A 144179-nucleotide genomic window follows, 5' to 3' on the forward strand; every position below is an offset into this window, starting at 1 on the left:
GGCATCTCCGAGAGTGTGGGGTTGATACATCTCCTCCACGACTCGTGCACTGGCATCTCCGAGAGTGTGGGTTGATACATCTGCTCCACGACTCGTGCACTGGCATCTCCGAGAGTGTGGGTTGATACATCTGCTCCACGACTCGTGCACTGGCATCTCGGAGAGTGTGGGCTGATACATCTCCTCCACGACTTGTGCACTGGCATCTCCGAGAGTGTGGGGCTGATACATCTCCTCCACGACTCGTGCACTGGCATCTCCGAGAGTGTGGGCTGATACATCTCCTCCACGACTCGTGTACTGGCATCTCCGAGAGTGTGGGCTGATACATCTCCTCCACGACTCGTGCACTGGCATCTCCAAGAGTGTGGGCTGATACATCTCCTCCACGACTCGTGCACTGGCATCTCCGAGAGTGTGGGGCTGATACATCTCCTCCACGACTCGTGCACTGGCATCTCCGAGAGTGTGGGGCTGATACATCTCCTCCACGACTCGTGCACTGGCATCTCCGAGAGTGTGGGGCTGATACATCTCCTCCACGACTCGTGCACTGGCATCTCCGAGAGTGTGGGGCTGATACATCTCCTCCACGACTCGTGCACTGGCATCTCCGAGAGTGTGGGGCTGATACATCTCCTCCACGACTCGTGCACTGGCATCTCGAAGAGTGTGGGCTGATACATCTCCTCCACGACTTGTGCACTGGCATCTCCGAGAGTGTGGGGCTGATACATCTCCTCCACGACTCGTGCACTGGCATCTCCGAGAGTGTGGGGCTGATACATCTCCTCCACGACTCGTGCACTGGCATCTCCGAGAGTGTGGGGCTGATACATCTCCTCCACGACTCGTGCACTGGCATCTCCGAGAGTGTGGGCTGATACATCTCCTCCATGACTCGTGCACTGGCATCTCCGAGAGTGTGGGGCTGATACATGTGCTCCACGACTCGTGCACTGGCATCTCCGAGAGTGTGGGGCTGATACATCTCCTCCAAGACTCGTGCACTGGCATCTCCGAGAGTGTGGGGCTGATACATCTCCTCCACGACTCGTGCACTGGAATCTCCGAGAGTGTGGGCTGATACATCTCCTCCACGACTCGTGCACTGGCATCTCCGAGAGTGTGAGGCTGATACATCTGTACCACGACTCGTGCACTGGCATCTCCGAGAGTGTGGGGCTGATACATTTCCTCCACGACTCGTGCACTGGCATCTCCGAGAGTGTGGGCTGATACATCTCCTCCACGACTCGTGCACTGGAATATCCGAGAGTGTGGGGCTGATACATCTGCTCCAAGACTTGTGCACTGGCATCTCCGAGAGTGTGGGGCTGATACATCTCCTCCACGACTCGTGCACTGGCATCTCCGAGAGTGTGGGGCTGATACATCTCCTCCACGACTCGTGCACTGGCATCTCCGAGAGTGTGGGCTGACTCATCTGCTCCACGACTCGTGCACTGGCATCTCCGAGAGTGTGGGCTGATACATCTCCTCCACGACTTGTGCACTGGCATCTCCGAGAGTGTGGGGTTGATACATCTGCTCCACGACTCGTGCACTGGCATCTCCGAGAGTGTGGGTTGATACATCTGCTCCAGGACTCGTGCACTGGCATCTCCGAGAGTGTGAGGCTGATACATCTCCTCCACGACTCGTGCACTGGCATCTCCGAGAGTGTGGGGCTGATACATCTCCTCCACGACTCGTGCACTGGAATCTCCGAGAGTGTGGGGTTGATACATCTCCTCCACGACTCGTGCACTGGCATCTCCGAGAGTGTGGGGCTGATACATCTCCTCCACGACTCGTGCACTGGCATCTCCGAGAGTGTGGGCTGATACATCTGCTCCACGACTCGTGTACTGGCATCTCCGAGAGTGTGGGGCTGATACATCTCCTCCACGACTCGTGCACTGGCATCTCCGAGAGTGTGGGCTGATACATCTCCTCCACGACTCGTGCACTGGCATCTCCGAGAGTTTGGGGCTGATACATCTCCTCCACGACTCGTGCACTGGCATCTCCGAGAGTGTGAGGCTGATGCATCTCCTCCACGACTCGTGCACTGGCATCTCCGAGAGTGTGGGGCTGATACATCTCCTCCACGACTCGTGCACTGGCATCTCCGAGAGTGTGGGGCTGATACATCTCCTCCACGACTCGTGCACTGGCATCTCCGAGAGTGTGGGGCTGATACATCTCCTCCACGACTCGTGCACTGGCATCTCGAAGAGTGTGGGCTGATACATCTCCTCCACGACTTGTGCACTGGCATCTCCGAGAGTGTGGGGCTGATACATCTCCTCCACGACTCGTGCACTGGCATCTCCGAGAGTGTGGGGCTGATACATCTCCTCCACGACTCGTGCACTGGCATCTCCGAGAGTGTGGGGCTGATACATCTCCTCCACGACTCGTGCACTGGCATCTCGAAGAGTGTGGGCTGATACATCTCCTCCACGACTTGTGCACTGGCATCTCCGAGAGTGTGGGGCTGATACATCTCCTCCACGACTCGTGCACTGGCATCTCCGAGAGTGTGGGGCTGCTACATCTCCTCCACGACTCGTGCACTGGCATCTCAGAGAGTGTGGGGCTGATACATCTCCTCCACGACTCGTGCACTGGCATCTCCGAGAGTGTGGGCTGATACATCTCCTCCATGACTCGTGCACTGGCATCTCCGAGAGTGTGGGGCTGATACATCTCCTCCACGACTCGTGCACTGGCATCTCCGAGAGTGTGGGGCTGATACATCTCCTCCACGACTCGTGCACTGGCATCTCCGAGAGTGTGGGGCTGATACATCTCCTCCACGACTCGTGCACTGGAATCTCCGAGAGTGTGGGGCTGATACATCTCCTCCACGACTCGTGCACTGGCATCTCCGAGAGTGTGGGGCTGATACATCTCCTCCACGACTCGTGCACTGGCATCTCCGAGAGTGTGGGGCTGATACATCTCCTCCACGACTCGTGCACTGGAATCTCCGAGAGTGTGGGCTGATACATCTCCTCCACGACTCGTGCACTGGCATTTCCGAGAGTGTGAGGCTGATACATCTGTACCACGACTCGTGCACTGGCATCTCCGAGAGTGTGGGGCTGATACATCTCCTCCACGACTCGTGCACTGGCATCTCCGAGAGTGTGGGCTGATACATCTCCTCCACGACTCGTGCACTGGCATCTCCGAGAGTGTGGGGCTGATACATCTGCTCCAAGACTTGTGCACTGGCATCTCCGAGAGTGTGGGGCTGATACATCTCCTCCACGACTCGTGCACTGGCATCTCCGAGAGTGTGGGGCTGATACATCTCCTCCACGACTCGTGCACTGGCATCTCCGAGAGTGTGGGCTGACACATCTGCTCCACGACTCGTGCACTGGCATCTCCGAGAGTGTGGGCTGATACATCTCCTCCACGACTTGTGCACTGGCATCTCCGAGAGTGTGGGGCTGATACATCTGCTCCACGACTCGTGCACTGGCATCTCCGAGAGTGTGGGTTGATACATCTGCTCCAGGACTCGTGCACTGGCATCTCCGAGAGTGTGAGGCTGATACATCTGCTCCACGACTCGTGCACTGGCATCTCCGAGAGTGTGGGGCTGATACATCTCCTCCACGACTCGTGCACTGGAATCTCCGAGAGTGTGGGGTTGATACATCTCCTCCACGACTCGTGCACTTGCATCTCCGAGAGTGTGGGGCTGATACATCTCCTCCACGACTCGTGCACTGGCATCTCCGAGAGTGTGGGCTGATACATCTGCTCCACGACTCGTGTACTGGCATCTCCGAGAGTGTGGGGCTGATACATCTCCTCCACGACTCGTGCACTGGCATCTCCGAGAGTGTGGGCTGATACATCTCCTCCACGACTCGTGCACTGGCATCTCCGAGAGTTTGGGGCTGATACATCTCCTCCACGACTCGTGCACTGGCATCTCCGAGAGTGTGAGGCTGATACATCTCCTCCACGACTCGTGCACTGGCATTTCCGAGAGTGTGGGGCTGATGCATCTCCTCCACGACTCGTGCACTGGCATCTCCGAGAGTGTGGGGCTGATACATCTCCTCCACGACTCGTGCACTGGCATCTCCGAGAGTGTGGGGCTGATACATCTCCTCCACGACTCGTGCACTGGCATCTCGAAGAGTGTGGGCTGATACATCTCCTCCACGACTTGTGCACTGGCATCTCCGAGAGTGTGGGGCTGATACATCTCCTCCACGACTCGTGCACTGGCATCTCCGAGAGTGTGGGGCTGATACATCTCCTCCACGACTCGTGCACTGGCATCTCCGAGAGTGTGGGGCTGATACATCTCCTCCACGACTCGTGCACTGGCATCTCCGAGAGTGTGGGCTGATACATCTCCTCCATGACTCGTGCACTGGCATCTCCGAGAGTGTGGGGCTGATACATCTCCTCCACGACTCGTGCACTGGCATCTCCGAGAGGGTGGGGCTGATACATCTCCTCCACGACTCGTGCACTGGAATCTCCGAGAGTGTGGGCTGATACATCTCCTCCACGACTCGTGCACTGGAATCTCCGAGAGTGTGGGGCTGATACATCTCCTCCACGACTCGTGCACTGGCATCTCCGAGAGTGTGGGGCTGATACATCTCCTCCACGACTCGTGCACTGGCATCTCCGAGAGTGTGGGGCTGATACATCTCCTCCACGACTCCTGCACTGGCATCTCCGAGAGTGTGGGCTGATACATCTCCTCCACGACTTGTGCACTGGCATCTCCGAGAGTGTGGGGCTGATACATCTGTACCACGACTCGTGCACTGGCATCTCCGAGAGTGTGGGGCTGATACATCTCCTCCACGACTCGTGCACTGGCATCTCCGAGAGTGTGGGCTGATACATCTCCTCCACGACTCGTGCACTGGCATCTCCGAGAGTGTGGGCTGATACATCTGTACCACGACTCGTGCACTGGCATCTCCGAGCGTGTGGGGCTGATACATCTCCTCCACGACTTGTGCACTGGAATCTCCGAGAGTGTGGGCTGATACATGTGCTCCACGACTTGTGCACTGGCATCTCCGAGAGTGTGGGCTGATACATCTCCTCCACGACTCGTGCACTGGCATCTTCGAGAGTGTGAGGCTGATACATCTGCTCCAGATTCGTTTCAGTGAGAGCCTCGGCTGCTCGCGATTTGTTGGTTTTGCCCATTTAGCAAATTCACATCATGTGTGACAGATGTTTTTGAGTTTGTAAGACTAAGATGTCTCTTAACAGAGCTCACAAAATTTCTAAGGCTCGTTCCACGTAGCTCAAGTGATGTCATGAACTGAATACTTTAACTATCAAAAGTATTAACAACTTTTATTTTTGCTATTTCAGGATCTGTTCCATGTGTTTTAGTTAATGTTCTCAGAATAAAATTGGACCACATCTACGGTCTTACTGCTTATTGCTTATGGCTTATTGCTTATTGCTTATTTCTTTTTGCGTATTGCTCACTGCTTACTGCATACTGCTTATTGTTTACTGATTATTGCTTATTGCTTAATGCTGACTACTTACTGCTTACTGTTTGCTGTTTACTGCTCACTGTTTACTGTTTACTGCTTACTACGTGCTGCTTACTGCTAACTGATTATTGCTTATTGCTTACTGCTGACTGCTTACTGCTGATTGTTTACTGCTTACTGCCTATTGCGCACTGCTTACTACTTACTGCTTATTGCTTACTGCTCACTGCTTACTGCCTTCTGCTTACTGCTTACTACATTTTGGTTACTGCTAACTGTTTACTGTTTACTGCTTATTGCGTATTGCTTACTGCTTACTGCTAACTGCTAATTGCTTACTGCTTACTGCTTACTGCATACTGCCTTCTGCTTACTGCTTACTACCTTTTGGTTACTGCTAACTGTTTACTGCTTACTGCTTACAACTTATTGCTGACTGCTTACTGCTTACTGCTTACAACTTATTGCGTATTGCTTGCTACTTACTTTTTACTGCTTACTGCTTATTGCTTACTGCTTATTGTATACTGCTATCTTCTTACTGCTTACTGTTTATTGCTTACTGCTTGCTGCTTACTACTTACTACTTTTTTATTGCTTACTGCTTACTGCCTATATCATACTGCTTACTATTACTGCTTACTGCTGACTGTTTCCTGCTTATTGCTTACTGCTTACTGTTTCCTGCTTACTGCATATTGCTGACTGCTTACTGCTTATTGCTTACTGTTTATTGCTTACTGCTGGCTGCTTACTGCTAATTGCTTACTGTTTATTGCTTACTGCTTGCTGCTTACTGTTTATTGCTTACTGCTTACTGCTTACCAGTGCCACGAGTCGCTCTTCGTAATGTTCTCGATTCACTGCATGCTTTGTTTTTGAGGAGGGATACCGTATAACATTCCGTAGTCCACAATATATCTAGTTAGACTTATACACAGAGTCAGCAACTTATTTTTGTTCATAAACGCAAAGGACTGTTTTATAAGTCCAGGGAAGTTTCTTTGTACGGTTTTCCATGTTAAGGACATGTTCAATAAATTTCAGAGTATCTTCAAAAGTCCCACCAAGGTATTTTTCTTCATTGCATACAGGCAGAATTGCTTTGGTTGATGATATTATTTCATAGTCATAATTGAATTTCTTGTTATACCTGTCGGAAACCATACTTGCTCGAATGATTCTCACTGTCGTTATGTTTAAAATCATTATCTTCTTATTAATACAAAAAGTAGAATCACCAACAAACATCGATACGGTCATGGTTTTCATTACTGTCGTTCAGACAACAACAAACATGTATTCTTTACATATTTATTTTAAGTCAAGGGAAACAAATCTTACAAAAATGAAAAAAATATTCCCGAGTTGTCTGCAGTCAAATACCAATACTTTCCACTTTTTCACCAATATGCATGAAATAAAATTTATTTAATGTTGATGAAATTTGTTTCTACTGTTAACGAGTCAAAATGCTTCACTACAATAGACAAGCATTCATTTGTTTTGTATATTCGAAATGAACAGTTTCTCGTCTGTATCATTAAGAGGATAGTTATTGTATCAGATCGAGAAACCCTGGATATAAATTTCACTTGTTTATTTGCAAATATTTTTTTATATGTTTGTCTATTCATTTTGTTAATTAAATTGTACTGGCAAACTTCATCGGAAGATGAATGCAATTGAAAAAAATATATGCGTTATCTAAGGAAGCGCTTTAAGAGAGTAAATATTGAGGTTACGGGGATAGAGGTTCAGTTATATTTGTGAAATAGAGGTTCATGTGTTATGTTAGTCGGTTGATCTGCGAGTTGTTTGCGTATTAAAATCTCTCATCGCACGAGACCGAAGTTTGAGTGCGAAATATCTTTACGCAAGCAACGAGAAGCGATACAATTCTACAGATCAACCGACTTATGTGTCTTTCCGTATTAGGAATATTTTTTATGAAATAAATTGTATAAACACTTTCCAATAATAAACATTTTAAACAGACAACACACATCCTATTTCATTCGCCTATTATTGCGGAAAAAGATTTCCCCATGCGCACTAGACTTCACTCAGTAATTTGTGATAAAGAATCAGAAATACAGACTTTTTTCCGGTTTCCATATTTTGTGTTTACATCATGCACTATTATAGACTGAAATGTAACAGATGCAGCATTGTATACTGGACACGAGCATACACCACTCTGTCACGGATATTGTTGTGCAGAGAAAATTTCAGATAAATGAATTTTAAAATAAAATAACATGTCGTTAATATTCAAAACTAAGACGTCAACGTTGGATTTGTATTTAAAGGACTGTGGAAACATCCTCGTACTATAGACAGTGTGTGTATACCACATGATATATTGCGTCATAAATGCTACGTCGGAAGGCAATATTTTGCCTCGAATGAAGACTTTAAACGAAGATAACTTCACTATTTTTTCACCGTTTTAAATGACACATAGCGCAGTCTACATCGCTTACGGAGCCCTGCATTCAGTATTTCCCAGAGTTTGATTGAGAGTTTAGTTTCTTGAAACACTTCGACAAACCTTTTCACAATACGGCCGTCTGACGGAGCACTGTCAAAACATTTTTTGTTAACAGGTTTGTCGAAGTGTTTGGTGGAACCAATCAACTTATCAAACTTCGGTATTACAAGGAATGTGGGGCTCTTTAAGCGGCATAGACTGCCCTTTGTTTTATTTAAAATGGTGTAGAAATAGAAGTTATAATTGAATTAAATCTTTATTTTAAGCAAAATGCGGCCTTCCGACGTAGCATATATGACGTAATTTATCACGTGGTATACACACACTGATAGAACGAAGTCATACTTTTTATAGCCGCTAGGTTGAATGCTAGTGAGAAGCATTAAAGAAACCTAAACCAACTTTGAATTTTCTAATGGTAGGTTTGTTTTAACGTACCACTTTCATTTACAAATAACCTTAAGTATTTATGACATAAATATTGTTGTATCTCGTTAAAGAGAATATTAAATGCAGGGCTCTGACTGTGCACTTTTTTCAAGATTAATGCTGTTTGTCTTAAAACTTCTTTATGAAATAGGTTTTTAAAATTAAAATTATGTTAGACTCTTGACGTTATTCATGTGAATTACAAGTAAGGTAGACTGTGTGTTTATTAAAGTGTTATCCATCTTGATTAAGGGTTATCCCGCTGGACTTATGAAATACCTTGATCGATGATTATTCGCCAGAGGCGTAGCTAGCCCTTTATTCATGTGGATTCATAATTGTGCTAGGGAGGTCTGTGGACATGCCCCCTCCTGGAATTTATGTAAACAATGGTGCAGGCTTGTGCATTCTGGGCGTTCTGAGGGTCGTTATTTAGTACTGGAAAATGGACAGTTTTAGGATGATAAATCAACAAATAAACCCTTTACTCGGCAGATCCTTGCTACAAAATAGCAAACAAATAAGCCCCGATTAACTTAATAACATTCAGATTGTCCAACGTTCGGTCCTATTTTCCGCTGATCTGTATAATTACATTTTAATGTCAATGTCCATATGTCAACAGCGTGTATAGTCAAGTACGAATTCTGTAGCTTTGGCTGTATTTTTGGTCAGAATCATGTGAATTCAGCCGCGTACTCGAGTATAGGCAGCTACGCGCCTGTTCTTGATCATATCTATAATTCCTTTCCTTTCTCCAGTTATTCCTCCTGTATAGTTGGACGTTGCGTTCAATTGGTTAAAGTGACACTCGTATTCAAAATCAATACATACACATGTATAACAAACATAAATTTTAGGTGATACACATTTAACTATTTACTAAATAATGCATTTTTGGAACATATTAATTACTGACAACAAGATTGTTACCGTGTATGTAATAGCAGAAAGCGCAAAAATATTAAATGATTGATGAATGCTATAAGATTAAGTGTGGTCTACTATAGTCTCATATTAAAGTTAGATTTACCATGTTTTCTGCGCAAATTAAACTCGGCATCCTTCATAAGAACAATTGTTTTCGTCATTTATTCTTCCTTTTTGGTATTTCAAAACAATTGAATTAATAGTGATAAATCTTATTTGGGAGTGAGAGTGCATCTTTAACATTTCTGCTTTAACTCGACGACCCAATTTCGCATATCTTCTTCGATACACACACCAGCCAAGGTCACTTACAAGTGTCTATGTTTGCTAGACGAAGCGAGAGTGCATTTTGTTATCACGACCAAAAACACGAGACCGTTCCTCAAAATGGACATACAAGCAGGTTGTATCATACGATTTATTTTAGGTTTAATACATTGAAATTAAAGTGCATTCAATTAAATTACTTTTTCTACACTTAAAATTCCTCTATAACTCCGGAACGCTTTAGTACACCTGAACTAGTTAAAGATTTTCAAACATTACAAACGATTACAGGTATTTTCCATGGGTGGGATTGGAATATAGATGTATCCCCGTCCGAGTGCTGGATATTTTACTGAACCAAGAATTTTTCGAGTTTCCGTAAAATATCCGAAACAAGGTTTGGGTAATATCTTCGACGACGTACTGAAACATCAAAACCCTTTCCTCTCACCCTATAATTTCTCTCACAATCGAAGGAAATACAATTTAATAGTATTTGAAAGATGTCTGCTGAGCCGGCGTACGCAGTAATAAACTACTTCCAAGTTCCTAACAGTACAAATAAAGAAAAAGAATGTCACAGAAAAAATAATGAATTCTCATCACTTGATTCGGGTGATTACTTAAAACTGTTATGAACATTCACTCAAGTATGGTTGAACAAAAAACAACAACTCCGTACTCAAAATATTTCGTACCTTCCTGCATTACAATCTTAAGACACTAGAAACTTGAGTTCCCTTTTTGATTCATTTCAAATGTATAAATATAAATAACAGTGTGTGTATACCACGTGATAAATTACGTCATAAATGCTACGTCTAAAAGGCAGCATCTGACTCAGTGTGTGTATACCACGTGATATATTGCGTCATAAATGCTACGTCGGAAGGCAATATTTTGCCTCGAATGAAGACTTTAAACGAAGATAACTTCACTATTTTTTCACCGTTTTAAATGACACATAGCGCAGTCTACATCGCTTACGGAGCCCTGCATTCATCATTTCCCAGAGTTTGATTGAGAGTTTAGTTTCTTGAAACACTTCGACAAACCTTTTCACAATACGGCCGTCTGACGGAGCACTGTCAAAACATTTTTTGTTAACAGGTTTGTCGAAGTGTTTGATGGAACCAATCAACTTATCAAACTTCGGTAATACAACGAATGTGGGGCTCTTTAAGCGGCATAGACTGCCCTTTGTTTTATTTAAAATGGTGTAGAAATAGAATGGTGTAGAAATAGAAAAGTTATCTTTGAATTAAATCGTTATTTTAAGCAAAATGCGGCCTTCCGACGTAGCATATATGACGTAATTTATCACGTGGTATACACACACTGTGACTGAGAATAAAGACTTTAAACAAAGATAACTTCACTATTTCTTCACCATTTTAAATGAATCATAGCGCTGTCTACGTCGCTTACGGAGCCCTGTCTTCGGTCTTTTTCCAAAGTTTGATTGAGAGTTTAGTTTCTTTAAACACTTCGACAAACCTTTTCATAATACGGCCGTCTGGTGGAGCACTGTCAAAACATTTATTTGGAAACAGGTTTGTCGAAGTGTTTGATGAAACTAATCACCTTATCTAACTCCGGTAATAAAACGAAGGCGCGACTTTTTAAGCGGCATAGACTGCACTTTGTTTCGTTTAAAATGGTGTAGTAAAAGAAAAGTTATCTTTTATTTAAGTCTTCATTTTAAACGAAATGTTACTTCCCGACGTAGCAGTTATGACGTTATTTATCACGTGGTATACACACACTGAAGAAGTCGATACAATTAATACACATTTTCACTTTTAATTTTTCTTGAGCGTTTCATCAATGTTTAAAGGGACTGTGTCACAGATTGGCACCAAAAAAGTTTATTTCTGTAACGACTCTCAGGACAATTATCTAATATAATGTTTTACGCTTTGATATCATAATTGTAAAAAAGTACCAAAATGTAAAAAATAATTGTGTCGGAGACCGGGTTCGAACCCGCGTTGCCAAAATCGAAGTGCAGTGTCTTACTCACTGAGTTACAAAGGCTTAATCTAATCGGGTGACATAATTAACCTATACACCTAGTTTGGTTCCCTGCTTACTGATAGTTCATACAGTACGATAGAGTTAGGGGAAGGAACTCCAGACTACCTATACACCTACCTCGGTAATATCACGTGATAACACCGAATAGCCAATCACGCATAAGGAATGAATTGTACCTGGTAGACATACCCAGTAATCTTTTTTAATGGAAAAATACGAAATAACCGCTAAACTTAAATAGATTGTAAACTATGTGGTTCTTTAGTTAGTAAGTTCCAATGGATTGTACACATCGATGCAAAGTTTATGTCAGTTTTCGACAATTTTCTTTTTTTCGCTATTTTATCATACGTGAGAGAGACCCTTTAAATATTGACTACATATAAAGGCTGATAAAGACCTTCCACATTGCAAAAGGGTGGTGAAGGAAAAGAACATCAAACCTTTAAAAGGCATTTCAATCATTTCAAGGTTCAATATTTAGCACGAATGATACATGTTTCATTTCATAGATGTGTAGATGTTGTGTTATTTTAGAAAAGTTTACGATTTTTTTATGAGAGGTTGGCTCAAAAAGCAATTTGCATTATAACTTATAAATGTAACAAGATTAGGTATTGTGGCTTTGTGTTAAGAAAGGGATATCTGGTAAGTGTGTTTTCCAACAAATGAATCTTTTCAGGATGGGGTTTTATTCTTGTCGTGTTATTAACATGGCAGACAACCGAAAGCTACTTGTTGAGTACTTGTGAGTAGTTTACAATTTGGTTTAAAAATCATGTACTTAAAAATCTTAGAAGATACTAAAAAGATCTTGGCATAGAAACAAGCTATGTCAAGGCTATAGTTTGTGCATTAATCTCATTTTGTAATGCATCATTCAATTGAAACCACGCCCCAACCCCCAGGTCCGGCAAATAGAGGGGACTTTGACTTTCGGTTCAGTAAATTTCCGGTAATATCCCCGCCCTGCGCGTACACAGTGCTGGTACAATCCTCGCCGTAAGCCCCATTCCCCGCTGTTTTCGGCGCGAAAACAAAACCCCCGCATTCACTCGGCCACATGGAAGGCAAAAACACGGCCAATTTCCCCTGCTATCCACGGTATACCCCCGGGCCGGGGGGGGGGGGGGGGGGGGCGTTGTTGCATTTGACTGGCGCATACCGTTCTGACACTTGATTCGCATTAACAATAACAGAAAGCAAAATATTAACATAATCTGAATATATAGCAACATGTGGCTGATTTCACATGACAAACACTTGACCACAATCTGGAAAAGAAATGAAGAAAAAAAAACCGCAAACTCCTAACAGATGCTATATGGGGTTCACTTATTATGCTAAACATTTTACTCCAATTTATAATAAAAGAAACGCAACCACTATAGCTACTGTGGATATATAAGGTTGATTTCGCATTTCAAACCCTTGAATCCCATATACAGCAAAATAAACAGGATCTTAACATATCACATTGGGACGATTTACATACCAACTCCTTGATTTCCATCTAAAATGAAAGAAGCTCAAAATCTGAACAGAATCTTAATTTATAGCTATATCACGCCTCCAACATAAATGACGCAATGCCATTGGTCCAGGACTGTTCTTGCGGTGACCCCATATTTTTCCATCTTGGGTCACCAAATTCATATTGTACCAAATGGCGTCTATTTTCCGATTCCGATTAATCTTACGATGAATAAATGAAACATATAAACCTGTAAACAGGTTGTTGACGTGATATATACGTTACGGGGTTAGTAGATGACCCCATATGGGATATACGGGGCGCAGGAAATCATATTCGGAATTTCGAAGCTCTCACCCCATATGGTTCCTGCGCCCCGTATATCCAATATCGGGTCACATACTAACCCCGTAACTTATAATCTGGAGTCGATTTCACATTTTATTTAACCATATTATTTTAGATTTCATAGGATTTAAACATGTACATTTTATACACATTTCTTGCACAATATTTTTCAAAAATGTTAACTAAACCTGTTAAAACAGCATTTGAACATGTTTGAGCGGGAGGCATTATTATAGCACGATCAATTTGAAACATATCTGTTTACCTAAATGTTTGCATCTTAGGTCGTATTGACTTAATTCAAAAATATACATGTATGGTGTATATATTGATAATGAATACACGTTCTTTATGTTAACATGTACGTAGGTTCAAAGTGTGATAAATAAATCGAGGGGCGAATGCGAAAGGTACTAAGTGACATAAATAAAGAAGGAGATAGGACCTTTTCGCTTTCACCCCTCGAAATAGAGTTGAGACTTAACGAGAACTGTTTTATGTACAGCTTGTGGTTCCAACACATGTAGCGGCAATGGAGCTTGTTCCATAGTAAATGGCGTTGTCAAGTGTCACTGTCACCTCAATTACGCCGGAGACCACTGCGAGCTTACTGGTAAGATACCTTGCCCAATATTAATCATAATAAAACAAGAAGTTCAATAGCACTATCATGAACATCCATAATAAACTAACATCATATATTTGCTTAAAATTGGATCTCCCATTTTATACAAAATGTAAGAAATGTATGAAATACCTATAATTAAATGGTTAAATAAATTTTCCTTAGTGTTTCAAACATGCTTTTGTATCTTTATTTTCTAAATTGAAGTCTCATTTATCTTATATAATGGTATGCTTTTTAAAAGAAAGAGAATGTTTGCAGAATGTGAGTACCTTTAATGATGTTATGAAACTGGGACATTTTTGCATTCAATGGACATGCGTTTGATTCGTAACTTCATATATGAAGCTATATTGCATGCTCCAACAAGAAGTGTCTACCTAATGGTCAATGAATCAGTGTAAAATAAAAAGCAAAACAGTGTTGTTGTTTCTTTCTAAAATAATTCACATGATAAAACACAGCATTTGTCCACAGACTTTTGCCTTGATTATCCTTGTGGAAATCATGGACATTGCAAAACCATTAGCCACTATCCACACTTTATGTGCATATGTGACGCAGGCTGCACGGGACAGTTCTGCAGCACACAGGGTAAGAACAAAGGATGTAGCTCACTTTTCTGTCAATACATTAACCATTCCCTACACTTTATGTGCATATGTAACGCTGGGTACACTGGACAGTACTGCAGCACACAGGGTAAAAACAAACGATGTAGCTCACTTTTCTGTCAATACATTAACCATTCCCACACTTTATGTGCACATGCGCCACAGGCTACACGGGACAGTTCTGCAGCACACAGGGTAAGAACAAAGGATGTAGCTCACTTTTCTGTCAATACATTAACCATTCCCTACACTTTATGTGCACATGTAACGCTGGGTACACGGGACAGTACTGCAGCACACAGGGTAAGAACAAACGATGTAGCTCACTTTTCTGTCAATACATTTACAATTCCCTACACTTTATGTGCACATGCGCCACAGGGTACACAGGACAGTACTGCAGCACACAGGGTAAGAACAAACGGTGTAGCTCACTATTCTGTCAATAAATTAACCATTCCCCACACTTTATGTGCACATGCGCCACAGGGTACACTGGACAGTACTGCGGCACACAGGGTAAGAACAAACGATGTAGCTCACTTTTCTGTCAATACATTAACCATTCCCCACACTTTATGTGCACATGCGCCACAGGGTACACTGGACAGTACTGCAGCACACAGGGTAAGAACAAACGATGTAGCTCACTTTTCTGTCAATACATTAACCGTTCCCCACACTTTATGTGCACATGCGCCACAGGGTACACTGGACAGTACTGCGGCACACAGGGTAAGAACAAACGGTGTAGCTCACTTTTCTGTCAATACATTAACCATTCCCCACACTTTATGTGCACATGTAACGCTGGGTACACTGGCCAGTACTGCGGCACACAGGGTAAGAACAAACGATGTAGCTCACTTTTCTGTCAATACATTAACCATTCCCCACACTTTATGTGCACATGCGCCACAGGGTACACTGGCCAGTACTGCGGCACACAGGGTAAGAACAAACGATGTAACTCACTTTTCTGTCAATACATTAACCATTCCCCACACTTTGTGTGCACATGCGCCACAGGGTACACTGGACAGTACTGCAGCACACAGGGTAAGAACAAACGATGTAGCTCACTTTTCTGTCAATACATTAACCATTCCCCACACTTTGTGTGCACATGCGCCACAGGGTACACTGGACAGTACTGCGGCACACAGGGTAAGAACAAACGATGTAGCTCACTTTTCTGTCAATACATTAACCATTCCCCACATTTGTGTGCACATGCGCCACAGGGTACACTGGACAGTACTGCAGCACACAGGGTAAGAACAAACGATGTAGCTCACTTTTCTGTCAATACATTAACCATTCCCCACACTTTCTACACATGTGCCACAGGGTACACTGGACAGTACTCACACAGGGTAAGAACAAACGGTGTAGCTCACTTTTCTGCCAATACATTAACCATTCCCCACACTTTATGTGCACATGCGTCACATGGTACACTGGACAGTACTGCAGCTTACAGGGTAAGAACAAACGATGTAGCTCACTTTTCTGTCAATACATTAACCATTCCCCACACTTTGTGTGCACATGCGCCACAGGGTACACTGGACAGTAGTGCGGCACACAGGGTAAGAACAAACGATGTAGCTCACTTTTCTGTTTATACATTAACCATTCCCCACACTTTGTGTGCACATGCGCCACAGGGTACACTGGACAGTACTGCAGCACACAGGGTAAGAACAAACGATGTAGCTCACTTTTCTGTCAATACATTAACCATTCCCCACACTTTCTACACATGTGCCACAGGGTACACTGGACAGTACTCACACAGGGTAAGAACAAACGGTGTAGCTCACTTTTCTGCCAATACATTAACCATTCCCCACACTTTGTATGCACATGCGCCACATGGTACACTGGACAGTATTGCAGCACACAGGGTACGAACAAACGATGTAGCTCACTTTTCTGTTAATACATTAACCATTCCCCACACTTTCTATGCACATGTGCTACAGGGTACACTGGACAGTATTGCAGCACACAGGGTAAGAACAAACGGTGTAGCTCTCTTTTCTGTCAATACATTAACCATTCCCCACACTTTATGTGCACATGTGACGCAGGGTACACTGGACAGTACTGCGGTACACAGGATAAGAACAAACCATGAAGCTCACTTTTCTATCAATACATTAACCATTCCCCACACTTTCTATGCACATGTGCCACAGGGTATACTTGACAGTACTGCAAACACAGGGTAAGAACAAACGATGTAGCTCACTTTTCTGTCAATACATTTACCATTCCCCACACTTTATGTGCACATGTGACACAGGGTACACTGGACAGTACTGCGTCACACAGGGTAAGAACAAACGATGTAGCTCACTTTTCTGTCAATACATTAACCGTTCCCTACACTTTATGTGAACATGTGACACAGGGAACCCAGGACAGTACTGCAGCACACAGAGTAAGAACAAACTATGTAGCTCAATTTTCTGTCAATACATTAACCATTCCCCACACTTTCTATGCACATGCGCCACAGGGTACACTGGACAGTACTGCGGCACACAGGGTAAGAACAAACGGTGTAGCTCACTTTTCTGTCAATACATTAACCATTCCCCACACTTTATGTGCACATGCGCCACAGGGTACACTGGACAGTACTGCGGCACACAGGGCAAAAACAACGGTGTAGCTCACTTTTCTGTCAATACATTTACAATTCCCCACACTTTATGTGCACAAGCGCCACATGGTACACTGGACAGTACTGCGGCACACAGGGTAAGAACAAACGGTGTAGCTCACTATTCTGTCAATACATTAACCATTCCCCACACTTTATGTGCACATGTGACGCAGGGTACACGGGACAGTACTGCGGCACACAGGGTAAGAAAAAACGGTGTAACTCACTTTTCTGCCAGTACATTAGCCATTCCCTACACTTTATGTGCAAATGTAACGCTGGGTACACGGGACAGAACTGCATCACACAGGGTAAGAACAAACGGTGTAACTCACTTTTCTGTCAATACATTAGCCATTCCCCACACTTTATGTGCAAATGTAACGCTGGGTACTCAGGACAGTACTCACACAGGGTAAGAACAAACGGTGTAACTCACTTTTCTGTCAATACATTAACCATCCCCCACACTTTATGTGCACATGTGCCACAGGGTACACTGGACAGTACTGCAGCACACAGGGTAAGAACAAACGGTGTAGCTCACTTTTCTGTCAATACATTAACCATTCCCCACACTTTATGTGCACATGTGACGCAGGGTACACTGAACAGTATTGCAACACACAGGGTAAGAACAAACGGTGTAGCTCACTTTTCTTCCGATACATTAACCATCCCCCACACTTTATGTGCACATGTGCCACAGGGTACACGGGATAGGACTGCAGCACACAGGGTAAGAACAAACGGTGTAGCTCACTTTTCTGTCAATACATTAACCATTCCCCACACTTTATGTGCACATGTGACGCAGGGTACACTGGACAGTATTGCAACACACAGGGTAAAAACACACGGTGTAGCTCACTTTTCTGTCAATACATTAGCCGTTCCCCACACTTTATGAGCACATGTGCCACATGGTACACGGGACAGTACTGCAGCACACAGGGTAAGAACAAACGGTGTAGCTCACTTTTCTGTCAACACATTAACCATTCCCCACACTTACTGTGCATATGTAACGCTGGGTACACTGGACAGTACTGCAACACACAGGGTAAGAACACACGAAGTAGCCCACATTTCTGTCAATACATTAACTGTTCCCCACACTTTATGTGCACATGCGCCACAGGGTACACTGGACAGTACTGCAACACACAGGGTAAGAACAAACGAAGTAGCTCACTTTTCTGTCAATACATTAACTGTTCCCCACACTTTATGTGCACATTTGACGCAGGGTACACGGGACAGTACTGCAACACACAGGGTAAGAATACACGATGTAGCTCACTTTTCTGTCAATACATTGACCATTCCCCACTCTTTATGTGCACATGTGAGGCAGGGTACACTGGACAGTACTGCAACACACAGGGTAAGAGCACACGGTGTAGCTCACTTTTCTGTCAATACATTAGCCGTTCCCCACACTTTATGTGCACATGTGCCACAGGGTACACAGGACAGTACTGCAGCACACAGGGTAAGAACAAACGGTGTAGCTCACTTTTCTGTCAATACATTAACCAATTCCCACTCTTTATGTGCACATGTGACGCAGGGTACACTGGACAGTATTGCAACACACAGGGTAAAAACACACGGTGTAGCTCACTTTTCTGTCAATACATTAGCCGTTCCCCACACTTTATGAGCACATGTGCCACAGGGTACACGGGACAGTACTGCAGCACACAGGGTAAGAACAAACGGTGTAGCTCACTTTTCTGTCAACACATTAACCATTCCCCACACTTACTGTGCATATGTAACGCTGGGTACACTGGACAGTACTGCAACACACAGGGTAAGAACACACGAAGTAGCCCACATTTCTGTCAATACATTAACTGTTCCCCACACTTTATGTGCACATGCGCCACAGGGTACACTGGACAGTACTGCAACACACAGGGTAAGAACAAACGAAGTAGCTCACTTTTCTGTCAATACATTAACTGTTCCCCACACTTTATGTGCACATTTGACGCAGGGTACACGGGACAGTACTGCAACACACAGGGTAAGAATACACGGTGTAGCTCACTTTTCTGTCAATACATTAACCATTCCCCACTCTTTATGTGCACATGTGAGGCAGGGTACACTGGACAGTACTGCAACACACAGGGTAAGAGCACACGGTGTAGCTCACTTTTCTGTCAATACATTAGCCGTTCCCCACACTTTATGTGCACATGTGCCACAGGGTACACGGGACAGTACTGCAGCACACAGGGTAAGAACAAACGGTGTAGCTCACTTTTCTGTCAATACATTAACCAATTCCCACTCTTTATGTGCAAATGTGACGCAGGGTACACAGGACAGTACTGCAACACACAAGGTAAGAACAAACGGTGTAGCTCACTTTTCTGCCAATACATTAACTGTTCCCCACACTTTATGTGCACATTTGACGCAGGGTACACTGGACAGTACTGCGGCACACAGGGTAAGAACAAACGGTGTAACTCACTTTTCTGCCAGTACATTAACCATTCCTCACACTTTCTGTGCACATGTGCCACAGGGTACACCGGACAGTACTGCGGCACACAGGGTAAGAACAAACGGTGTAGCTCACTTGTCTGCCAGTACATTAGCCATTCCCCACACTTTATGTGCAAATGGAACGCTGGGTACACTGGACAGAACTGCATCACACAGGGTAAGAACAAACTGTGTAACTCACTCTTCTTCCAATACATTAACCATCCCCCACACTTTATGTGCACATGTGCCACAGGGTACACGGGACAGTACTGCAGCACACAGGGTAAGAACAAACGGTGTAGCTCATTTTTCTGTCAATACATTAACCGTTCCCCAAAATTTATGTGCACATGTGACGCAGGGTACACGGGACAGTACTGCGGCACACAGGGTAAGATAAAACGGTGTAACTCACTTTTTCTGCCAGTACATTAGCCATTCCCCACACTTTATGTGCAAATGTAACGCTGGGTACACGGGACAGAACTGCATCCCACAGGGTAAGAACAAACGGTGTAACTCACTTTTCTGTCAATGCATTAACCATTCCCCACACTTTATGTGCACATGTGACGCAGGGTACATGGGACAGTACTGCAACACACAGGGTAAGAACACATGGTGTAGCTCACTTTTCTGTCAATACATTAACCGTTCCCCACACTTTATGTGCACATGTGCCACATGGGAGACGGGACAGTACTGCAGCACACAAGGTAAGAACAAACGGTGTAGCTCACTTTTCTGTCAATACATTAACTAATTCCCACTCTTTATGTGCACATGTGACGCAGGGTACACTGGACAGTATTGCAACACACAAGGTAAGAACAAACGAAGTAGCTCACTTTTCTGTCAATACATTAGCCAGTATCCACACTTTATGTGCACATGTGCCACAGGGTACACTGGACAGTATTGCAACACACAAGGTAAGAACAAACGAAGTAGCTCACTTTTCTGTCAGTACATTAGCCAGTATCCACACTTTATGTGCACATGTGACGCAGGGTACACTGGACAGTACTGCAACACACAGGGTAAGAACACACGGTGTAGCTCACTTTTCTGTCAATACATTAACCATTCCCCACTCTTTATGTGCACATGTGACGCAGGGTACACGGGACAGTACTGCAACACACAGGGTAAGAACACACGGTGTAGCTCACTTTTCTGTCAATACATTAACCATTCCCCACTCTTTATGTGCACATGTGACGCAGGGTACACTGGACAGTACTGCAACACACAGGGTAATAACACACGGTGTAGCTCACTTTTCTGTCAATACATTAACCATTCCCCACTCTTTATGTGCACATGTGCCACAGGGTACACTGGACAGTACTGCAACACACAGGGTAAGAGCACACGGTGTAGCTCACTTTTCTGTCAATACATTAGCCGTTCCCCACACTTTATGTGCACATGTGCCACAGGGTACACGGGACAGTACTGCAGCACACAGGGTAAGAACAAACGGTGTAGCTCACTTTTCTGTCAATACATTAACCAATTCCCACTTTTTATGAGCACATGTGACGCAGGGTACACGGGACAGTACTGCAACACACAAGGTAAGAACAGACGAAGTAGCTCACTTTTCTGTCAATACATTTACTATTCCCCACACTTTATGTGCACATGTGACGCAGGGTACACTGGACAGTACTGCAACACACAAGGTAAGAACAAACGCAGTAGCTCACTTTTCTGTCAATACATTTACCATTCCCTACACTTTATGTGCACATGCGCCACAGGATACACGGGACAGTACTACAGCACACAGGGTATGAACAAACGATGTAGCTCACTTTTCTGTCAATACATTAACCATTCCCCACACTTTATGTGCACATGTGACGCTGGGTACACTGGACAGTACTGCAACACACAGGGTAAGAACAAACGATGTAGCTCACTTTTCTGTCAATACATTAACCGTTCCCCACACTTTATGTGCACATGCGCCACAGGGTACACAGGACAGTACTGCAGCACATTGGGTAAGAACAAACGATGTAGCTCACTTTTCTGTCAATACATTAACCATTCCCCACACTTTATGTGCACATGTGCCACAGGGTACACGGGACAGTACTGCAGCACACAGGGTAAGAACAAACGGTGTAGCTCACTTTTCTGTCAATACATTAACTAATTCCCACTCTTTATGTGCACATGTGACGCAGGGTACACTGGACAGTATTGCAACACACAAGGTAAGAACAAACGAAGTAGCTCACTTTTCTGTCAATACATTAGCCAGTATCCACACTTTATGTGCACATGTGCCACAGGGTACACTGGACAGTACTGCAACACACAAGGTAAGAACAAACGAAGTAGCTCACTTTTCTGTCAATACATTAGCCAGTATCCACACTTTATGTGCACATGTGACGCAGGGTACACTGGACAGTACTGCAACACACAGGGTAAGAACACACGGTGTAGCTCACTTTTCTGTCAATACATTAACCATTCCCCATTCTTTATGTGCACATGTGACGCAGGGTACACTGGACAGTTCTGCAACACACAGGGTAAGAACACACGGTGTAGCTCACTTTTCTGTCAATACATTAACCATTCCCCACTCTTTATGTGCACATGTGCCACAGGGTACACTGGACAGTACTGCAACACACAGGGTAAGAGCACACGGTGTAGCTCACTTTTCTGTCAATACATTAGCCGTTCCCCACACTTTATGTGCACATGTGCCACAGGGTACACGGGACAGTACTGCGGCACACAGGTTAAGAACAAACGGTGTAGCTCACTTTTCTGTCAATACATTAACCAATTCCCACTTTTTATGTGCACATGTGACGCAGGGTACACGGGACAGTACTGCAACACACAAGGTAAGAACAAACGAAGTAGCTCACTTTTCTGTCAATACATTTACCATTCCCCACACTTTATGTGCACATGTGACGCAGGGTACACTGGACAGTACTGCAACACACAAGGTAAGAACAAACGCAGTAGCTCACTTTTCTGTCAATACATTTACCATTCCCCACACTTTATGTGCACATGCGCCACAGAATACACGGGACAGTACTGCAGCACACAGGGTAAGAACAAACGATGTAGCTCACTTTTCTGTCAATACATTAACCATTCCCCACACTTTATGTGCACATGTGACGCAGGGTACACTGGACAGTACTGCAACACACAGGGTAAGAACAAACGATGTAGCTCACTTTTCTGTCAATACATTAACCGTTCCCCACACTTTATGTGCACATGCGCCACAGGGTACACAGGACAGTACTGCAGCACATTGGGTAAGAACAAACGATGTAGCTCACTTTTCTGTCAATACATTAACCATTCCCCACACTTTATGTGCACATGTGCCACAGGGTACACGGGACAGTACTGCAGCACACAGGGTAAGAACAAACGGTGTAGCTCATTTTTCTGTCAATACATTAACCAATTCCCACTCTTTATGTGCACATGTGACGCAGGGTACACTGGACAGTACTGCAACACACAGGGTAAGAACACACGGTGTAGCTCACTTTTCTGTCAATACATTAGCCGTTCCCCACACTTTATGTGTACATGCGCCACAGGGTACACTGGACAGTACTGCAATACACAAGGTAAGGACAAACGGTGTAGCTCACTTTTCTGTCAATACATTAACCAATTCCCACACTTTATGTGCACATGTGACGCAGGGTACACGGGACAGTACTGCAGCACACAGGGTAAGAACAAACGGTGTAGCTCACTTTTCTGTCAATACATTAACCAATTCCCACACTTTATGTGCACATGTGACGCAGGGTACACAGGACAGTACTGCAGCACACACGGTAAGAACAAACGATTTAGCTCACTTTTCTGTCAATACATTAACTGTTCCCCACACTTTATGTGCACATTTGACGCAGGGTACACGGGACAGTACTGCGGCACACAAGGTAAGAACACACGGTGTAGCTCACTTTTCTGTCAATATATTAGCTGTTCCCCACACTTTATGTGCACATTTGACGCAGGGTACACGGGACAGTACTGCGGCACACAGGGTAAGAACAAACGGTGTAACTCACTTTACTGCCAGTACATTAACCATTCCTCACACTTTCTGTGCACATGTGCCACAGGGTACACTGGACAGTACTGCGGCACACAGGGTAAAAACAAACGGTGTAGCTCACTTTTCTGCCAGTACATTAGCCATTCCCCACGCTTTATGTGCAAATGTAACGCTGGGTACACTGGACAGAACTGCAGCACACAGGGTAAGAACAAACTGTGTAACTCACTTTTCTTCCAATACATTAACCATCCCCCACACTTTATGTGCACATGTGCCACACGGTACACGGAACAGTACTGCAGCACACTGGGTAAGAACAAACGGTGTAGCTCATTTTTCTGTCAATACATTAACCATTCCCCACTCTTAATGTGCACATGTGACACAGGGTACACTGGACAGTACTGCAGCACACAGGGTAAGAACAAACGATGTAGCTCACTTTTCTGTCAATACATTAACCATTCCCCACACTTTCTATGAACATGTGGCGCAGGGTACACTGGACAGTACTGCGGCACAGAGGGTAAGAACAAACTGTGTAGCTCACTTTTCTGTCAATACATTAACAATTCCCCACACTTTATGTGCACATGTTACGCAGGGTACACGGGCCAGTACTGCAGCACACAGGGTAAGAACAAACGATGTAGCTCACTTTTCTGTCAATACATTAACCATTCCCCACTTTTTCTATACACATGTGCCACAGGGTACACTGGACAGTATTGCAGCACACAGGGTAAGAACAAACGGTGTAGCTCACTTTTCTGTCAATACATTAACCATTCCCCACACTTTCTATGCACATGCGCCACAGGGTACACTGGACAGTATTGCAGCACACAGGGTAAGAACAAACGATGTAGCTCACTTTTCTGTCAATACATTAACCATTCCCCACACATTCTATGCACATGCGTCACAGGGTACACTGGACAGTATTGCAACACACAGGGTAAGAACAATTGATGTAGCTCACTTTTCTGCCAATACATTAACCATTCCCCACACTTTCTGTGCACATGTGCCACAGGGTACACTGGACAGTATTGCAACACACAGGGTAAGAACAAACGATGTAGCTCACTTTTCTGCCAATACATTAACCATTCCCCACACTTTCTGTGCACATGTGCCACAGGGTACACTGGAAAGTATTGCAGCACACAGGGTAAGAACAAACGATGTAGCTCACTTTTCTGCCAATACATTAACCATTCCCCACACTTTATGTGCACATGTGACGCAGGGTACACTGGACAGTATTGCAACACACAGGGTAAGAACAAACGGTGTAGCTCACTTTTCTGTCAATACATTAACCATTCCCCACACTTTATGTGCACATGCGCCACAGGGTACACGGGACAGTACTGCAACACACAGGGTAAGAACAAACGGTGTAGCTCACTTTTCTGTCAATACATTAACCATTCCCCACACTTTATGTGCACATGTGACGCAGGGTACACAGGACAGTATTGCAACACACAGGGTAAGAACAAACGGTGTAGCTCACTTTTCTGTCTATACATTAACCATTACCCACACTTTATGTGCACATGCGCCATAGGGTACACTGGACAGTACTGCGGCACACAGGGTAAGAACAAACGATGAAGCTCACTTTTCTGTCAATACATTAACCATTCCCCACACTTTCTGTGCACATGTGCCACAGGGTACACTGGACAGTACTGCGGCACACAGGGTAAGAACAAACGGTGTAGCTCACTTTTCTGTCAATACATTAACCATTCCCCACACTTTATGTGCACATTTGACGCAGGGTACACAGGACAGTATTGCAACACACAGGGTAAGAACAAACGGTGTAGCTCACTTTTCTGTCAATACATTAACCATTCCCCACACTTTATGTGCACATGCGCCACAGGGTACACTGGACAGTATTGCAACACACAGGGTAAGAACAAACGGTGTAGCTCACTTTTCTGTCAATACATTAACCATTCCCCACACTTTATGTGCACATGCGCCACAGGGTACACTGGACAGTATTGCAACACACAGGGTAAGAACAAACGATGTAGCTCACTTTTCTGTCAATACATTAACCATTCCCCACACTTTCTGTGCACATGCGCCACAGGGTACACTGGACAGTATTGCAGCACACAGGGTAAGAACAAACGATGTAGCTCACTTTTCTGCCAATACTGTTACCATTCCCCACACTTTATGTGCACATGCGCCACAGGGTACACTGGACAGTACTGCAGCACATAGGGTAAGAACAAACGGTGTAACTCACTTTTCTGCCAATACATTTACCATTCCCCACACTTTATGTGCACATGCGCCACAGGGTACACGGGACAGTACTGCGGCACACAGGGTAAGAACAAACGATGTAGCTCACTTTTCTGTCAATACATTAACCATTCCCCACACTTTCTGTGCACATGCGCCACAGGGTACACTGGACAGTATTGCAACACACAGGGTAAGAACAAACGATGTAGCTCATTTTTCTGTCAATACATTAGCCAGTATCCACACTTTCTGTGCACATGTGACGCAGGGTACACGGGACAGTTCTGCAGTACACAGAGTAAGAGCAAATGATGAAGCGTACAGAACTGAAATTCCCGCTTATTGATGTGTATCATTTTTCACTTATTCTAATATAAGAATGGCTAAAAGCAGTAGTGCCCTACTTCTTTCATGATCAGCTAGATTCTATAATATGCAATAATAACTACAGCCAATTCAGGTGGTTGAAATTATCCATTTACCATGTTAAAGGGTGTTTCTTTTGTATTAACGTTCATGCATTCATTATCATATCCGGACGGAAACTAGTGGTACATTTACTTCTGTAAAATGCGGAGCAATACAAATACTTAAATGTACGCACCTTACTTATTGTATGAAACACTTGCCAATACAGTAACAATACTCACGCCTCGTTATAATACATGAATCGCGCTTTGCACTCGTTGTCCCCATGTAGTGGTAGTTACAGTCCTAAGGGCATCTATGTTGCGAATATTTAGCAATACAGCGTAACGGAAGTCAAGACGTAACACGACTCGCGATAATACATATCTGTATATTCTTTTTTAAAGATTCCGGATCTATATTATTTTAAATAGCATATAACTTCATCCGTTTAAGTGACCGGATCTCAATCAAGTTCACATGGACAACCAAATACTACATGCGATGGTCAATATTGTAATCACCATGGCGACTGTTCCGAAGTTAACGGACATCAAACATGTATATGCCACTCTGGATATTCAGGAAATCGGTGTCAGTATACAAGTAAGGGCGCTTCTTTTATTTACGTATATATTTTCTTTGTTAAGATATAAATCCACTTTGTTTAATTAATTAGTAACAAACAAATGCCAAGCATTGCACAATGCAATAATCCCAGTAAATTTACATTTTACTGACCGTTCCAAGGCGGTACCTAACAATCCTTGATAGCATACCTAGTTTTTTATATATAGTATGTATGCAATGTGCTGCTTGTGGAGTTAAGTTGCAGTATCGGTCCAGTATGGTGAAACACTACACCTCTTATGTAATTATTATATTAAAAAACATCATCATCATTTACCGATACCGCCGCCTGTGGTCTTTGTGTGGTAAGCAGATTGACAAATAATATGAATGCATTATAACAACTTTTGTTAATGAAAATAATGAACCTGTTTTCATCCAAACGAAGAAGTTCTTTAATCATATATTTACAAATTGTTTGTCTTGTTATTGTTTGTATTGTCTCAGCAGTTCCCGTAAAATATAAATCAACATTTTAGAAAGTGTTCATTTACGATATCAGGGGCGTACCTAGGCATACTCCAGTACGCCCAGGCGAACAAATGAATTAAGGTTTGCGCGAAATGGTCAGTAAAAAGTCCCACGTCAGGGGATATAGGTCCCACTCCAACCCCATATATCATATTTATCATTGCGAGCTTACTGGTAAGATACCCTGTTCCAATATAAATTATAATACTAACAGAATTTCGATAGCACTGTCATGAACATCCATAATAAATCAGCATCATATATTTGCTTAAAATTGGATCTTCTATTTTTATATAAAATGTGTAATATGCAAACAATAAATGGTTCAATAAATTTTCATAAGTGTTTCAAACATACTTTTGTACATTTATTTTCTAAATTAAAGTCCCGTTTCTCTTCTACAAGGGTATGCTTTTTTAAAAGAAAAAGAATGTTTGCAGAATGTGAGTAACTTGAATGATGTATTGAAACGGAAACATTTTTGCATTCAATGTACCTGCGTTTGATTCGTAACCTTATATATGAAGCTATATCGCATGTTCCAACAAGAAGTGTCTACCTAATGGTCAATGAATCAGGGTAAAATAAAGAGCGAGACAGTGTTGTTGTTTTTTCTAAAATAGATCACATGATAAAACACAGCATTTGTTCACAGATTTTTGCCTGGGTCTTCCTTGTGGAAGTCATGGACACTGCAAAGACATTAACCATTACCCACACTTTATGTGCACATGTAACGCAGGGTACACTGGCCAGTACTGCAGCACACAGGGTAAGAACAAACGATGTAGCTCACTTTTCTGTCAATACATTAACCATTCCCTACACTTTATGTGCACATGTGACACAGGGTACAAAGGACAGTACTCACACAGGGTAAGAACAAACGATGTAGCTCACTTTTCTGTCAATACATTAACCGTTCCCCACACTTTATGTGCATATGTGACGCAGGGTACACTGGACAGTACTGCGACACAGAGGGTAAGAACAAACGGTGTAGCTCACTTTTCTGTCAATACATTAACCATTCCCCACACTTTATTTGCACATGTGACGCAGGGTACACGGGACAGTATTGCAACACACAGGGTAAGAAAAAACGATGTAGCTCACTTTTCTGTCAATACATTAACAAATCCCCACACTTTATGTGCACATGCGCCACAGGGTACACAGGACAGTACTGCAACACACAGGGTAAGAACAAACGATGTAGCTCACTTTTCTGTCAATACATTAACCGTTCCCCACACTTTATGTGCACATGTGACGCAGGGTACACTGGACAGTACTGCGGCACAGAGGGTAAGAACAAACGGTGTAGCTCACTTTTCTGTCAATACATTAACCATTCCCCACACTTTATTTGCACATGTGACGCAGGGTACACAGGACAGTATTGCAACACACAGGGTAAGAACAAACGATGTAGCTCACTTTTCTGTCAATACATTAACCATTCCCCACACTTTATGTGCACATGCGCCACAGGGTACACAGGACAGTACTGCAACACACAGGGTAAGAACAAACGATGTAGCTCACTTTTCTGTCAATACATTAACCATTCCCTACACTTTATGTGCACATGTGACACAGGGAACACAGGACAGTGCTGCAACACACAGGGTAAGAACAAACGGTGTAGCTCACTTTTCTGTCAATACATTAACCATTCCCTACACTTTATGTGCACATGTGACACAGGGAACACAGGACAGTATTGCAACACACAGGGTAAGAACAAAGGATGAAGCTCACTTTTCTGTCAATACATTAACCATTCCCCACACTTTATGTGCACATGTGCCGCAGGGTACACAGGACAGTACTGCAACACACAGGGTAAGAACAAACGATGTAGCTCACTTTTCTGTCAATACATTAACCGTTCCCCACACTTTATGTGCACATGTGACGCAGGGTACACTGGACAGTACTGCGGCACAGAGGGTAAGAACAAACGGTGTAGCTCACTTTTCTGTCAATACATTAACCATTCCCCACACTTTATTTGCACATGTGACGCAGGGTACACAGGACAGTATTGCAACACACAGGGTAAGAACAAACGATGTAGCTCACTTTTCTGTCAAAACATTAACCATTCCCCACACTTTATGTGCACATGCGCCACAGGGTACACAGGACAGTACTGCAACACACAGGGTAAGAACAAATGATGTAGCTCACTTTTCTGTCAATACATTAACCATTCCCTACACTTTATGTGCACATGTGACACAGGGAACACAGGACAGTATTGCAACACACAGGGTAAGAACAAAGGATGAAGCTCACTTTTCTGTCAATACATTAACCATTCCCCACACTTTATGTGCACATGTGCCGCAGGGTACACTGGACAGTACTGCAGCACACAGGTTAAGAACAAACGATGTAGCTCACTTTTCTGTCAATACATTAACCATTCCCTACACTTTATGTGCACATGTAACGCTGGGTACACTGGACAGTATTGCAACACACAGGGTAAGAACAAAAGATGTAGCTCACTTTTCTGTCAATACATTAACCATTCCCTACACTTTATGTGCACATGTGACGCAGGGTACACTGGACAGTACTGCGGTACACTCGGTAAGAACAAACGGTGTAACTCACTTTTCTGTCAATACATTAACCATCCCCCACACTTTATGTGCACATGTAACGCAGGGTACACTGGACAGTATTTCAGCACACAGGGTAAGAACAAACGGTGTAACTCACTTTTCTACCAATATATTACCATTCCCCACACTTTCTATGCACATGCGCCACAGGGTACACTAGACAGTATTGCAACACACAGAGTAAAAACAAACGGTGTAACTCACTTTTCTGTCAATACATTAACCATTCCCCACACTTTCTATGCACATGTGACGCAGGGTACACTGGACAGTACAGAGGCACACAGGGTAAGAACAAACGATATAGCTCACTTTTCTGTCAATACATTAACCATTCCCCACACTTTCTATGCACATGTGCCACAGGGTACACTGGACAGTACTGCGGCACACAGGGTAAGAACAAACGATGTAGCTCACTTTTCTGTCAATACATTAACCATTCCCTACACTTTATGTGCACATGTGCCACAGGGTACACTGGCCAGTACTGCGGCACAGAGGGTAAGAACAAAAGGTGTAGCTCACTTTTCTGTCAATACATTAACCATTCCCTACACTTTATGTGCACATGTGCCACAGGGTACACTGGCCAGTACTGCGGCACAGAGGGTAAGAACAAACGATGTAGCTCACTTTTCTATCAATACATTAACCATCCCCCACACTTTCTGTGCACATGCGCCACAGGGTACACTGGACAGTACTGCAGCACACAGGGTAAGAACAAACGATGTAGCTCACTTTTCTGTCAATACATTAACCATTCCCTACACTTTATGTGCACATGTGCCACAGGGTACACTGGCCAGTACTGCGGCACAGAGGGTAAGAACAAACGATGTAGCTCACTTTTCTATCAATACATTAACCATCCCCCACACTTTCTGTGCACATGCGCCACAGGGTACACTGGACAGTACTGCAGCACACAGGGTAAGAACAAACGATGTAGCTCACTTTTCTGTCAATACATTAACCATTCCCTACACTTTATGTGCACATGTGACACAGGGAACACAGGACAGTACTGCAGCACACAGGGTAAGAACAAAGGATGAAGCTCACTTTTCTGTCAATACCTTAACCATTCCCCACACTTTATGTGTACATGTGCCGCAGGGTACACAGGACAGTACTGCAGCACACAGGGTAAGAACAAACGATGTAGCTCACTTTTCTGTCAATACATTAACCATTCCCTACACTTTTTGTGCACATGTAACGCTGGGTACACTGGCCAGTACTTCAGCACACAGGGTAAGAACAAACGATGTAGCTCACTTTTCTGTCAATACATTAACCATTCCCTACACTTTATGTGCACATGTGACGCAGGGTACACTGGACAGTACTGCGGTACACAGGGTAAGAACAAACGGTGTAACTCACTTTTCTGTCAATACATTAACCATCCCCCACACTTTATGTGCACATGTATTGCAGGGTACACTGGACAGTATTGCAGCACACAGGGTAAGAAAAAACGGTGTAACTCACTTTTCTGCCAATACATTACCATTCCCCACACTTTCTATGCACATGCGCCACAGGGTACACTGGACAGTATTGCAACACACAGAGTAAAAACAAACGGTGTAACTCACTATTCTGTCAATACATTAACCATTCCCCACACTTCCTGTGCACATGTGACGCAGGGTACACTGGCCAGTACTGCGGCACAGAGGGTAAGAACAAACGGTGTAGCTCACTTTTCTGTCAATACATTAGCCATTCCCTACACTTTCTATACACATGTGCCACAGGGTACACTGGACAGTACTGCAACACACAGGGTAAGAACAAACGGTGTAGCTCACTTTTCTGTCAATACATTAACCATTCCCCACACTTTATGAGCACATGTGACGCAGGGTACACTGGCCAGTACTGCGGCACACAGGGTAAGAACAAACGGTGTAGCTCACTTTTCTGTCAATACATTAACCATTCCCTACACTATATGTGCACATGTAACGCTGGGTACACTGGACAGTACTGCAGCACACAGGGTAAGAACAAACGATGTAGCTCACTCTTCTGTCAATACATTAACCGAACCCCACACTTTATGTGCACATGTGACGCAGGGTACACTGGACAGTATTGCAGCACACAGGGTAAGAACAAACGGTGTAGCTCACTTTTCTGTCAATACATTAACCATTCCCCACACTTAATGTGCACATGTGACACAGGGTACACAGGACAGTACTGCAGCACACAGGGTAAGAACAAACGATGTAGCTCACTTTTCTTTCAATACATTAACCATTTCCCACACTTTATGTGCACATGCGACGCAAGGTACACTGGCCAGTACTGCAACACACAGGGTAAGAACAAACGAAGTAACTCACTTTTCTGTCAATACATTAACCATTCCCCACACTTTCTGTGCACATGTGACACAGGGTACACTGGCCAGTACTGCAACACACAGGGTAAGAACAAACGGTGTAGCTCATTTTTCTGTCAATACATTAGCCGTTCCCCACACTTTCTATGCACATGTGCCACAGGGTACACTGGACAGTACTGCGACACACAGGGTAAGAACAAACGATGTAACTCACTTTTCTGTCAATACATTAACCATTCCCCACACTTTATGTGCACATGCGCCACAGGGTACACTGGACAGTACTGCGACACACAGGGTAAGAACAAACGATGTAACTCACTTTCCTGTCAATACATTAACCATTCCCCATTCTTTCTATGAACATGTGCCACAGGGTACACTGGACAGTACTGCGACACACAGGGTAAGAACAAACGATGTAACTCACTTTCCTGTCAATACATTAACCATTCCCAACACTTTATGTGCACATGCGCCACAGGGTACACTGGGCAGTACTGCAGCACACAGGGTAAGAACAAACGGTGTAGCTCTCTTTTCTGTCAATACATTAACCATTCCCCACACTTTATGCAAACATGTGCCTAGGGGTACACTGGACAATACTGCAGCACACAGGGTAGGAACAAACGATGTAGCTCACTTTTCTGTCAATACATTAACCATTCCCCACACTTTATGCACACATGTCACACAGGGTACACTGGACAGTATTGCAGCACACAGGGTAAGAACAAACGGTGTAGCTCACTTTTCTGTCAATACATTAACCATTCCCCACACTTTATTTGCACATGTGACACAGGGAACACAGGACAGTACTGCAGCACACAGGGTAAGAACAAAGGATGAAGCTCACTTTTCTGTCAATACATTAACCATTCCCCACACTTTATGTGCACATGTGCCGCAGGGTACACAGGACAGTATTGTAGCACACAAGCTAAGAACAAACGATGTAGCTCACTTTTCTGTCAATACATTAACCATTCCCTACACTTTATGTGCACATGTGTCTCAGGGTACACTGGACAGTACTGCGGTACACAGGGTAAGAACAAACGGTGAAACTCACTTTTCTGTCAATACATTAACCATCCCCCACACTTTATGTGCACATGTAACGCAGGGTACACTGGACAGTATTGCAGCACACAGGGTAAGAACAAACGGTGTAACTCACTTTTCTGCCAATACATTACCATTCCCCACACTTTCTATGCACATGCGCCACAGGGTACACTGGACAGTATTGCAACACACAGAGTAAAAACAAACGGTGTAACTCACTTTTCTGTCAATACATTAACCATTCCCCACACTTTCTATGCACATGTGACGCAGGGTACACTGGACAGTACTGCAGCACACAGGGTAAGAACAAACGATATAGCTCACTTTTCTGTCAATACATTAACCATTCCCCACACTTTCTATGCACATGTGCCACAGGGTACACAGGACAGTACTGCAGCACACAGGGTAAAAACAAACGGTGTAGCTCACTTTTCTTTCAATACATTAACCATTTCCCACACTTTATGTGCACATGCGACGCAAGGTACACTGGCCAGTACTGCAACACACAGGGTAAGAACAAACGAAGTAACTCACTTTTCTGTCAATACATTAACCATTCCCCACACTTTCTGTGCACATGTGACACAGGGTACACTGGCCAGTACTGCAACACACAGGGTAAGAACAAACGGTGTAGCTCATTTTTCTGTCAATACATTAGCCGTTCCCCACACTTTCTATGCACATGTGCCACAGGGTACACTGGACAGTACTGCGACACACAGGGTAAGAACAAACGATGTAACTCACTTTTCTGTCAATACATTAACCATCCCCCACACTTTCTGTGCACATGCGCCACAGGGTACACTGGGCAGTACTGCAGCACACAGGGTAAGAACAAACGGTGTAGCTCACTTTTCTGTCAATACATTAACCATTCCACACACTTTATGCACACATGTGCCACAGGGTACACTGGACAGTACTGCAGCACACAGGGTAAGAACAAACGATGTAGCTTACTTTTCTGTCAATACATTAACCATTCCCCACACTTTCTGTGCATATGCGCCACAGGGTACACTGGACAGTATTGCAGCACACAGGGTAAGAACAAACGGTGTAGCTCACTTTTCTGTCAATACATTAACCATTCCCCACACTTTATGTGCACATGTGACACAGGGTACACAGGACAGTACTGCAGCACACAGGGTAAGAACAAACGGTGTAGCTCACTTTTCTTTCAATACATTAACCATTCCCCACACTTTATGTGCACATGAGACACAGGATACACTGGCCAGTACTGCGGCACACAGGGTAAGAACAAACGGTGTAGCTCACTTTTCGGTCAATACATTAACCATTCACCACACTTTCTGTGCATATGTGACGCAGGGTAGACTGACCAGTACTCACACAGGGTAAGAACAAACGAAGTAACTCACTTTTCTGTCAATACATAAACCATTCCCCACACTTTCTGTGCACATGTGACACAGGGTACACTGGCCAGTACTGCAACACACAGGGTAATAACAAACGGTGTAGCTCACTTTTCTGTCAATACATTAGCCGTTCCCCACTCTTTCTATGCACATGTGCCACAGGGTACACTGGACAGTATTGCAGCACACAGGGTAAGAACAAACGGTGTAGCTCACTTTTCTGTCAATACATTAACCATCCCCCACACTTTCTGTGCACATGCGCCATAGGGTACACTGGGCAGTACTGCAGCACACAGGGTAAGAACAAACGATGTAGCTCACTTTTATGTCAATACATTAACCATTCCCCACACTTTATGTGCACATGTGCCACAGGGTACACTGGACAGTACTGCAGCACACACGGTAAGAACAAACGATGTAGCTCACTTTTCTGTCAATACATTAACCATTCCCCACACTTTCTGTGCATATGCGCCACAGGGTACACGGGACAGTACTGCAGCACACAGGGTAATAACAAACGGTGTAGCTCACTTTTCTGTCAATACATTAACCATTCTCTACACTTTATGTGCACATGTGACGCAGGGTACACTGGACAGTACTGCGGTACACAGGGTAAGAACAAACGGTGTAACTCACTTTTCTGTCAATACATTAACCATCCCCCACACTTTATGTGCACATGTAACGCATGGTACACTGGACAGTATTTCAGCACACAGGGTAAGAACAAACGGTGTAACTCACTTTTCTGCCAATACATTACCATTCCCCACACTTTCTATGCACATGTGACGCAGGGTACACTGGACAGTACTGAGGCACACAGGGTAAGAACAAACGATATAGCTCACTTTTCTGTCAATACATTAACCATTCCCCACACTTTCTATGCACATGTGCCACAGGGTACACTGGACAGTACTGCGGCACACAGGGTAAGAACAAACGGTGTAGCTCACTTTTCTGTCAATACATTAACCATTCCCTACACTTTATGTGCACATGTAACGCTGGGTACACTGGCCAGTACTGCGGCACAGAGGGTAAGAACAAACGATGTAGCTCACTTTTCTGTCAATACATTAACCATTCACTTCACTTTCTGTGCACATGTTACGCAGGGTACACTGGCCAGTACTGCGGCACACAGGGTAAGAACAAACGGTGTAGCTCACTTTTCTGTCAATACATTAGCCATTCCCCACACTTTCTATACACATGTGCCACAGTGTACACCGGACAGTACTGCAACACACAGGGTAAGAACAAACGGTGTAGCTCACTTTTCTGTCAATACATTAACCATTCCCTACACTATATGTGCACATGTAACGCTGGGAACACTGGACAGAACTGCAGCACACAGGGTAAGAACAAACGATGTAGCTCACTCTCCTGTCAATACATTAACCGTACCCCACACTTTATGTGCACATGTGACGCAGGGTACACTGGACAGTATTGCAGCCCACAGGGTAAGAACAAACGGTTTAGCTCACTTTTCTGTCAATACATTAACCATTCCCCACACTTAATGTGCACATGTGACACAGGGTACACAGGACAGTACTGCAGCACACTGGGTAAGAACAAACGGTGTAGCTCCCTTTTTTTTCAATACATTAACCATTTCCCACACTTTCTGTGCACATGTGACACAGGGTACACTGGCCAGTACTGCAACACACAGGGTAAGAACAAACGGTGTAGCTCATTTTTCTGTCAATACATTAGCCGTTCCCCACACTTTCTATGCACATGTGCCACAGGGTACACTGGACAGTACTGCGACACACAGGGTAAGAACAAACGATGTAACTCACTTTTCTGTCAATACATTAACCATCCCCCACACTTTCTGTGCACATGCGCCACAGGGTACACTGGGCAGTACTGCAGCACACAGGGTAAGAACAAACGGTATAGCTCACTTTTCTGTCAATACATTAACCATTCCCCACACTTTATGCACACATGTGCCACAGGGTGCACTGGACAGTACTGCAGCACACAGGGTAAGAACAAACGATGTAGCTCACTTTTCTGTCAATACATTAACCATTCCCTACACTTTCTGTGCATATGCGCCACAGGGTACACTGGACAGTATTGCAGCACACAGGGTAAGAACAAACGGTGTGGCTCTCTTTTCTGTCAATACATTAACCATTCCCCACACTTTATGTGCACATGTGACACAGGGTACACTGGACAGTACTGCAGCACACAGGGTAAGAACAAACGGTGTAGCTCACTTTTCTTTCAATACATTAACCATTCCCCACACTTTATGTGCACATGAGACACAGGGTACACTGGCCAGTACTGCAGCACACAGGGTAAGAACAAACGGTGTAGCTCACTTTTCGGTCAATACATTAACCATTCACCACACTTTCTGTGCATATGTGACGCAGGGTAGACTGGACAGTACTCACACAGGGTAAGAACAAACGAAGTAACTCACTTTTCTGTCAATACATAAACCATTCCCCACACTTTCTGTGCACATGTGACACAGGGTACACTGGCCAGTACTGCAACACACAGGGTAAGAACAAACGGTGTAGCTCACTTTTCTGTCAATACATTAGCCGTTCCCCACACTTTCTATGCACATGTGCCACAGGGTACACTGGACAGTATTGCAGCACACAGGGTAAGAACAAACGGTGTAGCTCACTTTTCTGTCAATACATTAACCATCCCCCACACTTTCTGTGCACATGCGCCACAGGGTACACTGGGCAGTACTGCAGCACACAGGGTAAGAACAAACGATGTAGCTCACTTTTCTGTCAATACATTAACCATTCCCCACACTTTATGTGCACATGTGCCACAGGGTACACTGGACAGTACTGCAGCACACACGGTAAGAACAAACGATGTAGCTCACTTTTCTGTCAATACATTAACCATTCCCCACACTTTCTGTGCATATGCGCCACAGGGTACACGGGACAGTACTGCAGCACACAGGGTAATAACAAACGGTGTAGCTCACTTTTCTGCCAATACATTAACCATTCTCTACATTTCATGTGCACATGTGACGCAGGGTACACTGGACAGTACTGCGGTACACAGGGTAAGAACAAACGGTGTAGCTCACTTTTCTGTCAATACATTAACCATCCCCCACACTTTATGTGCACATGTAACGCAGGGTACACTGGACAGTATTTCAGCACACAGGGTAAGAACAAACGGTGTAACTCACTTTTCTGCCAATACATTACCATTCCCCACACTTTCTATGCACATGCGCCACAAGGTACACTGGACAGTATTGCAACACACAGAGTAAAAACAAACGGTGTAACTCACTTTTCTGTCAATACATTAACCATTCCCCACACTTTCTATGCACATGTGACGCAGGGTAAACTGGACAGTACTGAGGCACACAGGGTAAGAACAAACGATATAGCTCACTTTTCTGTCAATACATTAACCATTCCCCACACTTTCTATGCACATGTGCCACAGGGTACACTGGACAGTACTGCGGCACACAGGGTAAGAACAAACGGTGTAGCTCACTTTTCTGTCAATACATTAACCATTCCCTACACTTTATGTGCACATGTAACGCTGGGTACACTGGCCAGTACTGCGGCACAGAGGGTAAGAACAAACGATGTAGCTCACTTTTCTGTCAATACATTAACCATTCACTTCACTTTCTGTGCACATGTTACGCAGGGTACACTGGCCAGTACTGCGGCACACAGGGTAAGAACAAACGGTGTAGCTCACTTTTCTGTCAATACATTAGCCATTCCCCACACTTCCTATACACATGTGCCACAGGGTACACCGGACAGTACTGCAACACACAGGGTAAGAACAAACGGTGTAGCTCACTTTTCTGTCAATACATTAACCATTCCCTACACTATATGTGCACATGTAACGCTGGGAACACTGGACAGTACTGCAGCACACAGGGTAAGAACAAACGATGTAGCTCACTCTCCTGTCAATACATTAACCGTACCCCACACTTTATGTGCACATGTGACGCAGGGTACACTGGACAGTATTGCAGCCCACAGGGTAAGAACAAACGGTTTAGCTCACTTTTCTGTCAATACATTAACCATTCCCCACACTTAATGTGCACATGTGACACAGGGTACACAGGACAGTACTGCAGCACACTGGGTAAGAACAAACGGTGTAGCTCCCTTTTCTTTCAATACATTAACCATTTCCCACACTTTCTGTGCACATGTGACACAGGGTACACTGGCCAGTACTGCAACACACAGGGTAAGAACAAACGGTGTAGCTCATTTTTCTGTCAATACATTAGCCGTTCCCCACACTTTCTATGCACATGTGCCACAGGGTACACTGGACAGTACTGCGACACACAGGGTAAGAACAAACGATGTAACTCACTTTTCTGTCAATACATTAACCATCCCCCACACTTTCTGTGCACATGCGCCACAGGGTACACTGGGCAGTACTGCAGCACACAGGGTAAGAACAAACGGTGTAGCTCACTTGTCTGTCAATACATTAACCATTCCCCACACTTTATGCACATATGTGCCACAGGGTACACTGGACAGTACTGCAGCACACAGGGTAAGAACAAACGATGTAGCTCACTTTTCTGTCAATGCATTAACCATTCCCCACACTTTCTGTGCATATGCGCCACAGGGTACACGGGACAGTACTGCAGCACACAGGGTAATAACAAACGGTGTAGCTCACTTTTCTGTCAATACATTAACCATTCTCTACACTTTATGTGCACATGTGACGCAGGGTACACTGGACAGTACTGCGGTACACAGGGTAAGAACAAACGGTGTAACTCACTTTTCTGTCAATACATTAACCATCCCCCACACTTTATGTGCACATGTAACGCAGGGTACACTGGACAGTATTTCAGCATACAGGGTAAGAACAAACGGTGTAACTCACTTTTCTGCCAATACATTACCATTCCCCACACTTTCTATGCACATGCGCCACAAGGTACACTGGACAGTATTGCAACACACAGAGTAAAAACAAACGGTGTAACTCACTTTTCTGTCAATACATTAACCATTCCCCACTCTTTCTATGCACATGTGACGCAGGGTACACTGGACAGTACTGAGGCACACAGGGTAAGAACAAACGATGTAGCTCACTTTTCTGTCAATACAATAACCATTCCCCACACTTTCTATGCACATGTGCCACAGGGTACACTGGACAGTACTGCGGCACACAGGGTAAGAACAAACGGTGTAGCTCACTTTTCTGTCAATACATTAACCATTCCCTACACTTTATGTGCACATGTAACGCTGGGTACACTGGCCAGTACTGCGGCACAGAGGGTAAGAACAAACGATGTAGCTCACATTTCTGTCAATACATTAACCATTCCCTTCACTTCCTGTTTACATGTTACGCAGGGTACACTGGCCAGTACTGCGGCACACAGGGTAAGAACAAACGATGTAGCTCACTTTTCTGTCAATACATTAGCCATTCCCCACACTTTCTATACACATGTGCCACAGGGTACACCGGACAGTACTGCAACACACAGGGTAAGAACAAACGGTGTAGCTCACTTTTCTGTCAATACATTAACCATTCCCTACACTATATGTGCACATGTAACGCTGGGTACACTGGACAGTACTGCAGCACACAGGGTAAGAACAAACGATGTAGCTCACTCTTCTGTCAATACATTAACCGTACCCCACACTTTATGTGCACATGTGACGCAGGGTACACTGGACAGTATTGCAGCCCACAGGGTAAGAACAAACGGTGTAGCTCACTTTTCTGTCAATACATTAACCATTCCCCACATTTAATGTGCACATGTGACACAGGGTACACAGGACAGTACTGCAGCACACCGGGTAAGAACAAACGGTGTAGCTCACTTTTCTTTCAATACATTAACCATTTCCCACACTTTCTGTGCACATGCGACGCAAGGTACACTGGGCAGTACTGCAACACACAGGGTAAGAACAAACGAAGTAACTCACTTTTCTGTCAATACATTAACCATTCCCCACACTTTATGTGCACATGTGCCACAGGGTACACTGGACAGTACTGCAGCACACACGGTAAGAACAAACGATGTAGCTCACTTTTCTGTCAATACATTAACCATTCCCCACACTTTCTGTGCATATGCGCCACAGGGTACACTGGACAGTACTGCGGCACACACGGTAAGAACAAACGATGTAGCTCTTTTTTCTGTCAATACATTAACCATTCCCCACACTTTCTGTGCATATGCGCCACAGGGTACACGGGACAGTACTGCAGCACACAGGGTAAGAACAAACGGTGTAGCTCACTTTTCTGTCTATACATTAACCATTCCCTACACTATATGTGCACATGTGACGCTGGGTACACTGGCCAGTACTGCGGCACAGAGGGTAAGAACAAACGATGTAGCTCACTTTTCTGTCAATACATTAACCATTCCCTTCACTTTCTGTGCACATGTGACGCAGGGTACACTGGCCAGTACTGCGGCACACAGGGTAAGAACAAACGGTGTAGCTCACTTTTCTGTCAATACATTAACCATTCCCCACACTTTCTATACACATGTGCCACAGGGTACACTGGACAGTACTGCAACACACAGGGTAAGAACAAACGGTGTAGCTCACTTTTCTGTCAATACATTAACCATTCCCTACACTATATGTGCACATGTAACGCTGGGTACACTGGACAGTACTGCAGCACACAGGGTAAGAACAAACGATGTAGCTCACTCTTCTGTCAATACATTAACCGTACCCAACACTTTATGTGCACATGTGACGCATGGTACACTGGACAGTATTGCAGCACACAGGGTAAGAACAAACGGTGTAGCTCACTTTTCTGTCAATACATTAACCATTCCCCACACTTAATATGCACATGTGACACAGGGTACACAGGACAGTACTGCAGCACACAGGGTAAGAACAAACGGTGTAGCTCACTTTTCTGTCAATACATTAACCATTCCCTACACTTTCTATGCACATGTGTCACAGGGTACACTTGACAGTATTGCAACACACAGAGTAAAAATAAACGGTGTAACTCACTTTTCTGTCAATACATTAACCATTCCCCACACTTTCTATGCACATGTGACGCAGGGTACACTGGACAGTACTGAGGCACACAGGGTAAGAACAAACGATATAGCTCACTTTTCTGTCAATACATTAACCATTCCCGACACTTTCTATGCACATGTGCCACAGGGTACACTGGACAGTACTGCGGCACACAGGGTAAGAACAAACGGTGTAGCTCACTTTTCTGTCAATACATTAACCATTCCCTACACTTTATGTGCACATGTAACGCTGGGTACACTGGCCAGTACTGCGGCACAGAGGGTAAGAACAAACGATGTAGCTCACTTTTCTGTCAATACATTAACCATTCCCTTCACTTCCTGTGCACATGTGACGCAGGGTACAATGGCCAGTACTGCGGCACACAGGGTAAGAACAAACGGTGTAGCTCACTTTTCTGTCAATACATTAACCATTCCCTACACTATATGTGCACATGTAACGCTGGGTACACTGGACAGTACTGCAGCACACAGGGTAAGAACAAACGATGTAGCTCACTCTTCTGTCAATACATTAACCGTACCCCACACTTTATGTGCACATGTGACGCAGGGTACACTGGACAGTATTGCAGCACACAGGGTAAGAACAAACGGTGTAGCTCACTTTTCTGTCAATACATTAACCATTCCCCACACTTAATGTGCACATGTGACACAGGGTACACAGGACAGTACTGCAGCACACAGGGTAAGAACAAACGGTGTAGCTCACTTTTCTTTCAATACATTAACCATTTCCCACACTTTATGTGCACATGCGACGCAAGGTACACTGGGCAGTACTGCAACACACAGGGTAAGAACAAACGAAGTAACTCACTTTTCTGTCAATACATTAACCATTCCCCACACTTTACGTGCACATGTGCCACAGGGTACACTGGACAGTACTGCAGCACACACGGTAAGAACAAACGATGTAGCTTACTTTTCTGTCAATACATTAACCATTCCCCACACTTTCTGTGCATATGCGCCACAGGGTACACGGGACAGTACTGCAGCACACAGGGTAAGAACAAACGGTGTAGCTCACTTTTCTGTCAATACATTAACCGTTCCCTACACTTTATGTGCACATGTGACGCAGGGTACACTGGACAGTATTTCAGCACACAGGGTAAGAACAAACGGTGTAACTCACTTTTCTGCCAATACATTACCATTCCCCACACTTTCTATGCACATAAGCCACAGGGTACACTGGACAGTATTGCAACACACAGAGTAAAAACAAACGGTGTAACTCACTTTTCTGTCAATACATTAACCATTCCCCACACTTTATGTGCACATGAGACACAGGGTACACTTGCCAGTACTGCAGCACACAGGGTAAGAACAAACGGTGTAGCTCACTTTTCGGTCAATACATTAACCATTCACCACACTTTCTGAGCATATGTGACGCAGGGTAGACTGGACAGTACTCACACAGGGTAAGAACAAACGAAGTAACTCACTTTTCTGTCAATACATAAACCATTCCCCACACTTTCTGTGCACATGTGACACAGGGTACACTGGCCAGTACTGCAACACACAGGGTAAGAACAAACGGTGTAGCTCACTTTTCTGTCAATACATTAGCCGTTCCCCACACTTTCTATGCACATGTGCCACAGGGTACACTGGACAGTATTGCAGCACACAGGGTAAGAACAAACGGTGTAGCTCACTTTTCTATCAATACATTAACCATCCCCCACACTTTCTGTGCACATGCGCCACAGGGTACACTGGACAGTACTGCAGCACACAGGGTAAGAACAAACGATGTAGCTCACTTTTCTGTCAATACATTAACCATTCCCTACACTTTATGTGCACATGTGACACAGGGAACACAGGACAGTACTGCAGCACACAGGGTAAGAACAAAGGATGAAGCTCACTTTTCTGTCAATACCTTAACCATTCCCCACACTTTATGTGTACATGTGCCGCAGGGTACACAGGACAGTACTGCAGCACACAGGGTAAGAACAAACGATGTAGCTCACTTTTCTGTCAATACATTAACCATTCCCTACACTTTTTGTGCACATGTAACGCTGGGTACACTGGCCAGTACTTCAGCACACAGGGTAAGAACAAACGATGTAGCTCACTTTTCTGTCAATACATTAACCATTCCCTACACTTTATGTGCACATGTGACGCAGGGTACACTGGACAGTACTGCGGTACACAGGGTAAGAACAAACGGTGTAACTCACTTTTCTGTCAATACATTAACCATCCCCCACACTTTATGTGCACATGTATTGCAGGGTACACTGGACAGTATTGCAGCACACAGGGTAAGAACAAACGGTGTAACTCACTTTTCTGCCAATACATTACCATTCCCCACACTTTCTATGCACATGCGCCACAGGGTACACTGGACAGTATTGCAACACACAGAGTAAAAACAAACGGTGTAGCTCACTTTTCTGTCAATACATTAACCATTCCCGACACTTTCTATGCACATGTGCCACAGGGTACACTGGACAGTACTGCGGCACACAGGGTAAGAACAAACGGTGTAGCTCACTTTTCTGTCAATACATTAACCATTCCCTACACTTTATGTGCACATGTAACGCTGGGTACACTGGCCAGTACTGCGGCACAGAGGGTAAGAACAAACGATGTAGCTCACTTTTCTGTCAATACATTAACCATTCCCTTCACTTCCTGTGCACATGTGACGCAGGGTACAATGGCCAGTACTGCGGCACACAGGGTAAGAACAAACGGTGTAGCTCACTTTTCTGTCAATACATTAACCATTCCCTACACTATATGTGCACATGTAACGCTGGGTACACTGGACAGTACTGCAGCACACAGGGTAAGAACAAACGATGTAGCTCACTTTTCTGTCAATACATTAACCGTACCCCACACTTTATGTGCACATGTGACGCAGGGTACACTGGACAGTATTGCAGCACACAGGGTAAGAACAAACGGTGTAGCTCACTTTTCTGTCAATACATTAACCATTCCCCACACTTAATGTGCACATGTGACACAGGGTACACAGGACAGTACTGCAGCACACAGGGTAAGAACAAACGGTGTAGCTCACTTTTCTTTCAATACATTAACCATTTCCCACACTTTATGTGCACATGCGACGCAAGGTACACTGGGCAGTACTGCAACACACAGGGTAAGAACAAACGAAGTAACTCACTTTTCTGTCAATACATTAACCATTCCCCACACTTTACGTGCACATGTGCCACAGGGTACACTGGACAGTACTGCAGCACACACGGTAAGAACAAACGATGTAGCTTACTTTTCTGTCAATACATTAACCATTCCCCACACTTTCTGTGCATATGCGCCACAGGGTACACGGGACAGTACTGCAGCACACAGGGTAAGAACAAACGGTGTAGCTCACTTTTCTGTCAATACATTAACCGTTCCCTACACTTTATGTGCACATGTGACGCAGGGTACACTGGACAGTATTTCAGCACACAGGGTAAGAACAAACGGTGTAACTCACTTTTCTGCCAATACATTACCATTCCCCACACTTTCTATGCACATAAGCCACAGGGTACACTGGACAGTATTGCAACACACAGAGTAAAAACAAACGGTGTAACTCACTTTTCTGTCAATACATTAACCATTCCCCACACTTTATGTGCACATGAGACACAGGGTACACTTGCCAGTACTGCAGCACACAGGGTAAGAACAAACGGTGTAGCTCACTTTTCGGTCAATACATTAACCATTCACCACACTTTCTGAGCATATGTGACGCAGGGTAGACTGGACAGTACTCACACAGGGTAAGAACAAACGAAGTAACTCACTTTTCTGTCAATACATAAACCATTCCCCACACTTTCTGTGCACATGTGACACAGGGTACACTGGCCAGTACTGCAACACACAGGGTAAGAACAAACGGTGTAGCTCACTTTTCTGTCAATACATTAACCATTCCCCACACTTTCTATGCACATGTGCCACAGGGTACACTGGACAGTATTGCAGCACACAGGGTAAGAACAAACGGTGTAGCTCACTTTTCTATCAATACATTAACCATCCCCCACACTTTCTGTGCACATGCGCCACAGGGTACACTGGACAGTACTGCAGCACACAGGGTAAGAACAAACGATGTAGCTCACTTTTCTGTCAATACATTAACCATTCCCTACACTTTATGTGCACATGTGACACAGGGAACACAGGACAGTACTGCAGCACACAGGGTAAGAACAAAGGATGAAGCTCACTTTTCTGTCAATACCTTAACCATTCCCCACACTTTATGTGTACATGTGCCGCAGGGTACACAGGACAGTACTGCAGCACACAGGGTAAGAACAAACGATGTAGCTCACTTTTCTGTCAATACATTAACCATTCCCTACACTTTTTGTGCACATGTAACGCTGGGTACACTGGCCAGTACTTCAGCACACAGGGTAAGAACAAACGATGTAGCTCACTTTTCTGTCAATACATTAACCATTCCCTACACTTTATGTGCACATGTGACGCAGGGTACACTGGACAGTACTGCGGTACACAGGGTAAGAACAAACGGTGTAACTCACTTTTCTGTCAATACATTAACCATCCCCCACACTTTATGTGCACATGTATTGCAGGGTACACTGGACAGTATTGCAGCACACAGGGTAAGAACAAACGGTGTAACTCACTTTTCTGCCAATACATTACCATTCCCCACACTTTCTATGCACATGCGCCACAGGGTACACTGGACAGTATTGCAACACACAGAGTAAAAACAAACGGTGTAACTCACTATTCTGTCAATACATTAACCATTCCCCACACTTTATATGCACATGTGACGCAGGGTACACTGGACAGTACTGCGGCACACAGGGTAAGAACAAACGATATAGCTCACTTTTCTGTCAATACATTAACCGTTCCCCACACTTTCTATGCACATGCGCCACAAGGTACACTGGACAGTATTGCAACACACAGGGTAAGAACAAACGGTGTAACTCACTTTTCTGTCAATACATTAACCGTTCCCCACACTTTATGTGCATATGTAACGCTGGGTACACTGGCCAGTACTGCAGCACACAGGGTAAGAACAAACGATGTAGCTTACTTTTCTATCAATACATTAACCGTTCCCCACACTTTATGTGCACATGTGACGCAGGGTACACGGGACAGTATTGCAGCACACAGGGTAAAAACAAACTATGTAGCTCACTGTTCTGTCAATACATTAACCGTTCCCCACACTTTCTATGCACATGCGCCACAGGGTACACTGGCCAGTACTGCAGCACACAGGGTAAGAACAAACGATGTAGCTCACTTTTCTGTCAATATATTAACCGTTCCCCACACTTTTTGTGCACATGCGCCACAGGGTACACTGGCCAGTACTGCAGCACACAGGGTAAGAACAAACAATGTAACTCACTTTTCTGTCAACACATTAACCATTCCCTACACTTTATGTGCACATGTAACGCTGGGTACACGTGACAGTACTGCAGCACACAGGGTAAGAACAAACGGTGTAACTCACTTTTCTGTCAATACATTAACCATTCCCCACACTTTATGTGCACATGTAACGCTGGGTACACTGGACAGTACTCACACAGGATAAGAACAAACCATGTAGTAATACATTAACAACTATCCACACCTTCTGTTTACATGTGAAACAGGGTACAACGGAGACAGGGTACAATAGGCAGTACTGCGAGACACAGGGTAAGAACACATGTCTACAATAACATCAACCGCTTTCTCCACTTTCAATGCACACTAAACATTTACGCAGTTGCAGTGGCCAGTACTAAGGCATACAGATTAAGGACATTTAATGTACAAATGCATATATATAAACCTCTGTACACACGTTCTATGAGCATGTGGCACAGGTGCAGTGGCCAATAATAAGGTATACAGATTAAGGACATTTAATGTACAAATGCATATATATATAAACCTCTGTACACACGTTCTATGAGCATGTGGCGCAGTTGCAGTGGCCAATACTAAGGCATACAGATTAAGGACATTTAATGTACAAATGCATATATATAAACCTCTGTACACACGTTCTAGTAGCATGTGGCACAGGTGCAGTGGCCAATACTAAGGCATACAGATTAAGGGCATTTAATGTACAAATGCATATATATAAACCTCTGTACACACGTTCTATGAGCGTGTGGCGCAGTTGCAGTGGCCAGAACTAAGACATACAGGGTAACGTCATCTTATGTAACTCACATATATGCAAATACATAAACCTCTGTACACATGTTATTTGTGCATGTGACCACGGTGCAGTTGCTAGTTCTGCAGTTTACAGGGTAAGAACCAATTATGTAGCTCAGGGAACAAAAGAAATGTTTAAATGTTGAAAAAGTTCTTAAAGACGCTTTATTGCGGCTAACTTAATATCATCGTACATTACTGAAATTCCATTTATCGATGTGTATCATTTTTATCTTATTCTACTTTAAGAATAGAAACCAGCAGTAGTAACCTACTTCTTTCGTGGTCAGCTAGATTAAATAATAAGCAATAGTACCTACTCCCATTTCTCGTGATTGAAATTATCGTTTTGCCATTTTAAAGGGTTGTTTCTTCTGTATTAAACGTTCATGCATTATATCCGGACGGAAACTAGTGGTACATTTACTACAGTAAAATGCGGAGCAATACAGATATTTAAATGTACGCAGCTTACTTATTGCATTAAAAACTTGCCAAATACAGTAACAACCCTCACGCCTCGTTATAATACATGAATCGCTCTTCGCACTCGTTGTACAATATATATATACTCTTTATATAAACTGGCTGCAGTTATTTTAACTCAAACAAGAATTAACTCTAATTTAACCAGAACTTTTGGGATTTTACGGTAGTTAACTTGGGTCAAACATGTTTTCGAATTATATTCACATTCTTTCTATAAGCAGGGTGATGAATCACGTGACTTAACGGGTTGTATTTCAATGATGAAATCCTTGGCCAAAATATCATCTTGACGGAAATGTGTAGAACGATGCAACCCTGAAATTTTGGCAAAGGGTTGCATCATTAAAATATAAACTAAAATAGTTAGCATGTGTAGAAGCAGAAAATAAAACAGTATTTATAGGCAAAGAATTATTTTTATATATTTTTGTCAGAAAAAGTTATTTAGGAATTAAACACACTTACATCGGTAGTGACCCGTGGGAACCCATGTGAGAACCCCTTTAAGTCAAGTAATTCCTCACCCTGATAAGGTATTTTAAAATTTAATAAGTCAGTGTTTATGGATTTAATCCAAGTCACCAACCATTATCCTCTCTATCTCAACAAATAGTTTGCAATTCATTTATTCTTTCACTACATTTAGCTGGCAATTCATCATTTCTTTCTCAATATATAGGTGGTAATTCGTCATTTCTTTCTGTACATATAGTTGGTAATTCATCCTTTCTTTCTCAACTTTTACCTGCAGATGACAATTTATCATTTCTTTCTCAACTTTCAGTTGGCAATTCATCCTTTCTATCTCGACATATAGTAGGCAATTAATCCTTTCTTTCTCCACTTATTGTTGGCAATTCATCATTTCTTTCTCAACTTATAGTTTGCAATTCATCCTATCTTTCTCAATATAAAGGTGGCAATTCATCCTGTCTTTCTCAACATTCATTGGCAATTCTGCAGGACACAAGGTAATAGCAGACATAATTCATTAGTTATTACTCAATGACACAAACTACAGACCATGCCATCCTCTGAAACATTGGGTACAAATTCTATTTGATCTGATCTTAAGTCAGCAGTCTTAAATCACTGACATACTAATTTTTAATCAGTCTAACGGAATGCGGGCGTGCATTTTCTTTCTGAAACAGGTAAACTTTCTCTTTTCTTCAAACAAACGGTAGAACGTACGTTTCAAGCGCTTCACTGACATAACGCCGTCAAACCTTAATCACAACCAAACTTGTCCTGTGGTGCCACTAGAAACTGGTTCCTACCGTAACACTAGGTTTGCGATTTGCTTGACGGATTTTGCACTCTGCATTACGTAGCCAAACCCGTCATACAGTCGGCCTGCTTAATCGCGGGACACGCGTACCCGGTGTCCCCATGTAGTGGTAGTTACAGTCCTAAGGACATCTATGTTGCGAATATTTAGCAATGCAACGTAACGGTATGCCTGTCGTTACGCGACTCATGATAAAACATCCCTGTATAACTTGTGAAAGATTAAGGATCTATATAATCTTATATAATTTATAACCTCATCTGTTTAAGTGACCGGATCTCAATCAAGTTCACATGGACAGCCATATACTACATGTGATAGTCAATATTGTAATCACCATGGCGACTGTTCCGAAGTTAACGGACATCAAACATGTCACTGTCACTCTGGATATTCAGGACATCAGTGTCAGCATACAAGTAAGGGCGGTTCTTTTATTTACATATATCTTTTCTTTGTTGAGGTGTAAATCCACTTTGCTTAATTAATTACTAACAAACAAATGCCAAGCATTTCACAATATAATTATCAAAATACGTCGAGGCCCTTGCAACGATGGGTCTACGTGTGTTTGTCAAGAGCGAATATTTCAACGTATTGTGGTAAAAATAGGTTTTAATTAAACATGATTGCATAATATTTCATAACTTATTATAAGGAATACTATTTTCTTATTTGAAACAATCTTTTTTTAATATAATAACTAAATGCATAAATACAAGTCTGGTAACTCCTCCCCTGACATTTTACTTGCCTGTATATAGTTTTCTTGCCAATATTTTATTATAAAGACATTTTTATATGATTTTGCCATATTTGGGTGCCTTTTTCCATATTTAATGTTTTAATTATATAAGTCCTTAAGTTTTACCATTTGTGAGAAATAATTACATAAATTAGTGTATTTGAACCAGTATCTTCTTTCCTTTAGTTGATAAGGAATCAGTCTATATTTAGATGCTTCAGCAGTGGCCCAGTCCAGTTAGAGCTGTGATTAGAATGATTTAATTCTATAATTAGGGGCCATTGTTTGAAAATATTTCTGCTTATTAATCTCCATTATATAATTAGTGCTTGTGTTTGATTTCATTGATGCTATTTTGATCATTTAAATGCTTGTTATACATAATGAGACTTTAGTGCTGTAAATATACCTTTGTGCTTATAAATAGAAAGGGACCAAGTGCCCCATTGGATGATTCCATTGGAGCCTTTGTTGACACTATTGTGTCATGGTCAGACAGATATTTGAATTATTATTCAGTGAATATTGTGATTAACTATACTGGTAAGTTATTATTCATGTATTAAAACTTTGCAAATACTTAAAGACTTTATTAGTGAGTGAAGTTGGACACTATACTTGACTGGAAATATTAAGTTATTTGATCAGCATATTTTTGTTCCTATCAGGTAAAATGATGTCTTTACTGCTTGACTATTTGATCATTTTCTGAAGTTAATATTTTATGATTTCCCTTATTAACATATCTTTGAGTATAAGTTTTACTATATAAATCCTTAATGAATATTTCATGATGTATGATGTAGATAATTTAGTGACTATTTCATGTATATTTTTATTGTGAATAAGGGCAAGCATTTTAAGCCAATCAGGTGTGAGCATCTACTTCACCCCTGATCATTTCTTAGTATATAACGCTCTGCATCTATGTAAGCAGCACTAATTAATGCAAATATTATTCTTAATAATATTATATTTTAACAGTGGCCCTGAAAAGGATCATTTTCATGATTTCAATTCGTATATATAGGCTTTGTTTACGCCAACAAAAATATCTACCGGAAACGGTCTTAGTATTTCTTTTAATTTCACCCAGGAGGAGTAACTAAATGCTACTTTTAAATTTCCTTGGCAAACCCCTTCCATATTTGTTACATTAAAGGGTGGAGTCTTATGCTGGGACTGGTTATATTCTCCACCCTGGTTTGCCTGGCAATACAGCGACATATTTAATTATTTGCATTCATTTTTCTGATTATAATGTATAATCTAACCTGGGGCGGCCCCTGTGGTTGGTTATATCTCGAGATTTTCACATTATTATGAACAGGCGCCACATATCGGCCCTTCGGTATAAAGTAAAATCAAAAACCACATTATGCCAACCACATGGGTAGCTCCAGGTTAAAATTAAAGTCCCCCCACCAAAAAAAAGAAAGAAAGAACTAAGAATATTTAAATCCAGGCAAACGCACTGTGAAATAGTCCTCAGTGCATAGCAGCAATCATCGCCCCTATCATTGCATTGATAGGGGAGGTTTAGGCAACTTGCCGGCATGAGATCCGTTCATATTAATGAATTTCAAACTACCGAGTTTTTATACTGCCAAGGAAATATACCTTATACATGTAGAATGAGCCTTAAAAGAAAACAAATACGATGTAGGTCTTCAATTGATAAACTTATACTGTTCCTTTTACCATCATGTAATGGATATAACCTTATGACGATAATTTTATATTAAAAATACTGATTATTTAACTATAGATTTTTATTTTTGTGTGGACGTCGATATATTTTATAGTCCAAAGCATCCACGCTACATTTACTGTTGCTTTTTAAAGTTATGATGTTATTGTTTTTAATTCTTATAGACTTAATGAAATCTGTAGCGTGCTCGCCGAATGGGTATTACCCGGTGGTGAGGGTAAATAAACTCCCCCCCCTACTCTGCTCCAGAATTTCCTGCTGACAACATCTGACAAAAAACTCTGCCACCAACTTTTACCTCAGATGTGTGAAGCAATACTTTGTCATTTTTTATAACAACTTGTAGACCACTACTAGATTGACTTCTAATTTAAAATATTTATATCCTACAAATTGTCTATCTGATTTATCAGCACTATTGGGTGTCTATGAGAGATTGACCAGGTAGTCCTGTTGACCCTCTCGGTTGATGGTGGACAATTGATGACAATAGCCTCAGTTCAATTTCAACACCAGTATTCACCATTACAATTCACGTAGGATCTAAAACAGCACTAGCATGTGGTACTTTGGACTTGCCCTGCTTAATCTCATTTTTAACTTGTTCATTTTGACTGCCATTCTGATTTAATTTGCAATTATAAGTATTTAGTCATACATTCGTCAGACTTGGCTTGCCTTTAACAATTTTGTTCTTCACCGTAATATAACACCCCGTTTTGGGGGTGAGTTTTGTTGCTCTGTATTGAGCACCCACATTTTTCATACATTTTCCTGTAAACATTTATAATATTTCGGAACGTTTGCTAAAATAAAGTGACTATTATTGCTGTTATTTCTAGTTTTCTGTTTAGTATTACTCTGGCTGGTCATTTTTAAATTCAGTCAGATTGGTTTAAGTAAAATAAGGTCTTAAGTTATATGGTACTTTTCACATTAGGCAATAATTGATAACATAGCGTACCATCTAAAGTCTAAGTGCAACGCTCGAAACAGTTTAAACTCATTTATTTTTTAGGTGCACTTCTTTGCTAGGATAAAACATACAGACAATTATTTGATACATTTCTTTGCCATAAGTGACAGTATCGGTCCAGTATGGTGAAACACTACACCTCTTATGTAAATCATTATATTAAAAACATCATCATCATTTACCGATACCGCCGCGTGTGGTCTTTGTGTGGTAAGCAGATTGTCAAAAAATGTGAATGCATTATAAAAAGTTTTGTAAAAATGAAAATAATGAACCTGTTTTCATCAAAACGAAGAAGTACTTCAATCATATAAATATGTATGTGCTTTAGACACTATTGTGATTTTCAATAAACAACGAGTATTATGGAATGATTGTATTGCCTTTCTGTTATTGCATACCGATAAAAAGTGAATTAGTATGATATGATACTAATTTGATAATTGGTATGATACTTTAATGTTTCATAAAGAGACTTAGTGTACTCCATACAATACTCCAAGGCATCGAATCTTTAGCAGACGTCACCAAATTTACACACGTTTGTATTAAAAGAAATACGAGGAATTTCCCTTTTTAATACTTATAACAGTGTGTGTATACCACGTAATATATTGCGTCATAAATGCTACGTCGGAAGGCAATATTTGCTTCGAATGAAGACTTTAAACAAAGATAACTTATCTATTTCTTCACCATTTTAAAGAAAAATTCGCAGTCTACGCCGCTTACGGAGCCACGCTTTCGGTCTTTTTCGGATTTTGATTGTGAGTTTAGTTTCTTAAAACACTTCGACAAACCTTTTCACAATACGGCCGTCTGACGGAGCACTGTCAAAACATTATTTTGGAAACTTGTCAAAGTGTTTGATGAAACTCATCACCTTACCAAACTTCAGTAATAAAAGAAAGGCAAGGCTCTTTAAGCGGCATTGATTGCCCTTTGTTTTATTTAAAATGGTGTAATAATAGAAAAGTTATCTTTGATTTAAGTCTTCATTTAAAGCAAATTTTGCCTTCAGACGTAGCATACATGACGTAATTAAACACTGTATAATGTGTTAGAATAATAATGTTTCTTCTAAAAGAAATGGTTTTTGTAACTGTTAAAAGCAAGTGTCCACAATTATCAAAATTAGCCATTTTGTTCTTTACTGTTCACATGATGACCTTTAAAGAACATTACTTTGGTCTGCCAAAGGTGTAATAAAAAGGTGTAATAAAAAGGTGTAATAAAAAGGGACAAGACACGTGTCATGGACGTCGCTACAAATTGAAACATGTTTAATTTTAAGTAAGTTGTATTACACGTCTGTTTTATTGTTCTCATTTGATTAATGCCTAGAACTGAACTCCACACAGCGACTAGTTCCCTTGCCGTATAGTAATCACTGCCGTGACGCAACGTTTAACACGTGATGATGATCAAAATCACCTGGAGCCATTTAAAAAGATATTATTTTATTAATTAATTAAAAGACAACATCTTTGAATTCAACGTTATTTAATGAAACTTAATGGCTTAAAATAGTTTTCAACAAAATACGTCATCTTCTAGTCAAGATAGGAGATTGACTTACTGCATGGTATGGGTCATTGTGTATTTTTATAAAGACATTGTCCGATCATGAAACCTAAATAATATTTCAGTCATTTGTTTAACACGGTTTTTGATCTTAACTTTAGTCAAAAAATACTTACAGCATGCTCTACGTCCCAGTGTTCCCTAAAGGGCAGCTGTATCGGTGACACCAGCAATATACAGTGCCAATGTTACCATGGATATTACGGCTCACGGTGTCAACAAGTTGGTATATGATGTTGAACATTTCCTTATACTAGTAGTTCATAGCTTCGAACCCATATCAGAGTCAAGAAAACAGATTATTGGCCTTCGTATCGTACAAAGTCGTGACGTAATTCTTAAATATTTCATACTTACTTCGGTTAGGACGATATACTAAAAGTTGGTGTTCATAAAAGCTAATGCACTATAACATAAAACAGACCTAATCCAGCTGTCGCTGCGGCTCCCTCGGAATAAATTCGTTTATTTTGTAATACATTAGATGTAACATTAACTAATAAAACAATAATCTCATGATCTGTTGCTCTACTGTACACAAGCTAACGGTAAAACTACATGACAATATCCTTTTAATCCTATACAATAGATCTAAGAAAGTTGCGCAACGTGTCATGGTTATGTGGATAACTGTGTATGTATATAATCCACGGACGTGCAGCTAGAATAGATTAAGTTGGTTATGTGGATAACTGCATATGTATATATTCCACGGACGTGCAGCTAGAATAGATTAAGTTGGTTATGTGGATAACTGCATATGTATATATTCCACGGACGTGCAGCTAGAATAGATAAGGGCTGGTAATGTGAACTACGGTGTATTTATATATTTCACAGATGTTCAGCTAGAATAGAAAAGGGTTGGTTATGTGTAACACTGTGAATGTATTGATTCCACAGACGTACAGCTTAAAAAGATATTTGTTGGTTATGTTGAATACGGTGTATGTATATATTACACAGAATTATAGCTAGAATAGATACGGTTCGGTTATGTTGAATACGGTGTATGTATATATTACACAGAATTATAGCTAGAATAGATACGGTTCGGTTATGTTGAATACGGTGTATGTATATATTACACAGAATTATAGCTAGAATAGATACGGTTCGGTTATGTGGAATACGGTGTATGTATATATTCTACAGACGTACAGCTAGAATAGATAAGGCTTTGTTATCTGGATTTTTGTATATGTATATATTCCACTCACCTTCAGATGAAATAGATAAGGGTTGGTTATGTGGCATACGGTGTATGTATATATTACACAGAATTATAGCTAGAATAGATACGGTTTGGTTATGTGGATTATATTCTACAAACGTACAGCTGAAATAAATGAGGGTTTAAAGAATTTTTAATTATTGTATAATTATTTATTGAATAGCGAATACATTTAACGCAGACACTTGACAGAACGCGGTACATATGCGCAAAATGAGAGGTAACTAGGAAATGTCTTTTCAAGTTATTAACTGTATGGCATCTGCCAAAGCAAACACCTTAAGTATTAACCAATCAATATTTACACCTCAACTTCCATTGCTTAAATGAACTGCCTTTCGGCAATTGCGTTGATCAATCTATGAACGCAACATCTTCAAATATGTTCGGATCGCAATTCATCGCATAACAATATACATGAAAACTATTGATCTTGTTATTGTTTGTATTGTGTCAGCAGGTCCCTTAAAATATAAATAAAAAAATTAGAATGTGTTCGTTTATTATTTTTAAAATGTATTGTTACCATTAGTGTTTCAATTTTACGTTTAAAAGTTATTTCAAGTGGTTGATCTTCTCCCGCGTTATTGTGACGCCATTAAAATAAATGTTTTCGGTTACAGTCGGGTCGTTCTAATTACAGAATGGGTAAGAAAGGATTACTGGTTTTCTTAAATTAAATAAAGTATTTTTTAACAATTCTTGAATGAAGTAATGAACTATTAGTGTAAATGTAAGGAATGAATTGCGGGGTTGATGCCATTTTCGGGGATATGAACGCAGTTGGGCTGGTCAAAGTATACGTGGAGTCCTTCACTTTAACCAGCCCAATTGCGTTCATAACCCGATAATGACATCAAACCTGCAATTTATTCTTTAAATAATTTGCTATTAAAACTAAAATACATACATTTTATGCATGATATAACGTGATTCATTTTAACGTGTAACTTATCTCTGACATTACAGGTGAAGCATCCATTTTAAAGAAAATTTCGATTAGTATAACTAATTTTCTTAAATGGTTATATATTATTCGAAAAAAAATAATACTCTGGATGCTCATGCTGTGAAATTCAGATGTGCAAATAGCGCAAGGAACATGTGGGAGCTCGTGTTCTGGCCACGGTGTTTGTTATAACGTTCAAGGATTTGATGTGTGCAGTTGTCATCATAACTACTATGGGGAAACATGTCAACTTATATGTAAGTATTCCTGTGTGCGAACATTACACCGCCAAATGTCAACATATTTCAATGTCCCTACAATATATCTGTGTGCGAAGATCTGAACGAATTTCACACTTCAAACGCAATTTTAATTCAAACTGTCGCATTCTACTGTACTTGATAGCTTAAACAATTGTTGCTAAATGAGCTTGGTCGAATTGTTTCCAGTTTTTATCACACACTAGAAAAATAAAAAATTAACGAAATTGCTGCACAAATTGCCTTTTACACAGGTAGCGCTATATGTAAGTTTTAGGAGATCCTTACGATAAAAAAAGTATTTCTTCCCTTGAATTACAATGGCTGATATCAAATGTGACTATATTGATCGGTATGGGGTCATGTTCAATATATTTGATTGATATCAAACGCATGAGTAAAATTTGTTTAACTTTGACTTGGTTAAAGATAAAAATAAGAACTAGATTGAATACGCCATCTTTGATGGTATTCAATGTTCAACTTAAGTTCATTTTATGGTCATATATCCTTTATAAGTTCATTCACTGTATTGGTCAGTTAATAATAAAAAGAACTCTGATCAGCTTCATCGTTCCTAGATCATTGAATATAAGCCCTGGCTGGTACCAGTTTCACAAAAAAAAAATCATTTTTTAATCTCAATCTCAACTTGCTATTTGAACAGCATAGCTTGATTCAAAATAATGTTTTTGTAGTCTTCACAAAAGGCACGTTCTCTTATTCAGTAGAATGATAAATGCCATTGCTCAATATTCTAAAAAAGTAGTTCTTGAGCAAAGTATGTCAAAATAAAACAATTCAAGCCTTTTGGTAATACGTATGCATTTTGCCGTAATGTCATTGCCGTTAAGTATTCTATTACACTTTAACAAAAAAGAGTCGAATATTGATCTGCTCTTCAAATAGTTTGAATATGTCGATGGATCAAATGAAGTTCTGTTTTAGCCTGGAACCATGCACCAACTGATGGATAAACTTAATTTACCTAGTCTGAAACCACATACCCACTGTCAGATTCAGCTTCCTAGCCTAGAGCAAAGCATCGAGTGATTTTCTAGCCAGGAACAATGCATCCACTGATTTCAGATTTTATTTTCTATTTTCTAGCCTTGAAACCTGCATTTACAGATTTTCATATCCGATATTTTAGCCATAACCATGCAACTACTGATTAGTAATCTCAATTTCACTGTCAGACTTAGTTTCCTAGTGTCGGGCAATACATCTAGTGATTTTTCTAGCCTGCAACCATGCATCGACTGACTTTCAGATTCATTTTTCTAGCCTCAACCCTTTCATCCAGTGATTGCTATAGCGAGATTTGCACTAACTGTTAAACTTTTTTTCCTTGTCTGGAACCATGTACCAACTGACAGTCAACCTCATCTCACTAGCATTGAACAATGCAATCAATGATTTTCAGACCCAATTTTCAAGCTTTTACCCATACGTCAATCAATTGTCAGACCAAGTTTCCCGGCCTTGACCCAGTTGAATCAGTTGGATCACTGTTTTAGTCTGAAACCATGAGTAAAGTCATATTCGGTCTCAATATTGAAATTTGGAATGATAAACAAAGTCATATTCGGCCTCAATATTCAAGCTTGCATCCAATGATTGTCAGAATATATATTCTAGTCTTGAACCATTCATCCAATGATTGTCAGACCCTCTATTCTAGCCAGGAATTATGAATCCAATGATTATCAGAACCAATATTCTAGCCTTGAACCATGCATCCAATGATTGTCAGGCCCAAAATTCGAGCCTTGAACCATGCATCCAATGATTGTAAGGCCCTAAATTCTAGCCAAGAACCATGTATTCAATGATTGCCAGGCCCTATATTCAAGCCTTGAACCATGCATCCAATTATAGTCAGGCCCAATATTCTAACCCCCTTGAACCATGCACCCAATGATTGTCAGGCCCAATATTCTAGCCTTGAACCATTTATCCAATGATTGTCAGGCCCAATATTTAAGCCTTGGACCGTGCATCCAATGATTGTCAGGCCCAATATTCTAGCCTTGAACCGTGCATCCAATGATTGTCAGACCCTATATTCTAGCTTGAACCATGCATCCAATGATTGTCAGACGCTATATTCTAGCCTTGAACCATGCATCCAATGATTGTCAGACCCAATATTCTAGCCTTGAACCATGCATCCAATGATTGTCAGACCCAATATTCTAGCCTTGAACCATGCATCCAATGATTGTCAGACCCAATATTCTAGCCTTGAACCATGCATCCAATGATTGTCAGACCCAATATTCTAGCCTTGAACCATGCATCCAATGATTGTCAGACCCAATATTCTAGCCTTGAACCATGCATCCAATGATTGCCAGACCCAATATTCCAGCCTTGAATCATGCATCCAATGATTGCCAGACCCAATATTCCAGCCTTGAATCATGCATCCAATGATTGTCAGACCCAATATTCCAGCCTTGAACCATGCATCCAATGATTGCCAGACCCAATATTCTAGCCTTGAACCATGCATCCAATGATTGTCAGACCCAATATTCCAGCCTTGAATCATGCATCCAATGATTGCCAGACCCAATATTCCAGCCTTGAATCATGCATCCAATGATTGCCAGACCCAATATTCCAGCCTTGAATCATGCATCCAATGATTGTCAGACCCAATATTCCAGCCTTGAACCATGCATCCAATGATTGTCAGACCCAATATTCCAGCCTTGAATCATGCATCCAATGATTGCCAGACCCAATATTCTAGCCTTGAACCATGCATCCAATGATTGCCAGACCCAATATTCCAGCCTTGAACCATGCATCCAATGATTGCCAGACCCAATATTCTAGCCTTGAATCATGCATCCAATGATTGTCAGACCCAATATTCCAGCCTTGAACCATGCATCCAATGATTGCCAGACCCAATATTCTAGCCAGGAATCATGCATCCAATGATTGCCAGACCCAATATTCTAGCCTTGAATCATGCATCCAATGATTGTCAGACCCAATATTCTAGCCTTGAACCATTCATCCAATGATTGTCAGACCCAATATTCTAGCCTTGAACCATGCATCCAATGATTGTCAGACCCAATATTCTAGCCTTGAACCATGCATCCAATGATTGTCAGACCCAATATTCTAGCCTTGAACCATGCATCCAATGATTGTCAGACCCAATATTCTAGCCTTGAACCATGCATCCAATGATTGCCAGACCCAATATTCCAGCCTTGAATCATGTATCCAATGATTGTCAGACCCAATATTCTAGCCTTGAACCATGCATCCAATGATTGCCAGACCCAATATTCTAGCCTTGAATCATGTATCCAATGATTGTCAGACCCAATATTCAAGCCAAAAGGTATGTATCCAATGACTGTCAGGCCCAATATTTAAGCTTTGAACCATGCATCCAATGATTGACAGGCGGAATATTTTAACCTTGAACCATGCATCCACTGATTGTCAGGCCCAATATTTTAGCCTTGAAACTTGCATAGACTGAATGTCAGACTCAATTTTCTAGCCAGGAACCACGCACAAACCTACTTTTCTGGCTCTATATGTTTGCATAGTATCATACATGTACTGATTTTTCTGATTTTTTTTTCAATTGTCTAGCCTCAAATCATTCATCCACTGATTGCCATAGCGAGGACTGCTCACATGAAGGAACGTGCCATATGCAGAATGGAAGACCACATTGTCAATGCTACCCCAACCGATACGGAGACTACTGTGAATATTTTGGTATGTTAATGATTTCTTTGGTTTAGTTAAGTTACAGGTTTAATGCAATGGCATTATAATGTAGTATGTGTATAATATAAATCAATGTTATATTAGGATTGGTATTGAACAATTCATCAACTGCAGTGAGGTTGATTACGGAAATATTCCGATAAACGGTTCTTTTTTGTCACTATTTCGTCAATGGATGAAACATGTTAAAGGATTTTCTAGCCAATGATACATTCTTCTCAAAGTATTTCCGCTCTAGCCACTATGGGGTAATTCTTTTCTTATTCGAAAACAATAACATATACAGTCAAAATTCGTTTTGTCGACGTCGTTCGGACCTCGGAAAATACTTCGAGATAAGAACATTCGATATAACCAAAATACACTACTGGTATAACTGAACCAAACACATTCAAAAATAGTTTAACATAACCATAACACCGAGATTACTGAGTTCGCTTATCGAGTTATATTCGACTGTATATATTTGTATTGAAATAACGTAACTCATAACATAATTGACCAGATGTCTTTTTAAGTTACGGTCACTTATAGATCTGCAAAATAAAAGTGTTTTTTTTTTATGAGTGTCATCAACAAATGAGGATAATAGACTACTGGAAAAAAGAGTTATTTCAAGACAAATGAGAACACTGTGAATTGTGGATGTTTTGCAACGCTTTTTGTGTTTATTGTCTAGATTACTGTGGAGCTGTGTCGCCGTGCTTGAATGGTGGGACCTGTGTAAACCAGATTGACGTCAACCATCCTTACACTTGTACATGCCCATATGGGAGAGAAGGAAACCATTGTGAGAATGGTATGTCGCAATTCTACCAAATGATTATTTTCCCCTTCATTTAAAATATAAGAGTTATTTTGATTGATAACAACAACGCGATTCATATTCATGAACTATTTTATAGCGTATTTTTATGACGTATTTTCATGGGATATGTTGAACATGGTCCAAGGAAATATCATGAAAGAACGAAAATGTAGTTTAACATTTTTTGACACCCTTCCTTACCCTTCATATAATACAAATAGCGGGACAATGGGGGTCAACATGATACTCATTTTCAACTAAAAAAACACACAATGTTTTTGCTGAAAACTTTATAATGATTTCACTTTTCATCTGCTTTTCATTGCTCTACAACCATTTCAAAACATATTATAACAACATTACAGTTCCTTTTCATGGTGTTACCGTTGGAAACCGGTGACTTAATATCATCCCGGTCACCCCGACGAATGCATGTTGTAGGGTATAGCGTCCCCTAAATGGCAAAACTGGTCCCAACTCTTTGTTGTGCTGAGAGATAATGTAAGTTTCGGGAGTTAACTGAGTTGGATAAGCTTGGTGATCATAGTTGTGACTTAGTCACTGCACTAGCCTGTTACATTGGCAATATGATATGTAATACCAGCCTGAACTAATAGGAAGCCGTACCTTGATTGCATTTGGGTTTGCAGGGTCAATTTCAATGCTTTAATGATCATCAAAAAAAGATGTTTAACGATAGAGAAATAACTTGTTCGTATGCTTAAAAGTCATTAGCACAGTCATGTTGAACTCCAATTTCCTGGTCTTTTTTTTAAACTTGTACAATATACAGATCACTGGGCGAAAAAGCGAACGAAAAGTAGTCCACAGGTTCACGCACTTGTACAATAAGTATTTCAAATATCTCTGTTGTAGTTGTGTCAACCACTGCTGCCCCAACCACCACTGCTTCTGCTGCCACATCAACCGCTGCTGCCCCAACCACCACCAGCAACAATGGAGGAACACAAGGATGTGCTGACCTCGATGTCCTTGCATGTCAGAGGGACACGAGTCTATGCCAAGATCATACATATGCGAAATTTGCCTGCCCTAAAACATGCAACATGTGTTGTAAGGTTTTAATTTTTTTTGATTTTCGCACAAGGTTTTATGTTCATTTTGATATACCACATGTTGGCACCATAAAAGCCCATGTAGAGCCAATCAAACACATATACAACTCTAGTTCAGACTACTCAGTGTCTTACATTCCACATGTTGGCAGCATAGAAGCTATTTAAAGCCAAACAAACACATACACAACTCTAGTTCAGTCTACTTAGTATCTTACATACCACATGTTGGCACCATAAAAGCTTTTTAAAGACAAACAAATACAATTAACAATACTAATTTAAACTACTTAGTGCCAAACTTACTATACATAGGCAACCATAAAGCCAATTTAGAGCCAAACAAACACATATGCAGCTCTAATATAGACAACTCAATGCCCAATATATCACTTGCATACAGTCAGAAAGTCCATTTAGAGCCAACCAAACCCATGTGCAACTCTCATTGAGACTTCTCAGTGTCAGACAGACCACATGTCGGCAGCCATAAAGCCTATTTAGAGCCAAAATACACATCTGCAAATCATAATTAGACCACTCAATGCCTAATAGACCACATGTTGGCAGCAATATAGCCCATTTGGAGCCAAACAAACCCGTTTACAGCTCTAATTAAGCCTAGGCAGTGCCATATCAATCACATTCTGGCATATAGGCTATTTGTTATCGAATTGTAATATTTATGCGAAAAACTACAGAAACAAGCTCAGTAGCAAAATGTTTTCTGGGATTTTTATTAACTTTTGTATGTATTATTGTATCACTAAATATTATACACATACTACTGTTCAACAAGTTACATGTTTTTAATATACATGCATATATATATTACAAAAACATATACAAGTTATGTTAACAATATCTAATGCTGTTCAGGAGAGTGTTAGAGAAAGATTAAAGGTAGGTTAATTATAGAAAGAATGGAGAAAAAGAGAAAGATAGTTTGGTTCCGGGTGAAAACTGAACAAAAATTATCGCAGTCTGCTTTGTACATAGAACTGCTATTAACATATATACTTTTTAATAATAGTAAGAGGCAGAGGGTATGTTTTGCAAAGAGAAACTTGACTTTTATGTGGTTATTCCAAGACCAGGTGATTCCATTTTCTTTTATGTATGTTTAGTTTGTTTTTAGTTAAGGCTATATGTGCTTCCATTTCTTTTCTTTCTTTAACAAATGTAATAAAATATTCGTATTTAAGTTGAGATTGGTTCACCTTACACTTGTAGATATAGTGTTTTGCTGCTAATACAATGAAGTAATTTATTACGGAATAATCTGTTTTAGGCTCTACACCAAATGATATTGTTTTATAATCAATTAGTTCTAGGATATTATTTTTACCGATTAGTTTTTGATATTTGACCAAAAAACTTGACTATGATGGCACTCCAAGAACAAGTGCTTTATTGTTTCGATATTCATGTCACACATATCACAAAGGGTAGATTGGACTAATTGAAAAGATATGTGTTCGTTGGCACTAATCTATTGATATACTTATATTGAAACGCTCTAAGTTTTGTGTCTATAGTACATTTAATGGGATTTAAATATATCGATTTACAGTCGAGGTCTTCAAATATATTATTCCATTTATTTTTAGATTTAATAATCACTCCTTTAATGGTTTGTTTCATATAATGTTCATAGACATATTTGTTTGGTTTTTTAATTCCTAGTATTTTGTCAATAAATTTGACTTTTGGACTCATGTTTTTACATTTGCTTTTTAACGTACGTTTCCATTTATCTGGTATGCTTGAAATAAGTGAATGATATTTGAGAAAATCTGTGTTTGGTATATTATACTTTATTTTAAGTTCTTCAAATGTGTAAAATGGTTTTGTCGTGTTTTTAAATAAATGGTGTATGTATATGACGCCATGTATATACCATTCTTTGTAAAAGAATAGATGTTAACATGTTTTGATATATTCATTATACCAAAGTATTTGCGTTAGAATATGTTCTATTTCCTTAGTACAATTTAACCTTGTCCAACTTGTAAGTATATCTTTTAGAAATTTATTCTGTTTATCAGGTAGCATATATTTCAGTGAAATATTCCCTCAAGTAAGATTTTACCACCAAGTTTATTTATTTCCTTTAGGTACGGTACTTTCCAACTACCACTGTTGGAATCGTCAATTATTGTTTTAATCCAGCTTGTTTTTATTGTTGATATGAACATATTAAAATCGATTATTTTTAATCCGCTATTTTATAATCCTTTGTTATAATGTTTCTTGCTATTTTTTTCTGGATTTCCAAAAATGAGTCACGCAAAACAACACGTCACTTCTTATTTCTTTTATTGTATAGTTTATGAAAAGTAGATTTTGTCATTTGAATAAAGCGTATTGACATATGTAAGTATGCAAGGCTTTTGATTAAAATTGAAAATAAATAATCGTTCGAACACGATTTTTAGGCGGAACCGTTTGACTTTAATATTGATTTAAAATTGGTTGCACACGGTTTTTGGTGAAATTTACAAAAAATGAATTTTCTACGTCAACTTATCCACTAATTGATCATTTTAGATATGCAAGAAAGGTTTTTACGGCAAGCCTCGTTACCTGCGGAATTCAGTTAGAGCCATCGCGTGTGTTGGATCTGAAACGCGATACTCGATAGTACGATGATGAAAAAGCGAAAGTACGATGATGAAAATGAGACTGTACGATAACGAAAACGCGATAATGGGATAGTATAGTGATGATAATACGATATACTATCGTGTTTCACCATCGTAGTGTCGTGTTTCACCATCGTAGTGTCGTGTTTTACCATCGTTTCGACGTGATTTTGCGTTTTCCTCATCGTACTGTCGTGTTTTCGTCATCGATATGTCGTTGTTTTTTCATCGTACCGTCGTGTTTTCATCATCGATATGTCGTTGTTTTTTCATCGTGCTGTCGTGTTTTCATCATCGTTATGTCGTGTTTTAATCATCGTTATGTCGTGTTTCATCATCGTACTGTCGTGTTTTCATCATCGTTATGTCGTTGTTTTTACCATCGTACTGTCGTGTTTTCATCATCGTTATGTCGTGTTTTTACCATCGTACTGTCGTGTTTTCATCATCGTTATATCGTGTTTTTACCATCGTACTGTCGTGTTCTCATCATCGTTATGTCGTTGTTTTTACCATCGTACTGTCGTGTTTTCATCATCGTTATGTCGTGATTTTACCATCGTACTGTCGTGTTTTCATCATCGTTATGTCGTGATTTTACCATCGTACTGTCGTGTTTTCATCATCGTTATGTCGTGATTTTACCATCGTACTGTCGTGTTTTCATCATCGTTATGTCGTGTTTTCATCATCGTTATGTCGTGTTTTTACCATCGTACTGTCGTGTTTTCATCATCGTTATGTCGTGTTTTTACCATCGTACTGTCGTGTTTTCATCATCGTTATGTCGTGTTTTTACCATCGTACTGTCGTGTTTTCATCATCGTTATGTCGTGTTTTTACCATCGTACTGTCGTGTTTTCATCATCGATATGTCGTTGTTTTTTCATCGTACTGTCGTGTTTTCATCATCGATATGTCGTTGTTTTTTCATCGTACTGTCGTGTTTTCATCATCGATATGTCGTTGTTTTTTCATCGTACTGTCGTGTTTTCATCATCGTTATGTCGTGTTTTTACCATCGTACTGTCGTGTTTTCATCATCGTTATGTCGTTGTTTTTTCATCGTACTGTCGTGTTTTCATCATCGTTATGTCGTTGTTTTTTCATCTTACTGTCGTGTTTTCATCATCGTACTGTAGTGTTTTCATCATCGTACTGTCGTGTTTTCATCATCGATATGTCGTTGTTTTTTCATCGTACTATCGTGTTTTCATCATCGTTATGTCGTGTTTTTACCATCGTACTATCGTGTTTTCATCATCGTTATGTCGTTGTTTTTTCATCTTACTGTCGTGTTTTCATCATCGTACTGTCGTGTTTTCATCATCGTACTGTCGTGTTTTCATCATCGTTATGTCGTTGTTTTTTCATCGTACTGTCGTGTTTTCATCATCGTTATGTCGTTGTTTTTTCATCGTACTGTCGTGTTTTCATCATCGTACTGTAGTGTTTTCATCATCGTACTGTCGTGTTTTCATCATCGATATGTCGTTGTTTTTTCATCGTACTGTCGTGTTTTCATCATCGTTATGTCGTTGTTTTTACCATCGTACTGTCGTGTTTTCATCATCGTTATGTCGTTGTTTTTTCATCTTACTGTCGTGTTTTCATCATCGTACTGTAGTGTTTTCATCATCGTACTGTCGTGTTTTCATCATCGATATGTCGTTGTTTTTTCATCGTACTATCGTGTTTTCATCATCGTTATGTCGTGTTTTTACCATCGTACTGTCGTGTTTTCATCATCGTTATGTCGTGTTTTTACCATCGTACTGTTGTGTTTTCATCATCGTTATGTCGTGTTTTTCCTATCGTACTGTCGTGTTTTCTTCATCGTACTGTCGTGTTTTCATCATCGTTATGTCGTGTTTTTCCTATCGTACTGTCGTGTTTTCATCATCGTTATGTCGTGTTTTTCCTATCGTTCTGTCGTGTTTTCATCATCGTTATGTCGTGTTTTTCCTATCGTACTGTCGTGTTTTCATCATTGTTATGTCGTGTTTTTCCTATCGTACTGTCGGGTTTTTCATAGTACTGTCAAGTTTTCATCATCGTACTGTCGTGTTTTTCCTATCGTACTGTCGCGTTTTTCATAGTACTGTCGTGTTTTCATCATCGTTCTATCCAGTAGAATAATCCACAAGCACTTGTGGATTATTGTTGAAGTCTTTGTTCTAAGACGCGACATAATAATAATGAGTACGATGATAAAAATCAAACTGTACGATAACGAACACGCGATAATGTGATAGTATAGTGATGATAATACGATATACTATCGTGTTTCACCATCGTATTGTCGTGTTTCACCATCGTAGTGTCGTGTTTTTACCATCGTTTCAACGTGATTGTGCGCTTTCCTCATCGTACTGTCGTGTTTTCATCATCGTTATGTCGTGCTTTTACCATCGTAATGTCGTGTTTTCATCATCGTTATGTCATGCTTTTACCTTCGTACTGTAGTGTTTTCATCATCGTACTGTCGTGTTTTCATCATCGTTATGTCGTGTTTTTTCATCGTACTGTCGTGTTTTCATCATCGTTATGTCATGCTTTTACCATCGTACTGTCGTGTTTTCATCATCGTTATGTCGTGTTTTTACCATCGTACTGTCGTGTTTTCATCATCGTTATGTCGTGTTTTTTCATCGTACTGTCGTGTTTTCATCATCGTTATGTAATGCTTTTACCATCGTACTGTCGTGTTTTCATCATCGTTATGTCGTGTTTTTACCATCGTACTGTCGTGTTTTCATCATCGATATGTCGTGTTTTCATCATCGTTATGTCGTGATTTTACCATCGTACTGTCGTGTTTTCATCATCGTTATATCGTGTTTTTACCATCGTACTGTCGTGTTTTCATCATCGTTATGTCGTGTTTTTTCATCGTACTGTCGTGTTTTCATCATCGATATGTCGTTGTTTTTTCATCGTACTGTCGTGTTTTCATCATCGATATGTCGTTGTTTTACCATCGTACTGTCGTGTTTTCATCATCGTTATGTCGTGATTTTACCATCGTACTGTCGTGTTTTCATCATCGTTATATCGTGTTTTTACCATCGTACTGTCGTGTTTTCATCATCGTTATGTCGTGTTTTACCATCGTACTGTCGTGTTTTCATCATCGTTATGTCGTGTTTTACCATCGTACTGTCGTGTTTTCATCATCGTTATGTCATGCTTTTACCATCGTACTGTCGTGTTTTCATCATCGTTATGTCATGCTTTTACCATCGTACTGTCGTGTTTTCATCATCGTTATGTCGTGCTTTTACCATCGTACTGTCGTGTTTTCATCATCGTTATGTCATGCTTTTACCATCGTACTGTCGTGTTTTCATCATCGTTATGTCGTGTTTTTACCATCGTACTGTCGTGTTTTCATCATCGATATGTCGTGATTTTACCATCGTACTGTCGTGTTTTCATCATCGATATGTCGTGATTTTACCATCGTACTGTCGTGTTTTCATCATCGATATGTCGTGATTTTACCATCGTACTGTCGTGTTTTCATCATCGATATGTCGTGATTTTACCATCGTACTGTCGTGTTTTCATCATCGTTATGTCATGCTTTTACCATCGTACTGTCGTGTTTTCATCATCGTTATGTCGTGTTTTTCCCATCGTACTGTCGTGTTTTCATCATCGATATGTCGTGTTTTCATCATCGTTATGTCGTGATTTTACCATCGTACTGTCGTGTTTTCATCATCGTTATGTCGTGTTTTTACCATCGTACTGTCGTGTTTTCATCATCGTTATGTCGTGTTTTTTCATCGTACTGTCGTGTTTTCATCATCGATATGTCGTTGTTTTTTCATCGTACTGTCGTGTTTTCATCATCGATATGTCGTTGCTTTACCATCGTACTGTCGTGTTTTCATCATCGTTATGTCGTGATTTTACCATCGTACTGTCGTGTTTTCATCATCGTTATATCGTGTTTTTACCATCGTACTGTCGTGTTTTCATCATCGTTATGTCGTGTTTTACCATCGTACTGTCGTGTTTTCATCATCGTTATGTCGTGTTTTACCATCGTACTGTCGTGTTTTCATCATCGTTATGTCATGCTTTTACCATCGTACTGTCGTGTTTTCATCATCGTTATGTCATGATTTTACCATCGTCCTGTCGTGTTTTCATCATCGTTATGTCATGCTTTTACCATCGTACTGTCGTGTTTTCATCATCGTTATGTCATGCTTTTACCATCGTACTGTCGTGTTTTCATCATCGTTATGTCGTGTTTATACCATCGTACTGTCGTGTTTTCATCATCGATATGTCGTGATTTTACCATCGTACTGTCGTGTTTTCATCATCGATATGTCGTGATTTTACCATCGTACTGTCGTGTTTTCATCATCGATATGTCGTGATTTTACCATCGTACTGTCGTGTTTTCATCATCGTTATGTCGTGCTTTTACCATCGTACTGTCGTGTTTTCATCATCGTACTGTCGTGTTTTCATGATCGTTATGTCGTGTTTTTTCATCGTACTGTCGTGTTTTCATCATCGTTATGTCATGCTTTTACCATCGTACTGTCGTGTTTTCATCATCGTTATATCGTGTTTTTACCATCGTACTGTCGTGTTTTCATCATCGTTATGTCGTGTTTTTTCATCGTACTGTCGTGTTTTCATCATCGTTATGTCGTGTTTTTACCATCGTACTGTCGTGTTTTCATCATCGATATGTCGTGTTTTCATCATCGTTATGTCGTGATTTTACCATCGTACTGTCGTGTTTTCATCATCGTTATGTCGTGTTTTTACCATCGTACTGTCGTGTTTTCATCATCGTTATGTCGTGTTTTTTCATCGTACTGTCGTGTTTTCATCATCGATATGTCGTTGTTTTTTCATCGTACTGTCGTGTTTTCATCATCGATATGTCGTTGTTTTACCATCGTACTGTCGTGTTTTCATCATCGTTATGTCGTGATTTTACCATCGTACTGTCGTGTTTTCATCATCGTTATGTCGTGTTTTTACCATCGTACTGTCGTGTTTTCATCATCGTTATGTCGTGTTTTACCATCGTACTGTCGTGTTTTCATCATCGTTATGTCGTGTTTTACCATCGTACTGTCGTGTTTTCATCATCGTTATGTCATGCTTTTACCATCGTACTGTCGTGTTTTCATCATCGTTATGTCATGATTTTACCATCGTCCTGTCGTGTTTTCATCATCGTTATGTCATGCTTTTACCATCGTACTGTCGTGTTTTCATCATCGTTATGTCATGCTTTTACCATCGTACTGTCGTGTTTTCATCATCGTTATGTCGTGTTTTTACCATCGTACTGTCGTGTTTTCATCATCGTTATGTCGTGATTTTACCATCGTACTGTCGTGTTTTCATCATCGTTATGTCGTGATTTTACCATCGTACTGTCGTGTTTTCATCATCGATATGTCGTGATTTTACCATCGTACTGTCGTGTTTTCATCATCGATATGTCGTGATTTTACCATCGTACTGTCGTGTTTTCATCATCGTTATGTCATGCTTTTACCATCGTACTGTAGTGTTTTCATCATCGTACTGTCGTGTTTTCATGATCGTTATGTCGTGTTTTTTCATCGTACTGTCGTGTTTTCATCATCGTTATGTCATGCTTTTACCATCGTACTGTCGTGTTTTCATCATCGTTATATCGTGTTTTTACCATCGTACTGTCGTGTTTTCATCATCGTTATGTCGTGTTTTTTCATCGTACTGTCGTGTTTTCATCATCGTTATGTAATGCTTTTACCATCGTACTGTCTTGTTTTCATCATCGTTATGTCGTGTTTTTCCCATCGTACTGTCGTGTTTTCATCATCGTTATGTCGTGTTTTTACCATCGTACTGTCGTGTTTTCATCATCGATATGTCGTGTTTTCATCATCGTTATGTCGTGATTTTACCATCGTACTGTCGTGTTTTCATCATCGTTATATCGTGTTTTTACCATCGTACTGTCGTGTTTTCATCATCGTTATGTCGTGTTTTTTCATCGTACTGTCGTGTTTTCATCATCGTTATGTCGTGTTTTACCATCGTACTGTCGTGTTTTCATCATCGTTATATCGTGTTTTTACCATCGTACTGTCGTGTTTTCATCATCGTTATGTCGTGTTTTTTCATCGTACTGTCGTGTTTTCATCATCGTTATGTCGTGTTTTACCATCGTACTGTCGTGTTTTCATCATCGTTGTGTCGTGCTTTTACCATCGTACTGTCGTGTTTTCATCATCGTTATGTCGTGATTTTACCATCGTACTGTCGTGTTTTCATCATCGTTATGTCGTGTTTTACCATCGTACTGTCGTGTTTTCATCATCGTTGTGTCGTGCTTTTACCATCGCACTGTCGTGTTTTCATCATGGTTATGTCGTGATTTTACCATCGTACTGTCGTGTTTTCATCATCGTTATGTCGTGTTTTTACCATCGTACTGTCGTGTTTTCATCATCGTTATGTCGTGCTTTTACCATCGTATTGTCGTGTTTTCATCATCGTTATGTCGTGCTTTTACCATCGTACTGTCGTGTTTTCATCATCGTTATGTCATGCTTTTACCATCGTACTGTCGTGTTTTCATCATCGTTATGTCGTGTTTTTACCATCGTACTGTTGTGTTTTCATCATCGTTATGTCATGCTTTTACCATCGTACTGTCGTGTTTTCATCATCGTTATGTCGTGCTTTCATCATCGTTATGTCGTGCTTTTCCATCGTACTGTCGTGTTTTTATCATCGATATGTCGTGTTTTTACCATCGTACTGTCGTGTTTTCATCATCGATATGTCGTTGTTTTACCATCGTTCTGTCGTGTTTTCATCATCGTTATGTCGTGATTTTACCATCGTACTGTCGTGTTTTCATCATCGTTACGTCGTGCTTTTACCATCGTACTGTCGTGTTTTCATCATCGTTATGTCGTGCTTTTACCATCGTACTGTCGTGTTTTCATCATCGTTATGTCGTGTTTTTACCATCGTACTGTCGTGTTTTCATCATCGTTATGTCGTGTTTTTACCATCGTACTATCGTGTTTTCATCATCGTTATGTCGTTGTTTTTTCATCGTACTGTCGTGTTTTCATCATCGTTATGTCGTGTTTTTCCTATTGTACTGTCGTGTTTTCATCATCGTTATGTCGTGTTTTTCCTATCGTACTGTCTTGTTTTTATCATCGTTCTATCCAGTAGAATAATCCGCAAGCACTTGTGGATTATTGTTGACGCCTTTGTTCTAAGACGCGACATAATAATAATGAGTGCTTGATAGTGACTATTTTAAAGGCTTTACAATCCCCTGCTGTGCACCTCCTGCTAATTGCACTGCTGGCACTACATTCATTTTTGAATGCCCAATGTCCAATGTTGTGCTGGCACGAAATTAATTTTTGAATGTCGAATGTCCAATTTTGTGCCAGCACGACTTTCATTTTTGAATGTCCAATGTCCAATGACATATGTTTAGCTAACTTCACACATCTTTACTAATTTACCAAATCAATCAATTTCTACAATAGCCAAAGATTTTTCCCCGTATATTATAGAATCAAGTTCTTAACTCCCCTTACAAAATACAGACAATCATGCGACCAAATCGATATAGCATCACTATAGTTACGTTTAAAACTTTTTTTTAAATATACGTATATGTACCGAAATGCAAAAGTGATTTCAAATTATTGCTTTTTTGAACATGTGCAAACTATCAGTTCCATAACTTCAATCATTCCGGAGATGTAAATATCTTTATCCTAGTTTAACTTAAAGTCATTTATCAATACTGAAATATATACTTTTAAAGGCAAAAACATTTGCTTTGCAGGTAAAATAATTTTTTCAGGTCTAACTTTGGCTAATAGATGCGAAAAATAAATAAAGATTTATTTGCACTATATTTCTCTCGGATAATCTAGGCAAGTATATCAATCTAAGCTTAATTATTCAGATTTGTCCCAATTAATTTAATCAAACATGTCATTTTGTTCTAAATAGATTAAACTTTGAACATGAACAAAACATACCTTTCAGTTATCGCAAACAAAGTCAAATGTTGAGAGTTTAGCCGAGAATGTGTTTTCTGTTGCAAATATTTTAGTTCTTCACTTTCGTAAAGTTTATTTTAAATGAGATGATTGAAGTCGAGTGTTAAGGCAATTACGATCCTTCTGTTTTTGTTAAGAATTTCCTGCGTGTTTTAAATGGTCTGTTCACTGAAAACATAAATTGGTGTTTTCTTATTAAGTGTTTTAAGCGTTTGAAGAGTTTTCCTTATGTTTTTGAAACGAACTTATATAAGTTAAGCGTCTGTGCATAAAAGTCTTCTAACCCAAAAGGAAATAATTATGTTAAGGAAGTCTTAATGAACACTAACATTTCTTATGTTAAACGTTTTAAATCGCTGCGTGTACAAAACATTCGTAAAAATGATATCACCTTTGCTGTGCCATATGTTATATGTTCAATCTCGACAGTGTCCATACAACATGGAAATACACATCTAATATTTACAGTAGGGGGACCAAGACAGAGCATTGCCCAAATAGGTTTAACTAATTAAGAAAGTCATTGTCACGATAATGCATGCCCAAGTTTTCTCCAACCACAGATTAATAATATCAATCATGTGTTTCCGCTCCGGGTAGGAAAATCCGACCAGAGGGCACCTGCGATGTCAAGTAAAGAGGCTTGCCTCGTTTCCGGATACGCAGCGTGCCCGAGGGTCCCAATTTTCTACCCAGAACAGAAACACATGATTGATATGTTTTCTTGCATACGTTAAATTGCATTTTTTGTGAAAAATCATACTATAAAAGCGCATTTTGTACGTTTCACCAAAAAGCGCGTGCGACGTCATGTTTTAGTATCCTTCAAGAATTCCTATCCACAATATGGTTCACATAATGGTTCACGATTACTGAAGCCATATCTGATAGGGCATAGCCAATTATTACTTAACCCGAGAATTAAGGATACAACGATTAACAACAAGAACATAGCTTCATTTTTATTCAGAAAATTATTCAATAACGTTTGGTCATGCTAAAAATTGAATTTCATAAAACAAAATAAAAGTAAAACAAAACTGCATGTTCACTTTTTTTTAAACATAAAATCCAGCGTTTATGTAAGGATTTCATTTATTTCATCTAATTTAATTTTGAAACAAATCATTGACATATGTTTTTTATATATACACTAATTCTGTAAAATGTGTTAATACGAAATGTGTCATTCTTATACACTAGCATATACTTGTGAAGCTATAATTGGCTGTATTTTAGGAACACGTTGACTACGGTTTTTAAAGCTACACTCTCACAGATCGACCGTTTCGATATTTTTTTTCATCTTTTGTCTGAGAATGAGCCATTTTTGCGTTACTGTCTGGATATCAGTGATATAAGACTTGGCTGACAAAAGATCAGAATGTTTTGGCAGTTTTCCAAACAATTGAGGAATGTTCATTAGTGAGGTAGCTTATATGACTAATTTGAATGTACATGTGTATTGACAAAATCATCTGATTCCGAGACAACACATAAAATAAAAGTGAAAACTGTCAATCTGTGAGAGTAAGTCGTTGCGTGCTACTCTTCTTCACTGTCCTGGAAGCAGTTGTTGATGACCATCGGAGCAAACGCGAATTCCTCCCTAATGATCACCCCATCAACTGAAAGAGTAGTTGGTACCTTATGAAACATACTTCAAAAGTGTTTAGCATCTTAAAATATTATAGATTCACTAGTATACCCAAAGGTCGTTCAATAAGGCATTTGACACATAGATGTTAATACAATCGGATCCTTTGGCTTGAGCTCCCAGGGAACGGCGCAAACTCGAGCCAAGCGAGAATGCTTACATTCAGTAGAAAAGAAATCGATTCTTTACATCCGGATCGAGCAAACTAGGAAATCGAGCCAAGCGTAACGAAAGAGAAAATCGAGCCAATCGAGTTCGAGCCAACGAGGTTCGACTGTATGTTACACTAAACATTATGTATTAAGAGATGATGATGATGATGATGATCATCATCATCATCATCATCTTCATCATCATCATCATCATTATCATCATCATCATCATCATCATCATCATCATCATCATCATCATCATCATCATCATCAATACCCTATTTATTGCATATGTCATTTTACCATATGCCCTAGTTTAATACCTTACCCGTTTCTCTGTCCAAAGCATCAAATAGCCTATCAGCGCCCACCTCGTCCCCGAATATGGTCGCCATCTCTTTCTTAGATATGCCGCCATCTTTGTCGTGATCGTAGAAGTCGAAATCACAGGGATCAGCCATTAGCGTCACGTTGAACCTTTGAGCCTACATATTGTGAAAGAAATAATTTATTTTTATCAACCAAGTGAATACAACAACTTATACTTGATATGTGACATGAACTCACAGAGCTGAGAAACTTGAATACATGTATATCGAAAATTAGTAATGGACAACACCGTTCTCATACTGATATTTAAATACTTTGATTTCAAGGATACATGCTTCAAGTTCAAGTGATTTTTTTTTAAATGACCTTAGTTATATAGTTTCATTATTTTGCTATATATTTGAGTAAATTGAAATTAAATTAGTATTAAAAATGAGCACAAAGTAAAACAAAGTTATAGAAGCTAGTGATACTTATATATATTTAAGATAATGGATGTTACATATAACATTCTTTACATAAACGGTCCAAGACTTGCCTTAACAGATCGTCGCCACTTATGGGACCAAGATGCACGGACACCAACACCGCCATAAGAATTCACTTGTCCGTGGATACCGAACTGCCCATTGGGATACGTCCTACTAAGGCCTGCTCTCCTTTCCCAGTCCCCGTTAGTATTTGCCATGAATCCGAGGCTTGCTATATAGCCGTTTTGCAACCTTCTACAAATAACAGAAACTTAATTTGTAAAATGAACCAATTTCAACAAAGTATAACGCAACAGGCTTCAACAAATACTCAAAAAGACTCTACCATTAGATTCCGTTGATATATACCCTTTCATACACATAATCTTAACGAACGCAAAATTGCATACCTGAAACATTGTAATTTGACATCACCAAGGAATTAGTGTAATCTTATGTCTTAAAGTGTGAAAGTCTGCATTGCTTGTGAACGTTGTGATTTTGGGATATTATATTCTTTTTCTTGTAGCCATGTAGCATAAAATTATCTTTATGTTTCCATTGGAACTGTAGACATAATGTTATGTAAGTAAATTGTATCCATGAGACATCAACGAATGCAAAAAAAAACATGCATACGGCATACCGTACAGTTATTAGACTCTAGCGTACCGCGTACCTCATGCAGGCGTCTACGTTTTATTAATATCAGACGTTTTCCTACTTACCTATCAAGGTTAAGATCTGCACGAGCTCCATTTTCATTGGCGTCAACATTTATAGTATGGCTCCATCCCGCATGATCATTATGGTCATCCCCACCAACAACTCTTCGGGTGAGGCACATAACAGTCACCAGCAGCAGGTATAACAGCTTATTCCCCATGGTCCTATAACATGACATTTCTGTATCAACTAAGTTCACGTAACGCTCGAGGTAAACTTATTCGGCGTGCTAGTCCCTTGCTGATAAGCCCCTGTTCATGGCCTTGGTTTAACACTGGAGTGCATTAGATAACTGCTATTTCAGCAGATGTTACAACATGTTAATTCCTTACTTCCAGTCTATAATGAACATACAGTCGAAACTTGACATGGCTAACGCTTTTTTCTCGATGTTCTGGTTAGGTCGAACTTTCTTTATATGTGTTGGGTTTAGTATAACGTTTTCTTTGGTAATTCGGTTATATAGAAATCATCGTTATCTCGAAGTATTTCCCGAAAGTCATATGACTTCGATATAGCGGGTTTTGACTGTATTAAAACAATAAATTGTTAATACCCAGCTTTGATTGATTATATTTTCTAAAAAAAAATGTAACCTTTTCTCCATTAAATTTGATAAGCAGTTGGTTAACAATACCTATACATATGTTATAACAAAATTATTTTAGCTTTAAAAGATTGCGAAGAATGTCATTCACACTCAACATTTGCTATGTCAAAGTCGCCGGGCCTCGGGAAACACTTCGAGATAAAAGGAGTTCGACAAAGCAAGTTTCGACTAAAAGTCGCATCTCAGTTGAAAATGAAATAACGAGCAAATATGCAAAATGTAGAAGCTCTATGCATAATTTACTTTTGGTCATTAAGAATATAAATGTATAATCAGCATTTAAATGATACCAAAATGGGTCACCACACATCAAAATAAAACTTAATGGTTATTGACGATGTCGGAGAATTATTTGTTTATTAATTGGCCGGATACCACAAACACGCACATATTTATAAATACGATTGCAAAAGTAATGTGAATGCTGTTTTGATAATTTTATAGATACTTTCAAATCGTTATGTCTGCAAACAAAAATTGAGCAAAACATTTTATTAAATATAAATTCAATCTATTTGTAAACCAGAAACGATTTTTTATTTCTATAACTCAGCCAATTTAGTAACTGAATTACCAAATAGCAAATTAATCAATTTCGATATAGTCGAAGCATTGTATCGATTTTCCCACAGCTTTAAGAATCAACTTCTTTACTCACTTAACAAGACTTATTTTGATTGTATGATCAAGTAATTACATTTCTTTTTTAAATTATATTATAAAAATACAGCCTTCATTTTCAGCCAATGAAATTGCAGATTAAGTACTAGGCTTAATCATTAAGTGTTTTAACGTTCGCTGGCATTTAAAGGTCCGCCTAACGCAAACTCATCCGATAAATACTTCTGTGTCAGCCAATGAGGAAGTATTCTAAGATATTTAGATGACCTTACATAATATTTTCACGATTAAGGATGGCTCGTTCGCTACCTTCAATTCGCCCATTCTTAATCATGTTAAAATGTTGCTTTATGTCATCAAACTATTACTTAAAATAAGATTTACTTATAAGATGACTTAAATATTCATACTTGAAAATGCTTCTTTCAGAATGACAGCGTTTTGTTTTTTGTTTACAAGACACTTCCAAAATGGTTTTAAACTATAATAAAAACATCGTAATCATAAATTCATGCCTGCGATTGGTGACGATCACATGGCCGCGGTTGTGCATGGGCATTCATTTTTGAGCATTGTTTTCAACGTTTATTCATCCTTTCTGGTATATCAAAACGATCGTATTATTTTTGGTAATTCTTATTTGGGAGCACTTAATCATCTTTAACAAAGTACCGCCGTTTTACTGCCAATGTAGTCCCGTTACTTGCTCCGGCAGCGTAACGGCAGACATTTTGGAGCATGCTCAAAAATTTATACCATCGTTGGCGTTGTTAAGTTTTTCGCCGATGTCTTGACGATGCACTAATGTTCTTAGCAATATGCTGACGTTCAGCTGCCGTACAAGTACCGCCTCCAATTTCTCGAATCTTCCTAACCTTAACGGGATGAAGTAGCTCATTTCAATAAATCAAAATGCATGCTTGAATTCGATTTTAATTAATGATAAATGGTTTATTGTGATTATCATAACGATTATTCTTATCTGAAGTATAAACACTCTTAAAAAAAATTCGCAAATTATAGGAACACAAAAATAGTGAGCTTAGCTTAATCCTGTTATAAGGCATTTGAGAAGTTTCGAGAAATTTGGGCCTGATCCGCGAAAATTGCCAAATTTGTGCTCCGATATAGCTTTATGCTTCATGTCGCATGTCATCTTATACTCGTATATATGACATTTAGCCAAATAGTATGTGAGTTTGCTAGTCTGTTTAACTTACATTAACTATTTGTTTTGTTTTAAACTATGAAATAACAATTTGATAGTTTGCACTGATATTTTTGGTTTAAATTTTAGCCTGCTATCACTTCCAAATCAAACGTCAGCGAACTCAGGGCATGGACGTGAAGACATCATTACGATAGACGTTATGACCGCATGAATTATGGTGCGATTTTGCGAAATTCTACAATAAACGGCACATTCTAAATACTGTTAACGTTCGGTAATAGATGCGACAAGTAAAGTGTGATTTAGATGCACAGCAGTTCTCTCAATCATTCTAAGAAAGCGTATGATTATGACTCGTGTCTAATTAGTTATACAAACAAATAACGATTTTACAGTCAATCTAAAATGTATATTAACGATACCGCGGAGCACGTGAAGAAACCCGTACATGTTTAATAGTAAACCAATGTATTATATTTCCATCGTGTATGCTTTATAATGCATAAGATTTGTCTCAATGAACTTGAGTATGTCAATTTATGCTAAATAGCCAAGATTTAAAACAATAACAGCAACATACCTTTTACACGTGAGCTTTCACCAAACGACAAGTCTTAGAAATGCGAGTGGTACGCAGCAATGGTATAAGCAGCCGTAATGTCAAGTATTTATAGGCTTAAACAACCAGTGATGTCGAGAGTCTAACCGGAAGTTGGTTTAATATCACATTATTAAGTAGTTTTCGCAAATAGGTGTCTTCACGTTTCTCAAGAGGTTTGAATAGTTTTTTTTAAGAGGTTAAAATAGAGATCGCGTACTCCACTACATGAAATGACCATTAATTATTAAAATCGTGTCTAAAGACAATTACAATCCTTTACATTTTATCAAGAATTTCCTTTATGTTTGAAATGTTTAGTCAGTGGCAAAAACTGATTGGTGTTTTAGTATTAAGTGTATATAGGTTTTGAACAATTTCCTTATGTTTTTAACACGAACTAATATAAGTTAAGTGTTTGTTCTTGGACGTCTTCTTACCTCAAAGAAGAAAGAAACTATTAAGGAAGTCTTAAAGAACACTTCTTTTATGTAAAACGTTTTTCCTTCGATGCGTGTAAAAAGCATTTGTAGAAGAATGATATCACTTGTGCGTACCATATGTAACATTTTCATTCTCGATGTTGTCCGTTAAACTTGAAACAGTACATGTAATATTTAAAGTTTAGGGTCTTACGTTATAAAAAATGACCAGATAGAGCATGGTCCATGCACGTTTAACTATTTTTTTTCATTGCCACGATAATGCTTGTCTCATATTTTCTCCCACCCCATATAATAAATTCCAAATATTTGCAAAACACCGGACGCTCGGGTTGGTATGAACCGATCTTACATTCCCGGTCATGGAAAATACCTTATAAAATAATCGTTATAACATAATTCGTACTTTCCTTCTAATTTCTAAACTTTTCAGCTGTAAAAACACAAGTCAAAATGCACTCATTTTACTAATTTAGAATAGTGCATGTCATTAACGACATATATATAACGTCTGGCCAAACATGTAAACTGATAAGAAAGTCACAACATGCGTTCAGAGATTTACGGACAGTTCCTTTTAGAGCTTGGACAATGGCAGGTGAGTTGTCGTCTCACATTTATTTCACTTTTATGATTGCACCTATTTTACGTATAATCATTTTACTAAGATATTCGATCATAACTAAGATGCGTTGTGACCTTATATGACATTGTTTCCGTTAGATAAAGTTTTAAAATTAAGAGTGAAAATGGAACAAAAATATCATCATTACAAGGAAACAGTAACTTGTATAGCGATTTAGAATTTAAGTAGGTTGATCACGACCAGGAGATGAACCCTATAGGTAATGTGACTTTGTGGTGATTGTTGCTATTTAAAGATTTTCTTTTTATCCTGAAATAAATCTAAAATACTTTTTCCACAATTTTATTGAATATTTTTTTGAATTGAAGAAATATCACAACACCTTATTGTTGAATGAAAAATGTGGACAATTTAAACACAACAATATATTCATAACGTCGGAATACTTTTCCGTAAAGTTGCAAACAAAATTTCAGCAACTCCCTTATACCACATTATTCCGTTTAATTCGCTCAACTCCATAACAAACATGAACATGTTTCAAAGAATGAATAGTTTTAAATTAAAACATAATGCACCTCAAAACATTTTGAAACTGAATAAAACATTTTGACAGGTTTTAATAATTGGTCTGACCAACCGACTTTTCATTGAGAAAGACGCTAAACATATTTATGTAGCGTGATTTGCAGCCAATGAATATTTTCAGGACTGGTTTTTATTCTCTCCGTTTTCCTGATATGGCAAACAAACGAAAGCTTCATGCTGGATCGTGAGTATTTCTTTTAAAACCATTACTTATAAACCTTTGAACGGACCTTGGCCATATTTCTGGAATAACCTTAAGTTCCTTACATAACATAATGCACTTTTTATATTGAAATTCTGCTATAATGGTCAAATAAAAAAAAAGATTCTTAATCCTATCACTGTTTTAATTAATTTGTGCTTGATTCATCTTTGGCGTGGACCATCATCATTAATACATCGATTGTGAGGGCACTGTGGTGGGGCGATGTAGGAGCACACTGCGGTGGGGCGATGTTGGGCGTTGTGGGATATGTGGAATATATGGGGCCACTGCGGTGGGGCGATGTAGGAGCACACTGCGGTGGGGCGATGTTGGGCGATGTGGGATGTGTGGAATATATGGGGACACTGCGTTGGGGCGATGTGAGGGTGTGCAGTGCGGATTGGTGGGGAGACTAATTTGGGGCGATCACTGCGCCAGGGTAATGTGGGGGTAGTGCAATGGGCGATGTGGGAGCACTAAAGTGGTGCGATGTGGAAAACCTGCGGGGGTCTATGTGGGAGAACTGCAGTAGGGAGATATGGGGCAGTGCGGTAAGATAGGAGAGGCAGTGCGATGGGCGATGTGGGAGCACCGCGGCGGGTGGATGTGGGAGCATTGCGTTAGGTAGATGGTAGGGCAGTGCGATGGGCGATATGTTAGCGTTTCGATTGGGCGATGTGGGAACACAGTATCGGGTGAATATTGGAGTACTGCGGTGGGGCGATGTGGAATCATTGCAGTGGGTCGATTTTGGAGCACTGCGATGGTGATGTGGGAGTACTGCGGCAGGATGATGTGATAGCACTGCGTAGGGTGGATATGGGAGTACTACAGTGGGTCAATGTGAAAGCACTGCGTTGGGTGGATATGGGAGTACTACAGTGGGTCAATGTGGAAGCACTGCGTAGGGTGGACATGAGAGTACTACAGTGGGTCAATGTGGAAGCACTGCGTTGGGTGGATATGGGAGTACTACAGTGGGTCAATTTGGAAGCACTGCGATGTTGATGTTGGAGCATTGCGTTGAGGCGATATGGGAATACTGTGTCGGGCGATGTGAGATCACTGCGTCGGGTGTATTTGGGAGACCGCGGCGGGGCGATGTGAGAATACTGCGTCATGTGGATATGGCAGTACTGTGGTGCGGTGTGGGAACATTGCGGCGGGGCGATATGGGAGCACTGCGATGGATCGATTTCGGAGTGCAGCGGTGGGTCGATGTGGGAGCACTAAGGGGGGGGGGGGGCGATGTGAGTAAACTGCTGAGGGTCGATCTGTGATTTGCGGCGGTCGATGAGTGAGTGCTGTGGTGAGGCGATGTGTGAGTATTGTGGTGGTGCGATGTGGGAGCTCTGCAATGTCTCGATATGGGAGCACCTAGTTTTGGCGATGTGAGAGCACTGCGATAGGCGATGTGAGAGCACTGCGATGGGTCGATGTTGGAGTACTGCGGTGGGTCGATGTGGGAGCACTGAGGTAGATAGACGTGGGACTACTGCAGTGGGCGATATGGGAGTACTGCAGTGAGCGATGTTGGAGCACTGCGACGGGTCGATGTGGGAGCACTGCGACGGGGCGAAGTGGGAGCACTGTGATGGGTCGATGTGGGAGCACTGCGATGGGTCAATGTTGGAGTACTGCGGTGGGTCGGTGGAGATGACGTTATGGAGATGTGGGGTTGTGCGATGTGGGCGTTGTTGGAAAACTGCAGTGATGTGGTAGCACTGAGGCGATGTTGAAACACCGCGATTGGGCATTATGTGGCACTGCGTTTGGGCGTTATCGGAGCACTGAGACTGGAAGATGTGTGTGCCGTACAATGGGTAATCCGGAGGCACTTCGGTGGGTTGATGCTGGTAAACTGTATACAAGAGGATCTATGAAACAACTTGAACATGACATCCGACCATTCCAATGCCGTAGAAGTAGCCGTGCAAGTAGTTGTTTTTGTGTTTTGATAAACACAGGACTTAATTAATAGTTAATACTTAACACTCATTATCTAAACCCAGGAACTAAGCACTGAATGCAACCAGAAGCAGTACATATAGACAAATGCTGTAGTCATTTATGAATAGGCACGAAACAATTGCACGAATGCACTTACCAGTTAGACGAATGTACTTGTATACAAAGATTTAAAATGTAATAAAACAGCATTAACCTGGCGGATAACCTCTTCCATTACTGTGTGGATTACTTTTCACTTGTCACATCCTTGATGCCGACGTACAGGAAACGCAACATCTTGACAGAATGAAGATCTATAGCTATATGTCGTTGTTTTCACAGAATAACAGTCCATCCATGAGATATAAATGACTTAAACTTGTACAATTTTATAAACATTTTCATGTGAGTGTGAAGCATAATTAAAGCATATTTTTTAAACATTTTCGATTTTGAATGTCCAATGTCGTGCTAGCACGACATTCAATTTCAAAATCCCAATGTCCAATGTCCCATGTCGTGCCAGCACGACTTTTACTTTTGAATGTCCGATGTCGTGCCAGCACAACATTCGATTTTGAATGTCCAATGTCCAATGTCGTATGTTTCGCTAACTTCACACAGCTTGTTTACATGTAGGTATTATAACGTGTGATGATTTCATACAGAATCTCAATATCTTATGTATAACTATTTTGCATATAGGTTGTTATGACAACGCATGTAGCGGCAATGGAGATTGTTCCATAGTAGATGGCGTTGTCAAGTGTCACTGTCACCTCAATTACGCCGGAGACCACTGCGAGCTTACTGGTAAGATACCTTGCCCCAATATAACTTTTTTTAGCTTTACAAATATTCACCTTCCGCTAACATATGTCTTCATAATAAATAAACACAGATCCAGTTTCCTTTTTTTCTGCTTAAAATGTCATCTTCCGATTTAATATAAAATGTATGATTACCAACACTAAATAGACAAACTTGCTTTGAAAAATAAAGCAAAGTTTAACATACTGTTCAGTGATTTGAAGATATGCATTGTACACATTCAATTTCGGAAACCATTTAGAAGCTTAACTTCTCTTATACTACTGTATACGACTTTATAAAAACAATGTTTGCTGAATGTGACTACCTTAAATGATGTTTTGAAATGTATATACATTTAATTTATTACTTCATACATAAAGCTAAACCGAATGGTCCATGAAGAAATATCGACAGCATGTTCCATTAAGAAATGTCAGACGCGTTTTTCATTAAGAAATTCTCCATGAAGAAGTGTCAACCGCATGCTCCATTAAGAAGTGTATACCGCATGCTCCATTAAGAAGTGTCTACTGCATGCTCCATTAAGAAGTGTCTATCGCATGCTCCAATAAGAAGTGTCTACCACATGCTGAATAAGAAGTGTGTACCGCATGCTCCATTAAGAAGTGTCTACCGCATGCTCCATTAAGAAGTGTCTACCGCATGCTCCATTAAGAAGTGTCTACCGCATGCTCCATTAAGAAGTGTATACCGCATGCTCCATTAAGGAGTGTCTATCGCATACTTAGTAAGAAGTGTCTTCCGCATGCTCCATTAAGAAGTGTCTACCGCATGCTCCATTTAGAAGTGTCTACCGCATGCTCCATTAAGAAGTGTCTACCGCATGCTCCATTAAGAAGTGTCTACCGCATGCTCCATTAAGAAGTGTCTACCGCATGCACCATTAAGAAGTGTCTACCGCATGATCCATTAAAAAGGTCTACCGCATGCTTAATAAGAAGTGTATACCGCATGCTCCATTAAGAAGTGTCTACCGCATGCTCACTTAAGAAGTGTCTACCGCATGCACCATTAATAAGTGTCTATCGCATGCTCCATTAAAAAGTGTCTAACGCATGCTTAATAAGAAATGTCTACCGCATGCTCCATTAAGAAGTGTTTACCGCATGCTCCATTAAGAAGTGTCTACAGCATGCTCCATTAAAAAGTGTCTACCGCATGCTCCATTAAGAAGTGTCTACCGCATGCTTCATTCAAAAGTGTCTACCTCATGCTCAATTAAGAAGTGTCTACCGTAAGCTCCATAAAGAAATGTCTGACGCATGCTTCCTTAAGAAGTGTTTACCGCATGCTCCATTATGAAGTGTATACCGCATGCTCCATTACGAAGTGTCTACCGCATGCTGCATTAAGAAGTGTCTACCGCATGCGCCAATAAAAATGTCTACCGCATGCGCCAATAAAAAATGTCCACCGCATGCGCAAATAAGAAGTGTCTACCGCATGCGCCAATAAAAAGTGTCTACCGCATGCTCCATTAAGAAGTGTCTACCGCATGCTTAATAAGAAGTGTCTACCGCATGCTCCATTAAGAAGTGACTACCGCATACTCCATTAAGAAGTGCCTACCGCATGCTTAGTAAGAAGTGTCTAACGCATGCTGCATTAAGAGGTGTCTTCCGCATGCGCCAATAAAAAGTGTCTACCGCATGCGCCAATAAGAAGTGTCTACTGCATGCGCCAATAAAAAGTGTCTACCGCATGCTCCATTAAGAAGTGTCTACCGAATGCTCCACTAAGAAGTGTCTACCGCATGCTTAATAAGAAGTGTCTACCGCATGCTCCATTAAGAAGTGTTTACCGCATACTCCATCAAAAAGTGCCAACCGCATGCTTAATAAGAAGTGTCTACCGCATGCTAAATAATAAGTGTTTACCACATGTTCCATTAGGAAGTGTCTACCACATGCTCCATTAAGAAGTGTCTCTTGATTTGGCGGATGCTTTTTGTAAATGCCATTATAATACACATCATTTGTCCACAGACTTTTGCCTGGGTCTTCCTTGTGGAATTAATGGACACTGCGAAAACATTAACCATCACCCATTCCTTCTGTGTACATGTAATGAGGGGTATACTGGCCAGTACTGCCGCACACAGGGTAAGAAACAATGATGAAGCTCACTTTTCTACCGATACATTAACCATTCCCCACACTTTCTATGCAAATGTGCCACAGCGTGTATTGGACAGTATTGCAGCACACAGGGTAAGAACAGACGATGCAACTCACTTTTCTGCCAATACCAATACATTAACCATTCCCCACACTTTATGTGCACATGTGACACAAGGTACACTGGACAGTAATGCAGCACACAGGGTAGATCGAACGATATAGCTCACTTTTCTGCCAATACATTAACCATTCCCCACACTTTTTATGCACATGTGACACAAGGTACACTGGACAGTACTGCAGCACACAGGGTAGATCGAACGGTATAGCTCACTTTTCTGTCAATACATTAGCCATTCCCCACACTTACTATGCACATGTGCCACAGGGTATACTGGCCAGTACTGCAGCACACAGGGTATGAACGAACGATGTAGCTCACTTTTCTGTCAATACATTAACCATTCACCATTCCTTCTATGAACATGTGACACAGGGTATACTGGCCAGTATTGCAGCACACAGGGTAAGAACGAACGATGTAGCTCACTTTTCTGTCAATACATTAACCATTCACCATTCCTTCTATGAACATGTGACACAGGGTATACTGGCCAGTATTGCAGCACACAGGGTAAGAACGAACGATGTAGCTCACTTTTCTGTCAATACATTAACCATTTCCCACACTTTCTATGCACATGTGCCACAGGGTATACTGGCCAGTACTGCAGCACACAGGGTAAGAACGAACGATGTAGCTCACTTTTCTGTCAATACATTAACCATTCACCATTCCTTCTATGAACATGTGACACAGGGTATACTGGCCAGTATTGCAGCGCACAGGGTAAGAACAAACGATGTAGCTCACTTTTCTGTCAATACATTAACCATTCACCATTACTTCTATGAACATGTGACACAGGGTATACTGGCCAGTACTGCAGCACACAGGGTAAGGAAGAACGATGTACCCCACTTTTCTGTCAATACATTAACCATTCACCATTCCTTCTATGCACATGTGACACAGGGTATACTGGCCAGTACTGCAGCACATTGGGTAAGAACGAACGATGTAGCTCACTTTTCTGTCAATACATTAACCATTCACCATTCCTTCTATGAACATGTGACACAGGGTATACTGGCCAGTACTGCAGCACACAGGGTAAGAACAAACGATGTAGCTCACTTTCCTGTCAATACATTAACCATTCACCACACTTTCTATGCACATGTGCCACAGGGTATACTGGCCAATACTGCAGCACACAGGGTAAGAACGAACGATGTAGCTCACTTTTTTGTCAATACATTAACCATTCACCATTCCTTCTATGAACATGTGACACAGGGTATACTGGCCAGTACTGCAGCACATTGGGTAAGAACGAACGATGTAGCTCACTTTTCTGTCAATACATTAACCATTCCCCACACTTACTATGCACATGTGACACAGGGTATAATGGCCAGTATTGCAGCACACAGGGTAAGAACAAACGATGTAGCTCACTTTTCTACTAATACATTAACAATTCCCCACACTTTCTGTGCACATGCACCACAGGGTACACTGGACAGTACTGCAGCACACAGGGTAAGAACAAACGATGTAGCTCACTTTCCTGTCAATACATTAACCATTCCCCACACTTTCTATGCACATGTAACGCTGGGTACACTGGACAGTACTGCAGCACACAGGGTAAGAACAAACGATGTAGCTCACTTTTCTGCCAATACATTAACCATTCCCCACACTTTATGTGCACATGTAACGCTGGGTACACTGGACAGTACTGCAGCACACAGGGTAAGAACAAACGATGTAACTAACGTTTCTGCCAATACATTAGCTATTACCCACACTTTCTATGCACATGTAACGCTGGGTACACGGGACTGTACTGCAGCTCACAGGGTAAGAACCAACGATGTAGCTCACTTTTCTGCCAATACATTAGCCATTCCCCACACTTTTTATGCACATGTAACGCTGGGTACACGGGACAGTACTGCACCAGACTGGGTAAGAACCAACGATGTAGCTCACTTTTCTGCCAATACATTACCATTCCCCACACTTTCTATGCACATGCGCCACAGGGTACACTGGACAGTACTGCGGCACACAGGGAAAAACAAACGGTGTAACTCACTTTTCTGTCAATACATTAACCATTCCCCACACTTTCTATGCACATGTGACGCAGGGTACACTGGACAGTACTGCGGCACACAGGGTAAGAACAAACGATATAGCTCACTTTTCTGTCAATACATTAACCATTCCCCACACTTTCTATGTACATGCGCCACAGGGTATACTGGACAGTATTTCAGCACACAGGGTAAGAACGAACGATGTAGCTCACTATTATCGTGCATATTTGGAATTTTAATCATTTTGTTTTAATGAATGCATTTATTTTCAAATCAAAACGGAATGGTGATATATTGCAATAAAAATGTACGCAACTTACTTATTTCATGGTTACCTTAACAAAAATGGTCAAAACAGTAACTGCACACAAATCTTGTGAGTATACCTAAATCCTGACTCTCGCTCATTGCGAATGGTTGACGTTAATACGTTCTCACAAAAACATCAAATTTGGTAATCAATATATATATTTGGCTAACGGCATTTAATATGTCAGTGACTACGGAATGGAAACATTTTTTTTGAGCCATTTATTAGTCCTACTATACAATATTTAACAATTTTGATAGTTGATAGTTTTTTAGATATGTGATAAATCAACAACCACGGTTCTTTTTATCATTACATCAATTTGGTAATTCTGCAGGACAGGATAACACCAGACAACATACATACAGGCGTGTTGTCAAGCAACTTATGAATACGTTTTTATGTCTACAATTTTGAAACATTCCGGAACTTTATAATCTGATACAATGTATAACTACATCTCTCGTTTAGTGACCGGATCCCAGTCGAATTTCAATGGACAAACCCATACCGCACATACATGTGCTAGTCAATATTGTAATCACTATGGCGACTGCTCTGACGTTAACGGACAACAGACATGTCACTGTCACTCTGGATATTATGGACATCAGTGTCAGCATCACGGTAAGAACTATTGTATCTTTTCATTGATATAAGGTGTTAACAAATTTTTATTTGTTTCATAAATATTCAACAATTACCAAGTATTTGCACTTCATGTTTAAATCAACGTATATCAGAGTACGTATAAGTCCTTCCACGATGGAAGCTCTTGTGTGTGTCAAATATAACAGCAAATATTTCAAATTATAACATATTTTTTCATCTATTTTTGAGGTTCAATTATTTACAAGAATGAAATCTACAGTACATGTCTTGTCACGGCGTGTAGTGGCAGTATTGGTCTATATGGTCAAATACAATATATAATGTTTATCATTATATAAAAAAAACATCCATGTTTACCGATACCGCCGCCTGTGGTCTTGGAAAGCAATGTGGTTAGCAGTTTGAAAAATAATTTAAATGAATTAGAATTAAAACAAAGTATGAAACCAAGAAGTACGTCTTTAACATAAATATGGTTTATGATTAAAACAATATTGGGATCTTCAAAAAACAAGCCATTATTATGAAATGCGTGTATTACCTTTCAGTAATAGATTACAATGAAATGGAATTGGTATGTTGCTTTATTGCAGTGTTTCTTAGTAAAACATATTCATGTCTTCTTATTCTCGTACGCATTCAATGCCCCGAGCTATCATCTCAAACCTAAAGCGAAATACAGCAGCCTGGTGTCAGAAATTCACTCCAGTGTAACGTGCGACGTCAACAAACACCAACAGATCCCTTCAGAGAAAAAGCATGCTCGACCCTGAAGGGGTCCGTTGGTCTTTATATACAGTAAATTCTCAATCCAAGTAAACATACACACTATGAACGCACTTTCGTCTACAACGGAATTTTATACTATGATTGCACATCCGCCGCCTACAGCGGAACGTAACACTTGTGCTATGAACGCACAGTCGCCGCCTACAGCGGACCGTAACAGTTGTGCTATGAACGCACAGTCGCCGCCTGCAGCGGATTGTTACAGTTGTACTATGAAAGCACATCCGCCGCCTACAGCGGACCGTAACACTTGTGCTATGAACGCACAGTCGCCGCCTACAGCGGACCGTAACACTTGTGCTATGAACGCAGAGTCGCCGCCTACAGCGGACCGTTACAGTTGTGCTATGAACGCCCAGTCGCCGCCTACAGCGGACAATAACACGTGTGCTATGAACGCATTGTCGCCACCTACAGCGGACCGTAACACTTGTGCCATGAACGCACAGTCGCCGCCTACAGCGGACCGTTACAGTTGTGTTACGAACGCACAGTTGCCGCCTACAGCGGACCGTAACACTTGTGCTATAAACGCAGAGTCGCCGCCTACAGCGGACCGTAACACTTGTGCTATGAATGCACAGTCGCCGCCTACAGCGGACCGTTACAGTTGTGCTATGAACGCACAGTCGCCGCCTACAGCGGACCGTTACAGTTGTGGTATGAACGCACAGTCGCCACCTACAGCGGACCGTAACACTTGTGCTATGAACGCACAGTCGCCGCCTACAGCGACTTGTTACAGTTGTAATATGAACGCACATCCGCCGCCTACAGCGGACCGTAACACTTGTGTTATGAACGCACAGTCGCCGCCTACAGCGGACCGTAACACTTGTGCTATGAACGCGCAGTCGCTGCCTACATCGAACCGTTACACTTGTACTATGAACGCACAGTCGCTGCCTACAGCGGACCGTTACAGTTGTACTATGAACGTACAGTCGCCGCCTACAGCGGACCGTTACAGTTGTGCTATGAACGCACAGTCGCCGCCTACAGCGAACCGTTACAGTTGTGCTTTGAACGCACAGTCGCCGCCTGCAGCGGACCGTAACAGTTGTGCTATGAACGCACAGTCGCCGCCTACAGAGGATTGGTACAGTTGTACTATGAACGCACATCCGCCGCCTACAGCGGACCGTAATACTTGTGCTATGAACGCACAGTCACCGCCTACAGCGGACCGTAACACTTGTGCTATGAACGCACAGTCGCCGCCTACAGCGGACCGTTACAGTTGTGCTATGAATGCACAGTCGCCGCCTACAGCGGACCGTAACACTTGTGCTATGAACGCACAGTCGCCGCCTACAGCGGACCGTTACAGTTGTGCTATGAACGCACAGTCGCCGCCTACAGCGGACCGTAACACTTGTGCTATGAACGCACATCCGCCGCCTACAGCGGACCGTTACAGTTGTTTTATGAACGCACATCCGCAGCCTACAGCGGACCGTTACACCAGTTTGCATTCGAAAAATCTTAATTTTTACTTTAATGCAGTTTTCGTTCCCGCTACGCTCTCTTGTAATATTTTCCATACGATAACAAATGTGTATTTTGACCTATTGTGTTACGTACGCAAATAAGTTAGATCACGTTGATTGCCTATATGAAACGTAACCGACTTATTTTTGCCATATCAAGGCGTCTAGGAGTTTTATGAGAAATAATGTTTCAAACGCATTACATTGGCAGACGGTAAACACCTATATTGTGTTTATCTCCTTTAATAATAGGTATAAGTAATTGTTAAAACAAGTGTCAAATTGCTATCAGAATCCACCATCTTGTTTTACGTATAGGTTAGAGTTTATTAAGTAATTTCTTTGCGAATAAGTAACCTAAGAAAGCGGAGCCCACCATGACTCAGTACTGCCAAAACACTAGAACATGGAGGGGCAATAAACGAGTCATGGTATCACTACTACTAGTCATTGAAACATGCTTGATATTTATATGGCAATTTTGATCATGTTCTACTTTCATAAATGCTTACAGCTAAACTCAACACAGCGATTACTTCCAATGCCTTGCAGAAATCACTGCCGTGAAGTCTCGTTAATCACGCGATGATCATCAAAATCACGTACAGTCAATACATGTAAAATAGCTTTCAAAAAAGATATTCTCTGCTGATCAAAGACGATCACTGTGAAGAAGAATGGCTTACGGGTCGGTATATGTTTTTTCATGGCATGGTCCAATTTTAATACCTTCAAGATATTTGAGTGAGTTGTTTAACATTTTGTTATCGATTTAACTTCGGAATCAATAATACTTACAGCATGTTCTGCGTCCCTGTGTTCCGAAAAAGGCAGGTGTACCTACGAAAATGGTGACATCAGCAATATACATTGCCAATGTTACCCTGGCTATTACAGTTCAAGGTGTCAACATGTTGGTATGTGATTTTCACCATTTGCTTATACTAGAAGGTCATCGCTTCAAGCATACTAATCAGAGGAGCCAAAAATATTCGGTTAATGCCCAACGTAACATATTGGGTCGTGACGTCATACTTGCAGATCTACTTACTTAGGTTTAAACGATAAACTAAATGTTGGTTATCATAATGGCTCATGCTTTACAAATATAACACACATATTCCATCGGTCGCTGCGGCTGCCCTAAAATGAATTTGTTTAATGTTTAATATATTGGAAATAAACTCAACTTATACTGCAATACTCCTTTGTTTTGTTGCTCTACTGTTTCATATCCGAGCTAGATTTATAATACAAACTAAGGGTAAAACAATGTTGACGGAATACCTTTAATCATAAACAAAAGATTCAATTATATTGAGCAATCGACCGTAGATGAACTTTATCATGGTGGATATGGTGCATATATTCCAGAGACATACAGCTGGAATATATATGTGTTGGTTATATGGATTACTATGTATGTAAATGTTCCACAAACGTAGAGCTAGACTAGATAAGGGTTGGTTATGGGGAATACTGTGTAGTTATATATATATCCACAGACGTACAGCTAGAATAGATAAGGGTTGGTTATGTGGAATACTGTGTATGTATATAATCCACAGACGTACAACTGAAATAGATAAGGGTTGGTTATATGGAATACTGTATGTATATATTCAACGGACATACAGCTTGAATAGATAAGGGTTGTTTTTGTGGAATAAGGTGTATGTATATATGTCACAGACATACAGCTGGAATGGATAAGGGTTGGTTATGTGGCATACTGTGTAGTTATATATATCCACAGACGTACAGCTAGAATATATAAGGGTTGGTTATGCGGCATACTGTGTAGTTATATAATCCACATACGTACAGCTAGAATAGATAAGGGTTGTTTATGTGGCATACTGTGTAGTTATATATATCCACAGACGTACAGCTAGAATAGATAAGGCTTAGTTATGTTGAATACTGTGTATTTATATAATCCACAGACGTACAGCTAGAATAGATAAGGTTTCGTTATGTGGCATACTGTGTAGTTATATATATCCACAGACGTACAGCTAGACTAGATAAGGGTTGGTTATGTGGAATACTGTGTAGTTATATGTATCCACAGACGTACAGCTAGAATAGATAAGGGTTGTTTATGTGGCATACTGTGTAGCTATATATTCCACAGACGTACAGCTAGAATATATAAGGGTTGGTTATGTGGCATACTGTGTAGTTATATAATGCACATACGTACAGCTAGAATAGATAAGGGTTGTTTATGTGGCATACGGTGTAGTTATATATATCCACAGACGTACAGCTAGAATATATAAGGGTTGGTTATGTGGCATACTGTGTAGTTATATATATCCACAGACGTACAGCTAGACTAGATAAGGGTTGGTTATGTGGAATACTGTGTAGTTATATGTATCCACAGACGTACAGCTAGAATAGATAAGGGTTGGTTATGTGGCATACTGTGTAGTTATATGTATCAACAGACGTACAGCTAGAATAGGTAAGGGTTGTTTATGTGGCATACTGTGTAGTTATATATATCCACAGACGTACAGCTAGAATATATAAGGGTTGGTTATGTGGCATACTGTGTAGTTATATAATCCACATACGTACAGCTAGAATAGATAAGGGTTGGTTATGTGGCATACTGTGTAGTTATATATATCCACAGACGTACAGCTAGAATATATAAGGGTTGGTTATGTGGCATACTGTGCAGTTATATAATCAACAGACGTACAGCTAGAATAGATAAGGCTTAGTTATGTTGAATACTGTGTATGTATATAATCCACAGACGTACAGCTAGAATAGATAAGGTTTCGTTATGTGGCATACTGTGTAGTTATATATATCCACAGACGTACAGCTAGACTAGATAAGGGTTGGTTATGTTGAATACTGTGTAGTTATATGTATCCTTAGACGTACAGCTAGAATAGACAAGGGTTGGTTATGTGGCATACTGTGTAGTTATATATATCCACAGACGTACAGATAGAATAGATAAGGGTTGGTTATGTGGAATACTGTGTATTTATATAATCCACAGACGTACAGCTAGAATAGATAAGGGTTGGTTATGTGGCATACTGTGTAGTTATAAGTATCCACAGACGTACAGCTAGAATAGATAAGGGTTGGTTATGTGGCATACTGTGTAGTTATATATATCCACAGACGTATAGCTAGAATAGATACGGGTTGGTTATGTGGCATACTGTGTAGTTATATATATCCACAGACGTTCAGCTAGAATAGATAAGGGTTGGTTATGTGGCATACTGTGTAGTTATAAGTATCCACAGACTTACAGCTAGAATAGATAAGGGTTGGTTATGTGGCATACTGTGTAGTTATATGTATCCACAGACGTACAGCTAGAATAGATAAGGGTTGGTTATGTGGCATACTGTGTAGTTATAAGTATCCACAGACGTACAGCTAGAATAGATAAGGGTTGGTTATGTGGCATACTGTGTAGTTATAAATATCCACAGACGTACAGCTAGAATAGATAAGGGTTGGTTATGCGGCATACTGTGTAGTTATATATATCCACAGACGTACAGCTAGAATAAATAAGGGTTGGTTATGTGGCATACTGTGTATTTATATAATTCACATACGTACAGCTAGAATAGATAAGGGTTGATTATGTGGCATACTGTGTAGTTATATAATCCACAGACGTACAGCTAGAATAGATTAGGGTTGGTTATGTGGCATACTGTGTAGTTATATATATCCACAGACGTACAACTAGATACGATAAGGGTTTGTTATGTGGCATTCTGTGTAGTTATATGTATCCACAGACGTACAGCTAGAATAGATAAGGGTTGGTTATGTGGCATACTGTGTAGTTATATAATCCACAGGCGTACAGCTAGAATAGATAAGGGTTGGTTATGTGGCATACTGTGTAGTTATAAGTATCCACAGACGTACAACTAGATAAGATAAGGGTTGGTTATGTGGCATACTGTGTAGTTATATGTATCCACAGACGTACAGCTAGAATAGATAAGGGTTGGTTATGTGGCATACTGTGTAGTTATATAATCCACATACGTACAGCTAGAATAGATAAGGGTTGGTTATGTGGCATACTGTGTAGTTATATATATTCCAAAGACGAACAGCTAGAATAGATAAGGCTTGGTTATGTGGCATACTGTGTATTTATATAATCCACAGACGTACAGCTAGAATAGATAAGGGTTGGTTTTGTGGCATACTGTGTAGTTATATGTATTCACAGACGTACAGCTAGAATAGATAAGGGTTGTTTATGTGGCATACTGTGTATTTATATGCATCCACAGACGTACAGCTAGAATAGATAAGGGTTGGTTATGTGGAATACTGTGTATGTATATAATCCACAGACGTACAACTGAAATAGATAAGGGTTGGTTATATGGAATACTGTATGTATATATTCAACGGACATACAGCTTGAATAGATAAGGGTTGTTTTTGTGGAATAAGGTGAATGTATATATTTCACAGACATACAGCTGGAATGGATAAGGGTTGGTTATGTGGCATACTGTGTAGTTATATATATCCACAGACGTACAGCTAGAATATATAAGGGTTGGTTATGTGGCATACTGTGTAGTTATATAATCCACATACGTACAGCTAGAATAGATAAGGGTTGTTTATGTGGCACACTGTGTAGTTATATATATCCACAGACGTACAGCTAGAATATATAAGGGTTGGTTATGTGGCATACTGTGAAGTTATATAATCCACAGACGTACAGCTAGAATAGATAAGGCTTAGTTATGTTGAATACTGTGTATTTATATAATCCACAGACGTACAGCTAGAATAGATAAGGTTTCGTTATGTGGCATACTGTGTAGTTATATATATCCACAGACGTACAGCTAGACTAGATAAGGGTTGGTTATGTGGAATACTGTGTAGTTATATGTATCCACAGACGTACAGCTAGACTAGATAAGGGTTGGTTATGTGGAATACTGTGTAGTTATATGTATCCACAGACGTACAGCTAGAATAGATAAGGGTTGGTTATGTGGCATACTGTGTAGTTATATATATCCACAGACGTACAGCTAGAATAGATAAGGGTTGGTTATGTGGTATACTGTGTAGTTATAAGTATCCACAAACGTACAGCTAGAATAGATAAGGATTGGTTATGTGGCATACTGTGTAGTTATATATATCCACAGTCGTACAGATAGAATAGATAAGGGTTGGTTATGTGGAATACTGTGTATTTATATAATCTACAGACGTACAGCTAGAATAGATAAGGGTTGGTTATGTGGCATACTGTGTAGTTATAAGTATCCACAGACGTACAGCTAGAATAGATAAGAGTTGGTTATGTGGCATACTGTGTAGTTATATATATCCACAGACGTATAGCTAGAATAGATAAGGGTTAGTTATGTGGCATACTGTGTAGTTATATATATCCACATACGTTCGGCTAGAATAGATAAGGGTTGGTTATGTGGCATACTGTGTAGTTATAAGTATCCACAGACTTACAGCTAGAATAGATAAGGGTTGGTTATGTGGCATACTGTGTAGTTATATGTATCCACAGACGTACAGCTAGAATAGATAAGGGTTGGTTATGTGGCATACTGTGTAGTTATATATATTCCAAAGACGTACAGCTAGAATAGATAAGGGTTGGTTATGTGGCATACTGTGTAGTTATAAGTATCCACAGACTTACAGCTAGAATAGATAAGGGTTGGTTATGTGGCATACTGTGTAGTTATATGTATCCACAGACGTACAGCTAGAATAGATAAGGGTTGGTTATGTGGCATACTGTGTAGTTATAAATATCCACAGACGTACAGCTAGAATAGATAAGGGTTGGTTATGTGGCATACTGTGTAGTTATATATATCCACAGACGTACAGCTAGAATAGATAAGGGTTGTTTATGTGGCATACTGTGTAGTTATATATATCCACAGACGTACAGCTAGAATAGATAAGGGTTGGTTATGTGGCATACTGTGTAGTTATATATATCCACAGACGTACAGCTAGAATAGATAAGGGTTGGTTATGTGGCATACTGTGTAGTTATATATATCCACAGACGTACAGCTAGAATAGATAAGGGTTGTTTATGTGGCATACTGTGTAGTTATATATATCCACAGACGTAAAGCTAGAATAGATAAGGGTTGGTTATGTGGCATACTGTGTAGTTATATATATCCACAAACGTACAGCTAGAATAGATAAGGGTTGGTTATGTGGCATACTGTGTAGTTATATATATCCACAAACGTACAGCTAGAATAGATAAGGGTTGGTTATGTGGCATACTGTGTAGTTATATAATCCACATACGTACAGCTAGAATGGATATGGCTTGGTTATGTGGATTACTGTGTATTTATGTAATCCACATACGTACAGCTAGACTAGATAAGGGTTGGTTATGTGGACTACTGTGTACGTATATAATCCACAGACGTACAGCTAGACTAGATAATGGGTTGGTTATGTGGATTACTGTGTAGTTATATATTCCACAGACGTACAGCTAGACTAGATAATGGGTTGGTTATGTGGATTACTGTGTACGTATATAATCCACAGACGTACAGCTAGACTAGATAAGGGATGGTTATGTGGATTACTGTGTATGTATATATTCCACAGACGTACAGCTAGACTAGATAAGGGTTGGTTATGAGGAATACTGTATATGTGTATATTCCACAGACGTACAGATTAAATATAAAGGGTTGTCTATGTGGAATTCTGTTTATGTATACATTCAACAGACGCACAGCAAGAATAGATAAGAGTTTCATAAGAAATGAAGATAATTCTTAAACCTTTTTGTTGATTAGCGAATACAAATAACCCATGCACTTGTCATAATGCGGTATAATTGTGCGATATGAGAGACAGATGCACAGTAAGAATAGATAAAATTTTCATAAGAAATGTAGGTAATTTTTAAACCTTTTTGTTAATTAGCGAATACAAATAACCCATACACTTGTCAGAATGCGGTATAATTGCGCGATATGAGAGAATACTCGGAGGTGTATTTACAAGATATAAAATCAATGGCATTTGCCGAAGCACACACCTAAATATTTACCAATCAATAATTTGCTCTTAAAATTATCTGACGTACATACTTTGCATGCATAATTAAACCGATCTTTTTATCTGCAATGATGGTTTGATTAAAATCGAAGCAAAGTCTATATTGATCATGATCTTGTGACACTAAACTAACACGCCAATCACGTGTTTCATTTTTACGTGTTACCTCTGACGTTACAAGCGAATCATTTATATTTAAGAAGATTTCGATAAGTATAAGTATTCTTTTTAAGTGTTTATAATTTTCCAACAAAATAAATTATTAAATCTGTATGTTCATCATGTGAAATTCAGATTTGCGTATAACGCATGGACTATGTTGGAGCTCGTGTTCTGGCCACGGGGAATGTTATAACGTTCATGGGATTCATGTGTGCAATTGTCATCATAACTACTATGGGGAAACCTGTCAACATATGTGTAAGTATCTCTGTGTGCGTTCATTATGCCGGCATATGTCAACAGATATGTAAGCATTGCTGTGTGCGTATATTATGCCGTCATATGTCGGAATACATGTAGTTATTTCTGTGTGTGTGTACATTATGCCGCCATATGTCAACAGATATGTAAACATTGCTGTGTGCGTATTTTATGCCGCCATATGTCGGCATATATGTAGGTATCTCTGTGTGTGAGCTTTATGCCGCTATATGTCAACAGAAGCATTTCTGTGTGTTTACATTATGCCGATATATTGAACATATATGTAAGTATTTCTGTGTACGTACATTATGCCGCCATATGTCAACATATATGTAAGTATTTCTGTGTGCGGACATTATGCCGCCATATGTCAACATATATGTAAGTATTTCTGTGTGCGGACATTATGCCGCCATATGTCAACATATATGTAAGTATTTCTGTGTACGTACATTATGCCGCCATATGTCAACATATATGTAAGTATTTCTGTGTACGTACATTATGCCGCCATATGTCAACATATATGTAAGTATTTCTGTGTGCGTACATTATGCCGTCATATGTCAACATATATGTAAGTATTTCTGTGTACGTACATTATGCCGCCATATGCCAACATATATGTAAGTATTTCTGTGTGCGGACATTATGCCGCCATATGTCAACATATATGCAAGCATTACTGTGTGCATACATTATGCCATCATATGTCAGCATTTTTTTTCTGTGTGCGTTCATTATGCCGTCATATGTCAACATATATGTAAGTATTTCTGTGTGCGTTCATTATGCTGTCATATGTCAACATATATGTAAGTATTTCTGTGTGCGGACATTATGCCGCCATATGCCAACATATATGTAAGTATTTTTGTGTGTGCGGACATTATGCCGCCATATGTCAACATATATGCAAGCATAACTGTGTGCATACATTATGCCATCATATGTCAGCATTCATTTAAGTTTTTCTGTGTGCGTTCATTATGCCGCCATATGTCAACATATATATAAGTATTTCTGTGTGCATTATGTCAGGGTGTATTTTAGTATCTCTGTCTGCGTCCATTATGCCGACATATGTCAACATATATGTAAGTATTTCTGTGTGCGTACATTATGACGACAAAAGTCAACATATATATATATGTATTTATGTGTGCGTACATTATGCCGCCACATGTCAACATATATGCAAGCATTACTGTGTGCATACATTATGCCATCATATATATGTCAACATATATGTAAGTATTTCTGTGTGCGTACATTATGATGACTAAAGTCAACACATATGTAAGTATTTCTGTGTGTGTATATTAATGCCGCCATATGTCAACATATATGTAAGAATTTCTTTGTGCGTTCATTATGCCGCCATATATATGTCAACATACATGTAAGTATTTCTGTGTGCGGACATTATGCCGATATATGCCAACATATATGTAAGTTTTTTGTGTGCGGACATTATGCCGCCATATGTCAACATATATGCAAGCATTACTGTGTGCATACATTATGCCATCATATGTCAGCATTTTTTTTCTGTGTGCGTTCATTATGCCGTCATATGTCAACATATATGTAAGTATTTCTGTGTGCGTTCATTATGCCGCCATATGTCAACATATATGTAAGTATTTCTGTGTGCATTATGTTAGCGTTTATTTAAGTATTTCTTAACAGGATCCGAAGATGACCAGATATGAAATATACGCTGTATAGGAAAACATATAGAATTGTATATGGCTTCCTGTGCACCGTATATCTCATATCGGAGCGCCTACTTACCCCGTTACTAACAATATCCGAATCATCAACGAATCGCGTGTTGCGTTTAAGCGCTATGTCGTTTATGGAGAACCCAGCAATGAAGTTTACGGATTCTTTTACCTTTGATTGGGACTGTCTGATGATAATTCTGCATGAAAGATGTAAGTTAGGAATGTATTGCTAGTCTTGGGTCGTGTTCAATACAATTTTCAGAGTATTTAAGTTACGACTAAAATCCTGCAAACGGTCTACGAAATGAATTTCTTATATTGTACATTACCGTAATACTTTACTGATCAGCATTTGTTTAATTTTTTTATTCTTTTGTTTCCATTTGACATACAATTGTTACAACTGGACTGTTTCATTATGAATTACTTATTTAAAATATAGTGTTTCCTTCGGAAACTAGATATTACGGTGTATAGTAAATATATTACAACATTCATTTACTTCATACTTCCAAATTGTTTTTGTATATGCATATCTTAGTATGTTAAATGCGATTATATTATTCATATGTACTTTCAATAATAACGTTTTTAAATACGATGAGAACTCTCAGAACAGATTTTTTAAAATGACTTAACTATCAAACAGTTTTGACAACTACCACGAGTACAACCACCACCACCGCCACAATCACCACGATCGCCCCACAAGCAAATACAGTTCACTACTGTGACGAAGTGTACTGCAATCATAACGGAGACTGTGAAATAATCGAGGGTCAGATGAGATGTTTATGCTTTGATGACTTCTACGGAAATAAATGTCAATATAGATGTAAGAATCGTCGAATTATTCTAACTGAGGGGAAAATCACAGTAAATAATGTACCACATTGGGGTGTTTTAATATGGTTTTGTTTATGGATTAGCGATAAGAACGGTAACCAGTAGTACCGACGCTTGCCGCTCAGAAAACACATAACTGGAGGAGTATCCTTTTTGAAAAAAACGCACTAACTTCTGTGCTGGCGTAACCGACACACACAAATAATTTTAATTAATTCAGATAGGGTCAGATATTTACCGGCTCTTCAAATTGTTTAATTATATGCCATTAGACAAAATAAAGTTCCGCTCAATTATATGGCCTGTAACCGTGCACCCATTGGTTGTCAAATTAAATTTTCCACGCCAGAACCATGTACCCACTTAAATTGGACTCAATTGTGTAGCCTGCACCCATGCACCTACTGATTGTCAAATTAGTTTTTCCATGTATATTGCACTATTGTTACAATTTTCTGTTTTACTTGTGAATTGTTATTAATATTTGCTTTTGAGCATCACCAATTACAACAACAGCTGAACTCCCGACACCTCGACCCTCAACAAATCAACCTTTGACATCAACAACGACCCAAACCTCTGGTAAAGGTCTTTCATTTTTTACCCATTGTGCAGCTTCCCAGCTTGCCGTGTGGCTGTTCTCTCAGTGTATTATGTACTTGATATTCGGTTAGCGCAGTGGTGAGCGCACTCGCTTTTCACCTAGGCGACCCGGGTTCGTTTCCCCGCCAGGGCACATGTGAGTTTCTTTATGATCACCAAGCCAGAAAAGTGGGTTTCCTCCGGGTACTCCGGTTTTCCCCACAGCACAAGACCACAATCTCGCGTAATGGTGTGCCAACGAGAGTGACTAAGATAATACAACTTTCTTCACATTCGCTGTAAAATAGATAAAGTTTAAACTTACATGCAAAATTTAATAGACTTATTGTTTATTGTTCATTTTGCTTTCCATAATCAGGTATGAATTGTGAATGTAATCGAGTTAAATAAAAGCTAATTTCCTTAATCATTTGGCTAAGTTTCCATTGCATGGGTGAATATTCTTGGAAAAAGATCCCGTAAACAGGCGCTAGAGGGCGTTAACATTATTGGAAATATCAACACTGTCAATAGTCTCAATACGGCGTTTATTCGTTTTGTTGAACGTTCTCGCTTACATTTTGTTTTAAATTCTAGAATCGTCAATTACAACAACAACCACGACTCCTCAATCCTCAGCTACAACGCCAACTTCATCGGTGACATCAACAACGGCAGCAACAACGACCCAACCCTATCGTAAATGGCACTAATGATATGAAATATTTAAATGTAGCTCTTTCAGTACCACGCATATGTATTTATTTTTAATTGATATGCTGATTATATCTATTGTAATTGTTAAGGATGATTATAAACAATATGGCACGATATGGACGAGGGCCATACTATATAAAATATTCTAATAGAAATGTAAAATAATGGAAAAAAATCTGGGTGATAAAATAATGTGTATTTATATATATTTAGATAATTCACATCGCCACAAAATTGTTTTTTAACAAATTTTCACAGCGACAAAAAAATTCTATTCACACTGCAACAAATAATTTTTCAAAGTATTCATATAAGAAGACATTTATTTTCACACAGTTTACACTGCAACATACAAATATTTCTTCAGAGTATTCGAAATGCACCACCGAAACTTTCTTAGCGTTTGCTACTACAACTCATTCCCTATTTAAGTGCATCAACACAACAAGATATACTGTAAATTCATAATGCAACAACTAATGCAGTTAATACCGTTTACATATTATTCACAGATACTCATTTTCGGAGTGTTCACAATGCAACAAATGCTTTATATTTTCTGCTATTCAAGGCGTTCACATTGTAATATGTTTTCATACATTTTTACACTGATATCAATACTCTTTTGCAGCCTATTCACACTGCAACAAATAACCTTTAACCCTGTTATTAATACTCTATTGCAGCCTATTCACATTGTAACAAATACCCTTTCACACTGTTATCAATAATCTTTTGCAGCCTATCCACACTTTAACAAATACCCTTTCAGACTGTTATTAATACTCGTTTGCAGCCTATTCCCACTGCAACAAATACTCGACTGTTGCTGACCTCGCACATAATAACTCTGTGGAACAACGTACTGCGTTTCAATGTTCAAGTGGAAGTCATACCGGATCAGACGCTTTCGTTCTTGACAATTGCAACGTTACTGTTACATACCAGTGGACACAAGGGAGACAAGTACGTACAAGTTGTAATGTTGCTTAACCGAACGTGTGAGATATTTCCTTGGAACGGTCCGTGATTCCGCTTTTTCTCAGCTAAACATATATCATGATAATATTGTTTTTAACATTTTGGCTACTGGGTTCGTCCCTGTAGTTATATTGTATGATAAGTGTCAGATGTGACTCATTACATTACATATGCGCAACATTCAGTCTTAGCACTAAAACAAGGCGTTTGAAGATGAAGCATGTACACGATCAATGTTATCCAACTGGCATATTAACTAATGTCATTATTATCCTTATCTCTAGATTAGCCTAGGTGATAACATTGGCCATTTATTCGGCAATAGCTGTTTAACCTCAGTTTTGACCCAGATGTAAAGGTCAAATGGTTTAGATTGTAGACCAATCATATATTGTGTTTTCTGAATAATGTAGAAGAAATAACGGAAATGAACCGTGTTGATAGGTTTATAGTTAAGTCGGTGAGCTTACGAGAGGCACGAGGTTTTGAAATCGGATGGTAAAAACAAAAAATACAACGTATGTTTCTAATCGGAATACTTTGGTTACCTATCTATATAAAACAAGGACCATGTTTATTTCTTACAATTTGCCTCCGAATTTCCCCATTTTTCAGAAAAAAAGCAGCAATATTTTATTTTCACCAATCTGAAACAAAATCGAATAATAATAAATCTACTGTGTTCTTATTTGTAAACAAAGCGAAGATAGACCAATAATCGCAGCCTCGCCATGAGATTGACCTCCATAAATATTACTAATATATTCGTGTGAAAACTTCGGGCCATGTCAGATGAGGTTTGCCAGAGGTGGCCTAGTAGCTACGATTCATAAACAGCATGACTGTTTGCTGTTGAAAAAAACGCGTTTTAAGACCTGTTTGTAAAAGTCCTTAATATTACTAACAATTAATTACATATTGACGATTAATCCGTTATATTTACATCCGTACTTGATTTTCTGAACGATAAAAATTGAGATCATTTTGCATGAACCGGTCGATCTTTCGTGACCTTTGTAGGCGGAGTTTGGCAAGAAATGCATCGCTCTGATTGGGCGCTGGTGAATCACTGCGCGTAGTGATCTTACTACGATTTACTTTATTGCTAAATATAGCAGGGTACATGTTCCGTTGAATGCTGGCTTGTTTACATGTTTCTTTTGATGTTTTACGAAGAATTTAAATGAAAGACATTATTTTCTAGAAATATCATTTAAAAAATTCTTGATTTTGCATTTCGTAACAAAAGAACACGCATTGAAAAATAATAAAAACAAATTAAAATTGACTTACGCGGTTTTTATGACGGTTCGTATGCAACAACTATCAGAACAAACATGGCTGATGATTCTGAGTTCGGCGATTTCTAGGACAAATGTATGATCCATTATCGAATTCACACAATGAATATCTTTCTACGATAGATTTAGGCGATATCTTCGTCCAGTTTATCTACATTAAAATTTCTACCTAAAATGATTGGAGACGGTCAAAGTGTCATGAATGTTCGCGAGTACGAACAAACGTCTAAATATTGACAATTCGAGAAGACTAGCACATCACACCACTTCAATATCTTTGCCAAAGTTAAAAGATAACAAAAAAATAAATGAAATTATGACGTTATAATTACCTTGAACTGGAAGTAATCGATAAAATCACCGTGACCACATGTTTTATGCCCACTCACATGGGTCATGCATATGTAAAACAGGAGTTTAAATCTATCGAAAGTTTCCTTGACTAAAATGAATATATTACAACAAAAACATTATTACCTCTACATATTTTACAGAAACTACCAAATTTCTGCAAATTACTTACGGACTTTTTATTATGCGGTGGATAAAAAGAAGGCACAGCTAAAGCACCAAGGGCGACAAGTGCTGTTACCATTTACATTCGCTCTACACGTTTTGTTCTCCTTTGTTGTAATTAAAGACTTGTTCTCAAACACTATTCAGTCGAAAAAATAAACAAATAAAAAGGAAAAATGTAAGTATCAGTATTGATTCTTATGTTTGTGCGTTTATGCAGTATGAAAGCTCGGCCGCGATTTTGCATATTTTCCATATGCATACTGCATGAACGCACAAAAAATAAGAATCATTCTTTATTTCCCGTATATATATTAAAATCATATTTGGCACATACCAGCTCAGAGTAATTATGCACATGTTCTTATAATTCTGCTATTGATATTATTGCGACAGAAATTTGTGTAAAACTGAAAAATCGAATTCAGCAATACTTGAAACACTCTACATTTTTTTTTATATAAAACTAAGTGCATATAACGTTCCAATATACACTCTTCATGACCTTGTTTTTCAAATTGATCACCATTTATCCATTTTAAAGATATGTTTTGTCTTTTCAATCGAATTAAAATACTCAGAATCTACTCTGAAACTTATGATAGTTTTAAGCTGTTTATTGAAAACGGCCCCCGGATCGCATACATACAAAAAAAAATCTAGGATACCTAAACGTTTTCTTAATAACCCTTTTTCAAATCAGGTATGAACGAATACAAGCGTGTTGGTGTTGTTAACTGGCGTTTCGATGCGAAAAAGGTTGCAACAACTTTGAAAAACTAACATAAAAATTAAATTTAAGTTTGTGATACATTTTGCAGAGCTTTATTGATAATATTGTGTTGATTGGACATATCACAACACTTAAATTTCATATTGGAGTAGTCTCTCGCCGAACTGTAAATGTGTACGTAAATTGTGTTTTTATATAACCTAACCTTATCTGTTTCTCTTTGATTTAGGTGGCTACCGGTTGTTCCAACATACCAGCTTTCACTCCCATTGCAACGTTTCTCGAGGGTACATTTTCAATCAATGACTTGGCCGGAGTCTTCATTGAGTGCCTTCCAAATGGGTTCAAGGTATGTCGTAAATAGAAAGAAATTTTATGTTTTACTTCGAACGGTTCGAAATATTGCCGGATATACATCAATAGAGGGTCTTAAAATTAGATTTATTTGGTAAATATTTTGTACATATGCGACAGTGTTACTAATAATGACGCTGATTCAACTCAACTGGTGTTTCGCCGTCTCGGACTACACGAAGTCGAATATCCCCTCACGGGTCAAAACGCTGTACTTCGTTAAAACCACAAAGCATACACAAAATAACATATAAATTGATAAATTGCATTTTCATGACTGCTCAGACAAAAAAAGCATTATATAATATGACGTGACCTCAGCTGAGTGCAATACGGGCGTAATGCAATGGAGCGGTATACGGATTACTGTATGTTGCCTTATGTTTAGCTAGTAGCTCAAAGAGGCGTAAAAAATACATTGTTATACGAATGATGAGTTTATTTGTCAAATGAATGCATTCATGACAAAACTGTGTGTTCTGATTTTAGATTGCAACCCAGTCTTGTGACCAGTCTCCAACGATCTTGCACATTGAGAACGGGGCTTCAGGAAAGCTAGATCCAAATGCTTATTATACTGTCCAGTAATGAGAAGTAACGTTATACATAGACTTGTATGAATGGCATTAAAGACTAGTTTGGCTCGTTTCAGTCGTCATTTTTCCTTGCCTATCCAATTAGTAACAATATGGCGTCATAAAAACATCAGGTTTTCAAGGTATGTTGGATAATGGCCGAGGTTTTCCGATAGATGCGTTTCCATATTTGCACCTGTTCTTCCCAGCACTGGGCTATAGACTCACGAGCTACGACCCACATTCTCAGAATAATATTTGAATGGATAGGCGATCAAAAGTATGGTAAAATAAAATATAAATAAAGAATATGATTTATTTGAAAAACTTGAAACGGCTATGTTTTTCGACTTTTAATTATATTGCGTCATGACGTCAAGGTTAGTAATGAACGAGGCATGCACGTTTTGGTGCTCGCCATTATCTTTGTCATATTTAGAGATAAATATATGTAAGAACAATATTATTATTATTTACGTAAATGCGGGACGGACAGACAACTCCGAAAATCGTGTACGCTGCGTGGCCAGTTACTCGGCATACCTCGTTACAGGCTTCCGTATATCCACCGGGTCGAATATTTAATTATTACCCTCATATATGAAAGGATCAATAAAAATATTAAAAGAGTTTTCTTTACGTTTGCATATACTCTTTTCGATGTTGAAATTCTAATATCATTCCTTAAACATTCTTTTAACGTTCTCCGATCTCAGGTAAAACGTGAGCTAAATCACAACATGATCTGGGGGTTTTTGTCTTTCTTGATAATGTGGCCAATACTTTGAGTCTTTTGAGTAATGGCGGATATTTGTAAAATTGTCTCCCTGTGAAGCTTCATTTATATTTAAAGTAAGATTTGACTGCAAGATAAGACGGTCTGACGAGTGGCATGACATTTTTTCGCTTACCTTTCGGTTACAAAAGCAAAAACTACAACAAGTTGCGGTTTTTTCTACCGTTTTTATTGAAATTCATTTACTTTGTTCTAATTAGGAATAATCAAAAGTAAAGAAGAACGGAAACCCCGTAAGAACTAAAGGAACTTTGCAAATAAAGTCAGTGTTTTCCTACTTTTGTTCTCACCAAAAAAAACACACACGATGGTTGTATTCAGCCAGAAACAATTTTAGAGTAAAATAATATTTGATCGAATAAAATTATGAAAACAAATAACGTTGTGAACTTTTGATATTTGATCGAATGACGTGGTAAGATCCAAAACCATTGTAATGGAATAGAGTTTCATCGATTTGAGTGAAATTCTTTCCCAATTATTGTCCATTCTTTGCACCTTCAAACCTATTCCGGAAACAGTTGTCAATCAGGATAGGAGCAAAAGTATCAAATTCGTCTTTGCTAATTGTATCGTCAACTGAAATATCAGCAATACAGTGGTTAGCACTATGGACAAGTCCAGTTGCCAAAATCAGTTCACAATAACTGTATTTAAGGCCACGAGACTCAATGCCAAACATACCTTATTTGAGACATACAAACGTCACAAAGTCATTAAAATAACTTTTCCAATAAATATTTGGGTCACCGCCGTAGAACGATCAACGAATCGGAAACCAACAATATAAGGTACTTAAGGTATTCGATGTTCAAAATGGATGTTTCAAAAGTTTTTTCATCAAGCTATTATAACCAATAAAAGTAAATGTTCATTTCTGTTGAACCCATACTTTTGTGGTATCATTTGAAGCGTTTTTGAATGCTGACTACTAATGTTTAGGTTAGAAAAAATACTGAAATTGCACTTTGAATAAGGAATTAAACTTGAGTTTTTAATAGAGTTTCAGTATATGTTTTTAACTCTTTTTCTGCTCATCTAACCTTTTTAAGTGATTCCAAAATGATGTGGTGTAACCAAACATCTGACATTTGCTTAATTGTTCATGGAATACGTTACTAAAACTGACTCTCGTTTTCGGTAAGCGATATTTAGGTTATTTCAAAGAATATTCGGTATGTAAAGACTATGGTGATAATTAAAGAAGTCCAACTTAAACACGAAATTATTTATTTATGAAACAGTATGTAAAGACTGGAATGCATTGCGCAAAAAATAAAGAAAAATGCGTTGTACAGAAACTGTTTTTTACAGCTGTTATAAACTTTTATTTACGCTGAAAGCAGAAATACATTATAGGATTAGTTTAATATTGATAAACTTTACGATTGTGAAGAACAGATATCGACGTAGAAGGCAAGGTCACAGTCAATTGTACGCGGTTGCGCGAAAGTGTGACTTTATTTTGGTATTTTCTTGGAAACAGCTGTGCCCGTTGGAAGCCCACTTGTCCGAACCAAACTAACATGTAAGGGCAGAAACCAAGCTATGCACACCTGGGCCCAATTTCTCGCAACTTATTATGTCTCTTATAACAAGATTAAGCTGATTTACTATTTTTGTTCCCTATGATTTGTGTAATATTTTTGTAAACTAAAACAGGAACTAAGCTGTTGATAATCACAAAAAACTAAACACTTTTCATGCATCAAAATCAAAATCAAATTTAAGTATGTATTTTGGCTAAGTTAAATAGGCTACTTCAGCCTGTTCAGCTCAAGATGTTTCGAGCAATTGGGGCCAGGTTGAGAAGGGAGTACGATGACTACTCCATTTCCTGTAGGAAAAATATATTTGTTATACAAAACTATCATAATAAATGCTGTTTGAAATTACCTGTTTCCTTGTTTAAAGCGTTCAAGAGCATGCTAGCTTCGGCGGTGTTTCCAAATACCGACCACATCTCAGCGTTTGAAATGCTGCCATCTTTATCTTTGTCGTAGAAGTCAAACTTGCAGGGATCAGCCATGAATTTCACATTAAAGCTTTGAAAAATCTGATCAAACAGGAAATAATATATTTCATTATGTTATATTTATAAAATGTCCCTGAAATACAACCTAAGACATAGAAAATTAGCGATAAAATTTAAATATGACATGCATGTATAAAGATGATGAGGGGAACGTTACATCAAAACTGAATTTCTCAACAATTATAAACAAAAATCTTTGCTTACTTTTAAATCAAGAAAATGTTTTTGTCTTGATGTTATAATAGCTGTGTTTTTGTTTCTATTTGTTTTTCAATATGTCATTAACTTGAATAAATGAGATTGAAGCCTTCATGCAAAACACTGCTTATTTTTGCCAATTTTAAGCGTTTACACTTTCCCATAATTAACGGGCCAAAGTTTTACTGAAAAATCCCGCATCTAAATCATCATATGACGACAGATTATGATCAATATGAATCAACGATCTACTTCTGTGGCATGTCGTGGCCTAATCAAATGAATGGACAATCATGGTTATAGTCATACAACTATAGATATACCTTCACAGCCCTCCTGAATGTCCACGCGAATCCTGCATATCCAGCCCAATTTCTATTGGCATCAAAGCTGGCTCCGATACTAAATGTCGATCTATGCCTAAAAGATAACCAATAAAGTCCAGTATAGGAACCATGGCATAAACCAGCGTTCAAAAACTTCTTAGCATTGATGTTCATTTTTTAAAGTTCAAGTCAAAAGACTTTTAAATTTATTACTTTCTTATATGTTCGTTAACAATCCGTCATGAATATCTGAGCAGTAATTACACAGAGTTTATAATGTTTGACCTGCATCATCTAAATATTTTTTCTGTATTGTTCTTTACTAAAACATGGAAACGGAAAAATCTGAAGATATTGTCAAATTGCCTTATAGCTACGCCTAGAAACGTTATGCTTTTCCAAAAGCCGTCTTTGATTTTGCATACTCCGGCTTTTACTGTTTGGGTATAGTTCACCCTTCACATACAAGTCAGTTGTTATACCATCTCACTATGTCTTTCAACACTCCATTGTCCTATATGGTATTGTATGCTACGAAGAATCAAAACATGTCATTATTTATTCTATTCCGGGTACGGTTTATAATGGAATATTCCTTTCTTAGGTGTGAAATGGAGCTTGATAGTGTTGTTAACAGTAGAGACAAGTATTGCTATTCTTTTGTCTTACCTGGTCCAGCCAATATCTCCTCTAATCCCACCGCCAGGAGCGGGACCCAACCGAAGGTCGAACTGACCAAGGATGACTTGTGTTAGGCAGAGGCTAATTATCAGGGCAGCGTATCTTGTTAAATGATACATGGTCCTGAAAATATGACATTAAAATTACAAGTTCTTGTGTAAGGCAGAGGATGCTTATCAACCAACCGTATCTAGTTCATGATAAAGTTGGTTAAAATATTATGGATGTTTAATCAAAGTACAATATGTTTGTCCTTCTCAGAATGCCGTTATCAGGCAAATGAATGTAGTTTCCTGATCCATGGTCATAGTAATGTAATGGATAGTTTTTGGTTAAACATTTCCTGCGCACCTGGGCCCAATTTCTCCCAATTTTCCTGTGTTAGGTAATAGGAGTTCAACTAACAAATGAATGCCAATACTTATGTCCATATGCTTGAAATTGTGTCAAGAAAACACAGCTTTATAACGAGTGCTAGTACTGTAACTAACTATAAATATACTGGACAGCAAAAGGCAAGCACTGCTATCAAATTGGTAAACACACTTATCGCCTGATAGTGTTTGCGCTAACATAAACCAACGTGTGTATATAACGTGATAAGAGCAGTCACAATGCTATGACGCACGGCAACATTTTGCTTTTCTTTAGGACGAAAATCAAAGGTAACTTTTTACTTTTTTACTTTTTCATTATTTTTAATGAAACATAGCGCATTGTGTGCCCTTTACATTGCACTAGCTCCGTTCTCAACAGGAGATTGAGTAAGGATTTAGTTTTTCCGCGTGATATACACACACCTGCCTGTCATGTAGAAGTAAGCATGTTGTAATACGATTGCTGTACACTTAAGCTATACTTTAAGATTTATTCTACTGTTTTACAAAATGTATTTTGCGTGAGTTTGACCTTGAACAATTACCATTAAATCAACCAATCAATCATAGAAGACACAAGAAACAACTACTTTGTTCATAAATGGCATCACCACCATGGAAAAACGCCATTGATTATCGTAAATATAACAAGTGTACACTATAAGCTCTTACAGAAACACATTTGCTCCAATAGTAGAACACTCTTATTGAATGAGCACTGATATTATACATTCTGTTTAATATGCCATTTCCACCGCTACGGTTACACATCTCTTTCCGATTGTAAATTTGCCTGTTATTTAAGATCATAGTACATTCTTTCCTTTTAGAATCTTTCAATTGTAAAATAAAGCATTACAGATTGAAATGAACATCTATTCCCGTTTAAGTATGCTTTAAAACATATCGTTTATTGATAAATTGAATGGTGAAACATATTTTATCTTAAACGTTTAAATTGAATTTACAAATCCAAACATTAACAACAACAACAACAAAAACAACAACAACAACAACAACACAACAACAACAACAACATCACCATGAACAACAAATAGAAAACATCCTCACCTTTTGACGACAGCAAGGTGATAATCAACGATACACTTAAACTGTGTGTTCACAGTACATACATATTTATACATATCTTTCAAAACCGCAGACTCATCTGGAATTTTGTGGTTATAGCTGCATCTTCACAAAAAGAGAAATTGTGTTCCTTTCAAATAGAGATTGATTACGAAAATCAAAATAACTAAAGTTGTGAATGTTTTTTTTGTGCAATCAATAATGATACCAGGGGCGGATCCCAGATTGGTTGTTAGAAGAGGTGTAACTAGGTGGCCTTATGCCCCGCGCCCTTACCTCAGAACCAAAATTTATTTGGTTGAAAGTGCTGGCACAGGGATTTGGGGGTACTACTCCAAAGAAATTTGACCCATCCCCACTTAATTCGCTTATTAATACACTTATATTGGATTTGGGCATATTGGTCTTCATCTTTTGGTCTTAGTAAAGTTCACAGCAGATATGCTTACGATAAGATATAACAATGAAATCAAACATTGTTAGAAATGCTTCAGCCATACAATTCAGTCTATTGCTAAATAAGCTAAATATATAGGCCATTCAAAACGCTTAGTTTCTTATCTTAATGTAAAGTTTAATCCTAGTTGCTTATTGAATACGATCCCGGCAGAATAATGTTATATGCTGAATATTTGAGGTAATTTATTTTACTCAAAAACCGTTGAATAGTATGTACATGTTGCCATGCATGTAAAAATAAGTATGTACATATGCTAGTATTTGTATGTCAGTATGTACACGTAAGTTTTTGCATGTCAGTTTGTACACGTCAGTATTTGCATGTCAGTATGTACACGTAAGTATTTACATGTCAGTTTGATACACGCAAGTATTTACATGTCAATAAGTACATGTTAGTATTTGCATGTCAGTATTGAACGTACGTATTTGTATGTCAGTATGTACCTGTTAGTATTTGTATGTCAATGTCAGTATGTACACGTAAGTTTTTGCATGTCAGTTTGTACAAATAAGTATATGTATGTCAGTATGTACACGTAAGTATTTGTATGTCAGTTTGTACACGTAAGTATTTGTATGTCAGTATGTACACGTAAGTTTTTGCATGTCAGTTTGTACACGTAAGTATATATATGTCAGTATGTACACGTAATTATTTGTATGTCAGTTTGTACACGTAAGTATTTGTATGTCAGTATGTACACGTAAGTTTTTGCATGTCAAATTGTACACGTAAGTATTTGTATGTCAGTATGTACACGTAAGTATATGTATGTCAGTATGTACACGTAAGTATTTGTATGTCAGTTTGTAAACGTAAGTTTTTGCATGTCAGTTTGTACATGTTAGTATTTACATGTCAGTATGTACCTGTTAGTATTTGCATGTATTATAACCTTACACTCCCAGCCATGAAAGATACTTATAATCTTACACTACCGGCCATGGAAGATACTTATAATCTTACACTCCCAGCCATGAAAGGTACTTTTAATCTTATACTCCCGGCCATGGAAGATACTTATAATTTTACACTCCCAGCCATGGAAGATACTTATAATCTTACACTCCCGGCCATGGAAGATACTTATAATCTTACACTCCCGGTCATTGAAGATACTTATAATCTTACACTCCCGGCCATGGAATATCTTTATAATCTTACACTCCCGGCCATGGAAAATACTTATAATGTTACCCTACCGGCCATGGAAGATACTTATAATGTTACATTCCCGGCCATGTAATTAACTTGTTATCTTATATTCCCGGCCATGGGAGATACTTATAATCTTACACTCCCGGCCATGGAATATACTTACAATCTTACACTCCCGGCCATTGAAGATACTTATAATCTTACACTTCCAGCCATGGAATATACTTAAGAGCTTGATATCATAATTCTAACTTAAATACTTGTCTCTAAACTGGTTAGCTGTAAAATTCAAGTCAAAATGCACTCATTTAATTCATTTAGTATAGTACATTTCATTAACGATATATATAAGGTCTGGCCAAATATGTAAACTGATAAGAAAGGCACAGCCTGCGTATAGAATAAATTCATACAGTTCGTTTAAGAGTTTGAACAATGGCTGGTGAGTTTTCGTTTCACATTTATTTCGATTATGATTGCACGCATTTTAAGTATAATTACGCTCTTTTAAGATATTCCATTATAATAAGGATGAGTTGTGACCTTATATGACATTGGTTTTATTCGATAAAGTTTTAATATTCAGAGTGAATATGGAACAAATTTATTATCTATACAACGGTACAGTAGCTTTTACAACGCTTTAGTATTTAAGTACATATATGTTGACCATGACCAGGAGATGAACCCTATAAGGCATTGTGGTTTTAAAGTAATTTACTCACGATGTTATTTTCCTGAAATGAATCTAAGACATTATGTTTCATTCAATAGTTTTCTTCATTGAAAACATATATCAAAACCTTATTGTTGAATGAAAAGTGTTGCAATTTTAAACACAGCACTACATTCATAATGTCCAAATATCTTTTCATAAAAATGCAAAACTCTTATACCACATTATTTTGTGAAATTTGGTCACTTCTAAAACTCACACAAGTATGTTTTAAAAGTAAATAACATCTTGCCCCACAAACCTTTTTGAAGCTGAATAAAATATTATGAAACGTTTAAATAATTGATCTGACAAACCCGCTTGGTATTATGAAAGACCATGAACATATTTATTTGGTATGATTTTTTGCCAATGTATATTTCCAGGACTGGTTTTAATCTTCTCTGTTTTCTTAACATGGCAGACAATAGAAAGCTTCTTGTTGGACGATCGTGAGTCTTTCTTATTTAACTATATACTTATAGAACACGGGAGAGACTCGGCCCCTATTTCTAGAATTACCCTAAGTTCCTTATACCTTCATCAACCTTTATTTGTTGAATATCTGCAATAGTCAAATTGTATAAGATTTTTAAGCCTATCACGATTTTGATTAATTGGTGTTGAACTTTGACGTGTGCCATCAAAGGAAACAGTAACGGTATTGAAATATGTTTTATCTATACATTTGACATAAATGAATTAGGTTGACGTGCATATTGAGAATGAGCTTTAATAATACATCGATTGAACGGGCACTGCGGTGGGGCGGTGTTGGTCATGTTGGGTATGGGGAATATATGGGAGCACTGCGGTGGGTTAGCGTTGGTTATGTAGGGTATGTGGAATATACGGGAACATATAGCTGGGGCGGTGTTGGTTATTTTGGGTTTGTGGAATATTTTGGAGCATTGCGGTGGGCTAGCGTTGGTTATGTTGGGTATGTAGAATATATGGAAACACAGACCTAGGGCGGTGTTGGTTTGTGGGATATGTGAAATATATTGGAGCACTGCAATGGGGCTATGTTGGTTATGTAGAATATGTTGAATATATGGTGAGCACTGCGGTCGGCAAGTGTTAGTTTTGAAGAGTATTAATAATATAAATAAATGGCAGCATTGCCTTGGGGAAGCGTTGATTATGCCGGGTATGTGTAATATATGTGAGTACTGAAGTATGGTGATGTTGGTTGTGTGGGGTATGTGGAACATATAGAAGCACTGCGCTGGGGCGAATCGATTGTGGGCAGATGTTGGAAAAAATTTGGCAGTGCGGTCGGGCGATGTGGGAACCGTACGATGATGATATGTGGGAGCACCCTAAGGTTGAGTTATGTGGGGTAATGTAGAGTTATCGGATATATGGAAGCATTTCCGTGGGGGATGATGTAGCACTACGATGGAACAATGTAGAGACGCTGCAGTGGGAATTAGTCGGAACAATTATTGGGGGCAAATGGGACCACTGTGCTAGGGTTAAATGAGGAGAGAGCATTTGATAATGTAGGATAATTGTATAGCGGCTGGTCTTTGTTGGAGCATTGCAGTAGGGAGATGTGGGGTCAGTGCTTTGAGAGAGTGGTGTCAGTGAGATGTGCGATGAGGTAGCACTTCGGTAGGTTGATATAAGATCATTGCGGTAGAGAATAAGGGGAAAATTACGGTAGGAAGGATGGTCGGGCAGTGCGATGGGTAATGTGTGAGCATTGCGGTGGGTCGGTGTAGCAGCAATACAGTATGTGGATGAATGGGTGATGCGATAAGGTGATGTGGGAGCACTGCGATGGCCTGTATTTGAGCACTGCGGTTGGCTGATGTGGGAGCACTGTGGTGGGCTGATGTGGAAGCACTGCGGTGGGCTGATGTGAGAGCACTATTGTGGGCTTATGTGGTAGCTCTGGGGTTGGCTGACATGGGAGCACTGCGGCGGGCTGATGTGGGAGCACTGCGGTGGGCTGATGTGGGAGCACTGTGGTGGGCTGATGTGGGAGCACTGTGGTGGGCTGATGTGGGAGCACTGCGGTGGGCTGATGTGGGAGCACTGCGGTGGGCTGATGTGGGAGCACTGCGGTGGGCTGATGTGGGAGCACTGCGGCGGGCTGATGTGGTAGCACTCTGGTGGGCTAATGTTGGAGCACTGCGGTGGGCTGATGTAGGAGCATTGCGGTTGGCTGATGTGGGAGCACTGCGGCGGGCTGATTCGGGAGCATTTGCGGTGGGCTGATGTGGGGGCACTGTTTTTGGCTGATGTGGTGGCACGGTGGTGGGCAGATGTGGTAGCACTGCGGCGAGTTGATGTGGGAGCACTGCGTTGGGCTGAAACGGAATGTAGGAGCACTGTGTTGGGCTGATGTGGAAGCACTGCGGTGGGCTGATATGGGACCATTGTGGTGGGCTTATGTGGTAGTACCGTTTATTTATGTGGGAATATCTTTTAAACATTTCATATACTTTCAAATACAAAAAAAAACGTTCGATAAAATAAGTGTAATAATTGTTTGAAGCTGAATCCCATTATGGCATTATTCTATATATAGGTTGTCATCAATACACATGTAGCGGCAATGGAGATTGTTCCGAGGTGAATGGCCTTGTCACGTGTCACTGTCGTCGCAATTTCGCTGGAAACCGATGCGAGCTAACTGGTAAGGTACCTAGTTCCAATATTAATAAATTTTACAAATATTCACCCTGCGCTATCTTATATCATTATGATAAATTAAAAAAAGCAGCCATTTTTGTTTATTTGCTTAAAACTTCATCATCTATGTTTATATAGAGTGTATGATTATCAACACTAAATGGACAAACTTGCTTTGGAAAATGAAGCCAGTTTTAATATATCTTAAAGGATTTTGAACACATTTTTGCAATGTACACATTCAATTTCGAAAGCCTTTTAGATGTAGCTTAAGTTTTTTTAAAACTGGGGTATAGGAACAATGTTTGTGGAACGTGACTACACTTAATGTACATAGTGATTACGTTTGATCTAATACTTCATATAAACAACTGTACCGAATAAATATTCCATGAAGACATGCCATACGCAAGTTTCATAAAGAAATGACATACGCATGTTTCAATAAGAAATACTCAATGAAGAAATGTCTACCGCATGCTCAATTAATAGGTATCTCTTGATTTGGAGGATGCCTCTTTCTTTTATAATTAGCATTATGATATATATCATTTGTCCACAGACTATTGCCTGGGTCTTCCTTGTAGAGGTCATTCACAGTGCGAAGACATTAAAGACTTTCCACACTTTATGTGCACATGTGACGCAGGTTACACTGGACGATACTGCGACACACATGGTAAGCACACACCATGGAGCTCACTTTTCAGACAAAACATTAACCACTTTCCATACTTCCTGTGCACATGTGACGCAGGGTACACTCGGCAGTACTGCAGCACACAGGGTAAGAACAAAACATGTAGCTTACTTTCTAACAATACATAAACATTCCTCACACTTCCTGTGCACATGTGACGCAGGGTACACTCGGCAGTACTGCAGCACACAGGGTAAAAACAAACCATGTAGCTTACTTTCTAACAATACATTAACCACTTTCAACACTTTCTGTGCACATGTGACACAGGGTACACTCGGCAGTACTGCAGCACATAGGGTAAGAACAAACTATGTAGCTTACTTTCTAACCATATATAAACATTCCTCACACTTCCAGTGCACATGTAACGCAGGGTACACTCGGCAGTACTGCAGCACACAGGGTAAGAACGAAACATGTAGCTCACTTTCTGACAATACATTGAACATTCCTCACACTATTTGTGCACATGTGACGCAGGGTACACTCGGCAGTACTGCAGCACACAGGGTAAAAACAAACCATTTAGCTCACTTTCTAACAATACATTAACCACTTTCCACACTTTCTGTGCACATGTGACACAGGGTACACTCGGCAGTACTGCAGCACACAGGGTAAAAACAAACCATGTAGCTTACTTTCTAACAATACATTAAACACTTTCCACACTTTCTGTGCACATGTGACGCAGGGTACACTCGGCAGTACTGCAGCACACAGGGTAAAAACAAACCATGTAGCTTACTTTCTGACAATACATTGAACATTCCTCACACTTTCTGTGCACATGTGACACAGGGTACACTCGACAGTACTGCAGCACACAGGGTAAGAACAAACCATGAAGCTTACTTTCTTACAATTCATTAACCACTTTCCACACTTTCTGTGCACATGTGACGCAGGGTACACTCGGCAGTACTGCAGCACACAGGGTAAAAACAAACCATGTAGCTTACTTTCTAACAATACATTAACCACTTTCCACACTTTCTGTGCACATGTGACGCAGGGTAGACTCGGCAGTACTGCAGCACACAGGGTAAGAACGTAACATGTAGCTCACTTTCTGACAATATATTGAACATTCCTCACACTATTTGTGCACATGTGACGCAGGGTACACTCGGCAGTACTGCAGCACACAGGGTAAAAACAAACCATGTAGCTAACTTTCTAACAATATATTAACCACTTTCCACACTTTCTGTGCACATGTGACGCAGGGTACACTCGGCAGTACTGCAGCACACAGGGTAAAAACAAACCATGTAGCTTACTTTCTAACAATACATTAAACACTTTCCACACTTTCTGTGCACATGTGACGCAAGGTACACTCGGCAGTACTGCAGCACACAGGGTAAAAACAAACCATGTTGCTTACTTTCTGACAATACATTGAACATTCCTCACACTTTCTGTGCACATGTGACACAGGGTACACTCGACAGTACTGCAGCACACAGGGTAAGAACAAACCATGAAGCTTACTTTCTAACAATTCATTAACCACTTTCCACACTTTCTGTACACATGTGACACAGGGTACACTCGGCAGTACTGCAGTACACAGGGTAAAAACAAACCATGTAGCTTACTTTCTAACAATACATTAAACACTTTCCACACTTTCTGTGCACCTGTGACGCAGGGTACACTCGGCAGTACTGCAGCACACAGGGTAAAAACAAACCATGTAGCTTACTTTCTAACAATACATTAAACACTTTCCACACTTTCTGTGCACATGTGACGCAGGGTACACTCGGCAGTACTGCAGCACACAGGGTAAGAACGAAACATGTAGCTCACTTTGTGACAATATATTGAACATTCCTCACACTATTTGTGCACATGTGACGCAGGGTACACTCGGCAGTACTGCAGCACACAGGGTAAAAACAAACCATGTAGCTCACTTTCTAACAATATATTAACCACTTTCCACACTTTCTGTGCACATGTGACAAAGGGTACACTCGGCAGTACTGCAGCACACAGGGTAAAAATAAACCATGTAGCTTACTTTACTAACAATACATTAAACACTTTCCACACTTTCTGTGCACATGTGACGCAGGGTACACTCGGCAGTACTGCAGCACACAGGGTAAGAACGAACCATTTATATTAGCTCACTTTCTAACAATACATAAACATTCCTCACACTTCCTGTGCACATGTGACGCAGGGTACACTCGGCAGTACTGCAGCACACAGGGTAAAAACAAACCATGTAGCTTACTTTCTAACAATACATTAAACACTTTCCACACTTTCTGTGCGCACGTGACACAGGGTACACTCGACAATATTGCAGCAAACAGGGTAAGAACGAACAATGTAGCTCACTTTCTAACAATACATTAAACACTTTCCACACTTTCTGTGCACACGTGACGCAGGGTACACTCGGCAGTACTGCAGTACACAGGGTAAAAACAAACAATGTAGCTTACTTTCTAACAATACATTAAACACGTTCCACACTTTCTGTGCACATGTGACGCAGGGTAGACTCGGCAGTACTGCAGCACACAGGGTAAGAACGTAACATGTAGCTCACTTTCTGACAATATATTGAACATTCCTCACACTATTTGTGCACATGTGACGCAGGGTACACTCGGCAGTACTGCAGCACACAGGGTAAAAACAAACCATGTAGCTCACTTTCTAACAATATATTAACCACTTTCCACACTTTCTGTGCACATGTGACGCAGGGTACACTCGGCAGTACTGTAGCACACAGGGTAAAAACAAACCATGTAGCTTACTTTCTAACAATACATTAAACACTTTCCACACTTTCTGTGCACATGTGACGCAAGGTACACTCGGCAGTACTGCAGCACACAGGGTAAAAACAAACCATGTTGCTTACTTTCTGACAATACATTGAACATTCCTCACACTTTCTGTGCACATGTGACACAGGGTACACTCGACAGTACTGCAGCACACAGGGTAAGAACAAACCATGAAGCTTACTTTCTAACAATTCATTAACCACTTTCCACACTTTCTGTACACATGTGACACAGGGTACACTCGGCAGTACTGCAGTACACAGGGTAAAAACAAACCATGTAGCTTACTTTCTAACAATACATTAAACACTTTCCACACTTTCTGTGCACCTGTGACGCAGGGTACACTCGGCAGTACTGCAGCACACAGGGTAAAAACAAACCATGTAGCTTACTTTCTAACATACACTAACCACTTTCCACACTTTCTGTGCACATGTGACGCAGGGTACACTCGGCAGTACTGCAGCACACAGGGTAAGAAAGAAACATGTAGCTCACTTTCTGACAATATATTGAACATTCCTCACACTATTTGTGCACATGTGACGCAGGGTACACTCGGCAGTACTGCAGCACACAGGGTAAAAACAAACCATGTAGCTCACTTTCTAACAATATATTAACCACTTTCCACACTTTCTGTGCACATGTGACAAAGGGTACACTCGGCAGTACTGCAGCACACAGGGTAAAAATAAACCATGTAGCTTACTTTACTAACAATACATTAAACACTTTCCACACTTTCTGTGCACATGTGACGCAGGGTACACTCGGCAGTACTGCAGCACACAGGGTAAGAACGAACCATTTATATTAGCTCACTTTCTAACAATACATAAACATTCCTCACACTTCCTGTGCACATGTGACGCAGGGTACACTCGGCAGTACTGCAGCACACAGGGTAAAAACAAACCATGTAGCTTACTTTCTAACAATACATTAAACACTTTCCACACTTTCTGTGCGCACGTGACACAGGGTACACTCGACAATATTGCAGCAAACAGGGTAAGAACGAACCATGTAGCTCACTTTCTAACAATACATTAAACACTTTCCACACTTTCTGTGCACACGTGACGCAGGGTACACTCGGCAGTACTGCAGTACACAGGGTAAAAACAAACCATGTAGCTTACTTTCTAACAATACATTAACCACTTTCCACAATTTCTGTGCACATGTGACGCAGGGTACATTCGGCAGTACTGCAGCACACACGGTAAAAACAAACCATGTAGCTTACTTTCTAACAATACATTAACCACTTTCCACACTTTCTGTGCACATGTGACGCAGGGTACACTCGGCAATATTGCAGCACACAGGGTAAAAACAAACCATGTAGCTTACTTTCTAACAATACATTAAACACTTTCCACACTTTCTGTGCACATGTGACGCAAGGTACACTCGGCAGTACTGCAGCACACAGGGTAAAAACAAACCATGTAGCTTACTTTCTAACAATACATTAACCACTTTCCACAATTTCTGTGCACATGTGACGCAAGATACACTCGGCAGTACTGCAGCACACAGGGTAACAAAAACCATATAGCTTACTTTCTAACAATACATTAACCACTTTCCACACTTTCTGTGCACATGTGACGCAAGATACACTCGGCAGTACTGCAGCACACAGGGTAAAAACAAACCATGTAGCTTACTTTCTAACAATACATTAAACACTTTCCACACTTTCTGTGCACATGTGACGCAAGGTACACTCGGCAGTACTGCAGCACACAGGGTAAGAACGAACCATTTATATTAGCTCACTTTCTAACAATACATAAACATTCCTCACACTTCCTGTGCACATGTGACACAGGGTACACTCGGCAGTACTGCAGCACACAGGGTAAAAACAAACCATGTAGCTTTCTTTGTAACAATACATTGACCACTTTCCACACTTTCTGTGCACACGTGACACAGGGTACACTCGACAATATTGCAGCAAACAGGGTAAGAACGAAACATGTAGCTCACTTTCTAACAATACATTAAACACTTTCCACACTTTCTGTGCACATGTGACGCAGGGTACACTCGGCAGTACTGCAGCACACAGGGTAAAAGCAAACCATGTTGCTTACTTTCTAACAATACATTAACCACTTTCCACACTTTCTTTGCACACGTGACACAGGGTACACTCGGCAATATTGCAGCAAACAGGGTAAAAACAAACCATGTAGCTTACTTTCTAACAATACATTAAACACTTTCCACACTTTCTGTGCACACGTGACACAGGGTACACTCGGCAATATTGCAGCACACAGGGTAAAAACAAACCATGAAGCTTACTTTCTAACAATACATTAACCACTTTCCACACTTTCTGTGCACATGTGACGCAGGGTACACTGGACAGTTTTTCAACACACAGGGTACGAACAAACAATGTAGCTGACTTTCTGCCAATACATTTACCACTAACCACACTTCAAGTAGCTCTCTAAATGTCAGCGTGTAAAATTGAAGTTCTAATCGGTTTGTTTTTCATGTATGTATTTATTTCTACATAAAAAACGGAATTATCGTGTATAGCAACGAAAAAAATATACCTTTTTTACACGTTGCATAGTTATCGTAGCAAAGTGGTCAGACAGATAGTGCACACAAACCGCGTGGTTATACCGAAACCCTGCCTCTTGGTCTTTGCTTATAATCACTAGGCTAGTGGGTGGCTAATATAAGTTCCCCCCCCCAATAAAACATCAAAACTCGTAAGCAATATGTATTGTGGTTACGGCATTTAAACTGTCAGTGGCAACGGGGTGCCGCTGATGGGAACAATTTCAAACCATATATCATTCCTTTAATAAAGTTTTAACAATTTTGATAGTCGATATTTTAAGTATGTGCTAAATCACCATCTTTACATGTAGTTTGAAACATTCCGAAACTTCTGATAAAAAACCTGATAAAATGTATAACTATATCTCTCGTTAAGTGACCGGATCCCAGTCGAATTTCAATGGACAAACCCATACCGCACATACATGTGCTAGTCAATATTGTAATCACCATGGCGACTGCTCTGACGTTAACGGACAACAAACATGTACATGTCACTCTGGATATTCAGGACATCAGTGTCAGCATACAAGTAAGATCGGTTCTGTTATTTGCGTATTTGTTTTCTTTTATAAGGTCTAGGACCGCGATGCATGTTTTATAAGTAATAATCTATTGCCAAGTATTTGCATTACATGTTTAAATCAACGTATAGGCCCTGTGCCACAATGGGAATCTTGCCTGTCAAATGAAAAGGCGAATATTTAAAATTATAATTATTTTTTTATTTATTTTTGAGATTCAATTCTTTGCAAGAGAGGCACCTTGTACTTGTCTTGTAATGACTAAAGGGGGTAGTATCAATCCATTATCATAATGGTGAAAATAACATGTATAATGTATGCCATTATATTAAACAATATCATCGTCTTGGTAAGCAGTTGTGGTAAGCAGGTTGGCAACTAGAATGAAAGAATTAATTCAAACAGAAACGAAATATGACTCAGTTTCCATGGAAGCCAACAATTATTTCTATAACAAAGTATGTTTATGATTCAGACAATATTGTGACCTTCAATACACAAGCGTGTAACATGAAATGCCTGTATTGCCTTTCTGTTATTGGTTCAAATAAAAGGGAATTGGTTTAACGCTTTAATTGTTTTATGTTCCATATTGCAACATATTCCATCTTCTTAGTCTCGTTAGCTTACAACGCCCCTAGCTATCATCTCAAACAAATAACAACAGCCTGGCGACAGAAATTCACACAAGCTTGTATTCGAAAATATCATAAATTTACTTTAATGTATAAGTTATCGTTCTTGCTACGCTGCAATATTTCCCTGATTTAGTACTGCCCAAACTCGATACATATATATATATACTTTAATAAATGATTACAGCGAATCTCTAAACAGCGATTACTTCCAATGCCATGCAGAAATCACTGCCATGTCGTCAGTTAATCACGTGATGATGATAAAAATCACGTGTCGCAATTTAAAAATATTCATAATTTTGGAATCAACGTTATTTATCCGAACATTAATACATGTAAAACTACTTTTCAAAAAATACCTGTTTGCAAGTAAATGGAGGTCACTGTGTAGTAGATCGGCTTACATAATGTTTCGTGTATCTTTATATTTTCTAAAGGACATTGTCCAAAACATGTTTGAGTAAGTTGGTTAACACTGTGTTTTCTATAGATTTAACTTTAATTATGCTTACAGCATGTTCTGAGTCCCTGTGTTCCGAAAAAGGCAGCTGTACCTACTTAGATGGTGACACCAGCAATATACAGTGCCAATGTTACCCTGGCTTTTACAGTTCAAAGTGTCAACACGTTGGTATGTGATTTTCACCATTTGCTTATGCTAGAAGGTCATCGACCCAAGCAAGCTAATCAGAGGAGCAAAATATATACGGTTATTGTCTTACGTAACATATTGGGTCGTGACGTCATACTCAATGATCTTCTCACTTAGGTTTGGACGATAAACTAAATGTTTGTTATCATACTAGCTCATGCATAACACATAAAGCAAACATATTCATCGGTCGATGTGGTTCCCCATGGAATGAATTCGTTTAATGTCTAATACATTGGCTTTAAACTCAACTTATACTGTAATACTCCCTTGTTCTGTTGCTCTACTGTTTCATATCCGAGCTAGATTTATAATACGAACTAAGGGTAAAACATAGTTTAACAAAAGCAACCTTTCATCCTATGTACACGATTCCAGAATATTGAGCAACCGACAAAAGTGTACTTTGTTATGTTGAATACGGTATATGTATATATTCCACAGACGTACAGCTAGAATAGATAAGGGTTGGTTAAGTAGCAAACTGTGTAAGTATATATTCCACAGACGTTCAGCTAGAATAGATAAGGGTTGGTTAAGTAGCAAACTGTGTACGTATATATTCCACAGACGTTCAGCTAGAATAGATAAGGGTTGGTTAAGTAGCAAACTGTGTACGTATATATTCCACAGACGTTCAGCTAGAATGGATAAGGGTTGGTTATGTAGCAAACTGTGAACGTATATATTCCACAGACGTTCAGCTAGAATAGATAAGGGTTGGTTATGTAGCATACTGTGTATGTATATATTCCACAGACGTTCAGCTAGAATAGATAAGGGTTGGTTATGTAGCATACTGTGTATGTATATATTCCACAGACGTTCAGCTAGAATAGATAAGGGTTGGTTAAGTAGCAAACTGTGTACGTATATATTCCACAGACGTTCAGCTAGAATAGATAAGGGTTGGTTAAGTAGCAAACTGTGTATGTATATATTCCACAGACGTTCAGCTAGAATAGATAAGGGTTGGTTAAGTAGCAAACTGTGTATGAATATATTCCACAGACGTACAGCTAGAATAGATAAGGGTTGGTTAAGTAGTAAATTGTGTATGTATATATTCCACAGACGTTCAGCTAGAATAGATAAGGGTTGGTTAAGTAGCAAACTCTGTATGTATATATTCCACAGACGTTCAGCTAGAATGGATAAGGGTTGGTTATGTGGAATACGGCGTATGTATATATTCCACAGACGTTCAGCTAGAATAGATAAGGGTTGGTTAAGTAGCAAACTGTGTATGTATATATTCCACAGACGTACAGCTAGAATAGATAAGGGTTGGTTAAGTAGTAAATTGTGTATGTATATATTCCACAGACGTTCAGCTAGAATAGATAAGGGTTGGTTAAGTAGCAAACTCTGTATGTATATATTCCACAGACGTTCAGCTAGAATGGATAAGGGTTGGTTATGTGGAATACGGCGTATGTATATATTCCACAGACGTTCAGCTAGAATATATAAGGGTTAGTTATATGTAATACCGTGTATGTATATATTCCACAGACGTTCGGCTAGAATATATAAGGGTTTGTTATGTGGAATACGGTGTATGTATATATTCCACAGACGTTCAGCTAGAATATAGAAGGGTTGGTTATGTGGAATACGGTGTATGTATATATTCCACAGACGTACAGCTAGAATAGATAAGGGTTGGTTATGTGGCATACGGTGTATGTATATATTCCACAGACGTTCAGCTAGAATATATAAGGGTTCGTTATGTGGAATACGGTGTATGTATATATTCCACAGACGTTCAGCTAGAATGGATAAGGGTTGGTTATGTGGAATACGGCGTATGTATATATTCCACAGACGTTCAGCTAGAATATATAAGGGTTAGTTATATGTAATACGGTGTATGTATATATTCCACAGACGTTCAGCTAGAATAGATAAGGGTTGGTTATGTGGCATACGGTGTATGTATATATTCCACAGACGTTCAGCTAGAATATATAAGGGTTGGTTATGTGGAATACGGTGTATGTATATATTCCACAGACGTACAGCTAGAATAGATAAGGGTTGGTTATGTGGCATACTGTGTATGTATATATTCCACAGACGTTCAGCTAGAATATATAAGGGTTGGTTATGTGGAATACGGTGTATGTATATATTCCACAGACGTTCAGCTAGAATATATAAGGGTTGGTTATGTGGAATACGGTGTATGTATATATTCCACAGACGTACAGCTAGAATAGATAAGGGTTGGTTATATGTAATACGGTGTATGTATATATTCCACAGACGTTCAGCTAGAATATATAAGGGTTGGTTATGTGGAATACGGTGTATGTATATATTCCACAGACGTACAGCTAGAATAGATAAGGGTTGGTTATATGTTATACGGTGTATGTATATATTCCACAGGCGTACAGCTAGAATATATAAGGGATGGTTATGTGGCATAGGTTGTATGTATATATTCCACAGACGTTCAGCTAGAATATATAAGGGTTGGTTATGTGGAATACGGTGTATGTATATATTCCACAGACGTTCAGCTAGAATATATAAGGGTTGGTTATGTGGCATACGGTGTATGTATATATTCCACAGACGTTCAGCTAGAATATATAAGGGTTGGTTATGTGGAATAGGTTGTAAGTATATATTCCACAGACGTTCAGCTAGAATATATAAGGGTTAGTTATCTGGAATACGGTGTAAGTATATATTCCACAGACGTTCAGCTAGAATATATAAGGGTTAGTTATCTGGAATACGGTGTATGTATATATTCCACAGACGTTCAGCTAGAATATATAAGGGTTGGTTATGTGGAATACGGTGTATGTATATATTCCACAGACGTACAGCTAGAATAGAGAAGGGTTGGTTATGTGGCATACTGTGTATGTATATATTCCACAGACGTTCAGCTAGAATATATAAGGGTTGGTTATGTGGAATAGGTTGTAAGTATATATTCCACAGACGTTCAGCTAGAATATATAAGGGTTAGTTATCTGGAATACGGTGTATGTATATATTCCACAGACGTTCAGCTAGAATATATAAGGGTTGGTTATGTGGAATACGGTGTATGTATATATTCCACAGACGTACAGCTAGAATAGAGAAGCGTTGGTTATGTGGAATACGGTGTATGTATATATTCCACAGACGTACAGCTAGAATAGAGAAGGGTTGGTTATGTGGAATACGGTGTATGTATATATTCCACAGACGTACAGCTAGAATAGAGAAGGGTTGGTTATGTGGAATACGTTGTATGTATATATTCCACAGACGTACAGCTAGAATATATAAGGGTTGGTTATGTGGCATACTGTGTATGTATATATTCCACAGGCGTACAGCTAGAATGGATAAGGGTTGGATATGTGGAATACTTTGTGGTTATATATTCCACAGACGTACAGCTAGAATAGATAAGGGTTGGTTATGTGGAATACTGTGTATGTATATATTCCACAGACGTACAGCTAGAATAGATAAGGGTTGGTTATGTGGCATACTGTGTATGTATATATTCCACAGGCGTACAGCTAGAATGGATAAGGGTTAAATATGTGGAATACTTTGTGGTTATATATTCCACAGACGTACAGCTAGAATAGATAAGGGTTGGTTATGTGGAATACTGTGTATGTATATATTCCACAGACGTTCAGCTAGAATAGATAAGGGTTGGTTATGTGGCATACTGTGTATGTATATATATCCACAGACGTACAGCTAGAATAGATAAGGGTTGGTTATGTGGAAGACGGTGTAGTTATATATATCCACAGACGTACAGCTAGAACAGATAAGGGTTGGTTATGTGGCATACTGTGTAGCTATTTATATCCACAGACGTACAGCTAGAATAGATAAGGGTTCGTTATGTGGCATACTGTGTAGTTATATATATATCCACAGACGTACAGCTAGAATAGATAAGGGTTGGTTATGTGGAATACTGTGTACGTATATATTCCACAGACGTTCAGCTAGAATAGATAAGGGTTGGTTATGTGGCATACTGTGTATGTATATATTCCACAGGCGTACAGCTAGAATAGATAAGGGTTGGTTATGTGGCATACTGTGTATGTATATATTCCACAGACGTACAGCTAGAATAGAGAAGGGTTGGTTATGTGGCATACTGTGTATGTATATATTCCACAGACGTTCAGCTAGAATATATAAGGGTTGGTTATGTGGAATAGGTTGTAAGTATATATTCCACAGACGTTCAGCTAGAATATATAAGGGTTAGTTATCTGGAATACGGTGTATGTATATATTCCACAGACGTTCAGCTAGAATATATAAGGGTTGGTTATGTGGAATACGGTGTATGTATATATTCCACAGACGTACAGCTAGAATAGAGAAGCGTTGGTTATGTGGAATACGGTGTATGTATATATTCCACAGACGTACAGCTAGAATAGAGAAGGGTTGGTTATGTGGAATACGGTGTATGTATATATTCCACAGACGTACAGCTAGAATAGAGAAGGGTTGGTTATGTGGAATACTGTGTATGTATATATTCCACAGACGTACAGCTAGAATATATAAGGGTTGGTTATGTGGCATACTGTGTATGTATATATTCCACAGGCGTACAGCTAGAATGGATAAGGGTTGGATATGTGGAATACTTTGTGGTTATATATTCCACAGACGTACAGCTAGAATAGATAAGGGTTGGTTATGTGGAATACTGTGTATGTATATATTCCACAGACGTACAGCTAGAATAGATAAGGGTTGGTTATGTGGCATACTGTGTATGTATATATTCCACAGGCGTACAGCTAGAATGGATAAGGGTTGGATATGTGGAATACTTTGTGGTTATATATTCCACAGACGTACAGCTAGAATAGATAAGGGTTGGTTATGTGGAATACTGTGTATGTATATATTCCACAGACGTTCAGCTAGAATAGATAAGGGTTGGTTATGTGGAATACTGTGTATGTATATATTCCACAGACGTACAGCTAGAATAGATAAGGGTTGGTTATGTGGCATACTGTGTATGTATATATTCCACAGGCGTACAGCTAGAATGGATAAGGGTTGGATATGTGGAATACTTTGTGGTTATATATTCCACAGACGTACAGCTAGAATAGATAAGGGTTGGTTATGTGGAATACTGTGTACGTATATATTCCACAGACGTTCAGCTAGAATAGATAAGGGTTGGTTATGTGGCATACTGTGTATGTATATATTCCACAGGCGTACAGCTAGAATAGATAAGGGTTGGTTATGTGGCATACTGTGTATGTATATATTCCACAGGCGTACAGCTAGAATGGATAAGGGTTGGATATGTGGAATATTTTGTGGTTTTATATCCCACAGACGTACAGCTAGAATAGATAAGGGTTGGTTATGTGGAATACTTTGTGGTTATATATTCCACAGACGTACAGCTAGAATAGGTAAGGGTTGGTTATGTGGCATACTGTGTATGTATATATCCCACAGACGTACAGCTAGAATAGATAAGGGTTGGTTATGTGGCATACTGTGTAGGTATATATTCCACAGACGTACAGCTAGAATAGATAAGGGTTGGTTATGTGGCATACTGTGTATGTATATATTCCACAGGCGTACAGCTAGAATGGATAAGGGTTGGATATGTGGAATACTTTGTGGTTTTATATCCCACAGACGTACAGCTAGAATAGATAAGGGTTGGTTATGTGGAATACTGTGTATGTATATATTCCACAGACGTACAGCTAGAATAGATAAGGGTTGGTTATGTGGCATACTGTGTATGTATATATTCACTAGGCGTACAGCTAGAATGGATAAGGGTTGGATATGTGGAATACTTTGTGGTTATATATTCCACAGACGTACAGCTAGAATAGACATGGATTGGTTATGTGGCATACTGTGTAGTTATACATATCCACAGACGTACAGCTAGAATAGATAAGGGTTGGTTATGTGGCATACTGTGTAGTTATATATATCCACAGACGTACAGCTAGAATAGATAAGGGTTGGTTATGTGGCATACTGTGTAGTTATATATATCCACAGACGTACAGCTAGAATAGATAAGGGTTCGTTATGTGGCATACTGTGTAGTTATATATATCCACAGACGTACAGCTAGAATAGATAAGGGTTCGTTATGTGGCATACTGTGTAGTTATATATATCCACAGACGTACCGCTAGAATAGATAAGGGTTGGTTATGTGGCATACTGTGTAGCTATTTATATCCACAGACGTACAGCTAGAATAGATAAGGGTTGGTTATGTGGCATACTGTGTAGTTATATATATCCACAGACGTACAGCTAGAATAGATAAGGGTTGGTTATGTGGAAGACGGTGTAGTTATATATATCCACAGACGTACAGCTAGAACAGATAAGGGTTGGTTATGTGGCATACTGTGTAGCTATTTATATCCACAGACGTACAGCTAGAATAGATAAGGGTTCGTTATGTGGCATACTGTGTAGTTATATATATATCCACAGACGTACAGCTAGAATAGATAAGGGTTGGTTATGTGGCATACTGTGTAGTTATATATATATCCACAGACGTACAGCTAGAATAGATAAGGGTTGGTTAAGTGGAATACTGTGTAGTTATATATATCCACAGACGAACAGCTAGAATAGATAAGGGTTGGTTATGTGGCATACTGTGTAGTTATATATATCCACAGACGTAAAGCTAGAATAGATAAGGGTTGGTTATGTGGCATACTGTGTAGTTATATGTATCCACAGACGTACAGCTAGAATAGATAAGGGTTGATTATGTGGCATACTGTGTAGTTATATATTTCCACAGACGTACAGCTAGAATAGATAAGGGTTGGTTATGTGGCATACTGTGTAGTTATATATATCCACAGACGTACAGCTAGAATAGATAAGGGTTGGTTATGTGGAAGACGGTGTTTGTATATATCCCACAGACGTACAGCTAGAATATATAAGGGTTCGTTATGTGGCATACTGTGTAGTTATATATATCCGCAGACGTACAGCTAGAATAGATAAGGGTTGGCTATGTGGCATACTGTGTAGTTACATATATCCACAGACGTACAGCTAGAATAGATAAGGGTTCGTTATGTGGCATACTGTGTAGTTATATATATCCACAGACGTACAGCTAGAATAGATATGTATTCGTTATGTGTCATTCGGTGTAGTTATATATATCCATAGACGTACAGCTAGAACAGATAAGGGTTGGTTATGTGGCATACTGTGTAGTTATATATATCCACAGACGTACAGCTAGAATAGATAAGGGTTGGTTATGTGGAATACTGTGTAGTTATATATATCCACAGACGTACAGCTAGAATAGATAAGGGTTGGTTATGTGGCATACTGTGTAGTTATATATATCCACAGACGTACCGCTAGAACAGATAAGGGTTGGTTATGTGGCATACTGTGTAGTTATATATATCCACAGACGTACAGCTAGAATAGATAAGGGTTGGTTATGTGGCATACTGTGTAGTTATATATATCCACAGACGTACAGCTAAAATAGATAAGGGTTCGTTATGTGGCATACTGTGTAGTTATATATATCCACAGACGTACAGCTAGAATAGATAAGGGTTGGTTATGTGGCATACTGTGTAGTTATATATATCCACAGACGTACAGCTAGAATAGATAAGGGTTCATTATGTGGCATTCGGTGTTTGTCTAGAATCAACAAACTAACCGCTTGAATAGATAAGGTGCGGCTATTTGTTTTCCCAAAAAATATAATAATTTGCATATTCACCATTTGTTATTCAGCGTTGCAAATAACACATGGATCATGTTTGAGCTCGTGTTCTGGCCACGGGGATTGTTATAACGTTCACGGAATTCATGTGTGCAGTTGTCATCATGGATTCTATGGGGATATGTGTCAACATACATGTAAGTAATCATGTGTGCGTACATAACGCCGACAAAAGTCAATATATATGTATGTATTATATGTTTGCGTACATTATACCACCAAAAGTCAACATATATGTCAGTATTTCTGTATGCGTACATTATACCGCCATATGTTAACATATATGTAAGTATTTGTGTGTGCGTACATTAAACCGCCATATGTTAACATATATGTAAGTATTTGTGTGTGCGTACATTTTACCGCCATATGTTAACATATATGTAGGTATTTGTGTGTGCGTACATTATACCGACATATGTTAACATATATGTAAGTATTTGTGTGAGCGTACATTACACCGCCATATGTTAACATATATGTCAGTATTTCTGTGTGCGTACATTATACCGACATATGTTAACATATATGTAAGTATTTGTGTGTGCGTACATTTTACCGCCATATGTTAACATATATGTCAGTATTTCTGTGTGCGTACATTATACCGACATATGTTAACATATATGTAAGTATTTGTGTGTGCGTACATTATACCGCCATATGTTAACATATATGTAAGTATTTGTGTGTGCGTACATTTTACCGCCATATATCAACACATATATAGGCGGCATTTCTGTGTGCGTAATTTATGCCGCCTTATGTCAACATATATGTAAGTATCTCTGTGTGCCGACATTATGCCGCCATTTGTCAGCATATATGAACTTTTTTGTATGCGTTAATTATGCCGCTATTCATGAATATATTTGACACTTTTGAGGCGCAATATGAAATGAAGCTGTACTTTTAAGCCTGTCCGTGTTGTTTTTATTTAATTATTAAACACTCTTTCTAGTAAAAATCTATGTCACACAAATAACGTGAATGACGCCCCGCTAGGACTGCTTATGTCGTGACCATATACTTCTCATTATTGGGTAACTAAATACTATCGTACCGAAATGGCATCCTTTTTTAAGAATCCGATGAATAATTGAAACATTTTCCATAAACTGATAAGCTTAAACAAGCCGACGTAATATATACGTTGCAGGGTTCGAAGGTGATCCGGTATGAGATATACGCTGTAAAGGAAACATATCGACCTTTATTAATAATATCTGTCATGTGTTCCCGTTCCGGATAGAAAAATCCGACCCGAGGGCACCTGCGTTGCCAGGTAACGAGCCCGGCTACCGGCTACGCAGCGTGCCCGAGGGTCGGATTTTTCCATCCGGAACGGACACACATGATAGATATTTTTTTCTAGCATACCATTAATTACATTTTTTGTGAAGAAAATACATAAGAAAGCGCGTTTTTGTACATTTTACCAAAAAGCGCGTGCGATGATGTTTACTGACGTCATGACGCGCAGTAATTTATATTCACCGCATACGTCAATAAGTTCCTTCGATATCACGTCTTTTAAGGGTTATTTTGTTTTGTTTTTAAGGAATATTTTGTAAAGTAAATGTTAATCGATCTCATCTATGGAAATCTCATAACTATGGTTACATTTAGCGTTTAATAAAAGAAAATGAAAGTATTACGTCACAGCGCGTGACTCATCTGGCATGGGGGATGCCAGATGGAGTTTTCCAGCACGGCTGAATTCACCGGAAATGCCTATCCGGTGTGCTAGAAATGGTTTTCTTGCACACCCTATATCCCACATCGGGCCACCTGCTATCCCCGTTACTTACAATATCATTAACGGATCGGTTGTTACGTTCAAACGCTTTATGGAGAACCCAACAATGAAAGTTACGGATATTTACATTTGGATGGGACTGTCTGATCATAATTCTGCATGACTGATATAAGCTGTGACTGTATAACTTGTCTTGGATCGTGTTCAATACACATCTTTGATTGATCTAAGGTTAATAAGTAAAACCTGTGTTATTTGTTAGACTTTCAAATCAATTCAAAACCTCACTACAGTAAATATCTTTAACTTCTGCAAGGATACAACTAAGACCTATATTAATTACGTCGACTATGGCCGAATCCAATAATCATCTTAGCTTTAACTTAATTTTAAAGTGACAATCTTATTCAAAATCAATACATACACATGTAAAACATACATCTCGTTTGCTTGAAAAAACCTTTAACTACTTACTAAATAATTAATTTATGGAAAAAATTAAATACTGATAACATGATTGTAACAGTGTATTTAAATGCTGAAAGCGCAAAAAATTTAAATGATTGGTGAACGCTAAAATATTTACTATGGTCTACTATTATAAGTCTCATAAATAAGAAATAACGTGTTTTATGCTTATTTCTTTCAAATTAAACTTGGTATCCTTTATAAGAACCATTGTTTTCGACATTTATTCATCTTTTTTGGAATATTAAAAAAAATATTATTAATTGTGGTAAATCTTATTTGGGAGTACGAGTGCAGCTTTAAGAGTACAATGTTAGGATTTGAATATTGGCCATAAGACTGAAAGGAATCCCTGAGACATATTTAAGGTATATGATTAGATCTATATTGAATACTTCATCCCATTATCATGAAACTTTTATTTCTCAACGCATTTTTGTTACACACAAAGTCATATCTGACTTAGTTTGTAATTTAAATGATATAAACAATTCTTTTTGTAAAAGATTCGCTTTCTCTTCAGTATAATATCGAATCCATTATGTTGACAAACATCATTGTCCCAACATTTAAAAGAAAATAAGTTCTAGAGCCATTCATATACCAGAGTTATAAATAGAAATATTGGATTGTAATCAGGTACGTTATCTTTGCTGTAGGATGATTTTCTTTGTTTTTTATTACAAGCAACCTTTACTTTAGTCATCGTTTTTTAGGAGAAAGAGAGCGCCATTGGGGACCCATTTCAAGTAGTCGTGAACCTTACGCTGCTCAAGAGTTGCATTTTTTAGACTTTTAAACAGATTTAAGATTATTGACATTACGACTGAAATCGTGAAAACGTGCCCTGGTCCACAAAATAGTTATCTTGTATCGTACGTTACTGTATAAATTACTGCTTTGCATTTGTTCTAGTTTTATCTTCTTTTGTTTCAATTTGGCATACAATTGATAAAATTGTTTCCTTATAAATGACATAATTTAAATAGTGTTTATTCCTTGGAATCTTTGATATTAAGGTGTATAGTAAATATGTTGAGACATTGATACTCCAATTCGTTTATGTGTATGCGTTTAAAGTAAACAACACTAGATATAAAATGTGGTTATATCATACAGAAATTTAAATAATACATACAATACTAATGACTTTAAATACGTTGAGCGCATTTTAAACTTTCTTTTTTATTGTTTTAACCAGTTTTTACAACTACAACAACCGCAACCACCACCACCACCACTATCGACCCACCCGCAAATACAGTCCACCACTGTGACCGATCGTACTGTAATGGTTACGGAGACTGTGAAATAATCGATGGTCAGAGGAGATGTTTATGTTATCAAGACTTTCACGGGGACACTTGTCAATATAGATGTAAGGATTGTTTAGCCGAATTCTTTGCACTTGACCAAATGTACTTAACATGCCAAATGCGATATAAGACAAATTATGAAAAGGATTGTTTAGGCGAATTCTTTGCATTTTACCAAATTTACTTTAAATGCAAAGTTCTTATGTGCTTGTTTATGGATGAACGTTCAATTAGAACGGATGCATGTAGTATCAACACTTACCGCTCACAAACAATTAGATTTTAAACAGTATCCTTTTCGAAAAAGAGAAACCGAATAAGTTTGATTCAAATATTGTTCCCGCTCTTCAAACTGTTTCTATAGCATGCAATCATGCACCCACTGATTGTGAGATTTAAATTCTGATCTTGAACCATGCATCGACTGATTGTGAGACTTAATTTTCCGAACTAGAACCATGCACTTTGATTGTCGGTTTTATTTGTGTAGCCTGCAACCATGCATCCACTGATTGTAAGAAACAATTTGCTGGTCTGGAATCATGCATTCAGTGATTGACAGATACATTGTTCTCACCTGGAACTATGCATGAACTGATTGTCAGATGAACCTTTCCAGCCTGGTGCAATGAATGATTGTTCGCCTCAACATGTCAGACTTAAACTATAAACCAACTAATAGTAAGACTCAATTTCACAGAATAGAACCATGCACCCACTTAATGTCAGACTCAATTTGATAGCTTGCAACCATGGCAGCTTGGTAGATACGTTGTTCTTATTTTCAACTATGCATGCATTGAATGTTTACAAGTCTGGAACCATGCACCGACTGATTATTAGACTCAGTTGTTTAGCCTGCATCTATGCACCGACTGATTGTCAGACTCAATTTGCTCGCAATGCTTTCATTGATAGGTAGATACATTCGTCGAGCCGGTAAATAGGCATTCACTGACTGTTAGACCCAAATGTTTAACGTGGAATGATGCAGTCACTGACTGTCAGACTCAACTGTCTAGCGTGGAACCATGCGTCCATTGATTTACAGACTCTTTTTTGTAAACTGTCACTATACCCCACCTGACTGTCCGACCCAATTTTCTAGTTTTAACGTTGATTCGGCTGATTGTCAGACTCAATTGTCTATGCTTGAACCATGCACCACCGATTGTCAGAATCATTTTACTAGCCAGTAATCATTCATCCACTCAATTGTTTTAGCCTGCAGCCACGCATTCACTGATTGTCAGACTCAATATTCTAGCCTGGTGCGATGCATTCTCTGAGTGTCAGACTCAATTTTCATGCCTGGAGCCATATATTCACTAAATTATATCTAGCCTTGAACCATGCACCACCAATTTTAAGACACATTGTACCATCCAGTAACCATGCATCCAGTGATTATCATACTCAATTTTCTAACCTGGAGCCATGCATTCACTGATTGTCATACTTAATTTTCGAAGCCTTGAGCCATGAGACCACTAATTGTCATACTCAATTTTCCTACCCTGGAGCCATGCACCCACTGATTGTCAGACTCAATATTATGTATCTATTGCTTGTGAGGCTCAATTTACAATTCTCGAAATATACACGATCCGACTGCTTTACCCCATTTCATAGTCTGAATCAATACCCTAGCCAGAAACAATGCAACTACTGATTGTCGTATACAAATATTTAGGTCTGAAACATGCATCTGACTCAGTTTACTATTCTGGAACCACATAGTCACTGACGTTCAAACTCAATTATTTAGCCAGGAGCAAGTAATTTTTGACAATAATTTTCTAGCCTCAAACCATTTATCCACGCATTGTCAGACTCAAATGTATAGTCTCAGAACATGCATCCACTGATTGTCAGACTCTATTTTCTAGCCTGAAACCATGCATCCACTCATTGTCAGACTCAATTTTCTAGCCTGAAACCATGCATCCACTGATTGTCAGACTCAATTATCTAGCCAGAAACCATGCAACCACTGATTGTCAGACTCAATTGTCTAGCCTCAAACCGTGCATCAACTGATTGTCACACTCAATCGTCTAGCCTCAAACCATGCATTCACTGATTGTCAGACTCAATTGTCTAGCCACAAACCATGCATCCACTGATTGTCAGACTCAATCGTCTAGCCTCAAACCATGCATCCACTGATTGTCAGACTCAACCGTCTAGCATCAAACCATGCATCAACTGATTGTCACACTCAATCGTCCAGCCTCAAACCATGCATCCACTGATTGTCAGACTCAATCGTCTAGCTACAAACCATTCATCCACTGATTGTCAGACTCAATTGTCTAGCTACAAACCATGCATCCACTAATTGTCAGACTCAATTGTCTAGCCTCAAACCATGCATAAACTGATTGTCAGACTCAATTGTCTAGCTACAAACCATGCATCCACTGATTGTCAGACTCAATTGTCTAGCCTCAAACCATGCATCCACTGATTGTCAGACTCAATCTTCTAACCTCAAAACATACATCCACTTATTGTCAGACCCAATATTCTAGCATCAAACCACATATCCTTTCATTGTCAGACTCAATTGTCTAGCCATAAGCCACGCATCTACTGATTGTCATACACAATTGTCTAGCTTCAAACCATTCATCTACTGATTGTCAGACTCAATTGTCTAGCTTCAAACCATGCATCCACTGATTGTCAGACTCAAGTTCTAACCTCAAAACATACATCCACTGATTGTCAGACCCAATATTCTAGCATCAAACCACATATCCTTTCATTGTCAGACTCAATTGTCTAGCCATAAGCCACGCATCTACTGATTGTCATACTCAATTGTTTAGCTTCAAACCATTCATCTACTGATTGTCATACCTAATTGTCTAGCTTCAAACCATGCATCCACTGATTGTCAGACTCAATCTTCTAACCTCAAAACATACATCCACTTATTGTCAGACCCAATATTCTAGCATCAAACCACATATCCTTTCATTGTCAGACTCAATTGTCTAGCCATAAGCCACGCATCTACTGATTGTCATACCTAATTGTCTAGCTTCAAACCATGCATCCACTGATTGCAATAGCGAGGACTGCTCACATGAAGGAACGTGTTATATGCAGGATGGAAGACCACATTGTCAATGCTACACCCATCGATATGGAGACTACTGTGAATATTTTGGTATGGTAGTCAAGATTATGTTAGATTTTCTAAATTTTATGACTATGATAATATACAACTTTGATAACATTTGCCACATTAGGCTGCATTTAAACTATTTAATTTGTTAAAAATGAGAATACGATAATAAATGACCAATCATTACCATTAAGTTTATTGAGACAAAACCAAATAATTAACCAGATTAAACAGATAAAGATAAATTGGATGTTTTAATCGCAACGGACTTTCTATTACATATGATATATATATATATATATATATATATATATATATATATATATATATATATATATATATATATATATATATATATATATATATATATATATATATATATATACTAATTGGTTAACATATAAGGAATGTGATGAATTAATGAAAAGTTCTACATTAAACAGGTGGAATACGGGAAGGTATAATCATTTGTTTCGTTTTTGTTCACTGGTCACAATAAAGCTATGGCTAAACGTTGGAAGTTTTGCACCGCTGTGTTTTTGTCTAGATTATTGCGAAGCTGTCTCGCCGTGCTTGAATGGTGGGACCTGTGTAAACCAGATGGACGTCAACCATTCTTACACTTGTACATGCCCATACGGACGAGAAGGAAGCCATTGTGAGAATGGTATGTCCAATTTACCCAGAATGTTTTTTTTTAATTTTTATTAGAATATAATAAGTTATATGATTATTAACAGAGTGAAAATCATGCAATATGAAGAGCGGAACGTGTACAAACATGATGGATGTAAACAACCCAACGCTTGTACATAGCCTTTCTTCTTTTGCACATTGTGCATTGAGTCCCAGCTGGCCGAGTGCCCGTTCTCGCAATAAATTACCTACTACCTGCATTTGCTTCTCACGTAGGGTTAGATTTCCGGTCTGTGCACATGTGAGTTTATTTTGTGGTCACCAAGCCAGACAAATGGGTTTCCTCCGTTACTCCGGTTTCCCCCAAAACACAAGTCCACAATCTAGTGTAGCGGTGTGCCAACGAGAGTCACTGAGTAAAAGTTAATACAACTTTCTTCACAATCGCTGTAAAATAGATAAAGTTTGAACTAATATGCAAAATTTAAAAAATAATGGTGTATTCTTCATTTTGCTTTCTATAATCAAGTATGCATTGTGTTTATAATCGAGTTAAATAAAAATTAAATTGCATTTACGATATGACTTAGTTTCCATTGCATGAGTGGGTACTCTTGGAAATAGATCGGCGCTGAAACAGGAGGTAGAGGGCGTTGACATTATTGGAATTATCAACACTCTCAAAAGTCCCAATACGGCAATGTATTGTTGTACGACAAATATTCGTTTTGATGAAGAATCTCGCTTTCATATTGATCTCAATTCTAGAATCGCTAACTACAACAACAACAACAACGACTCAACGATCCTCAACTACTGCGCCAACTTCATCGGTGACATCAACAACGGCACCAACAACGACTCCACCCTATCGTAAATGGCACTATTGATGTGAAATATTTAAATGTTGCTCTTTCAGTTCCACACACATGTGTATATTTAAATTAATATTCTGATTATATATATTGTAATTGCTAACGATGGTTATGTAAAATATGGGACGATACGGACGAGGGCCATATTATATAAAACTTTCACAACAACATAAAAAATTATCTTCAGAGTATCCGAAATGCCCAAACGAATCTTTCTCAGCGTATATCTACTACAACTCATTCTCTATTTTAGTGCATCAACACAGCATGTTATACTGTAAATTGATAATGCAGCAACTAATGCACTCTTTATTTAATACCGTTTACATATTATTCACATGACAACAGACACTCATTTTCACAATGCAACAAATACTTTATATTTTCTACTATTCAAAGCATTCACATTGTAACATGTTTTCATAGTAATCAACGCACTCGCATTGCAACAAAATCCCTGTTATCAATACTCATTTGCAGCCTATTCCCACTGCAACAAATACTCGACTGTTGGTGACCTTGCGCATAATGACTCTGTGGAACAACCTACTGCGTTTCAATGTTCAAGCGGAAGTCATACCGGATCAGACGCTTTTGTTCTTCAAAATTGCAACGTTAATGCTTCAAACCAGTGGATGCAAGGAAGACAAGTTCGTATTTAAGTTGTTTTGCCAAATTTGCATAATAATTATTATCATAAGTATTCTTATCTTTAGATATGCCTCATTCATTATATTGGCCAATTACTCGGCGATACATGATTGACCTCAGTTTTGACCAAGATATTATAAGTCAAATGGCTTAGATTGTTTAACAATCAAATGTAGAAGAAGAAAAGGAAATGAATCGCTTTGATTTGATTATAGTTAAAACGATGTGCTTACGAGGCACTAATAAGACGTCTTTTTGAAATGAAAATTTCTGGATACTCATATCTAATTGATTTTTATTGGCAAACATTTGTATGTGAAATTGACATGAACTATTATATTTAAGAGTAACCTATTAAAATATTTTTAAAACATGATATATTTTAGTAATTTATCGTCAATAAAGACTTTTAATGTGTCTTATCGGAAGACTTTGGTTACTTAAAAGAAATCAAAAACAAAAAGCAATATATTAATTTCACCAATCTGAAACAAAATCGAACAC

General features: G+C 39.5%; 4 protein-coding genes across 4 annotated transcripts in view; 3 read left to right on the forward strand and 1 right to left on the reverse strand.

Annotated features, from left to right (window-relative positions):
- The first annotated feature begins 9702 nt into the window (after positions 1-9702).
- LOC128240412 (sushi, nidogen and EGF-like domain-containing protein 1) lies at positions 9703-64904 on the forward strand. Its single transcript, XM_052957051.1, has 12 exons — positions 9703-9766; positions 12350-12415; positions 13995-14102; positions 14592-14708; positions 27136-27285; positions 28436-28552; positions 50740-50889; positions 55605-55712; positions 57801-57926; positions 61560-61688; positions 63385-63582; positions 64876-64904. Exons 1-12 carry the CDS (start codon positions 9751-9753, stop codon positions 64902-64904), a joined length of 1314 nt encoding a protein of 437 aa, XP_052813011.1. The 5' UTR covers positions 9703-9750.
- Positions 64905-75254: 10350 nt separating this feature from the next.
- LOC128241471 (uncharacterized) lies at positions 75255-80739 on the reverse strand. The gene is made up of 5 exons (XM_052958416.1): positions 80622-80739; positions 77642-77803; positions 76982-77168; positions 76442-76598; positions 75255-75932 (listed from the first exon to the last, which is right to left on the reverse strand). Exons 2-5 carry the CDS (start codon positions 77797-77799, stop codon positions 75850-75852), a joined length of 585 nt encoding a protein of 194 aa, XP_052814376.1. The 5' UTR covers positions 77800-77803; positions 80622-80739; the 3' UTR covers positions 75255-75849.
- A 35437-nt stretch (positions 80740-116176) lies between these two features.
- LOC128240413 (delta-like protein 4) lies at positions 116177-130458 on the forward strand. Its single transcript, XM_052957052.1, has 6 exons — positions 116177-116183; positions 116843-116908; positions 118996-119103; positions 119662-119778; positions 125599-125754; positions 130379-130458. The coding sequence occupies exons 1-6, from the start codon at positions 116177-116179 to the stop codon at positions 130456-130458; spliced, it is 534 nt and encodes a 177-aa protein (XP_052813012.1).
- Positions 130459-134866: 4408 nt separating this feature from the next.
- Positions 134867-144179, forward strand: part of LOC128239761 (delta-like protein 4) — an 11032-nt gene continuing 1719 nt past the window's right edge. The window contains exons 1-6 of the mRNA XM_052956182.1: positions 134867-134971; positions 138263-138439; positions 141427-141555; positions 142061-142180; positions 142918-143022; positions 143505-143674. Of these exons, the coding sequence (XP_052812142.1) occupies positions 134956-134971; positions 138263-138439; positions 141427-141555; positions 142061-142180; positions 142918-143022; positions 143505-143674 (717 nt within the window). The 5' untranslated portion in view covers positions 134867-134955. The remainder of the gene's footprint in view (positions 134972-138262; positions 138440-141426; positions 141556-142060; positions 142181-142917; positions 143023-143504; positions 143675-144179) is intronic.

Source organism: Mya arenaria, chromosome 7, assembly GCF_026914265.1.
Source record: "Mya arenaria isolate MELC-2E11 chromosome 7, ASM2691426v1".
Taxonomy (NCBI): Eukaryota; Metazoa; Mollusca; class Bivalvia; order Myida; family Myidae; genus Mya; species Mya arenaria.

Excerpts from the sequence above, each read along its gene's own strand:
- LOC128240413 (XM_052957052.1), top strand. Across the intron at positions 116,909-118,995 it reads AAGCTTCTTGTTGGACGATC|GTTGTCATCAATACACATGT; the intron begins GTGAGTCTTTCT and ends TTCTATATATAG. Across the intron at positions 119,779-125,598 it reads ACGATACTGCGACACACATG|TGACCGGATCCCAGTCGAAT; the intron begins GTAAGCACACAC and ends TCTCTCGTTAAG.
- LOC128241471 (XM_052958416.1), bottom strand. The coding sequence starts at position 77,799 with ATGGGGAATAAGCTGTTATACCTGCTGCTGGTGACTGTTATGTGCCTC. Across the intron at positions 77,169-77,641 it reads GCAGATCTTAACCTTGATAG|AAGGTTGCAAAACGGCTATA; the intron begins GTAAGTAGGAAA and ends TGTTATTTGTAG. Across the intron at positions 76,599-76,981 it reads AGTGGCGACGATCTGTTAAG|GCTCAAAGGTTCAACGTGAC; the intron begins GCAAGTCTTGGA and ends CACAATATGTAG.
- LOC128240412 (XM_052957051.1), top strand. Across the intron at positions 14,103-14,591 it reads AGACCACTGCGAGCTTACTG|ACTTTTGCCTTGATTATCCT; the intron begins GTAAGATACCTT and ends ATTTGTCCACAG. Across the intron at positions 57,927-61,559 it reads GGAAACATGTCAACTTATAT|CCTCAAATCATTCATCCACT; the intron begins GTAAGTATTCCT and ends TCAATTGTCTAG.